General features: G+C 44.2%; 6 protein-coding genes and 1 long non-coding RNA gene across 10 annotated transcripts in view; 4 read left to right on the forward strand and 3 right to left on the reverse strand.

Annotated features, from left to right (window-relative positions):
* The window catches only part of micu1 (mitochondrial calcium uptake 1), a 23829-nt gene extending 13832 nt beyond the window's left edge, over positions 1–9997 (forward strand). For both annotated transcript variants that reach the window (XM_037465896.2, XM_037465899.2), the window contains 7 exons: positions 2401–2515; positions 4222–4304; positions 4716–4916; positions 5984–6121; positions 7121–7229; positions 8788–8877; positions 9032–9997. In XM_037465896.2, the coding sequence (XP_037321793.1) occupies positions 2401–2515; positions 4222–4304; positions 4716–4916; positions 5984–6121; positions 7121–7229; positions 8788–8877; positions 9032–9195 (900 nt within the window). In that variant the 3' untranslated portion in view covers positions 9196–9997. The remainder of the gene's footprint in view (positions 1–2400; positions 2516–4221; positions 4305–4715; positions 4917–5983; positions 6122–7120; positions 7230–8787; positions 8878–9031) is intronic.
* A 1272-nt stretch (positions 9998–11269) lies between these two features.
* Positions 11270–18025, reverse strand: nolc1 (nucleolar and coiled-body phosphoprotein 1). Of its 2 annotated transcripts, XM_062566707.1 has the most exons (15): positions 17867–18025; positions 17499–17554; positions 17062–17222; positions 16915–16958; positions 16710–16812; positions 16466–16587; positions 16192–16294; positions 15853–15963; positions 15692–15766; positions 15535–15601; positions 15386–15450; positions 12967–15087; positions 12723–12844; positions 12552–12635; positions 11270–12469 (listed from the first exon to the last, which is right to left on the reverse strand). In XM_062566707.1, the coding sequence occupies exons 1-15, from the start codon at positions 17975–17977 to the stop codon at positions 12311–12313; spliced, it is 3504 nt and encodes a 1167-aa protein (XP_062422691.1). In that variant the 5' UTR covers positions 17978–18025; the 3' UTR covers positions 11270–12310. The 2 variants fall into 2 exon arrangements, with proteins under 2 accessions (XP_062422691.1, XP_037320865.2); XM_037464968.2 differs by having other exon boundaries at positions 15386–15601.
* Positions 18026–18282: 257 nt separating this feature from the next.
* Positions 18283–20244, forward strand: mrps6 (mitochondrial ribosomal protein S6). The gene is made up of 2 exons (XM_037464974.2): positions 18283–18902; positions 20135–20244. The coding sequence occupies exon 1, from the start codon at positions 18564–18566 to the stop codon at positions 18894–18896; it is 333 nt and encodes a 110-aa protein (XP_037320871.1). The 5' UTR covers positions 18283–18563; the 3' UTR covers positions 18897–18902; positions 20135–20244.
* Positions 20245–20931: 687 nt separating this feature from the next.
* Positions 20932–27937, forward strand: psap (prosaposin). Its single transcript, XM_037464973.2, has 14 exons — positions 20932–21121; positions 23220–23353; positions 23490–23564; positions 23672–23797; positions 24429–24626; positions 24712–24855; positions 24955–25011; positions 25800–25961; positions 26051–26143; positions 26262–26445; positions 26622–26785; positions 26864–26944; positions 27117–27224; positions 27362–27937. The coding sequence occupies exons 1-14, from the start codon at positions 21088–21090 to the stop codon at positions 27395–27397; spliced, it is 1596 nt and encodes a 531-aa protein (XP_037320870.2). The 5' UTR covers positions 20932–21087; the 3' UTR covers positions 27398–27937.
* On the reverse strand, positions 27443–34537 carry slc29a3 (solute carrier family 29 member 3). The gene is made up of 7 exons (XM_037466452.2): positions 34414–34537; positions 33412–33528; positions 32913–33325; positions 32517–32599; positions 32072–32298; positions 31764–31926; positions 27443–30381 (listed from the first exon to the last, which is right to left on the reverse strand). The coding sequence occupies exons 3-7, from the start codon at positions 33231–33233 to the stop codon at positions 29754–29756; spliced, it is 1422 nt and encodes a 473-aa protein (XP_037322349.1). The 5' UTR covers positions 33234–33325; positions 33412–33528; positions 34414–34537; the 3' UTR covers positions 27443–29753.
* A 4517-nt stretch (positions 34538–39054) lies between these two features.
* Positions 39055–80110, reverse strand: unc5b (unc-5 netrin receptor B). 2 transcript variants are annotated; one of them, XM_062566670.1, is made up of 17 exons: positions 79356–80110; positions 51183–51413; positions 50786–50929; positions 50245–50348; positions 49267–49447; positions 48760–48927; positions 48105–48269; positions 46382–46414; positions 43803–43997; positions 43034–43402; positions 42838–42925; positions 42390–42564; positions 42069–42308; positions 41614–41763; positions 40968–41132; positions 40666–40844; positions 39055–40320 (listed from the first exon to the last, which is right to left on the reverse strand). In XM_062566670.1, exons 1-17 carry the CDS (start codon positions 79438–79440, stop codon positions 40155–40157), a joined length of 2838 nt encoding a protein of 945 aa, XP_062422654.1. In that variant the 5' UTR covers positions 79441–80110; the 3' UTR covers positions 39055–40154. The 2 variants fall into 2 exon arrangements, with proteins under 2 accessions (XP_062422654.1, XP_037322208.2); XM_037466311.2 differs by lacking the exon at positions 46382–46414.
* Positions 80111–81478: 1368 nt separating this feature from the next.
* On the forward strand, positions 81479–95712 carry LOC134135189 (uncharacterized). The gene is made up of 4 exons (XR_009957211.1): positions 81479–81539; positions 94508–94531; positions 94644–94762; positions 95082–95712. It is a non-coding gene; the product is annotated as an uncharacterized LOC134135189 (long non-coding RNA).
* The last annotated feature ends 47869 nt before the right edge of the window (positions 95713–143581 follow it).

Consider the following 143581-nt stretch of genomic DNA (forward strand, 5'->3'; position numbering starts at 1 on the left):
ACGCTCACGTACACTGATGGCTACGAAGTTTGACGGCGATCAGCGGATGCGCCTTGACAGACGAGGCGTGAGCTGCTAATTAACTCGAGTGCTGCAGCAATTAGGTTTACACTCATTTGAAGATCGGTGCTTTGGGGAAAATCTAAGATGGGTGTTAAATACAGACCCCAATGAAGTTGAGATCCTTTTTAGTCATTGCAGCGGCGTACTTGAAAGGCGTATCGTCCTCAAGGGTAGATGAATCAAAACTGATGAAAGACCAAACTGATGACACTGATTCCGGGCTATCAAGTAACCCTAATGGGAAATAGGTGGAACGTGTTTTACCAGTTTTATGAATTATAAATGTACTACCCATCAAGCTGTTAGCCTTAAAATCTAAGGTGAAACCCCCAAAACAGCGTAACACTGTCTGCTGGAGAGGGTGCAGTGTTACATCATACAGCTGGGAGAGATTTACAGTACGGTGGCAAGTCGCGCATGTGAGACAGCAAGATGGTGAAAGCTACACTGAGCTCAGCAGGGAAGTCTGTGACTTTGGAGCGGGATCCCAAAAGAGTGTTCTCTTCTGACAGGAACACAGGAGGCATCACACGCGATTTGGCTCCTTGGGCCAATTATATTCCATGGCTATTTAGTTAAAAGCCATTTTGGCTGATCTGCAGGGTTTCTGTCCTTGAGCCTGTACACTGAAAACATAAAAGTGTGCTCTATGCCTTTGTTCTGATAGTTATAAGGATGCCCAGTGGATTCGTGTCTCATTTCCTTACAGTTGTCAGTGGACGTGCACAATTGTGTATTTGCGTGTGTATTTTGTGGTAGCTGCTGGTTGTTGGTCTGGACAGCTGTCTCTGTAGGTCACTGTTCCAGACCCGCGGGTCTAATACCAACCTCTGTTACTCTTAATTTCTCTTTCACTTTGTCATTTATTCATAACTGTCCCTCTCTAGGAATCTTCTTCCACCCACACCATCCACCCGGAATGTTTGTCCCAAAGAATACTGTTGAAAAAAAAAACCCATTTCTGTTGTGTGATCTGTGTGTCTATCTGTAGCACTGCTCCAAAAATAACGTGTTTCTCTCTCCCTTCCCCCTCTCACTCCCTTTATACTGTACATGTACATCAGATAACATCAACAATCATTAAGGAATTAGAAACCACTCTTTTCTTTATTTGAGTCAGTGGCTTCACCGAGAGTCAAGACGCTAATCGGGGACAGGGATATATTTAAATGCTTGAACCAATTGTGTGTAGCAGTTATTTATGTTTATCATGACAAGGGAGTCTGCTCATGGGGGAATATTTTGAGTTTAATTTGATGGCGCTAAGGAGGGATGAAATCAGATTTTTGTCTCTTTTTTTTTTCTCCAAATAATAAATAAATAAAATAAAATAATAAATAATGTAATGTGGGACTAGCCTTCTTTTGCACTTGGCACACAGCTCCATTGATCATACAGATACTGGCTAAAGATGATAGTTATAACAGCCCCCCAATCATCTTGTTTTGTGCAAGTGTGTGTGTCTGTGTGTGAGTGTGTGTTCACTATGAATGCCTATGCCTGTTTTTGTCGTTCAAGGCCCTGCTAAAGACAGCAGAGGCCACGCTGTTCTCTAACAGTTGTTTCTCGTCCTTCCTTCTCTGAATTGGACCTCTTACAGACGGAGGTAACTCCACATGGGCTCAGCGGGCCTCCCCCTCCCCCCGACCAGGCATGCTCTGTCCGTCTGTCCACTCTGTTCCGTGGACGCTGTCTTTTCCAGTCTCTATTACTCAGTGTGTAGTGTGCATGTGATTAAGTCTCTTTCACGCAATGCTGTGAATATACACATGCTGACAGAAAAACGTCAGTGACCTTTGCCTTTTGTGTGTGTGACTGGGAGGGCCAAAGTCACTATCTTTTAATGATTAATACATTTAGGGTGTGTTGTCTATGTGGTTAATCAATAGTGTGTGTTTGTGCTACAGTCTCTTGTGATGTTTTTCCTCCCTTTTATGTCACTTTCACACTGAGTACAGCCCCTGGTGGATAAAGTGTTTGGAACCGACCACAAACTAATTGCTTGTGACTACAACCCTCTCTTGCCTGTACGTCTTCATGTGTATGCAGCATTTGCATGACTGCTATGGTGGAAGATCTGTCGAACCGTCGATCCATAAGCATCCTTCTGTACCCGGAATAATGCTTCCACACACAGGAACACACAGTGTGTGTGTGTGGAAGCATTGTAGGTGCACGATTCCTTGTTTTTGAACAACTCTCGGGGAAACACACACACGTTTGCTTGCACACACACAAAGCCACACCTGGGACAACTGTAAAAGCTGTAAGGCTTGTGTTCGATTCAAAATTGTATGATTTGTTTTTAATATCACTTTTTTTTTCCTGAATGAGCAGAAAATCGCCCAAGAAAGGGAGAAGTTTGCAGATGAGGACAGCATATTTTACACACTGGGAGAATGTGGCCTTATCTCCTTCTCTGACTACATCTTCCTCACCACTGTGCTCTCCAGTAAGTACATTGTTGACTGAGATCTAATGCCTCTGATGTATATCGCTCATCCCATTCGGGCCCACATCCTTCAGATCTTACACACAAATCAAATCCAAAGGAGATATTTTCATTTACTTATCTGCTTCAAAAAAAATGTTTACTGGACCAGTTTAAGATGGAAATTGATACGCGGCAATGTTTTCAAATATGTTATTATTGTCTGTGTTATGGAGCTGTGTGTCTGTTCAGTAGGATCTTCAGTTCTGTCAACCTAGCCGCCTCTGTGATGTTTCACAGAATCTGTTTGCTTGAGCTCGATCTGGCATTGGTAGTGAATGCAAAGGATAAATCTGACGTGAGAAAACTCCTTTCTTAATGTATCAGATTTCATAATAAGTAAGCCCCTGACTCCCCAATGCCTAGTAAAGTGCCATCCCCAGCTTAGCTTGACCATTTCATATAATCCGTTCCAAGGAAGGAAGTCTGAAGGAGTGTTCAAGGACAAGTGGCTTTAAGCAGACACGACGGTTGGTCTCGATCCATTTAGCATGGCCACAAAAATAGTGCGATGCAGGATTTTGCTTAAGGGACGCACCTTGTATCAGTCGTACGTATTTACTGCTTTCAGAGGCTGAGTCGTTTGTAAAATCACACTAAATCAATCTTTAATGCATCCCTTGAAGTCAATGGTCTGCCAAGGTAAGGTTATGAATAGAACAATAAAAAGTGGTGCATTGAAAATAATTGAACAAATAAAGTATTTTAAAGGATGTAGAATGTAATTAGTGTGAATGTCATTGCGTTGGCGCTGTGTTAAATCAGATGAACAGTAAGGGAATTAGATCCCTTGTTCACATACAGCTCTCATGGGCAGCACTGAATTTACCTGCAATGGACCAGATGGTTAATAAAGCGTTATTATTTGGATAATGTAGGCTTAAATATAATGGCCTAAATGGTTGCATCGTTATCTAAGTGAAATGCTTACATACATGAAAAAAGGACATTATGTAACAGCTGGAAATGTTAAAACAACAACTTCATCAACTGTCATGAATAATATATTTGATTACATTTTTCATTTTAATATATAACCCGCATATCTGATATGTAAATGAATATTTAAATCACATCAGGAATTCTACAGAAATAATTAATTCTACAGAAATTAATTATAAATAAATAATAATAATAGTATGTTTGTATTGTGAGGAATAAAATGTTAATATATTACCTACTTCCATTCAATGCTGTTGAAAAGCATCAAATACTCACAGAGCTCATCTCAAGTTAACACTTTTTATTTAGAGCAGGTGAATATAACTTTGAAACCCGATGTTTGTTCTGTCATCGTCAGACTCTAGGTGCCAACGCTGAACTCGGCCTCGTTATCCTGCTGTACTGAAAACTAATTTCACTTTGTGTGGCGACGTGGTCATTAAAGTGACGCGGGTGTTTAGTGCAGCAAATACTATCTGCAGAAAGTGTACCCAGGTTTGAAAAATGGAAACAAAAGACAGAGAAATGAAATATCATGAATGCAAATTTTGTTTTCAATATTAGCTCTGTGAAGCAGTCTGAGGGCTGTGGGCTCGAAAGAGCATCACTGGGGTGGGGGAGGGGTGCTGTGTGGTGGATCCAGTGCAACGGGCCACTTTTATAATGCGCTGTTTTGATTTCAGAATGTGTCTTTTGTTTTTGTTTTTGTGTCCCGTGCTGTCCAGCTCCCCAAAGGAACTTTGAGATTGCTTTCAAGATGTTTGATCTTAACGGCGATGGAGAGGTTGATCTTGAGGAGTTTGAACAGGTAAGTTGCAAAACAAACAAACACACACATGATCATCATATTGAAGGAGACGTAAGGTTGAATCAGCGTCCCACACGTTTGGTCTGTGCTGAATCTACAGTAGCGAGTGCACATCACATTGACAGCCACTAAAGGAAGGTTGATGTGCATGATCATGATCTCTACCACCTTAACCAGCTTGATGTGATGAGGTGTATGATGTCTAGTTTTGCATGTTTAGTATTGTATGCAGGTTTTTTTAACAGTAAAACTCATTATGCAAGATAATTAATGCAAGATGATGATGCAACTGTGTGATTTTGCTACAGACTTCTTCATCATTTTTACAATTTGTATGACATTGTTAATGGAATAATATAATATTCAGACGCCTGATGGTCATGGTTGACATGGGACCCCCTCAATCCTTAGGTCCAGAGCATCATACGTTCCCAGACCAGTATGGGCATGCGACACCGTGACCGCTCCACCACAGGAAACACCCTGAGGACGGCCGGCTGTAGCTCGGCTCTCACCACCTACTTTTTCGGAGAAGACCTGAAGGGAAAACTCACCATCGGCAGTTTTCTGGAGTTCCAGAGGAAACTGCAGCATGATGTGCTGAAACTAGAGGTAGTGAAGGAGGAAAGGCAATGAGTGGAGGAAAGGAGCAATGAATGTAGAATGTTCATCAACTGCTTTACAGTTCCGTTGATGACAATTATACCAAATATATGTGAATGGTATCATAAACGCACACAGCAATCCTGTTACATTTAGTCCGCCCGTCAAAGCACAAAAGAAACCCCCCTAAAGTGAGTACGATTAGAGAAGAAGCAGGAGAACCAGGGCAGAGGATGACAAAGCAGTGGCCAGTGTCACTCTCTCTGAGACGTTTGGTAGCAGCACTCTTCCGTCTCCTCAGGGTGACACCAGACCCCTCTGCTGCCTCTGCAGTTACAGCAAGCCATGAGTGTTGTTGAGCATATGGTTATTCTAATCTATTTAATTGGCGTGGGTGGTGCCTCACTGATCACTGAAGCCTAATGGGTGCCTCCATCTGATGTTCCAAGAATAGGACTGGAACATCTGTAATGGTCTTCATGGTGCCACAAGGCTCCGATGGGGAAATGATATCACCACAGATAAAAACAAAACCAACATGGGCATTACAATCCAATTCACTGCTCACCCTGCGCCATATTTCACCAGCTGGTTTTTGAATTCCTGATGAAGCTGGAATAAAAAAAGAAGAGCTTTTATAGCAATCGTGTTTACATAAATCTAAACTCAGGAATTCAAATGAGCTGTTTCTACCAAGCATAGGCATCACCTAACTATGTGAGTTCACCTCACTACATGTGGATCCCCTGCAGGTGCCCGAATGGTCAGGTCACCCCTGCTGTCTTTGCTCCCGGGCTTATTTTAGCTCCGTCATGAGCCGACTCTCACAAGCACAACAAATTAGCATTTTGAGGGGTTGGCGTGTTCAGCCCGGACATAAATCAAAAATGATTGTCTTGACACAGCCGCGGCCCACTGCTGTTGAGACATGCTCCAGTGGGAGATAATAAAATAAGAATAAAAGCATATTTAGTGTGGCCAGTGCCAGCCCCAAGCAAGATTCTACTGGAAGCCTGATGCCAGTATTTACCGCTTTCCATCTCACAGTCTTCATCCTTCTCTCTCTTCCACTACAGTTCGAGAGGAACGACCCCGTGAGCGGCAGAATCAGTGAGAAGCAGTTTGGCGGCATGCTGCTGGCCTACAGTGGCGTCCAGTCTCGTAAACTCAAGCATATGCAGAAGGGCTTGAAGAAGATGTTTAAGGATGCACAGGTAGATTCATCCGTGTGTTCTTGTTCCCAGGTAACGGGTGGGCACTTTGTGGTTATACACGTTGCCACATCTGGTGGTGTGGAGCGTTCTAACAAAGTGGCACGCGCTCAAGGGCCCGACATTATCCACTCGACTGACACATTACTCTCTCTGCTATCTCTCTTTGTGGGGACCAAACACAGAGAGGCAGTGCTCGGCGGCAGGGCATAAGTACTCCATCTCTCGTTGAGCTTCTTAATAAAGCCTGCGGGTATCCCTTCAATAAACAACTCAAGGAATCATTCTACTTTTTCTACTAATTTGTTTTCATTTTACATATACTTGCTCTAAACTAGTAAAATATTCAAGAGTTAGAGGGCAATCATCAATATACTCATTTCGCTCCCATTAGCAGTGATTCCCACAAACTTTGGTTTCATGCTGGTTCTGCCTCACCGTAACGAGCCAAATCAGTCAATTGACTGAAGATACTACCATGCACATCCATCCCCTCAGGTGTTGCAGCAAAAATACATCCTTTTTTTTTTTACTCAAGAGATGATTACCATCGATGAGACGCATTTAATGCTTAAATGCTGCATTTAGCAGATAAGTGGAAAGCAGGGAAGCTGCCGTGCATCCAGGGCAATGGCACAGTGTCTCTGCCAGCATTGGAGTAACCTGTAGTGTGCATTAGGGTTATTTACTGCCCGAGAACAGCTGCTCACTTTTCTTTGCAAATGAGCTCATCAGCAGTGTGGCAGCTTTGTGACTGTTTATATGCGCACGTGACTCGAGAGCGTCTGTTTCCCCGTCCTGCCGTGGCACACTGCTTATCCATGTGTGTCGACTCCCTCCGCCTACATCCTCTTGTCAAAATGCTGAGCTGCTCCCAAAAGTTTGTTGTGCACTCCCAGTCCGTGCGATGACGATGTTAAGTGTGTGTGGGCGGAGCTGTGTTGGCTCAGGTAAAACAGCCGAATAAAAAGCATCTGTTTATTTTCCCCGTCTTTTTTGCAGGGTATCACATTTGAGGAAGTGGAGAATTTCTTTACCTTCCTAAAGAACGTGAACGACGTGGACACAGCCCTGAGTTTCTACCATATGGCCGGAGCCTCCATAGATAAAGGTACACCCACATAAGTACTCTGCTTTCGACTTAACTGTCAGAGCTGTTCGTTAGCTCCCCACATCTTCTTTCACCTGGCTTTGCTCCAGATCCTAGCTCAGCCGTTTGTCACCGGATTGCCCATCCATCCCATAATCGTTCGGATTCTCCTTACGGGCCCTCAGGAGAACGCACACTTTGGACACACACACATGACCCTAGGCTACCGAGGTGCATCGTCTGTGACTGAAGGGCAAAAAAACGCTCCGCAAGCGCTTCTGAAGTGCCCTCGAGCAAGCGCGCCTACATTGTTCTCTTAAAGATTTAAGTCCTGGCTTGTTTCGGTAACACCTGTTGGTTACCATGTTGTGCAGTCCCAGTCCATGGTAACCAACAGTGAGTGAAATATTATATTCCCTGAGCAACCACTTTATTGGAAATGCAACAGAGGAGCGAGTGGACGGTCTGTTCAAAGTGCAGCAACAAACGTTCTGTTTAAACAAAGGATCCAGTTAATGAATCCAATGAGACCTTCTAAGCGTCAAATTGTTTATCAAATTAGTCCTATTTCCTTCATCTTCCACAACATCAATTTGTACTGAAGTAATTTGTCTGTCAGATCCCAACAATGAAAGTCAATTACATGTGAGAGCAGCACAGGTAACTGTAGCTTCTATAATACAGCAAGTTGTTTGATGCATGGACGTTTTCCTCAGCCATTGATGCCTGTGTTTTATTTATTTTCTATTTATCGTATTTAATGTCTTGTCTTAATGTTTTTAAACATTCTTATTTTGCCTGTTACTGCGGTCTTGATGTATCGACAGTAAACGTCCTTATCCTCTTCGGCTCTTCAAAAGGCCTCCATATGTTTACTGTCAGCACATCCTCATGATTCATTCAGCTTCTGCTGCAAGTGCACAGTTTACCCCGATTGGGGGGGGGGGGTGGTGTCGCTTAGTTAAAGGCCTCTAGGCAGGCGGGTGCAGATTTCCTCCACCCTCCCGTGCAGTTAATCCTTTATACGTCTTTGCTATACTCGTCTAGCCTTAAAGCAATACTTTGCCCACAATATGATCTTTTGTATTTAATAACTTGCCTCTTGTTCTCTTCAATCCTTGAGGAACTCGTTGCTTTTCCACCCTGCCCCCTTGGTGAGCGCTGGATGTGCATTTACAAACTCTCAGAACTCGTGCAGTATAGTTAGTCTCATTTATCCAGTTTATTCCATTTTTTTTCTTTTCTCCTTTCTTGCCATTTTTAGGGATATTTTTTCCCCCACCCTCTCCTCTTTCCTCATACTCTAGTTTCTCTTTAACTTTGCTCCTTCCCTTGGGTTCCGTTTGAAGTCTCAGTCTATGTAGGTTTTAATCTATTTATATTTTTGGAAAATTAACTCAATTTTCAGCTCAATGTCCTGATGCTGTCTGCTCCTCTTCTTCTGACCCGCCAATTCTTGCTCTCTATCAGATATATGAGAGTCCTGCTTGCAATCGATCCCACAGTGTCCTCCCCAGGAGTCATTCATTATCTCCCACAAAATGCTGAAAATCTGTGGTCTGTTCCCTCTGTCTCTCAGTCACCATGAAGCAGGTGGCCCGCACCGTTGCCAAAGTGGAGCTGTCAGACCACGTGTGTGATGTGGTGTTTGCGCTGTTCGACTGCGATGGTGAGTACCTGACTGTTCATCAGGAGCAAATCCAGCTGAAAATGACAGCTAGACATGATCAATAAATGGACGTTGTCTCATGCTCTCGCTTCCTTTTCCCCCTTTATTTCATTATCCCCCCCCCCTGTCCATTACACCCCCTCTCCCCCTTCAGGGAATGGAGAGCTCAGTAATAGGGAGTTCATAGCAATTATGAAGCAGCGGCTGATGCGTGGGCTGGAGAAACCGAAGGACATGGGCTTCACTCGGCTGGTGCGTGCCATGTGTAAGTGTGCCCAGGATACGGCCTGGGACTTTGCCACGACAAGGACGCAATAGAGACGGCGTGGGAATGAAGCAACATCAGCAGTAGCATCAAAGACCCTTTCCTTTAAGATGTCTCAACGATCCGAACGGACGCTTAATGAAATCATTCAGGCCGCAGCTGTGGAGCATTAACGCATGTTGCCGTAGTTCAGACCATCCATATATGGACATAAGGGCGCTGACGCAGCGCACTCTTCCCTGGCATCCCTGTCCAAGGCATCGTGGGTATTTGTATGAAATAAAATGATTATTCCATTGAGAATGCACTGTCAGCAGGTTGCTGTACAAACAGCGCCTTTAATGCGCATTTCGCATGTTTTACTGCAAAAGTCCAGCGGTGTAATAAATCCTACTTGACCTTCAGCTGCGTAAATGCTGCAGTATGTCTGTATGCCGACAACAGACCCTTAGTTATTCCTTTGTTGGTACAGAGAGCAGACGTCTGTAATCTTCATCCAGTGTGCTTGCTCCAACTGCACCATTTGTCCCATATTAAAACAGTGATGCTTGTCAGCTCGACAATGTATGCTGTTCAAAGTGTGTATTCATCTATTGCCCACCGAAACACTTTATGACAGATGGATGTTAAAAGAAATGCTCTATTAAAGATGTTTTTAATAACGTAAAGCTCTGGTTTACTGGTGAGTTTGATTGTTGTCCTGCCATGTTCTAATTTTCACTCTTTGACTCTGAGGGGAGAAAACAGAGGGGAATTAGCGGGACTAATCTATGGCGCCAAAGAAGTCCTTTGCCGTGTATAATGAAATCAAGTGTAACGCTTCGAAGCAAATAAAGACCTGCCTGGCTGCTTGTACGACGTGGCTTTGAGTGTGTGTGCAGGGGGAAGATGCTAATGTGTGCGTGTGCAAGAGCGGTCAGCAGTTTTGTCTAATTGAAATGGACAGGATGGGCAGTCCTCGCCGTGTGCTGCCCATTAAAAGATTGTCCTGCAGCCCCTCGGTACACACTGTGCTGCATTGGCCCGAAACGCGCTGGCGTGCTCTCTTGAACACTGCGACTGACAAGACGGAAGTGGTCCTCCGGAGTGATTGCTGCAGAGCCGATTAGGCCGAGAGGCCTCTCCAGGGAACCCCCGTCAGGGCTTCAATCACACGGATTGTGACAAAATGATTTGTAACAGAACATCCACACTTTTGTATCAACCTTAAAACACTTGCGGTAAGAGACGTTTATTTACAAAACATTAACGTTATCTGCTGAAGATACCTGGCCACCAGCACTTCCTTCACCATGACTGATGGTGCTGATGTAAGTTATGTGGATGGGAGATCAATCTGCATATTATTTTTATAGTAATTTTTCACTCCGTGCTGTGTTTAAAAATGGGAATTGTCTGTCTAAAACGCCAACCCCAAACAATGCATGTATTGTGATACAAAGCAGCTAAAACAAGTGATAACTAAATACTAAAAAAGCTAGTGGCCAAAACCACCCAGTCTCTCCACATCAGCTCCATCTTTGCTGAAAAACTACCCAGCAACAGCACTTCAGTAGCTGTAAGCACCCCCCCCCCCCCCCCCACACACACACACATACCACCTCTCTTGGTGAGCACTGAAGCAACTCCCAGTGGTTAGAGGTTGGACTTTTTTGTGGGAGGGGGGGGGCTATAAGTTGAGGGACTGCAGACAGCCCTCCAAAGTCAACAGCTCTCAACAGTATAAGGACCCGTTTGTTCCATTAGGCCATATGTCATGTAGTATAAGTTAATGCAAACAAATTATTTTAGAAAAGCAGTCTAAACTGTAAAGCCAAAGGCTTGCTTTCCCTGCTTCGTTGAGGCTATAATGTACCTCAAAGTAAAGCCGTTCTGCCTGGAGAGTAAGAATGACAATATCACAGCTGTTTACTGAGTTAAGTGTTATCTCTAGTCAGATTATATTGTAGCTGTATTTACATCCGTATAATATATAACTGTAGAAATTGTTTTTTTCAGTAAACTGTATAAGGTTCATCAGATACGTTTTGCCTTGGTGATGTAACTGCTTGGTAAAAGCTGAGTGCTGCCACCTAGTGGGGAAAGATTAACAAGCACTTGCAGGAGGAACGACTGGTTACTATAGACTCCCATTCAAGACTTTATTGATCAAACAAACATTTGAAATAATTCCATAGCAGAGTTCGTGACAGTAGCCATGCATGCTTAAATCCATAGGAAAAATAACAGCTTGTAATTTGGAGACGATTACTTAAAACATTACAATCGCCATTTCAATTTATGTAAAACACAGGAAGATGAAGTAAAACATTAGCATCGATATTGGAGGAATGAAATGGAAAAGGTTATCCAACCACACCAACATTTAGGGTTTAATTACAGCCACAAGAATAAAATAACAAAGATTTGCAAACATTGGAACAGGAGAGTCAAACAAATTAACACATGGCTCCTTTACATTGGGGAATAGTACATTTGGTACCACTTCATAGGGAGGGTTAAAAAGGTATGCTAACGTCACAACAGATTCAAAGAAAAATGGCTTTAGAATAGTATGGAAAGTACTACCTGAGGGCCTAACCATTGAAAGAGAATAAAATGTAATAAATACACGCTATAAAACTCAGTTTTATCTTCCAAATGCTTGTGTGACGTTAAGAGAAATAAACTCAGCACACAACCCTCTCCATGCAACTTGTAGCCAAATAGAGGTTGACAAACCAACGTTATCCCTTAGAACAAAAAAAAGAATCAATGCCAGACTTTTAACATTGTAAAGAACCTGGAGGGATGGCTTGATAGAAAAGTTAAAGAAACAAGACATTAATTTGATAATGAAGTTAAAGTTTAACTAAAAAAGAAGCATAAGAAAAAAAAAAACATTTGTTTTATCCCCCTTTAAGAAGTGGCCTGCAGCCACCTAGTGGCTATAAGTGATGATGTCACATGGATGTCAACCTTAACCAGTAGTCTCCCCTTGCTGCCTAAGCTCAAGTAACGTGTGGCTTCAGATCAGAGACTAAACCAGTGCCCCCTCCGATCACTACATGTTAGTGCCAGCTGAGCTCTAGGGTCACGTTCCTGTCAGTGTGCCGTTTACAGGGGGGGGAGGAAGTAGACAACAGAAAGTCATGATCACAGGTACAGTGAAGGCCAGATTGAGAGTCCTTAGTCACTGTCAAACTTGATCGAGTTGACCGAGGTGGAGATGGCGCCGCCGCAGTAGCTTCCCCTCTTCTTCTTTGTCTTTTCATGGCGGAACGACTTTCCTTTCGTAAACCGGAGCACGTCGTTCGCCTTCTGGCCCCAGTCCCCGCTGGCTCCGAACTGGAATAGCAGAGACAAATGGACATGGTTAGTCGAGACATAATTGGATCATTGGTCCTATCACAGTGGGTACTGAGCTCACCTTAGCATCAAAAGAGTTGTCTTGTAGACGGGGGTCTAGTTCGACTTCTTCTTCTCTTATCCGACGGAACGGCTCGTTTGAGGTCTGAAAAACAAGTCATCCTTATTAAATGAAGGCTGCCGTCTTCATGGGACTCAGGCTTAAACTAAGCTCTGGTCTGGCAGGCCCTACCTTCTTATTCACTTTAGGAAATGTTTGTGGTGTGGTCGTCGCTTTTTTGTTTTTTGGTGTCGTGACTTCAGTCTCTTCCTCGTCAGAAGATTTTTTACCCTTTTTTCTCTTTCCATTTGTACCTGCAAACAGGAAAACATTATTTGTGCTGCTCAAATTAGTGGAGGACAACATTTACTCATTGGGTGGGGAACATTTGATAAAACATTTGCTCTAATGGCTAATAGAGGGATCCAGTACTCACTATTTGTAGCGGGGGTGCTGGGTGCGGTGACTGCTTTCTTGGGTGCCTCCTCATCTGATGAACTGTCCGAGGAGCTGCTGCTCTCCTGAGGTTTAGAAGCTGGGGTCGTCTTGGGTGTTGCGGCGGGTTTTACAGCACTTTTACTGGCCTCTTCCTCCTCTTCAGAGCTGCTGTCGCTGGACGAGGACTCTGCTGGCTTTTGTGGGGTTTTTGGCGTTGCTGCCTTTGGGGTTGGCGTCTTTCCATTGGTGACTGCAGGCTTAGCAGGGGTGGTCTTTGTGGCTTTGTCAGAGCGGCTGTCTGCTCCTGCCACAGTCTTTGCAGTAGGCTTTGTGACTGGGGTCGCAGATTTAGCTGCTGCTTTAGGTGTAGGCTTGGCCGCTGCTTCATCTTCAGAAGAGGAGTCAGAGTCAGAGCTGCTTTCTGCTGCAGGCTTTGATGCAGGCGTAGCAGGCTTTGCCGCAGGAGTAGCTGGTTTAGCTGATTTAACTGCAGGCTTAGCTTTGACTGCAGCCTCATCTTCAGAGGAGGAGTCAGAGCTGCTTTCTGCCGCAGCAGCAGGCTTTGCTGCAGGAGTAACTGGCTTTGCTGCAGGAGTAGCAGGCTTTGCTGCAAGCTTTGCTGCAGGCTTCGCTGATTTAGCTGCAGGCTTCACTTTGGCTGCTGCTTCATCTTCAGAAGAGGAGTCAGAGTCGGAGCTGCTTTCTGCTGCAGGCTTTGATGCAGGCGTAGCAGGCTTTGCCGCAGGAGTAGCTGGTTTAGCTGATTTAACTGCAGGCTTAGCTTTGACTGCAGCCTCATCTTCAGAGGAGGAGTCAGAGCTGCTTTCTGCCGCAGCAGCAGGCTTTGCTGCAGGAGTAGCAGGCTTTGCTGCAGGAGTAGCAGGCTTTGCTGCAAGCTTTGCTGCAGGCTTCGCTGATTTAGCTGCAGGCTTCGCTTTGGCTGCTGCTTCATCTTCAGAAGAGGAGTCAGAGTCGGAGCTGCTTTCTGCTGCAGGCTTTGTCACAGGAGTAGCAGGCTTTGCCGCAGGCTTAGCTAATGTAGCTGCAGGCTTAGCTTTGGCTGCTGCTTCATCTTCAGAAGACGAGTCAGAGTCAGAGCTGCTTTCTGCTGCAGCAGCCTTTGCTGCAGGCGTCGCTAATTTAGCTGCAGGTTTAGCTGGTTTGGCTGCAGGCTTAGCTTTGGCTGCTGCTTCATCATCAGAAGAGGAGTCCGAGTCAGAACTGCTTTCTGCTGCAGCAGCCGCAGGCTTGGCTGCAGGCTTGGCTAATTTAGCTGCAGGCTTAGCTTTGGCTGCTGCTTCATCTTCAGAAGAAGAGTCAGAGCTGCTTTCTGCTGCAGGCTTTGTCACAGGAGTAGCAGGTTTTGCCGCAGGCTTAGCTAATTTAGCTGCAGGTTTAGCTGCAGGCTTAGCTTTGGCTGCTGCTTCATCTTCAGAAGAAGAGTCAGAGCTGCTTTCTGCTGCAGGCTTTGTCACAGGAGTAGCAGGTTTTGCCGCAGGCTTAGCTAATTTAGCTGCAGGTTTAGCTGCAGGCTTAGCTTTGGCTGCTGCTTCATCTTCAGAAGACGAGTCAGAATCTGAGCTGCTTTCTGCTGCAGCAGGCTTCGCTGCAGGCTTCGCTAATTTAGCTGCAGGTTTAGATGGTTTGGCTGCAGGCTTAGATTTGGCTGCTGCTTCCTCATCAGAAGAGGAGTCAGAGTCAGAACTGCTTTCTGCAGCAGCTGCGGCAGGCTTGGCTAATTTGGCTGCAGGTTTAGCTGCAGGCTTAGCTTTGGCTGCTGCTTCATCTTCAGAAGAGGAGTCAGAGCTGCTTTCTGCTGCAGCAGCCTTTGATGCAGGCGTTGCAGGTTTAGCTGCAGGCTTAGCTGCAGGTTTAGCTGCAGGCTGAGCTGCAGGCTTAGCTTTGACTGCTGCTTCGTCTTCAGAAGAAGAGTCTGAGCTGCTTTCTGCAGCAGGCTTTGCCACTGGAGTAGCAGGCTTCGAAGCTGGCTTGGCTTTCACTGGTTCATCCTCAGAGGAGTCCTCTGTAGCAGAGCTGCTCTCGGGTGCCTTTGCCGGTGGTTTGGTTGCTGCAGATTTAGCGGCAGGTTTTGCAGGAGCCTCATCTTCTGAACTGCTATCTAAGTACACAACATTTTAGACATTTTGTAAATGGACCATAATGTACCAAGTTGCTCGTTTATTGGGTGTACCCACCTAAAACAAATACTGTGTAAAACTACAGCCCTGCCACAAATCTCAGTGTTCAGTCCAACAGGTTTAGATAGGTGAAGCTAATAAACTGGCAAATGAGTGTGGGCAACACACATGCAGTAGGAATAAAACCATTGGATTTCCAACGAATAAATAAATAATAGCAAATATAATCACATTAACAGAAATACAGAGTTCACGTGCCAACAATCTTGTGTTTGTTACCTGAGCTTGAAGTCTCGCCTTTTTTAGCCGGGGGGGTCTTGGCCGCTGCTGGCTTAGCTGCTGGTTTAGCTGCTGGTTTAGCTGCTGGCTTAGCTGCTGGTTTAGCTGCTGGCTTAGCTGCTGGCTTAGCTGCTGGCTTAGCTGCTGGCTTAGCTGCTGGCTTAGCTGCTGGCTTAGCTGCTGGCTTCTTTACCACCTCTTCATCAGAACTTGAATCTGGCAAGACACAGCAAAGAGGAAAACTACTTTCACACATTTTCCATCAGATGACGGCAAGAGAAAAAAGGAAAAGACAGTGATTTTTACCTGAGCTCTCAGAGCTGGACTCTTGCTTCTTTGCAGCAGGTTTGGCAGCAGCTTTCTTTGCCAATGCAGGTTTTGCTAAGTATTACAACACTGTTAGACATACCATTAAATACAAAGAACATTTCCATTGGAAAAGGGGGGGGGGGGGGGGCATCTCTTACCAGCTACTTTTTTCTCTTCTTCCTCATCACTGCTGTCCGAGGAGTCGCTGGCCTTGGCGGCTGCAGGGGCCTTTTGGACCGACGCAGGAGGTGGGACTGCACTGTACGCTCCTATCAAGACAAAGGAAACTGCTTAAGACATTGTCTGGACGTCATGTAGTCTTAGCTGTCAATGAGGCAAAAGAATGAGCAGTATCGAGGAGGAGGGACTATGGTGGGTCAGCATCATAGGTTAAAAAAGTTCAACTTCTTTGAAAAGCTTCTTCCTGACATGGAAAAATATGCCAGGCCCGACCACCCCCTAAAAAAGGAGGGGAAAAAAAGGCACAAAAGTTATACCTGCTTTGGGTCTTTTGCTGGGCGGAGCTTCGTCTTCAGAAGAGTCTTCACTGCTCGATTCAGCAGCAGCTGCAGCTTTTACTGGGGCAGGTTTGGTTGGAGTCTATGAGGACAGGTGAAGCAAATATAGTGTCATTCATGTATATGCATTCATATATTGACCTCATACAATCACCATTTGACTGAGGTTGCTCTGAATTGTTTAACCTCTGGAATCAATACTATTGCAAACATGCTCTGGCATTTAGATATAGCTCAGATGTTTTTTGCGTACCGTGGTTGGTTTGTCATCTTCAGAAGAAGAACTATCTTCACTGCTGCTGGTCTGCTTTTTCTGAGCTGCAACTTTAGCAGGAACAGCTGGTTTGCCTGCAGGGACAGCACCAGCCTTGGGTTCTGATAATCAGAGGTGAATCCAGTTAATTAGGAAAACCACATTTCAGTATCAGCTCAATTTTAGTTCACGGTTCAGGGCGGTTGCATTACACAATATGCATGACCTTTGGCTGAAAACTCACTCGGTGTAGGGGCTTTGGCAGTCTTCTCGTCTTCAGAATCAGATTCTTCACTGCTAGAACTGCTGTCTTTTTTCCTTGCCACAGCAGGTGAATTCACTGGAGCCTTAGTGCAAAAACAATTTTAAATTAAGCATAAATGCAAAAAAAAAAAACTCAGCCTTGCCCCAAAGACTAGGTTAGAAGTATCTCTGTAGTTTCATCCTACTTTTGCCAGTGTCTCTGCAGGTTTGCTGGATGCAGCTTTACCAGCTGGGATAAAAATAGAAATGCAATTTAATAATGCGATCCGAGATCTCAGAATGGCACATTACCGCCATAATTCAACCAGATGTGTCAGTGCTCTGGACTGTACCTGCAGGAGTTGCCTTGATTGGTTTGGCAACAGCTTCATCCTCACTGCTCGAGTCGTCGCTGCTGGAGCTCTCCGCACTCTTTTTTACTTTCTTGGCTGCCGGACCGTTTGTAGAGTCACTCTTGTTAAGGGGTGCCTTTCGTTTCTTGGCTTCAGGCGACCTAGGAGGAACCAATGTTGTATTTAGGTTTAGACTTCATTAAGCCCAGAAAACCGCAGAAAACAAAAATCTGCGATGGTTGGGGCATCAGCAGTTGCTGAATGATATGGTCTACTCAACAATTGTAAGCTTGATGGGCCAACATTGAATAATACATTTATGGATTATGTTAAGCGTTGCCTGAATTCTATTTTATAAAAAAAAAAGATTGATATTTGTATAAACTGTATAATCTTTAGCACTGACTGCGAGATTAAAAAGGAAATAAGTAACTCACTTCACCCAGAAGTCGTAGATGCCTGTGAGGCTCTCTTCATTCTGATCTTGTGGAGTCTGTTGAGAAACACGTGAAGCACGGCTTTATCCCAACAGGTACAACGTGTATAGACGAAACATTTGCATTTTCCACACAATGAAACAACCCCTCCTACACAAACACACACACACACACCGTATGATCACCGAGTGCAATTTACCAGATGCGAACGTAAATTATTTGCAACTAAACAAGTGATGGATGGACCACCCCTCCTGTGTGCCACTGCACGTGCTAACCTAGCGTGCGGCTGCACGGACCCCGAACGTTACACAACTTGATGTGAAAGCTACTGAAAGACGACACAACACACCCGATGAGCGGCTTACCACTTTAGTCTGTTTCACAAACTGCGCAGCCGCCTTTGTGAATTTGTTTTCCAGCAGAAATGAATATACGCATTTGTAAAGATCACTCGGCTTCGCGTTTTGCTCCGCCATCTTCAACACGCTGCAGCAAGGAAAGGAAGTGAACTCCACTTGTGACCATGTGTGCAGGCGCATATTGATGACGTTGTCTCAACATCAAACAGTTTGCAGCACGAGTTTGGTTTTTCAAAACGATTATCAGTTTGATGCATTTTGATATATCCATTGTTTAGACATGATGTATTTTTTCATCTACGGTTTCATGGCCATTTTCCTTTTCGAATAACGATATACATTTATGGAAGTTACAAAAAAAAAAAAGTTTTAAAAAAACACATTTTGTTCCGGGTCGCACAAGGAACTCTCGCGACACATCATTAGCATTAACAATTTCATCCCAGGAATTCACCCTTTTTATAGGGTTTGAATGAAGATCGTTTAGTGTAATTAGTAGCACTACATACATATCCTATTATTTTTCAGATTGGATCAGTAATTTTGTTATCAACATGGACGCAGACATTATACGTCATCACCAAAGACCTTTCCTGTCCCTCGTGTCATAACATGGTCGCCTTCAGCCGGTTAATCTCGCAATGACAACGACCTTTTTTCAGCTGAATTAAAAGCGTGACTGGAGGATTTCTTCGCCGAAGCCATGCCTCGCTACGAACTGGCTCTGATCCTGAAGGCGATGCAGCGGCCGGAGACGTCGGCCGCTCTCCGGCGGACGGTGGAGAGTTTGATGCAGCGGGGCGCGGTGGTGAGGGACCTGGAGAACCTGGGGGAAAGACTGTTGCCCTACACGATAACCAAACACAACCAGAGGCACAGCCGAGGAGCATACTTTCTGATCGATTTCTACTCGGCCACCAACATCCTCTCAGGGTTACTGGATCATCTGCACCGTGATGTGGACGTGGTGAGGCCCACTGTGCTGAAGAAGGACGACCCGGTTTCCAGCAGCAACTGCTGTGGGCCCCAACAGTGATTTAATGTAAGGGGTGATTGATGTGGCTGAAGCCATGTGCATTAAATCAATGTTAACCATGTATCTGTTTAAGAATTAAACCCTGAGCTGGTGCAGGAGTGACGTTTTAATTAGCGGTAGTTTGCACAAATTGCTTAACAGTTTGGGATTATTGTGTCATGTCATGTATTTACCTTCTTATACAATGAAAAAATAATGTCTTAAGTAAAACACAAATCTACGTACCTACCACTGGTTAAATCTACATGCCAAATGCATTTTAAAATGTATTATTAAAAAAACACTAACTGCATTTATGAGGCCATTCCATCAGATGTTTGGTGTTTGCAATAGAGATTAAATAATATGTTGATAGAAATATTTTTTCTGATATGATATTGGTTCCAAAAAACTAACTTTAAAAAAAAATCTTTCACTGGGAGGATTACTGTAAATCCCCATGAAGATGTCCAAACTCAGGTCCATCCCATCCTGAAACGGTCTAAACAAAGCACTTGGAAGTGGATTCGCGAATGCAAAGCCAACGCAGTCTGGTCTTGTGTCTGTGGCTTTATTTAGGGGATTTCACAAAACACTGTGTTGCAAAAGTGAGTGATTTTTCAATGGATCCTAATTTTAAAGAAGGCCGAAGCCCTTTCACCTAAATCAGATGATGGTGGTGGATAACCTTACTATTTTCTTAACTAATGCATTATTGGAACGTGTATAAAATCTGTCATTTTAAAATTCTGTATGCAAAAGGAGTGATGTCATCACTCTAGTATTGCTATTATTGATTTGACAACACTGTGCCCTGCCTCTTATGTTGCTATCTTTTTCTATGTGAAAGTACATTTGGACTTAAAGAACCTGAAAGATACTTGCTGCTTTAGGGTGCTTGTGTGTGTAAGTAGAATTGGGACAAACTAGTAAGATTTCATGTTTTTGACATCCTTATAGATAACAATAATGGATCAATATAGGCTAATTAACAATAAAAAAACATGACAAAAACAATTTGCAGGCCAGGTATGGCCAACATGTGATTTTTAGAAATGCTGTTGCCTTTAAATAGTTTAAATACAAATTATTTTTTCATTCAACTTTTAAAATGTCATGCTCCATAAATATAATACACTGACTTCATTGAATGTTTTCAATCTGTTACTGTCCTTTGCCCTCTACTTATGGAGATCATGCTCTGCTGACTCCTGTGTCCTAACTGTAATGTCACTATGATTGTTCCTCTTGTTTTACAGGTTTCCACAGCTCGTATCCAGACCATGTACAGTGTGATGCTTCCCTCTTTGACCTAATAGCCATGTCCATACATTTGGAAGTTATGTCATAATAAACTACTTTTTTCTAATTTGCAATGTTTTCTTGACTTTTTGTTAAAACACGTGAGGGACTGTGCATCACATGAGTGATGCGATGGCAGTTTCAGTTCTTTTATTAATCTGCGTAGGCGTGGTTGATGCAGTGCTGAATTCTTGTGAGTAGCATTTTTGACATGATCTATGTGAACACACTTTAAGTGATAAATAACTGCTACTTCTCTTTTGTTCTGCTTCTGAGTCTGGGTAGGTTTGATTTGATCCAATTAAACAACCCTCTCATACCTTTAAGAGATCAAGGTTGCCAGTGTTTTTTAGGGACTTTCTGTGGCTTGTTTCTTTGTTAGTTAACTGCGTTCATGGAGTGGGGCCATTTATGTTACTGGTTTGAATTCAATAGATTGAAATCTGCATAATTCTTTGAATTATGTTGTGTTCTATTTAGATACTGCTAAAAATGAGTTTTCAAATATTCAGCCTCTACAGGAACAACGGGTAGTAAACATCCCAATGTTTGGTGTAGAAACACAAGCTGTCTGGTTTCTTCCAGACATTAATAAACACTGCACATTATACTTGTTTTCCCCATCTGCTGTGTGTGTGTGTGCGTGTGTGTGCGTGTGTGTGTGTGTGTGTGTGTGTGTGTGTGTGTGTATACATATATTATAAGAACTATTACTAGTTTGTCCTAATATATAATGTATTCCGATCACATCAAGCATTGGCGGAGTCAGAGTCACGTGTCCCGTGGAGTGGTCAGCTGACTGTGAGACGTCATAAAGCCAGAACAGGCCTCGCCGTCTGCATTGCAGCACCCACCTCCCAGCAGCGCACCACATTCACAACAGCGAAACCAGGCAGGAAACCGCGCAGTCATGCTGCTCCTAACTCTACTCTTCGTGTCCGCAGGTAAAGACGACACACGAGGACAATTAGCCTGAGTTCGTTCGGGCTCGGTGATACGACTCACCGTTTCCCCGTGAAGGGCCAAAGTGTTTGTGTTGCGGTTACCTAACTACGTATCGTTAGCTAACGCAAAGTGCGTTTCATCCCGGTAGGCGGAAGCCTTTCAAGCAGCGTCTGCTTTTTGTAAACACTCACTAACCGGAGAAATCTACGTTTAACAACAACAACACACGGGGGTTTATACTAATTATGTACGGTATTCCAGAGTCGGGGTGTCTCTTTAAATACATCTAAACGTTAAAGGAGTTGTGTGTTGTTGTTGTTGTTGTCTGCTTTTGAGGTTTTAGGCGTAACGCCGTTGAACCGCTTCGTAATGAAATGCGCTCCTCTGACGCTAGTTAGCTAACGCTACTTCAGTAAATGATTTAACGTTAGTCTGTAATTATAAAGCTAGGCTCAACAAACGAGACCCGGCCCATACATCTAGTTGTTCTCTTATCAAACCGTGGTTTGATTTCATGCGGAAGTTCAGATGGGATCCTCTGAACCAGACACTTTCATTTCAGCTTTTAGAGTAACGGCCGCTGTTGTCTTTTAGTTTGTTATGGCTCAATTTTTTGTGGAGTTGTGGGTGAAAGTCCCCCGTATTTGTCCTCATGTGCTCTGTTTGCGGGGCTATCGGAACTTCCTGTTTTGACCAACGTCGGCCGGTGAAAGGGAAGCTTTGCATGACACTGACTCGATACCTCCCTGAGGTACTGTGGGTGTGAAAAGCTCCACGAATATCAGAAACCCTGCTGTTCTTTTCCTGCAGTCTTTTGGCCTCATTGATTCCTTCAAGTCGTGGTATCTGTTCTTTTGTGTGTTTTGTGTCTATCTCATCTGACTTCTGGTTAAAGAATAATTTTCATTTAATGCCGTCTTTGCACTTGCACATTCTTGCTCGGCCAGCAAACACTGCAAAGGTTTACTTATCTAGCTCAATACGCTTTGTTCCTCTTGTGCCCCCCCCCCCCCCCCCACCCCAAATCAATAACACCTTTTCTGTTTCGTATCATCACTTCTCATCACAAACGAGAAGTAAACCAGACCTAAGTCTTGTGCGTTTCCTAGTAAATCTTTTATTGCGGCGTGGTTCTCTCTCGTTTTGACTTTGTTTTGTGTGACTGGTCATGTGACTCCAGCAGAGAGGGAGAGAGGGAGGGAGGGAGGGGGGACGTGTCTCACTGTGGCGTAACTGGCTTGTTTGAAGGTTTGTTTGACCTCGATTACAGCAGGTCTAGTCTCCTGCAACGTTTGCATACTGATGAAGTATATTAAAGCCATATTGATCGTATCGTTATTTATCTATGATGCCATTCATTTGTGAGGTTCTGTATTACTGGTTTTTCAAGTAGCTTTTAAGAGTGGCGGTGTAAAAGGGACATGGTGCTCTTGGGTACTTTCCCACACAACTTTTTCCGCTTCAGTGAAATGGAGAACTGAGAACATTTTTCTATTTTGTGCACTGGCTGCCTTAAATGAAATCTTTTTAATTTGCTAGACCCCTAACGACCATTTTGCCACATGTGATGTATATGTCAATTATTGTGTCCATATGAAAGCTCTCCTTTGGTTTAAGATTTGCTGGTTGGTGGTGGGGAAATTGTGTCGGAGAAGCAAATTATAATGTGACTAGGCAGTTTGAGCTAATAGGATTTAGTGTGTTTTTCTCTGCTTAGTTATAAAACAGGTTCAAGAGCCTTTTCCCACAATCCCCGGTGTTTGCCTCACGCCGCACCGCCGATTTTTCTTGGTCAACCGGACGTTTAGGGAGACGGGCGAGTGCGGTTGGACGTCTCTGCATTTCTTTAGAAATGTCAAACCGTTTTGAGAATTGAAAGACGTGCTCTCGACTGAATTCCTATTTGACCTGTGTTAATGGGTTGGGGTTAAAAGTATATGGCCCATATCTCAACTCAGCCCAACAAGCAGTAACTCCCAAAATGAACCACATTTTATGTATGGAGGATTTGCAAACCATTTTGTTTACCTCGGAGCAGTAATGACTCACTTGTTTTTGTCTGGTGTCTGACCTTTGACCCTCTTGTCTCTTTTGCAGTGGCAGCGACCCCCCTGCTGGGTACTGAGGAGTGTGCCCGAGGCCCCACCTACTGGTGTCAGAATGTGAAGGCCGCGTCTCTGTGCGGCGCTGTGACTCACTGCCAGCAAAATGTGTGGAGCAAGCCCCAGATGGTGAGCCTCTTCTCTTGTTTCATTTAAAAGGACTGCGTATTGTTTTTAATAAACATTTTGCTGGTTTCTTTCTGCACAAGGCTCATCACATTTTTTAAATTTTGCACTTGTTTAACCATGCCATTAATTGTTTCAGAAATCCGTGCCATGTGACTTGTGCAAGGAGGTGTTGACTGTGGTGGATCAGATACTGAAGGACAATGCCACCGAGGTAAGATTAAAAACCAAATGGGGGAAGATGTTGCAAAAACGTTGTGATAAGGAAATGACTTGTCATTCCTGCTTTTTGAAGACTGATGTGGGACTTTGTCATTGCAGGCCGAGGTTCTCGGGTACCTGGAGAAGGCCTGCCAGCTGATCCCAGATAAAGGGGTGACTGCAGAGTGCAAGGAGATGGTGGATAACTACTACCCCATCCTCATGGGAATCATTAAAGGGGAACTGGTGAGCAGTCTACAGTTTGTCTAAAATCCTTTGTTGTAAAAGGGACAGTTGAAACTAACCGTTCACAAAAGTCCAGTCTCAACCACAGTGGATGCATCAGCTAGATAAAGCTCACTGCAGATCAGTTGATCATTCAGCCTCATTTAGGATTCTACGTAAATGGTTCATCTCTGTGTCCAAAGGGAAAAGAGAAGTGGCTGTTAGTGATGTGCAGGAGCTGAATAAGCGCTATTGATGGAGAAGTGATTCAACGTCTAAATGGGAACAGAGTAGTTGTTGTGTAATATGCAACCTCATGACTGGGGGCATTGGGTGTCGCTCATTTGGTTTCAACGCGCTTGCTACAGGTTTGGGAATCAAAGGGATGCTTCTCTGCTGATCCTAATGTGAGCTTTGGTTGGTTGATTGCCATACGTTTTTGTATTAGAATATTTTCTTTGTTAGCTAAGCTATGAAAGAAGTATTGCTCAAAACATCCCATTCAAAGATATTTTCTGTTGAACTAATTTTTTTCTTTTTAAAACTTGTTTGAGAATTGACTAATTCTAACGCTGGAGATTTATGCTCTTTACATTGACAGCTTGGCAATGAAGTAACAATTCCAAAATACCTATATTGTGTGTATTTTCAGGAGGATCCCACTGTAGTGTGTGGAGCCCTGGGGATGTGTAAGTCACTGCAGGTGGCCTTGGCAATGACTCCCACAGAGGAGCAGCTTGTGTCCAATGAAATTCCTCAGATGGACCTCGCCCAGCAGGTGTCCCCCTTCCTCCTCAATGTGCCCGGCCTCCTCTATCCTCAGAGTCCCAAACAAGAGGCTCCAAAGCAGGTACATGGTTTACCTGCCCTCTGCTGTCTCTAGCTGTTGATGGAGCGTTTCTGAATATGGCCCTAAATCTTTTCTTTCCCTGTAGGAGAACAATGCCGTGTGCGAGGACTGCGTCAAGTTCCTGACCGACGCTCAAGCCGAAGCCAAAGCAAACACCTCGTTTGTCAACTCTCTCATTGAGAATATTGAGAACCAGTGTGACCTGCTTGGATCAGGCCTGTCTGTAATGGTAAGAGCCCTTTAGGAGAGAAAGATTGCTTGTATCAGTTTCTTTTTGTCTAACAAAACAAATCGATCCTGTAACCAAACTGTTTTCCCCTCATTGCAGTGCAAGCAGTACGTGGACCAGTACGGCAGCCTCGTCATCCAGCAGCTCATGTCCATGGTGAGTGTCCTAATGCACCAGATTTTACGTTTATTCTAATTACAAGTTTAACCATTTAAACTAACGACTCCAGTAATCTGTCGTTTTGCTATTGCGGCGTCTACATTTAGTCTCCTGGCCCGCTCGCCTCTATTCAGCCACATCTTTAAATCTTTCAGTCTATTCATTTCTGATTTCTTTTGTGCTCTGTCTTCTGTCACCTCTCTCCTCCCTTAATGTTCTCCTGCTCTTTTTTTTTTCTTTTTTTTTTCTACTCTGGGGTTTGTCTGCTGCTCCCCAGGAACAGGTAAGTCTCTCAGTGCTCCGTCTGGGGCCTCTCTGCCTTTAGCTCTTACTGCTTGTGCTGCCTCACCCAGTGCTACTCACCTGGCCCTGTAGACATGTGTGCATGCTAATGATGTCATTTAAAGTGAGACTACTCTATTTAACCTGAACGCTGCTTGTGTGGTTAAGGTCTCGACACCTAAATGGATTCTTATTTTACATTATGTGAATATTAAGTCACATCTTCCAGGCAGTGATTCACTATCATTTACTAACATTGAAGTAGTTATTGCTGTTAAAAAGAACATCAAAGAAAGCACAACTTTTGCTGTATAAGGCTGTTCAACACTGGCTGACTTAAAAAAAAAAAAAGCTACTCTTTCTTTTGCTAGTAGGTGTGTGGCTTTATTGTGAAACTTGTATTGCATGCGTGGTAATGTGGTGGAGTGGTATTCAGAAACCGGTCATGCCGTGTGGCCCTCTCTGTAGACCTTTCCATATATTAAAAATAACTTTGTCCTCAGGATCCCAAGGACATCTGTGTCCACGCTGGCTTCTGTACTGCTACGAAGAAGACCGTTCCCATGATGAAGCTGCAGGCGGCCAAGACTGTTGCCAAGGTTGTTCCTATTGCCAAGCTTTTCCCTGCCACCAAGGTTGAGTCTGCTCCCGTCAAGTCCGCTAAGGTAAGTCGGGCTGGGCGCCTGACCGCTGGATCCCGCCTACTTCCTCGCTGTTGTTCATGCACATGAGACAGACTTCTCTTGTGTTCCAGCCCATGGTGAAAGTACTCGAGTCCCCAAAGTGTGCCATCTGTGAGTTTGCGATGAAAGAGTTGGAGTCTCTCCTGGAGGATCAGGCAACAGAGGTGGGCTTTGTGCTGCTGGATGTATCCGATGTGGTCCTGAAACCGCTTTTCTGTTGGTGCGGCACGCCAAGAATCGGCTCCAGTGTCAAGCGGATCCATTTGTCTTTCTCTTTCTCAGGAGAAGGTGGTTCTAGCTGTGGAGAAGGTGTGCGCATATCTGCCCTCCTCCCTGAGTAACCAGTGCAAGGACCTGATTGACACCTACGGCCAGGCCATCATTGAGCTTCTGATGCAGCAGGCTGACCCAAAGACAATCTGCACCGTGTTGGCACTCTGCAATGATGAGGGACGTGCTGTTGTCCGTAAGTTTCTCGCCATTCAAAAGCACAATGAACACTAATGTTATTGTGGACGGCTGGGATTGTTGTGTCATCTTCGTAGCGCATGTGTGCCCTCTATGAAAAGACTGCACGCTTGGAGTTGTATTTACATGGGTTTACTTCCACCAATGATGGTAATAACGGGGATTTCTGTCCAGCTGCACTCGACCAGGATGCCTTCAAAAACGGCGGCTTCTGCCAGGTTTGCAAAATGGCCGTCAGTTACATCGATGGCATCCTGGAGGCCAACGCCACGGAGGCACAGATTGAGGAGGCCGTGAGGAAAGTGTGCAGCTTCTTGCCCGACTCTCTCCAGACCGAGGTGATTTCTATACAGCAGTAGGTTGATCCATGGCTTCACCCATTGTCCTGTTACCTGAACCCTGGTGTCTGTCCACAGTGTGACCAGATGGTGGAACAGTACGAACCGATGCTTGTCCAACTGCTTCTGCAGATGCTCGACCCAGACTTTGTGTGCATGGTAAAGAGTGAACTCCCTTCTTTCATGACTTGACAACGCTTTATCGTCGTGCTGATGAGAACGGAGTGCTTCCCTTTTGTTACGAGTTGTTGGTGACAAACGGTACCTGGGGGAGACTTGGCTCTCGTGTAGCCAAGACTAGTATCTCAGCTCTGTGTTTTGTACGTAACAGAAACTGGGAGCCTGCCCCGAGGCGGTGCGCAGGCTGCTGGGAACAGAGCAGTGCAGCTGGGGACCCGCATTCTGGTGCAAGAACGCGGAGACGGCGGCTCGATGCAACGTGAGTGTTTCAGTTGCGCTTTGACACGCAGAGAGGCCTTCACGAGCCAGTTGCCTGCTGCTAGCAATTCTTTGAAGGTGTACATTTATGTTTCTAATCTACAAGGCTTGTCAACACTTGTCGTTTTTCTTTTTTAGGCTGTGGCCCACTGCAAACGCCACGTGTGGGTATAGAGGAAGCACAAACTGACCTGTAAGGGACATGAAAGACTGTCCCACTTCTCTTTTTTTTTTTTCCTTTTTCATGACTGCAATTGTTTAAATTGACTGATATTTTGAATAATGTCATGGTGGAAAGGGAAAGATTTTATTTTGTTTTTCTGAGGCGTGCGGTCTGGAGCTTGCTCGGCTTCATTAAGCAAAAGTCTCAAAGCTTCACTGTTAGGCTTTCCAGCATTTAGGTTTTACTTAATCATGTTGCTTGCTGGGTGTAAGACTGTATAATTTTTAATCCAAAGTAGAGTTCTACTGTCCTGATTAGTCTTTCAACCCATTCTCTCCATCTTTAATTCACTCGGCTCAATGTGTCAAGAACGACAAGACTGTGACCCCTAAACAAAAGTGTTGATCTGAGTGTACCTCCCGTTGTTTGCGCTCTTCCTACTGTTTGTAAATCACTGTCTGATGTACAGTAAGCACCTTTAATTTGATTGTCTGCCTCAAACCACAAGCTGTCAATCTGTACATTTTAACAATTAAAGTGATCAAAATCCATTTTTCGTGTGTGTTAGCTGATCAACCTCGTCATAAACCAACGGTTTCCGTTGGTCATTGGAGAGTTCATTTTGGCAAGTCCATGTCAGCAGTCATTTAAAAAGAAACACTTCCTCAACATTATCTGAAAGGAAACGACTTTGAACGTGGCTGGTCTGTTCACACAACCATCTCTGGGGTTTAGAGGCTGGTCTGAATAAGAGAATATCCAGTGAGCGGCAGTTGTGTGGATGAGGATGCCTTGTTGATGTGACCTCCAGTCACATCTCAATCCTACAGCACCTTTTGGGAGGTGGTGGAACGGGAGATTTGCATCATAGATGTGCAGCCAATCTCTAGCAATTGCTTGATGCTATCGTGTCAATATGGACAAAAGTCTCTGAGGAATGTTTCCAACACCTTGTTAAAAATATGCTACAAAGAATTAAGGTGCTTCTGAAGACAAAAGGTGGTCCAACCATTTACTAGCAATAAAGTGGTTGGTGTATATTTATTAGGGCCGGGACTCGATTAAAAATATTAATCTAATTAGAGGCTTTGTAATTAATTAATCAAAATTAATCACAATTTAATTGCATAAATATTTGACCTGAGAACAGTGAAGTAATTTTTTTCACATGGATTTTTATTTTTGTTCAACCAATTCCAGCAGACAAGTGTAGCAATAGCATATTTAGAAATATAGTACTTTCAGAAATTCAGGTAGCCTATAGGTTAGTAGACCTTCTGTAAACTATGTTTTTTTTAAGTAGACCAATACTTTCAAGTACATTCAGAACATTGGTTATTTTTTCAGACGTGGACTTAGTTACCCTGGTCCTTAAACCAGTCATCTGGTGCAGTGTGGGTTGGGTGTGGGTCCTTGTACGTCCACGCTAGCTGCTAATTGTTTAGCGTTGAGGTGATACTTGAGGCTCGATGTGAATTCCTTGTTAAACAGCTTGCACACAACCGCGCTCTTATCTACGCTTCCATCCGTGTGTTTATTATAAGATTTCCCATTCACGGGGCCAACAGACACGGTCTCGTCAGCTTCTTCGTTCATGTTCACTGTGGTTTGTTGTCTGAAGTCATGAACGCTAGTTGGTGCTCCAGTATAATCGGTCCTCCGAAACTCATCCAGTGAGAAACAATCCGCGGTGCAAAAAATAAGTGTAAAAATGCGTAAAAAATGTTTAATTACACAAAAAATAACACATTAATCTTAATTCACATTGTAATTAATTAATCGTAATTAACGCGCTAAAGTCCCAGCCCTAATATTTATATATCCAGTTAAAAGTTTGGGCACTCATTCAATGAGAAAAGTGTCTCCAAACCTCATTTGACTCATTATTAGGTTGGATTGGGTTGGATAAATTACCATCACTTCTAAAGAACTGCAGCATGTTATGAAAAAGTGTAACAAATAAAACTTGTTACTGGAAATGTTTAGTTTATATGGTCCATTCAAGTTACAAACAGCACGTAATCCTCAACGAAGTGATGCTTTACCGTCTGCATATTCTATTGCAGTGGAACCAAAGCAACTTCTGCATATTGGTTGGTGAATGATCTTTCCCTTATGGATTTTTGGTGTTGCCTAAAGATCGTCCTCCTGGTCTTGAAATGTAACCACCAAGTTATAGCTGACTTCCACCATGAGCCGCAGTGTAAACAATACACATGTGAGGCTTTATCAAAGAGTCCTTTCTCACCATGGCAGGCAATTGGCTTCACTGTTGCACTTTGCATCAATGCGCTGACTCTACCTTCTGTCTGTCGTGTAGCTCAACTATACCACTGTAAATGACTGGGTTGTTGCTCAGGAGCCTGGTTAGATGTAGTGCACAATGAGCACAGAGAAAGAAGATCCCACAGCAAGTCCTAGAGTGAGAAAGAAGGACATGACCACTCCCGTGGCCTCTGTCAGCTCTCGAGGTACGACCTTGGGGCCGTAGATCATCGGCAGAGTGCCTAGGTAGCCGTTGGTGAGGCCCAGCAGGCAGTTAAAGACCACGGGGTACGCGTCCTGGGCGAAAAGCACCGTGTGGAGGTGGTCCCTTGGCTGGTAGTTGCAGAACATCAGAAGCGGCACCATGACGGAGCGACACAGCACCAGCGCAGGCAGGACTCGACTGGTGGGACCGGGGACCTGCAGCCAGAACGTGGCCTGCCTGCCGCAGAAGTCCGCCACATTGTACACGAGGAAACTGGTGAGGGGCACAAAATACGTGGTGGTCCAGGGGCTGCCGCTGTCTTTGTTGACCGACTGGATTCCCGAGGACACTGCAGGGAACACCATGATGGAGACGCAGAAGACGTAGAAGACGCTCAGGCCGAGCACCCACGTCTTCCTGAGGATGGGCTGCAGTGGTGGGATGGAGACGCCGCTCCCTGTCCCCGCTGCTTCTCCATCGCTCATCCGCTCGGCACTGGTGCGCCCTGCTGCCTCCATGTAGTATCTAAGGAGAGAAGAAGCTACAGGCTCGTACAGCTGAAAGGAGATCACTGGCTGCACATTTAGATAGAAATAAAAAGGACTTTAAATATCGTCCAACGTGACGAAAGTGCAGCATTCAATAAAGACAAAAAAAGATTTGTTTTTTATGTCTCTATTATGACCTGAATTTGTGCAGGATTTGAATATTTCTAGCATTGGCGCCATCAGGTGGTAGTCGGAGGAATGACAACGGGAGATATTATTCACACTTAACTGTGCTATAGCATTCCCATTCAGATTAATGCACATTTTACATGACACTGGAAGGTGTAATCATACACCTGTTTGTAAAAATGAAATGTGGGCAGATAGGGGGTATATGGTTCTTTATAGAAACCATAACCAGTGTTGGGAAAGTTCACTTTCTACATGAACTAGTTCAAAGTTCAGTTCACAAATTTTAAAATGAACTAGTTCAGTTCATAGTTCAAACAAAATATTTGAACTAAGTTCACAGTTCAGTTCTTTTTTTCCATATGTTGCTGCAAGCTATTATTTTTCTAAATTATTGCCACAGCCCATATAGAACCACAGACAGCAATTATTTTATCAGTTTTAACACTGAAACTATGCATCAGATTTAGTCTTCATATCCAATTTTGATTCCTTATCCTTATTAGCATTGAGGGGACAGCATTTGAGACCAAAAAAATAATAAATACTTCGTACCCAAAGTATTTAGTCACTTCTGGCATATTTTTCATCAACAAGCCGAGGACGGTCAGCAGCAGTTCCTGCACATGAGGACATGTGATGATTCTGTGAGTGACGGCTGCCTGTTGCATGTGAGACCTGGTAGCCCCGCCCACCCAGTCAATGCGTGCAAGCAGCCGGAACACTGAGTGCGCTTTTTTAATAATTTTTTTTAAAATAAGGAATAAAAACGAGACAGTTATCATTAACGTGCAAATGTTTGCAAAGAAAGGTCAGATTCCTCCCATCCTCACCGACCTTGTCAGTAACATCTTAAAACTCATCTAAATTATTATACGCCGTCTCTTTGCTGTCGCCTCCATGCATTTCTTTTTTTTTGATGACGCATGCGCAGTGCGACACTGGTGGCTGGTATTGCCAGATCGGGTGTTTTTTCCGCTACTTATTAAGGCGCGTTTACGGTGTGTTTTCTATAGAAATCTGGCACCCCATTGAACGATGTTAACATGAAAGAACGCGCTGTTCTTAGTCACCAGAATGAATGAGTTCACAGTAACATTCATCGGGCATTAATACAGTACGTTCAGTTCACTTTCGCCCAAAATATGAACGAGTTCATGAACTATCGTTCAATGAACGCGTTCAGGCACAACACTGACCATAACACCAACATATTGGGCTCCTACTGACCTTGAATATGCCAGCTTTGGCAGAAGCAGATATGCAATGATGCAAAGCAGGATGATGAAGTCGGCTGTCAGGAAATAGACTAGAGCGCTATTTGTCACATCTTTCGCCACTGCCAGGTCCACTATTGATGCCACTGCACTCAAAGTGCCTCCCATGCCCTGGCCTGAGACAGGAAAAGACCTCCACTAAAGTATTGTGCAGTCAGTTGGTCAATACACCCTTAATGAAGCTGCTAAATAGTGCATATGCGAGACTTTTGTGCAATGATAATGTATATAAAAAAAACATGACCTGAATGAGAGCATTACCTGATATGAGAGCCTGAGAAATCCGCATGGGGAAATGCCCACTGATCCCGAACACGCTGCCAGAGAAGAGGTTAGATGCTCCGCTGACTACTGCCACGCTGGCCAGCGTGCCGAAAAAGAACTGTGTCCTGCAGTGTGACACGTCCACCTTCACCAGCACCGTGGTCACCACAAACACCAACAGGATCACACCGAGAGAGGTCAGGATGCGCACGTTAGAAGACAACCTAGAATCACAGAGAGGAACGAGGAGAAAGCAGGAGTTCATCGAAGAGCCGACGATCAACTTGCACACAAACAGAGAAGAACATCTGTGGCTGGTCTGTTTAACAAATGATCCACTAATGTATTCTTCTGCAGAGATGCTGTTCAAAATGACCGAAAAGGCTCTTGATAGGAAATGAAAGCCAACTAAAGGAGAAGTGCTGTCTGTGTGTGTATTTACCTGTTAACTAGGACATAGTTGAGTATCAGGCATAGCACAGAAGGCACCGTGGAGGCAATGGCCAGATAGCTTTCAAAGTAATCCTGTGAGCATTTGGGGAAAAGACAAAACATTTTAAATGTGACAAACCCGCATATTTCCTTTTGACAAGGTTCCAATCAAACCAAACATCCATCTCACACCAGCGGAAGAAATCTATCAAATACATCCATTCATGAATCAAAGGAAGCAGATCTTCCTCTTGGCGTTTCCAAATGTAAAATCGCGTTGTAATGGATTTCTTTCACACATGTGATAGGACACTCCGTGCTCACATTGGTCACAGCACCGTGACTGTTTGTGCACACATGCTGACCAATAGCAGTTGTGGTTGCATTGGTGACCCGTCTTACTCACGCCGAGGTCTGAGCGTTGCTCCTCACCGCCACCTTGAGAAGTGCTGTTACTCAGCTTGTAGAGCCAGTAGTGCTTGGCTGTTATGAAGAAGTTCCATGGCAGCAGGGAGCCGATGCCCATCAGAAAGAAGATGATATACACCAGAGAGTAAGAGTCATCTGGACTGTAGCGCATGGCCAGAGGCCCTGAGGAATCTTTGGGCAGGAGTGACACCAAGGGACCCTGGTCCTCGCTGTCCTCCTCTTCAGACACTCGGTGGTTGCCCAGGGCAGTCGGAGCGTAGGAGGAGTTGAGACTGGGCAAAGGCTCTGTGTCGTCCATTTTCACAGACAAAATGAAGTGTATTTCTCAAAGTAAAGATGAGAGAGAATAGGGATGATTGTGGTAGTAGATAAAACGTATAAAAAAAAAAGCTGTAAAAAAAGAAAAAAACAGGTTAAAAAAATGTGAAATAATAATGGCATTGTTACCAGTGCGCTTTGATGATACTTGAGCTTACCTCTCCTTGTCCAGAGAGGAAAAGACACCCTATTTGTCATATTTTGAAGCCATAGTCTGGACAGCCGTCTGTGTTGCAGCCGGATGACACCAGTCCAATTGTCCAGATCTTGAGGTGCTGCGATCCAAAGAATCTCGTTTAAACTATTTTAAAAGATTACCATTCGTCGATGGGCATAGCGAGAGGTGTTTTCCAAATATATTATTCTGCACATACAGCTGTACTCAGTCCATTTTCAACACAGAGCATGATGAACTGCTACCTCAATGGGGACAGCAAAGCGCACGATTTTAAAATGCCATCTTGATATTTGACATCTACACATTGTCCCATTCTCAGTGTGCCGCCACTGCCCCAACAACATTAGAATCAGTACTACTTGGCAGCAGTGTGTGGATGAGAGCCCGCTGCTCTCCTACAGCAGGAATCTGTCCTGGGAATCCACTTATTTGTGGGAATTTGCTTCATCACATGAATTTAAGTAAATCAGCATCCAGCACGACCAATTCGGCTCATGGCATGTGATTGTTTGACTCATCGTACCAACCTCCAGCAATAACTGATAGTGTGATCTCACGAAACAGAAAAGTGAAAATATGAAGTCGTGACTGAAACTGTTAAGAGGAGGTGAAAGGAATGCTGACATGACACAACGCAGCATCCCAGAAGCATCACGTGAGCCACTGAGAAGGAACCAGGATTCACGTGATTAGGAAAACCGATGTCACACATTCAGTAGCTATAATTCAAAAAACACGCTCCAGGTGACTGCAGACAGCAGGCTCCACCAACGTGTTTAGCAGTAATAATTGTGAAGTTATTCAGCATTCTTCCCTAGGTTTCTCGCTGACACTGCTGAAAACAACCAAACTGTATTCGAACAAAATGTTAAGATAGCGTTACTATAAGAAGCTGCCACGTAACGTTAGCAAACAGTTAGCGTCAGCTAACCAACTCAACCCGTGGCTAATGTTGGGCTTATTAAATGAATGATACACATACCTCACAATTGGCTTTCCCTCACTCTTGCTCCTCTGTTTTTCTACAACAGACTGAAAACAAAAATCCATTATCACAGCAAACTTCCTTTCTGGTCACATGACCGCAGCAACCAGAGTACTGTTTCCGGCACGAATCCTTCAGACTAAAAGCTCTATCTTTACAAATCTAGTTAAACCGGATGTTCTTAAAATAAAAAATATTTACAATAACCACACAATTCAAATTAAAGTGATACTTTTTCAAGCCTTGGTCAGAGCAATATTTTGAATTAAATTAAAGCAGGCCCACATACCAGAAGTTCTGTTATTATTATATATAAAGGAATCTAACCTAACCCCTAACCCTTTTCCTGTTTTCAGGTCCTTGTTTAAGTCATAGTATAACAAGCAAGGAAAAATGTATGACATTGTATGCCATCAAAAATAATTATAGGATAGTATGTCATAAAAAGGATCTTGTTGTTGATGTCATAGGATTATATGAAATAATATACTGACTTTTTTTGATGGAAAAAGCAAACTCCTCCACCCCATTAAGGTGGCGATTCACGGAGGAGTTTTTTTTAAATTGGGAAACCCAGAAAGGAGGGGAAAAACCCACAGCGAAACCCCCAGTGAAGCCGAAATGGAGCCAAGTCCAGTAACTTTTTTTTGAGAACCCGCCTTCTCATTCATTGATAAATATCATGCTTTATTCCCTGCGCCAAGGGTTTTATTCCAGCTGGAAAGTAGTACAGCACAGGCTAAGGAATGTATCTCATCTCATCCATTTCCTTCTTTGGCCAAATGCAAGGCGTATGTGTGTTTGAGTCAAAGTCAATTAAAGTTAATAAGTTGAGGGAAAAAGTTAAAACAAGCTGTAAACAAGCAATAACTATAGGATGTGGGATCAAATAATAACATCCTGACACAAGTAGTGTTGGTATCAATATTCTGATTTAACTTTTAAAAGGTTATGGTTCAAAGTGGGCCTAGGGAGGGGGGGGGCGATTTTAGTATCGCCTAGGGCAGCCAATGGCTAGAGCCATCTTGTTTGTTCTTCACTTCCTTTGTCTCTGTCTCTCCCTTCCTGTTGTGGATCTATTTTTTTTTCTCTTTTCCTCTTCTGCACCGCCTAAGAATCTGTTTTTCTTCACATCTTTTCCTTCAATCACCTCCTTTTTCTTCAATTGTTTTTAAAACCAGCTTATTGGATGATCAATAAAAAGGAGGGATGGAGAGGAGATGGAGGATGGGGAGGAATGCTCAGAAGGACAGTGTGAGGTGGAGAAGGAGGATGAGGAGGAGGAAGAGGCAGTGACCCACATAATACAATGAAGCAAATCCAAATGATCACCATGTAGACTTCACCTTCACACCCTGCTGCACCTTCCTCTCCCCCCGAACAGTCACAACATCATGTGCTTTCACAATAAAATGCATGGACGATGACAAGTCAGGTCCGGCAAACATATCGTGTTGTGTTATGGTGGTGCATATCATCTCACATCTTTCACCTCTCCCTTCTCAGGATCCTCTTTTGACCCCCCCATCCCTACACTCCCATCTCTCCCAGGAGAGGTGAGTATCTGACAAACATGGGAGATGGGAGATGTAAGGTCAGGTCTTCCTGCTAGGAACAGAGGGACAGACAGATGGTGTGACTTGGTGATAACCAGCACATTCTGCTGTTCCATCCCAAAATAAAAGCCTCTCAAAATACCATACATGACCCAACTTCTTTCAAAATCATTCAAAAGGTGTTTTTTGTAAATTGCTCCCTACGCACATAGTTTAACATTTCCGCCGGCAAAAAGCAACTTTTAGTGCCTAATGTCTCAAGAGCACACTGCCTGCATTTGAAATGAATCGGGTTTAATCCCTGGGAGGAGTTCAGTCATTTACAACTCTAAGAAATTATGAAAATAACCTTTTAAAAGTTAAATAAGAATATTGATGCCAACACTACTTGCGTCAGGATGTTATTTGATCCCAGATCCTATATCAACTCAGCGTTTAGGAGAAATTGCTAAAAATGTGTTTTTCACAATATTCAAAATGGCAGAAAATTAGTTAGGAGCATTTGCGAACCATGATTGACTTTTTTGTAGAGCATGTCGAAGAGCACCTGTGTGCCAACTTTCATGTTGATCAGACATCGGGGGGCGGAAACTGGCCTAGTGTGGTCTTTTTTAAATTTCTAGAGGGCGCTATAGAGACATTTTATATATACCCAAACGTGAGACCCAAAAATTAAATCAAATTTTTTAACAGTCCAGATATCCATGCCAAATTTAACAACTTTTTGAATATGATAAATGCCCCAAAAAGGCCCGCGGTTTGTGAGAATAATATTAATAATAAATCCTTGTGATACAAAAGGTTCCTCTACAGCTAGTCGTAGCGAGGACCCCAATAACAATATAATGATCTTATAATGAAGATGTGTGTCCTAGCTTTTGTTGAGAAGTGAACGTTGTCTGTCACATTTACCAGATGAGGGCACTGTAGGAGCGGAAATCCAGCATATTTCTGCAGTAATGTGAAAACAATTACAGCCCAAAGAAGAAAAAAGACTTGTATTTATGTTCAGCAAAACATGATACCAGGTGGACTGGCAACAACATTTCTAGTTGTGAAGGAACAATCTAAATAAATAATACACTTATTATATTATATATAAATAATACACATATTATAGCTTCCCGTTTAGATGTTAGGGGCTGGGTGGAACCTGTATCCAGCTCTTTACTGTCCTGTCATTGTTGGCAGTTCAAAAGGTTTAATTAAATGAATGAAGAGGTGCAAATAAGTCCTAAATTCAGCCGTTACACCACAATACTTTAGTGCACTCTCAGTAGAGATGATGCATTTGGATATTTGCTCGCAGTATAAGAGTCCAGTTTGATAAATCCCTACACATAAACTCGTGGAAAAACAAAAAACAGGGTTAAAATACTCTGTCCAACTTCCCAGAATCAACCCTCAAAGGACACTATTAGTGCCTCTAAAACCGTGTTAATTGAAGGCTGAACAGCCTGCAAGTTAAAAGCTTTGAAAGATAAATGGACCCAAAGGGAATTTTCCAATGAGGTGTGAGGGAAAGAGGGACAGGGTGAGGAGCTCTCTATTTACTGTGGAAATGGGATGTAATTGATAAAACCACTTTCTTATGAAAGTTGCTCTAATTAAGGCTAATTTTGCATGTTTTAATAATTCAATAACAACAACACACACTATTGTTAAACTAAGAAATATAATTTATTGCATAAAAATTATATTTAGTTACAGGTAAGAAGGATAGACGTTTATTTACAATTGATACTTTACAGAGATAAAATAAAGTCACTGAATCCATTGTTTTTTTTTCATAAAAATGACTGTTTTTTTGAACAAAGGCTAAATATGTCTCTTATCGAACCAAGGAAGAATCAAGTTCAGCTCCAGCATAAATTATCCAGAGCTACAGCCAAAGATCCAACAGATACACGAGAAATCTGGACAAATGAACACTGTAGTCTACAGCTAAACAGTCTCTGTAATAAGAGTTGAAGAAAGAGCAATTGTCCTCCATTGTTCAAAGATCCAAAGTTCAGAACTGGGTGCCTTGAGATAATTCTTCACGAACAAAGACCGGCGGGGCACGAGGTCGTGGTGTCCGTCACAACTTGTTTTGTAGCCGTTGTACCGCACTTTGTTTTCTTCTACTGAATGGGCTTTTTAAATATATCTTTCTTGGGTAGTGATCCAATCCTTCTGATCCAGTTGAAGAATTCCTGCACATACCACTGTAACCAAAAATGTAAAACCACTCTAGAATACAAAATCAAAACCCTGTCAATGCCCTAATCTGAAAAAATAGAATTACTCTTCCAGGAATAAAAGAAGTCAAAATGCTTCACTTTTCTTTAGTACTTGCATAGCACTTACAAAGAGAAATGACAGCTCTTAAGCGTGTGCACACCTTGTACGTGCACTACCACCTGCACACATATACCCACACACATGTTTCCAGCTCAGTCACACCAAACAGTAACATGACTCACTGCTGTAGAAGCGGGTATACTGCCTGTTTTGGTTTTTGTGGTTTCAGTGATACAAATACTTTTTGTTGCTTTGAGGGACAAATAGATTAAAAAATACAGAGAACGTAAGTATAAACAAATTTGATGAGTGAAAGTATTTAAATTTCCGTCTAACAATAACTGACGGAATAATATTCATAATGAAAAAAGCTTGAGGACCCTGACCACAAAGCAGGCGGCTTAGAAAAAGGTTAACAATATGCTATAAGATTGAGAGAGGGGAGAAATAATGAGTTACAGGGTGATGGAGTGACAGACAGACAGTGGGGGACAGAGAATAGATTGAAACATAATGTATTAGTGTTGAGGCCAATTTTATGGTCTATTCTATTCTATAATATTCATCTGTGAACAACGGAAACTGACTTCAGTTACTGCAAAGCAAAATGTAAGAAATACAGCATACAGTATATTCACCTGGAACATTTGAGCGTCTCTAATCATGTTTTACAGATTACGGTTTACATTTCAAATAGATGCACCATATTCAAAATAACAAATACACATGGTTTTGTAATCCACAGCTGAGAAATCCACTATACACATAACTCTCCCATTTGGCCTGCTCTACTGGAGTAAAAAAAATTAAAAATCAAACGCATCAGCTCAGCAGCCTAAATGAGCACAGATGATAGAGCAGGTTCTGTGTGATTGTGGCAGCGATGACAAGGGAATACAAAATCCACAAATATGGATAGTAACGTTAAATAAGAGCGTTCCCCAAAGGAAACTTTTTAAGGGATGACCAGAACGCTCGTCTGCAGTTCATTCTCAAAAGATCAGATGAGTGTAGCAGAGCGACAGAGAAAAGAGAAACCCCCCCCCCCCTGTGAGTCAGAATTATATGCCAAGGCTTTGAGGCATTTGTGGGTACAATATTAAGAGTCCATTGGTTTAGTTATCTTCAAATTCTTAAATACACTTCAGAATTCACCCTCTTACCACAAAACGCACACAGCGACATGCTCAAGCCCTCAAACCTTGAGGGATGGAGAAGAAATCCGAGCCTGATTCAGAGCCTGTTAGTGACCGTTTTTTCAGTGTGTGGGCGTGTGTGTGTTTTGGACTGTTTCTATAGCCTGAGGAGGTTTTCGACAGGTTGCTGCTGCCTGTCATTCACTGCACACACAGAATGACAATGGAGAAAACAAAAGCCCTGCCACCATGTGAGAAGGTGGGAAACGATGCACCATGCTGCAACTGAAACATGGCTAGCCCCGTGTTTGTCTGTTTGTTATATTCTGCGTACTTTAGTAGTAAACACATGAATTTTGTTTGTTTGCCCCAAAGCTTCTGTTATCTATATACAAAGTCAACATTGTTTTCAATCTTTGAAGAAGACAGTCAACACCACAAAGGACGTGACTTTGCACCCACTTTACGCTTTAGCACACTCAAATTGCCTTGGTATCTTGTAGATGTGATATTGTTTTGCAGGATTCAGTCAGTATCAGATTAGCAGTTCATATAAGAATGGGCTTCGGTCCGTATGTGGCTACAGTGGCAACTCAGGGGTCAATTAAAAGGAAGATGAGGCAGAGGTAATACATTGCATGTGAAGGAACCAAAATGTTGTTCGGGCTTATGGTTTGTGCATATTCATCGGCAGGTATTCTTATTTTCATCCTGGTGGAGGAAAAAAAAAAAGGTCTGGCTTGCTCTCGTGTTCCTTGACCAATCAACAATCCCCATCTGTTGTCATAACAACTAGCACCTCACTTTTGCCCATTTCTTCCAGCGCGGTCGCCAAAGAGACCAAGTCTGCGTCAGCTTGGTGACACGCTTCCCATAAGTCCAGTAGAACACCTGTGGGACTGGGCTTTGTTGCAAAGTAGTTCAAGTACCTGCAGGAGAGAAAGACAAGGCAGGTTGTAAGAGGAATGAAGGAAGATCGCCCTTATTGATTATTGATATTTTATATTATTAAAGCTGTATGTGACCAATACGGTTGGTGCCACATTTTAAAAACAAAATCCAGAATGAATGCCCCAGTAACACCCATATTTTAAGATATAATTAATCATATTTTAACATATATCACACATCATAATCCTATGAATAGAACCTCAGTTATAAAACAACGTCATCCCTTCTTTTATACAAATCTGGGTTAAAAAGTAGGAACTAGGATCCCGAGGATGCGTGCTGGACAAACAACCTTTCACACATACACATGAGGCACATCTGACCTGTCAAAGCCCAGACTGCGCGCCAGGAGCCTCCAGTCACATCCTCGAGCACTCGGTGCATCCAAACTGGCACAGATCTTCTGGCGGATGGAATCAGGCAAGCGAAAGGCAAAGGGTCCCACTTGAGAGGAAGGCAGGCAGGTGCCTCCTGATGGGAGGGGTGAGTGGGGGGGCAGAGTCTGGATCGACAGAGAAGGGGGGAGGGGGGGGGGGCATTGAAACCAACCTCTGTATTTGTCTTCTTTTTAGCAAAACTGTGTGACCGTCATTGCATATTTGAACATCCAAACTGTCACAATTACCTCCTGAATATCCGTGTGAAGCTGGAATATCTGCCCCTCCCCTTCCACCTGTCGGACACAGATCTTACAGGCGATCTGTGACACGGCCAGGCTTCCTCTCTCCAGGCTAAAGGTGCAGTGCAGGGGCCTCTGGCTGCCGCTCCAGATGTGATAGAACGGGATCTCCTGGTAACACAGACGCAGGTTAATAGAGGAAAGCTGATAAAAACATGGCCTCCATGCAGTGATACAAGTTATGTTGTCGGGAGCAGCACAATCAGGAACGATCTAGAAGACAGCTTCCGTTGAAGGAAAGTGCAAAACCAAACCAACCGGGTCCAGTGGCCCAGACGGGGGGGAGAGAATTTATGTCCTCAGAAAACTGTCTATAAATTAGGATCGTTATCAGATTCCCGGATTCCTTTCTTTTTACTCTCTCAGACTGCCGTGAATGCCGCGGAGAACTTGTTTACAACAGAAGTGACTAATCAGCTGGATCTGTGCTTTGGAAGCACATTCTTTAAGAGGTTACAGTTCAACAGTTTTACGGATCTACATCATTCAAGCTGCGGCTGATTTGTGCTTTGGAAGCATGAACATGATCTATAGGCACTACGCAAATCCAAAGGCTGTTATATAGTGTCTGCTGGTTTTATTAGTGTCTCACCTGATACTTTGCAAGAAGTTTGCTTCTCCAGTGAGTGTGAGGAATGTCGTGGATGGACAGGCGCAAGTTGTGATAGCTGTCTTTGAAAATCAGAGGCTTTGGATCCTCCAGCAAAACTCCTCCTAGACTTCTTTCCAAATCCAGCACCTCCTGCATGGAGGCAAAGAGAAGAACACATTCATTGTATTATGCTTAATTAAATGCATTTTCAGCTGTACATTACAAATAAGGTTAACATGATATATGTATCCTAAAATATCTTTTCTATTTTAGCATGAAATGAATTACCAGTAAAGCACGAATTAATTCACACAACATAAGTAGAGTACTGCCGAACAGATTCACTTATCAACAAAATTCAATAGCCGAAATGCAAAGAGACCAAAGACAAGAAGAAGAAAGGTGAACATTAAGTGAGAGAGGTGGACAGACACGTGCAGACACACAAGCAGCACCTTGAGTGCATGTGGGGTCTCATGGATGCAATAGATACGGAGGCTGTAGTCCAGGGAGAGGCAGGGCGCCCGAGGGGCGAACAGCGCCAACTGCAGGCGTTTGCAGGCAGGCTGGGGAGGGCAGGACTGTCCGACCAGACCGTATGTTCCCAGCTGCTCCATCAGAACATGACAACACTCCTCCTCCAGCTGCAAGTAGCACGGAGACGACAACGTCTCCTCTCCCACCGTCAGCACCTCCTGAAAGCGATGTAAATAGGGTTCAATGATGCAACTCGAGCTGCCAGTCGTGTTTATCACAGCAGTCGCGGGATCCCTCACCTCCCACGCCCCCTGGTGAGTCTGCGTCTTGAGTGTGAGCGTCCAGTCAGGTGTGGGTGTGTCGAGCTGGGCGCAGTGGGGCAAAGTAAGAACCACGGGGCGATTCAGCAGCATACCGGAGGGGCCACAGCTCACCACAGGACTTAGTACCGTCTGACTTCCCTCAGAGGGTAACCTGTGAAGGGCACACACACACACCAGGTGTTTGCAACAGTTGACAAAGGAACACAATTCATCTATAAAAGAAAATTAAGGCCGCAACGCGATTGGAATGAGGAATTTGAAAGCTGATACATTTTTCATGCTCACAAAAACAAAAATGACAATTGTTCTCAATTGATTGTTCTCAGTAGGCGAACTTTGCATCGAGATGTGCATGAGGTCTGTTCTGCCTTGTGGGTGCGAAGGAGCTCAATGAAAAGGAGGATTGAGGATGAAGGGGACTCACGTTGTTTTGTCCCACTTGTTGATAATGAGGTACATCTCATAGAACTTCCCCTGCGGTATTGTGCCCGGCGGGACCAGCAGACTCACACCTGAGGGGGGGGGGGGGGGGTCATGACTCATCTTACCCTATAGGTCATTAACCACACATGTCATTGGTTCACACTGTGGGCTTATGAGTTGCTGGTACTGTTTCTTACCAGTGTTGGGGATGGTAAGGCGTCCTCCCAGGTGACCCATGGTGGCGCTGGTGCTCAGCCCGGGCTCCCTGGAGAGGGTGTGGCTGTGGTAATCTCGCTCTCTGCCCATAGTGCTCACCGACTTTAGGCTGAGGATCTCCCCATCGCACAAGCCCATGTCCGCGGGGAGCTCCAGGGAGGAGAGAGTGGAGGCGTTGTACACCTTGATTTTGAGACTTGGCAATGGATCCAGCAAGGGCGAGGTGGTCATGGGGATTTTGTGGGGGCTGTCATTGACCGCCTGCTGCAGGGAGAAGAGCGGCCCGCGGAAGGTCCCCGCTGTGGCTGTCAGATCCGGTGGAGCTGAGGGATGCAGAGGGTGAGGGTTATCTGTGGGCAAGGGGGGAGAGAGGAGCTGTTCTCTTATCACCAGAAAGGACACACGCTGGGCTGAAAGTGCTAAAAATGACGCGAGAGAAATGGATTAATGTTTCTAATTAATATTTAATGGCAAGAACAAGGAAAGGGATACCATGACAAAGGCTTGAAAAAAAAAAGGAATGCAGTGAAAGAATGGAAAATAGACTAACGAGAGGAGATAGTGGTGTAAAGAAAACATTTATTGGATGATAAATAGCGTTTTAGTTTAATGACCTGAAGTGCGTCCATGAAGACGAGTAAAAATAGAATAGTTTGGGTAACAAACACAGCGATACAAAGGAAATTGTGTGCAAATGTGTACTGGAGGGCAGATGTTGGAATGAGTGTGTGCGTGTGTGGAAGAACCTACCCTGTCTGGGAGGCTTGTAGTTGCCAGGGTGAAAGGCCGCAGTGAGAGCAGAAGAAGAATCAGTGATGTCTCCATGGAGATGGCGGCATCTGCGGCGATATGCCAGCACTCCCACGCACAGCACCAGGACCACACACAGCAGCAGGGCCCCCACCAGACCTGCATAGACCGCCACACTCATACCTGGGGCGAGCGCTGGCAGAGGGACAGAGAGGCAGACAGTGAGGACACGACACGGGGACACGTGGAAACTAAAGGACACAAGTAAGAGACACCAGGGGGAGGACAACAGGATTTATTTAACACGTAGCAGCTGTAAAGCAGAAAGAAGTGTAAATAAGTTATTGCAGTCTAAGTAAGTAATGAAACAACAGAAATTGTGGGTTAAGGTTTGAGAAACTTTCACGTACTTGCAGGTATACCAATTCTGACTTTTCTGGTTTACTTCATATAACCAATAGATGATTTGCTGATTCAAAAATCCATGGTTGCAGCACATTTTTTTCCACATGAGGGTCTTGGTACAAATGTAATTCTTACAAGTCCATCTTAAAACAATACAGACATTCCCACATATGTACATTAAAGTAGTTCTCGGTTCATCCTGTCCACACTGGGCTTAAAGAAAGCCTTCTTCAGTATGATGCCAATGTAAGTGAAGAGGGGACAAAATCCACAGTCATTGTTCCGTGTAAAAATAAATTAGAAGAAGCTAATGTGACACTTCAGCAGTCTGAAGTCAAATCAATGTATATCTAAAGTTACAGTATTTATAGTGCTTAATTCCTTTTCTGTGTTACTTTCAAACGTTCCCAGCACAGTAACAAAACACCTCCAGGGAAATAAATATATATATAATTAAGGCCTAAAACGGTAGATTTAGAAAGTAATAGAGATCCTATTTAGGTATGTCCGGTATCATCAGGCGATGAAGGGAACGGTCGACATTAAATAACATTAGAATTCACTCATCATGTTACCTTTTAAAAATGAAGCCAATGAGTCCCAGCCAATCGGTTGTGTCAATTCAAAAGTTTCGAGAAAGAAAACATTGGTATCAGGAGAGAAAGAGCTGGATGGGTACATCCCTGGAAAATGTGAATGTCAGATCATTGAAGCCTAATTTTAGCTTGTGTTGAGCGTTAGAAGTGCCTTTTTACACAGACTCCTCCGTCTGTTTCATTGGAACCGCATTAGACAGGTGATCCCTTCACAGCCAGTATGGACAGGAAAAACAATGACTAACTCTCTTAGTATACTTGTGGGTGTTGTGTTGCTTTAAGATAAACTTGCCTGCTGTGATATACCCGTTGATCAATTCGATTCAAGCTAAGGCAACAATTTTTGTGTTAAAGAGATCATTGAGGAAAGAAGCAATGATAAACGGGCCCTCCCAGCCTGCCAGGAATCGAACCGATGGGTGATTGATCACAACGTCCCCCCGCTCCCTGTTGGGCTCCCTATCTATTTTACTGCCGAGTGATTCTTCAGCAGGCCCAACCCAGCCCGCTCCGCTCCGACTGCCCAAAACTAGCGCGTTCATATCCACTTCGGACACCCAGAAAGGAGTAGGCGAGGAGCAGGGTTTGTGTGAGACAAAAAATTGCTGGCAAAAAGAGGAGTCTGAATAAACAACGCTGGAGGAAAGGCCATTTGGGGAAAGAGACAGGAAGGAGTTAGATAAGGCGGTGATTTGTCGAGAGGACAGACGGATTATAAGTGTGGTGATGAGGAGAGGGGCGATAAGGAGAGCGCTGCTTTTGGAAGAGGTCCACGTTAGAGAGGGAGGGAGAAGTTGAAGGGAACCACAGACACCACAGAGCAGCGGCGAGGGTAGAAGAAAAGGGTGGAGGACTCGGGAGAGCCGGAGGCAGACGGGCTGGATGAGGAGAGCTCCCGTGCTCGCGTGGCGCGATGGAAACGAATCAGACAGCCATCCGCACTTATTACTAGAAACGGAACAATGCTGAATTAGGTGCATTACCGGGGCTGCTCTCCCCTGAGCCCACGTCACAGGGGGCTGGAGGAATTACCATCAGTGCGAATGTGAACTATATCACAGATCAACTGAAAGTCAGACATGAATCAACTATTTTCCAATCAGCTAGCGCCATGCATTCACCCTCTTAGTCTATGGATTAATGGGTCTCAGCCTTCATAACAGAGCATGCAGATTGGTTTTGAGCAGGTTGGGTTCAGGCCAGATGAAGTGTTTTGGGGGATTTTGTTTAACTACACCTCTTTTTTTTCTACTTTCAGTTCCAGTGAATCAGGATCAAAATCAGGATCTGAAACACATGAGACTAAGTGAAAGGTGCTTAACAATAAACTTACGATATCGTTTAAAAATAACAAAAATGTAACCATGATAATAAGATGAGAAACTTGCGTTACACTAAGTCAACATACAAGACAAGACGGGGTTACAACACTCAGGAAGTCAATCACTGAACTCAATCTGAGAGGACAACAGAGTGTGTGTGTGTGGACTCGGACAGACGGACACACACACACAGCATGAACACAAACAGCATGGTGTGAAACCGTAAAAGAGGGAAGTCATGGGAAGGTGAACTTACGATGGCTTGCATGTTCAATAGAAATCTTTTTATCTGAGAAATGAAAAACAAGAGAAGAAAAGAAAAAAAACATAAAAACATAAAAATGGATGGACCAGTAGTTGTTCTGCAAATGAATGATACAAAGCAGAAACAGGAAAATAAACAACAGCAAATGTAAAGATAAAAGTGCTTCTGCAAGAAAGAAAACATACTTTTCATATATCAAATTAAATAAACTCTTTTTGAAATGCATGGGAATATTGAATAGTGGAATGAGGTTTGGCGTAATTGTTCATATAACGTTCAAAAGGAGAATGAAAGCCACTTAGACATGAGTGTGAAAGAGATTAGGATCCTTTGGGAGAGCGGCAATGTTTAGGACTGAATGAACGAACAAGGACGCCAATGTTGAAAAAGGTACATGAGGGAGAAAATGCTGATTAAAATGGTCTCTTTAGGTATGTTATCACCTAAATCATATGAAAAAATATCAACAATCTCTTCAGAAATAACAATCAATTTGAAGCATCCCTGAGTGGTTTGATGAATGTCAAAACCGTCTTACGCAACTTACTAGATCTCAAACCAAATAAGCTTCTCTCCCAAGGATCATCAAATCCAAATTGCTCCCTTCCAAGTTTCATTCTTTCAGTAGCAATTAAAAAAGAAGGAGGCAGCGGAGATGAAGCTCCGTGGCGTCTCAGAGCATTTTATGGGCCCTTAAAGGGATTGACTTGGATTGAGTCGTTAAGAGTCAGCCACTTTTTCACTTATTACAGCGTGGTTGCAAAAAGTCATAATGCTCCTATTAACGTATTGGGAAAATAAAAAAAGTCAGTGACCTGTAGTGACAAATTTACAGATTTTCCCAAAGCCCAGTGCTTCACACGCTCCTCCAGAGCCACTTAAGGGCAAGTTTTCCTGACAGCCTCCTGAGGATGCCCTGCTCCGACCAATCTGAGTGTTTGTCTAATCCGACGGCTCCATAGATGATTATTTATGTCAAGGCTTGCATGCACGCCTGATAGAATCAAAGCGCAGTGTGCAAACCCCCCCCCATTGCACGTGCTTTTAGGGTCGTCTGCGTGCTCGGCCTGTGTTGGCTTGTGCATGTACATTTTTTTAAGTGTGTAACTTGAAAGTATTTCGCTGCCTCTGTGGATGTGCGTCTCAAAGACTCTAATGTGCTGTCAGCTGGATTTCTCCCGGCTCATCACGGGCTGCACATTGGGAGTCAGTCAGAGTTTAACTCACTCTCATATGCTCTTTCCTGTGCTAATTTTCTGACTTGGGTTGTGTCATGCTCGCATCTCACTCCATGTGTTACGTTAGCCGGCACTGTATCTCTCCATCTGTGCTCTTTAGATGTGGATCATCTCCTCATGAAACATCTGTCTCGATTTCATCTGTTTTCTTTTCCATTTTTCTCTCTCTTGCTGTTGGCGTCATTTATGCTTTCGACATGCTGAGCAGCCAAATAACCTTTGGAATTGGGTTTGCCCTAAAAATATCACCGCCGTCAAAACTCACGAATAACAATAAAAAGACCACTTGGAGAAAACGGTTTGCCTTTAAGGAGCAGACCGTCATATGCACCTCAGAAACAGGAATTAAAAAACTGAATTGACTTTCTTAGTTGATTTGTGGCTGATCTGCATTAAATGAAGAATGCATTACAAATAGATATTTGCACGAGCCAAATATCTATTCTCTTTGCGCACACATTGCTCACGTGACTTACTGCGTGCACACAAGCCCTCCGTGCAGTTTTTGCTCTCCATCATGCTGCCACTGCAGTGCTTTCCGCCGTTTCTAGGTGGGGGGGCCTGGCACTCGCGACTGCGCCAATGGGTGCACTCTGTCCCACAGGCGGACCACTTCGCCCAGTCGGTCCAGCCTCCGTCCACTGGAACGAGACGACAAAGACGGGAGTCATTTTACAGCGAACCAACGGGTGAATACTGTGAACAGCGCAGGTGGAGGGAATCGGGCATGACTGAATAATGTGGCGCGATGCAAATGTGATGCCTGGAAGGGCCTCATTTTGTAATTTGCTAAATGCACTTGGTGGTATGTTTTATAATTACGTTGAAGCAATAAATGGAAAAATGGTGCGCGACAGTAAATCAGAAAACACCAATCAGATGTTTCGGATTTACTCTTCATGTTGAAATTAAAGCAGCAACATGACCAAAAGAAGAAAAAAAATGTTTTTTCACGTGGCAAACATTTGGGGGATAAACTGTTTTTTCCTGCATCTTATGTTATAAAAGTCTTAAAATTCATCCGGGCGCGTACTGCAATATACCGCATTTAGGAAATCCTTTAATGGTTAAGTGCTCGACTGCTTTGCCTGAAGATGTTGTAAGCGATACTAATGAGTATGTCATCTTCACCTGGGCAAAGTGTGGTGCAGGTCACTCTCTGGAAGGGTGGGCCTTCACAGAAGGCTCCTCCATTCAGAGGGGCAGGATTGGTGCAGCTGCGTGTCCGTCGCTGCCAGCCCCGCCCACACCGAGCATTACACTCTGACCATTCAGTCCAAGACGACCAACCTCCGCTTACTGACAGAGAGACGGACAGGCAGGTCTGGCAGTTAATACCTCAATCAGAATATTAACACCACAACAAGATTTGGGGTGAGTGTTAAATAAATGTGACGTACTGAGGGGATTATAGGCATTGTTCCTGCAGAAAATTTGGATTTTTCACCCTTGTTTTATGTAAAAGTGCAAGGTTCATTCAATTATTTTATGCTATTTTAGGGTTTACATTTTGAGCTGCTAAAGTATCTAATTTTGCAAGCCATCTATTGTCACATAAAGAACTGGAGAGGATGATTTCGGTTAAAATGTTATGTCATGATTCATATTCCTCCAAACTGGAAGAGCTGTGCGTTTTACCATAAACAATAAGAGTGGCCGTGCTGCTGCGTCTCCTGGCCACCACGTTACGAGCCACGCAGGTGTAGTTGGCCGTGTCAGAGAGCCTGGCCTGTTTGACGATCAGATCGTGATCGATGGTGATCAGGAAGTTGGAGTCCTGCGATGGATCGATGACGTCCTCGTTCTTCAACCAGTCCACCTGTAGAGAGGCAGGCACAAACACACACAAGTACTGAGGCTATCCAGATGAACGAAATGATGAAATGAACGAGAAGAGAAAACGTAACCACACCAGCCGGCGTTTGAGCCAACAGTAACGTCTGTACTCTCGAACCTCCGTGTTAAATGGTTTATTTTAGCAGACAACGCTGCATACGAATGATTGTACAAATCTGTGGGTGTGTGTGAGTCAGAACACACAGAGACTAAGAGTGCTTCCGTAAAAAAAATCTGTAATCACACAGTGTATTTCACCTTCACAGCAAACTTCAATGCTACAAATACTGTCAATATTTGGATGAAATGATTGAAAAATGTAAAATATAATTTGTGGCTACTTTTTGTGACATCCTCTCTTTTCACGTCGCACAATATGAAGTTATTTAGCTGCTGTTAGAACAATGCAGCCTGGCAAAAAATAAATGTAATATTTATGATTTTCTTTCTTCTATTTTAATATTGTTGCACTATTGTTTTATGAGAGAAATACTGTTTGATACAGTGGCTTTACACAGACGTGATAAAACACGACTAAATGTGAATTTTAACACAGCCTTGTTACCATCGCTGTAACATCATATTATTATTATTATCATATATTAATAATCTAAAAAGTTTTAGGGAGTCTTTTTCTGGCCACAGTTTAAAACTCTCAAGTACAAATGCCCTTTAACATAATGCTATTACACTATTACACTTTGGTATTATAAACACAAATGTAACATCTGAAGTAACAAAAAAATGGGTGGAAGTGGGGATGAGAAGGTGGAGTTCTACCTCAGCAGCAGGCATGCCTTCTGGGGGGCGACACTGAAGCAGCACCTCCTGTTCGAGTCGCACCTCCCTCCCCAGTGGCTCCTGCTCAAAGTTCTTCCTCAGGTCTACAGGGGGCGACACAGATGAAGTTAGAGAAGCAGTGAAGCCCTGTCACATTGTGTGTGACACACACACACACAGCAGACCCGCAAAAAGGCTCTGTCACCGTATCTTGTTTTTTCCTCTTCATACCCTCATAAACATGCAGTGTCAATCTCACTATATCACCCTTTTCCACAAGGGACTAAGATGGGAAGCTACAGCAAATGTATTTGCATATGTGCTTAAGCTGACACATCTGACAGGCTAAAAGTCGGAGACACTTGCCCTTCTACTCGCTCCCTTCCTCTCTCTCCCTCTTTCACACACACACACACACACACACACACACACACACACACACACACACACACACACACACACACACACACACACACACACACACACACACACACACACACACACACACACACACACACACACACACAGCTTTAGTACTGACATGCAATGCGAACGTAGGCACGGTTGCTCTTGGTGGTCCCGGCCGAGCTCCAGGCCACACACTGGCACCAGTAGTCCTCCAACCCAAACAGCTCCTCCACCTGAGTCCTCGACACAGAGATGTCCACCTCTCGCACCACCAGCCCTGAGCAGAGACAAAGAGAGAGAGGGGGAGCGAGAGATATTAGTGGGGCATATAAAAGAATGCGTTGGCTGCAGGCCTAATGCAGTTAATGTGCCCATAAAGACCTATGCGAACGAATAGATTATGTAGTTAAAAATGATGTCTGTATTGAGTATGATGTTTATGTCTGTGAAATACAGAGTGACATTACCATTGGTATATGTGTAGTTGTGTTTAAAATGAACTTCTGTGTGTGTGTGTGTGTTTGAATTACCCGTGACTTGGTCCAGGCTCTCTCTGGTGACGTGATCGTTTTGATTGACCCATTCTCCGTTACATTTGAAGTAGATCTGGGTGGCGGGTGACGCGCGGCACCGCAGCTGGACCGGCCGGTTCTTCACGATGAAAGCGTCCTCCGGCTCCAGCAGGAATTCTGGGAGAGGCTCTGCCGGCGCTGACGGGAAGGAGTCAGGGAGAACCTCTGCCTCGCTGTAGTCGCTGCTCTCTGGAAACACGGAACACAAAACTGATTAAAATGCCCTTCGATGGAAAGGCTGACTTATGGTGTCTGTCTGCTGGAGGCAAACTGGAGCAGAGCACCCCATCAGTATTTTGATGGCTGCTCAGTAGCTGACCGACTGTGCCGTGACCTGACTGTCGGGGAGGTAAGAAATAAACTAAATTACAAACGTATCCCTCAGGGATTAATAAACTACCAAACACCCAAAGGGTGAATATGTGTGTTGTGACACCTCGTCTCAATCCAACTTTTGACAGCAAATGGGTCGGCACTGTTTCCTGGTAAAAATGTTGTATTGTTGGACAGGTTGCACCTGACATTTTTGCCAGTTATCTGGTGGATGCAGGCGTCCTGCTCGGGTCTCTCTGGGAGAGGCCATGCCTCTCAGCTGGAGAGGAGAGCAGCTGACCTTCCGCGGGCCGGTCCTGTTATTCGCACATTCCCTGACATTCGCAATGTGACAAAGTCCTCTTGGCAATGGTGCCAAGAGCTTCTCCTTGCAGGAAGGACACAGCATTTCTAACCTTTTCACTCTCACGTGATTCTTGAACAATCCCAGGTAGATCCCAGGCAGTATATTAATGCTACTTTCCATAGCAGTAGATGGATATAATGTACACAAATATACACAACTCATTAAAGCACGGTTCAAAAAGCAGGTGCCAGAATCGTCAGAGCTCCAATCGGTAGATGCCCCGAAGGTACTGGGATGTACAGCCCAGTTTTCTTCACCGACTTACAATTTTTTTTTCAAAGAATCGTATCCTCCATATTCACATGATAGAGAAAGTAGTGTGAGTGCAATGGTGGCTGGTTTTCCACAATGAGACTTGGAGCAGACAGTTCGCACTTTTCAAAATGTATCAACCTGATAAGTTATTCCACAACCAGGGAACAAGAGAAACTACTTAGAAAGATACCATCTCCTATTTTTAGAAGCGCTTCCCGACCCTCACCCCGCTGTTCCCCCCCCCGCGACAGACTGTCTGAAGCATTAGGAGAAAGCAAATAGGAACGTACTTCACGTGAGCGTGAAGCAAGTGGGGGAGAAATGTGTGGCATTATTCAAAGCAAAGCCAACAGGGAGTTGTTGTATTCAGGAGGCTGTACCATCTTCAGAAAAACAAACGAGACCAACTTTGAACCTAGTGGCAGCAAGAGCAACAGCTGCGGAAAGACCCAACAGCCATCCAGGATGGAGCCGTCCTCCTCCACCCGTCTCCATCTCTCTCTACGCCTGTCTCCAACGGCAAACTCACACCTGCTCTCCTCCCACGGACTTCTTCTGGAAGGACATTCCACCTTCGTTCTTTAAGCGGTGAGCCACCACTGAGCTCTCACCACTGCAGCTTTTACTCCACCTGGACCCCAGTGCTGTATAGTGAAATAGGGTTTTGCTGATTCTGGAGATGGGTGGGAAAGTGTGATCACACATTTAAAAAAAACTTGATTACTGGTAAATGTGGTAATATGAAGGAGTCAAGCTGAAATATAACTACTACAGATCGTGTTGGTGAAGAGAGAGCGGAGCCGGAAAGGCAAAGCTCTCAATTTACCCGGGGGTGTAAGTTCAGACCCTCACCCATGCTCACACACTCAGGGTCGTGACCGAAGGAACGAGTTCAGCGGATGAAGCGGCCAAAAGGAGTTTCCTCTTAAGCCTCAGAGGTAAGCTAAGAGGCTCGGACATCAGGAGGGAACTTGGTGGTTCAGTAAACTGAGGCACACCCAACTGGTAGGTCTCTCCGGGGGAAGACCCAAGACACAAGGAGGCTCTGACAGATGTGTTTTACCCCTTTTTAACCTCACCAGAGCTTCTCTACTGTCACACAACATACATTTGAGCCAACACAAATTGGGACTAAGAATGGGACATGCCTAATTAAAATATCACGAAGCACTTATACTATATCATAAATTCACATTTGAATTGTGGAAAAACTAAATCTGTTTCCACACGGTCAACATTCACAAGGAAAACAAACACACACTTGTGTTCCTACAGGTTACACCCATTGGGAGTTGTTCATACTTTAAGTCATTTAAGTAAAGTAAAGACACAGCTAACGATGAAACAAATGCATGATGAAAATGAACACATCTCAGAGTGGTACTTCACATGCAGCACTGCGTGACTCCCACACTCCCTTTTCTCTGTTCTCCCCTTAAATCTCCTTGTCTGCTCTTACTAAGCTGTCGCGCCTCCAGTATTTCAGACGTTGAATTCACAGTCAATAACCAATTGTGTTGCCCCTCCCCACCTCTCACCCCCGCTCTTTCCCTTTGTCCGGCATTGATCGCTCGCTCTTCAAACATCGGCTGAAAAACACAGCCTGTCACTCTTCTTGGGGGGGGGAAATAATGGCAGCAGAGACAGACAAACATAGAGAGACAGTGGTTCAGACGGAGACAGAAGGGGAGGAGAGCAGTGTGTGTGTGTGTGTGTTCTAGGATTTGCAGTGAGGAAAAGCTTAATTAAAACACTCTTGTATGACTGAGGAGGAGCCACAGAGACAAGGTCCTTTCTCTCCCCCTGTCTCTCTTTGGGATAATGGAGCTGGGGGGTTTAAAGTGGAACCTGTGTTTTGGGGCCAGCATACAAACATCCATCAGAGCTCAGCAGCCGGCAATTTGTGCGGAATGGAGGAAGACAAGAACTCCTCGCCGTGCATCACAGCAAGTCTTTTATTACTCTAATGACAGACAGCCGACGGCCCCAGAAAGCAAACACAGGCTTCTGGGTATTATTTCCCAGAGCACCAGATCGCAGGGACACACGCACGCAGACACAGACACCAGATGACAACCTATGCTTATACAGTACCTTCTTATTCATCCCTTGCTAAACTCAAATAGCGTAGCTGAAGGTGTGCCCTCCTTCGGTGACTAAGCGCAGAGCCGAAGAGTCGCTGTAACGGAGAGGCGGACTGACAGCGGTGCCACGAGGCCCCACTGCGAGGCACGGCCGCGTGGGAGAGAGAGAGAGAGAGGGAGGGAATCCGGAGAGAGGGGAAAAGAGGGGCAAACAGGAAGGCTGGCCTAAGACAGTTCAAGAGACGCTAAGAGACAAGTGGAGACGATGAAGACAACAGAGAGCACACACACACACACACACACACACACACACACACACACACACACACACACACACACACACACACACACACACAATGCTGGACTCCCATAATAACTGGCAAGGAAAATGAATCACATTGTCTATCTTTGTCCAACCTGACGTCAATTTTTTTTTTCCACCCTCTGTTTTCTCTTGTCTCTCATTCTCTCACACACACGCACACGCACACGCACACACACACACACACACACACTGTAATTTTCTTAGCCCCAGCGCCTGTAGCCAAAGTGGAATCTAAAGTGTCAGTACTTTATCATTACCTTTACAGAGTTAGTCATTACTGTCCCCCTCCAGTGCCCTTTTCTATCTCAACACAGCACTCAGTGGGGGAAAAGAGATCAAGAGAGAATAAAGCATCGGGAGAAGGACACTTTGAAGCAGCCAAACCACAGAACAGTACTATAAAAGACGCTGGCTCATGGTGTGTTTGGCGAGATCAGGAATCTTTTTTCTTCTTCTTTTGTTTGGGTTTCCTACGAGGTCACAAACACATCCGTTCTGCCTTTCAGTTTTGTGTCTGACATAGGAGTGCTCTTATTCGGGGCCCTCTGCAGACTCCAGTCCCCCTCCCTGCTGGATTCAAAGCACTTTGTGCAGCTCCACTAGACTTAGAACGACTTTAACACAAACACACACGAGAAAGACTATAGCCCGCAGCTATGAGGCTCAACCCGTCCGCTGAGCCCATTAAGGACAAACAGCTGTGAGGACAGACACTCAAATATGATCACACTGCTGGTGACGGAGGAAACAAGGCCAATAAATAGAGTGATCAGCAGACATTATGTTCCATCCATCATTCTCACCCAATCAACCCCATCATCATCATTCTTGCAAGGAAGCCCTAAGGTAAAGTCACACATGGCACGCAGAGGCATGTCGAAAGAGACAGAGATGGATGGGGGCAGACAGTCTCTCCTTGCCTTCCTTAAAGGACAATTAGATTGATTGATTGATATCCAGACTGACCTCATCCTCATAAGCCTGAAAACTAATCGCCAAAGGAGGATGGAGAAAAAAAAAACATTGGGGAGGGAAATGATGGCGAGGAATCGTGGAGTCTGGATTTGGACGTGAAGGTGAAAAAATGAACGTGTGAGTGAGACAGTCTCTTTGTGTGTGTGTGTGTGTGTGTTGGCATCAGGCATGGCATGGCCTCGGGTCCAAACGACACCGCATCTCTTCTCACATCAACAAAGGCAGACGAGGTGTGAGAAGTCATGCAGTTAACCCATCTGACCGAACACGCCCGTTCAAACACTTACTGTATAACCAGCCTTTTGGAGCGAGGTGTGTTTGTGTGTGTGTGTGGGGAGGGGGGGGGGCGTTGTTGACTCACTACTGACTAAAGGGCGGCATTATGTTCATTTCATCATGGTTGCTGGGAGCCAACAGGAGGCAGGAAGCAGAAGTTGACGTCCCGCTGAGAGTCACACATTTCCCACTCTGTGTGTGCGCTCATAAAACCCTCCACGCGTAGGCTTTCAAAGTTCTTCTTTGGCTATTTTGATGCTGCCACCAATATGTGCACCACGCGGCTCGCCAGCCTGTTTCATTGAAGACTCACCATGGTGACTCTAACCAGCAGACTTCATGTCCCAAACACACATTCCTCTTCAGGTCCTCCTTGATTCTTACATTCTTTCTCTGCATGTGGCTTTTTATGTTTTCTTTCCCCTCTAACAAGTGAAATGACGAGGTGTTCTTTTTCTTTGAAGATCAAAAAGAGGCCTGATATTTTAGAAATAGGAATACTTGTCATTTTGAGATGTTTTGTGAGTCACAGAAACAGGTCCAAGATGTATTGGACTAACCTCAACATTGAACTTATTTACAGCTAGTTACAAAGTTTAGCTTCTTCTTCTTCAACCACTGCAGCATTTCAAAGAATCTACCCCAGCAGAATGTATTGTTATACTTTGTGAATACACAACACAATATATATATATAGATCCTTATAAGTCACAAAGTTATAATTTAAATCATTTTTATGTTGTTATGTACAACATGAAAAACAAACCAGTCTTGTTTGGGGGAAATTCACCCAACACTCTCTTCGTATACAGAGGACACAACTTTAAAAAAAAAAAATCTTTCTCTATCATCGCGATTTGTGAGCTGCAATTTGTTAAAAGTTCATCATAGTAGAGGGAATGTAACAACTTTGATTGGTCGCAACATACGTTTGAGGGTCTCAGAGTGTCATCAAAACACGAGAGGAAGCAGGTCACAGATCAGAGAAAGAAAAAGAAATAGAAAAAGTGTATTTGTGTGTGTGTGTGTGTGTGTGTGTGGTGTGTGTGAGTGTGTAGGAGAGAAAGAGAGGGGGAGGAAGGTGACACAGGAGGCTGGGGAGCAGGTTGTCAGAGGGAGAAGAGCGAGCAGGTGACGGAGATGCAGAGTGACAGAAATGCTTCGCTTGTCCATCCGCCATGTCCGGCTGGCAGGAGTAGAGTGAGCAAGCATGACGACATTATAACACACACACATCACACACATGTGCTCCCACAGCAATTGCTGGGGTTTGCAAGACATCATCTACAGATCTGCTTAAAGGTAGCGTAGCATCACACACTCATAGCTGCAAAGTGCGTGGACCTAGAACCCACTAATTTGAAATCAAGTGCGAAATCCCCTTTAGAGGACTCTGCTATAAAATGGTTGGTTTTAATGGTTATCAGCCCTGTATGAGGGTATGCCAGTGGGGAAACAGACAGACTCGCTCAGATTCTCACACACACACACGTTATCTAACCATGTGGTAGATAAGACAGTAAACGAGGCTCAATGAAAGTCAGCAGTGTTCTTTAACAATAACTGGCTATTTGACAAGGACCCACAGCACATTCAAAGTGTGTACGTGAGAGGTAGCGTGGGCGTATTTGTAACAGACTGTGGATTAAATATGTCCCACTGTGTATTCAAGGGTCAGCATCCTCGGAGTGAGATTCTGTGACTGCATTTTGGAATGTGTGGGAGAGTGTGACTGCAAGAGAAGGAGCGCTAAGAGGATTTACACTTACGGAGGAGCTGTGATCCCACTGCTGCTACTGGTGCTTTTGAAAAGATGCAGAAGTGTGGGGGGGGGGGGGGGTTGCTTGCTTGTGTCGTGGATGAGATTGTGCTTTACGACAGCTAGGGGGCGCCACCCCCCCCCCCCCCCCCCAACACTACCATAGAGCTCATAAATCACAGCCCATCAAAAGTAGCCCGGTGCTGTTTGTGTGTGCCCTGATGACCACCTACTGCATGGGAACACAGACGTACACAAGCGGCACTATCAATCACTAACAGGGGGAACTGGAGGGTGGTGTGAGGGGAGGGGGGGGCGCTTTGGAAGGGTGGGAGGGAGAGGAGACAGAGTGGGTGAGACACTGTTGTTTTCCTATTATCAGCTCGAAATTACAGACCGATGTCCCGACCACTGCTTGGAGGTCAAACTCATATGGTGGAATGAGACGCTGTGTGCGTGTGTGCGTGGACATGAGTGCACGTGCGGAGTGCAAGGCGCCACTGCTCGTCTGCTCCGCCGTTGCTCAGCTGCTTGATGAGAGTTGCGCAGATGTACTCGCAGAGCGGCTGGTTGCCATGGCTGGGGGGGGTTCACATGGAGCCAGCTCCTCTAGAGGCCCGTAGTCCACACGCCGTCACCTACGCTGCACCGGGCCACAGCCTCTCTCTCTTTCTCTCTTTCTCTCTGTTCGGTCGCCTCACTTCCTCCATTTATTTGAAAGTCTTGTTGAAAACTTGTCCTTCTCGGTCACCGATTGTCTCGCGGCGTGTGCGCGCAAGTACTAAAGGTGACTAGGTGAAGCAGTACAGTGGGACGAGTGTTTGGAATCTGCGGCTGTTTTTTAATGGCGGTAATTACATGAGAAGATGAGCTGCATTCCTTCCTGAGGGCAGGCTGATTACAGGCCTCTCCTCTCTGGGCCCCTGTAATTACCCACTCTGCCCTGCCCTCCCTCCTCCTCCCCCCCCTCCTGCTCCTCACCCCACTGTACTTGCATCGTCTCTGGCTCTGCAGGAGCTACAGGAGAGTCCCCCCCCCCCACACCCTGTCCTCTGTTCCACCTCTCTCCCAATTTCTGCAACACTCTACCTCGCGTCCCCTCAGCCGGTCACTCTTCTGTCCTCTCTTATTGCTCCTCGAGCTGATTGCTGGACACACACTTGCATAAACAGACTGACACTTAGAGACCACTCAGTGGACAAATAGCGGAGGGGACATCATGCCCAAAGTGCACTTAGTATTTGCCTAAATGGATTTTCTTGAGATTGAGAAATCTTTTTGCAATCTCAATCTTTGCTTTGATCTTCCCAAAAAGACAACAAAAAAAGATCTGCATTATGCATATGGAGCATATATTGTACATAGAGGGGTGGGGGGGGGGGGTATTGTCAAATGCCATTCAATGAGGCCTACTCCTTGAGACAAAACACCTTCCAGGTAAATTCCTGCTGGTTTCAAACATGATTTTTGGTCTCCAACAGAAACACAAAGTAAGGGTGCGGTTGCGCACATGACCTCACACAAACTTCAACAAAAGCAGTAGGCCCACCCCAGTCGGTCAGCAATTTGGAGACACAAATCTGTCTGGAGACACTGAGCAATTGTTGCACCAACCAGCATTCGGAAGGCCTCGTACCCTTTCATTTGCGCTAAACCACATACTCTTATTTATTTACAGTTTGACATTCAACCTTTCTGAATTTCAAGACTCCTGGTTGCTTAAATAAATGTAGTTATTGTTTGACATTTTGAGATATTGTGGTAATGTCACCTTGTAATGTGTTAAGTTTGGTATGAGCTTTGATGTGACCAGATTTGGCGAAATGCATTGCACACGCATGTTTCATTATTTGACATGACAACTCAGCTCCTTGGCGACAAGGAGATGCTGAACATAACGTCTCAACAAATCACATCAGACACCCAGAGCAAGTGATAATGAAGAGAGAGGAGAGTGTTTTGGCTGGGTTCAAAGAGCAGGAGAGAGAACAAAAACATCACGGAAGGGATAGATGGATCAAGAATGAGAAGCCTTGATCTCTGCGAGCATTATCAAGTCATAGAGCAGGAGCAAGGGAGAAAGAAAGAGAACTTCAGGGAAAGAACAGTAGAATGGGAGCGATGGAGAGGTAAGTACAGGTAACCTGGCTGATGTAAGGGGCTGGTGGAGGCAGAGGCGGATGAGGATGGAGGAAAACAGGGCAACGATTAATGGCGAGGCTGGGGATGGGTTGCCAAGCTAGATGGCGAGGTGGAAGGGAGGAAGGGAGGATACGCAGATAAAAAGGAGCAGGGGAGAAAGAGAGAGAGAGAGAGAGAGAGTTGCAGAAACCACCCCTGGGTGCAGATCAAGTGCAACTTTGGATTGGTCCAAGTGTGTGAGAGTGCGTGTGTACGTGCGCGTGTGTGCGTGTGCGCACTGTGGACATTGGCTATGGTTGCCACGACTGCCAGTGCTATTAGAGATGCCTGCTGCTGTAATGTGTTGTGACGGGGGCGGATTCTTGTGACTAACTGCTTTGGCAGGAGAGCTCCTCTGTCATGCTAATGACAAGATGAGGCGATGAGCTGGATTGACAGCGGATCGACGGGCCGCGCACGCCGCTCCTCATCCAGCTCACACGCAGGAACAGAGGGTTGGATGGTGTGCGCCCGAGACCCGAGGTGTCCTCCCTGTCATAAAAGTGTACGGCGCACGACAGACCGATGCACACATCCACGCTCACAGGAATCCAGTTACCGAGTCGCTGTGACAGAGGCGACAGCACGCGGACTAACAAAGTGAGAGGAAAAAAAGACAACAACACGTGACGGCGCCGAGGCACCATCGCACCGCGCGCACAAACACAGCTGGGTTGGCGTCACTCTGTTCCTATATTGCGTCCCCTTGCATCAGAGAAATCCCTGGATGTGCAGTGCACAACAAGCGACACGCTGAAGGCTAGCCTCTGTGTGCGGGGATGTGTGTAATTGGGTGTGTGTGTGTGTGAGAGAGAGAGAGATGATTTGGGAGCTTTGTCAATTTTACGAATACAATTTAAAAAATGTGGCGTTCAATTTGCGCTTAAAATAATTCAAGCACTGCACCATTTAAAAAAAAAAGAAAGATTAGCAAAACTTAATTTCTAATACGAATGATATATATTGACAATAATATAAAATTATTTAATTGGCCAAAAAATAAACACGGTTTGGATAACCTGTTAAACAGGGACTCAAAACACATGCCTGTGACAAGATATAATTAAAAGAAATTAGAATGATAGACATATAAAAAGATCAATAGTGAGGGGAGAGAGAGCAGTAGACAAGGAACAGTAAAGATTAGGCCACTAATAGGCTGAAAATCCATGTTGGAGCAGATGGATGAAGAGAGGTGATGTGGCGAGAGCAGGGAGGACAAATGGAGAGGTAGAAGATAGAGATGAGATTCTCTCTTGTAAGCAAAAGTAGTCCTGTGCACAAGATAATGGTTGTTTTATCCTTTCTGATCTTTTCCCCTCACTTCCTTTATATCTCGCTTCGTCATTCTTGAAATATCAATTTCCCTCCCTGCCTCTCCTCGGACATACTTGCTCAAATCCCACCAACAGAAGTAAAGGAAAGAGAAGCGATATCCACCCCGACCTCCTGCTTCACTGAACCAAATTGTTGAAATGCCCATTATGTTTGTTATCCCATTGTAAGTCCCAATTCCCTACATTTTTAAAAACCAGGGTTCAATTTTCTCTAAAAGTTATTGTGCTACTCTTTGTATTTCCAATCCAACAGCAAGCAAGCGAAGAAAAAGTCCAAATCCCGAGGAAGCAAAACATCAGAAGGAAATGTGCAGTTCGAGATAGGAAGGTGGAAAAAAACCACACACTCTTTGACTAACAGGTAATCTCAGCTTGGTGCACCACCAAAATACAAAATGTACAAGTAAAGCACATGCATCTTCCAGACATTTGAGGCCGGGGCAACTTTCCCATATCTGCGCATCTCAGCTGCTAACAGATGGAGAGTCAGAAGGGATAGCTCTGCATTGCAAAAATGGTCTGACGGCATCACTGCAACCTTATCGGCAACCTGGAAGCGGCGCGTGCTTCTCTCGACCATCTATCGGATGTAAATCTCGTTGCGCTTTAGGTCAAAATGTTGGTTCATTTCTCCTGCGTGCTGAGTCAGCACTCGCGTATCAATCATTCATGAGGCTTTGGTTTCTGTTTTTTTTCCTGCTCTTTCTGCCGCTTTGGGAATCGTGTCCTTGACCCGAGGACAGGACGGGGACTGAGCTGGAACTGAAAAGAGGACATCCCGTAAGCCTCGGGGCCAGGACCGGTAGGTCTGGCCGGGCAGCGATGGTGTGCAGTGATGAAAGAATGACGAAAATCCCTCCGGCACCAACAAACAAAATAGCCAGCTGTGAGTGAGGGGATACGTGCTCGTGTATTTGTGTGTAAGCTGCAACAGGGAGAGAGACGGATGGACGAGTGTCACCCGGGAGACGCCTCGAGCCAACACAGGCCGATGACGACACTGAGTGGTCAGAGTGTGTGCCACTGTGACAATAACGACTTCAGAGGCTCGTTCCCAATATCTCGCCCCCCCCCCCCCTCCCCCTCCTGCTGCTGCTGCTGATGGTGCTTTGATCCACAACCTGACAATGTGTCCTTCGCTGGCCCGGGTCAAATCGCGTTGCCAGGCAAAGTATTGTGGTCCTTTAAACCCTCTTCATGTGCGACTTCTCAGATGTCAGAAAAAAAATCGAACCCGAAAGATTTTTCACGTTTAATGCCGACAAATTGAAGAATTCTTTCAAATAAAATGTGAGATATTGTAGGGCTAGTGCTGTTATTAAGATACAGTAAGGGACGCTTGTTGGGGTTGTGGTGTCGGGAAATAACCGAGATGCATCCACGTTGTGCGCAGATATCCAGAATGAAGTAGTGGATGCAGGCTCCAGCCCATTATCATTTATTTAACACGACTAAGAGTCTACATCCACGCGAGAGCGACTCGGTGAAGCTATACTTAGGCATAGCAACGCTGTGAGCCAAATGCTGACTTTAGCTTGTAAACATAATCAAGATGACAAATTTGTACAGGTAACAGATGGGTCACCTCCGACTTTGTGTAGCAGAAACAAATAGACTGACAATGATGACCTAGAGATTTCATCAATTGACTTGGTACCTGAATTACTCAAAAGTGGGTGGAAAAAAGAAAAAGAGCAGCACCAGCCGAGTTTCACTGCTCACCGGGTTCAATGGAGCTACTCAGGGGACAGCAGATTGTGGGTTTATTGGTCCAGGTATGAGTGTGTATAGATGTGATACAGAAATTGAATGGAGATAAAAGGTTCAACAACGGGACGGCCTTTTCTTTTTGTGCTGCCATTGACGGGCACATTTCATATTGTTTTCTGGCCCTTACTCTGGTTCCATGCCAGTGCAGGGAGAGCGGGGGGGCACATGGCTGTGGACAGCAGGGCATTAACTCTCTGTCCCAGATCCCGATGGCCCTGGTCCACTGAACCTCTCACACCCGAGCCAGCCACAGCCCAGAGTCACGGCGACGCTTAAAGCGTTGTTTTGCGTACATAATACTTTTTGTTCTGACCTGTGTTTTCAGTTGAAGCCCCCTGTGTGTGTGTGTGTGTGTGTGTGGCCCAGATAGTCACTCGGCCCCTTCTGTCTCTCTGTCTCTCTCTCTCTCTCTCTCCCCAGCTGAAGACATGGCAGCAGTGCTAGTTAAGAGGTTTGTGTATCCCATTAGGATGATGAAGAGGCCTTTCATCAGTACACTCCCCCCGGCCAGGGGCTGACAGGAGCTTTACCTCGACAAGCCTCTCAAACACACACCGCTCGACATGAGACAGCACCCACCAAAGAGGTCCGCAGGCGGCACACGCACTCACTGACAACAATCACTGCTTCTCCTCCACGTACTCTGAGCGCGGACAAAAAGGGAACGCTGGGCCATTTTGATGCTGACTTTTTTTCGCTGTCAATCCTACATCCTTCCCTAACGTTAGCCACCAGTGTACGAGAAGGAGAGACAAGAGGAAGCTGGAGAGGAAGACACGTCTCGACTAATTCTGACTCGGTGCTCGGGCTCTATTTTTAATCAGTGCCACACGAAGACTAATAGCGTAACAGCCGTGCAGGGCTCTGTCCAGATGGGCAAAGTCATTTTTCAGGATGAGGAGAGTGGGAAGGAAGAGGACGGAACGTGAGGACAGAAGCGGAAAAAAGAGACAGGAATAGAGGAGGAGAAGACAAAGACAGAGAGAGGGCACAAGTGAGTAGGGGGGGAAAAAAAGGGAGTGAATGAGACAGAGATTGATAAAGACAGAGAAAAGGAGAGAGAAAAGGAGACAGAGAAGCCACAGGAGCCAGGATGACCTGGATAACTAGGACCAGTATTGATTATTGACAATAAAAAAACCAAAAGAATGCACTTTGCTCAGAGACGAGACAAATGAACTCACATGCAAAGACAGAACTGGGTGAAAATGATCAACAATACACACCCAGAATCTAGCTGCTTTGGTGGAAGCAAGTGGCTGCATCTGTTTCTACGATAGATAATACTCGCTGACAGACAAAACAGTGTGACGGGAAGGGACTTGTGTGTAGGCCTAATCCACACACACACACACACACACAAACACAAACAACATATGGGATGCAACACAATCTGATTAGATTTAATTATTTGTGGGATTTACAAAGCAATCCATGGACTTGTGTATAGGTGACGTATTGCGTTTCAAAACCAGAAGCATGCGTACAGACAACGCAGTGGCCCACCTCCCCATTTTGCAGTCTGGATTATTCTTATCATGCAAATTAACTTTCTATAATCGCTTTGAGAATTCCAGGCCTAAAGCACTGACGCCGTCAAAAGACTCGTAGTACACTCAAGTGAATCCCGGATAGCACATAAACTCCTACCAGACAGTACGCTCTCCTCTCCTCCTCTTTCATGCGGTATCTATGGTGTGAGGTGGACACGCTTATCCAGGCTATCCACGTTGAAGAAAAGCCACCTGCGCTGTTCAACGACGAGCAGCGAGTCATTCAGAAGAGCCGGACTGAATAAAATACAGTTCATTGTTTGGGTTGAGAAGAGGAGCTAGTGGAGAGCAATGCTATTTCCTGAATGAAAAACATGGAATAAGAGCGAGGTGGTTTGCAATCAACATTAACGGTAATCCTGTGTTGAACATAATCATCTCTTTTCTATAGCAATTGAGCATACCTAAGCATTCCTTTTTTTAGCTGCCTAAATGTTTAGGTAACTGTAGATGTGTTTGTTTTTGTTTCCGTTTTGTTGCAGCTTATGATTTATTCTCAGCGGCTGCTGATGACGGGTATTAGCAAAACCTTTAACACGGGAAATGGGATTATGGTAGGTTTAAATAGTATCAGTTTCAAAATCCAAAGTATGTAGGTGTCGTAACAGTAAGAACATCTGTCCGGAGATACTTCTTGGTTCAACCTTGCTAATACTGATGGCCCACAGAGCAGCAGCAGTGCAGGCCTTGAGTGGCCGTACTGTGCTGGAAATCGTAATAATAGAACCGCTTGACCCTCATATCGCCGCGGTCACTTGGGTCATTTGTGACGCGCAATGGCAGCCTGCGAACATAAAAGTCTTTATAATCTTCCCGACAATTTGCAATCTATTCAGCATGACTGACTTCACAACTTCCATTTTCCACAACAACAAAGAACCGGCGTTGTGTGTGTGTGTGTGTGTGTGAGAGTGGTGCTGGAGAGCATAGGGGTGAGTGGTTTTTGGGTGGCTGACCAGATTGCAGGAAAGATGTGAGGTATACAACACACTCACAACAATAATGCTGGGGCTTTGTAAATAGTTAACATGCCAGCACCGGACCGGAAAAGCAAACAACAAATGATTGATGCGAATAAATGAGACTGTGTTCGGCTTCTCTGCAAATGCTCCTAATTTATTCCAGACGGCACGTTTTATCAACCCTACAGCATACCGAACCTAGTTAATAACATTAAGTATTCATGCTGAGGTTTCTACTATGATGGCTTCCACTGGTGCCCCCCGACAACAACATGCATCACTTCAATTTACACGTTGCTAGAAGGTGGCTCAGAGGTCACGGCTCTCTGTTAACTCCACGTTCAGGCTTCACTGACAACGTTAGAACACCTTTGTGCCACGCTGTACTAATGCCTCACGCTGCACCAATGCCTCACGCTGCACCAAGGCCTCACGCTGCACTAATGCCTCACGCTGCACTAATGCCTCATGCTGCACTAAGGCCTCACGCTGCACTAATGCCTCACGCTGCACTAATGCCTCACGCTGCACTAAGGCCTCACGCTGCACTAAGGCCTCAAGCTGCACTAATGCCTCACGCTGCACTAATGCCTCACGCTGCACTAAGGCCTCACGCTGCACTAATGCCTCACGCTGCACTAATGCCTCACGCTGCACTAATGCCTCACGCTGCACTAAGGCCTCACGCTGCACCAATGCCTCACGCTGCACCAAGGCCTCACGCTGCACCAATGCCTCACGCTGCACTAAGGCCTCACGCTGCACTAATGCCTCATGCTGCACTAATGCCTCATGCTGCACTAATGCCTCACGCTGCACTAATGCCTCACGCTGCACTAAGGCCTCACGCTGCACTAAGGCCTCACGCTGCACCAAGGCCTCACGCTGCACTAATGCCTCACGCTGCACTAAGGCCTCATGCTGCACTAATGCCTCATGCTGCACTAATGCCTCACGCTGCACTAATGCCTCATGCTGCACTAATGCCTCATGCTGCACTAAGGCCTCATGCTGCACTGTTGAAACGCACGCTCATGAAATGTCTCTCAGCCTTTGCCCTGGCCTCACTACACCGTGTGATCCCTCAACTCCACCTGTGACAGGCCGCTCACAGAGCGAGCACTGTTCTGCACACGCGTCTAGAGAGAAACCACAGATTACAATCTGAATTGAATTTTCATTTTTTTTCCCCTTATGAAATATCGCAGCGTGCAGCGCGAAACTACTCCAAAAAGTACAAGCACATTAATATACATTACGCGGCCTCCGATCATTTCAACGCCTGCGGATACGCTGAAAGCGGTCAGAGGAGAAAAGAAAAAAGGAAAAGAGAAAGAACTTAAGTGGACGGGAAGAGGTGAAGGTAGGACTGAAGGAGTGTGACAACAAAAAAGATGGAAAAGTCAGCTGTGCAGAAGAGGCAATTTCAGATGGTGTGAGATTCATCACGCCGTCTCGTCTTAGACACATCACGTTCTAAGTTGCTTCATATAACAAGGTGTGGAGATCAATACCATCCGTTTACTGAGGTGCAGCTCGTCTAATCACCTGGCGCTCTGCTGCCCGATGAAGGCGCTGCGACACACATCTGGGCCTCTGGAGGAGAACAGAGTAATGAAAAGTACACCGCTGCCTGGTCTGCTCTCAAGTCCCCAACAGCTAACACAAACACAGCCCCCGCACCTCCCCTGTCTCCCTGCCTTTATCTCCTTCCACCTCCACATATGAGCAATAAACCAGGGCTTTACTTCCTCGCCCCTCCTTCTCTCCATGGCTCTCATAGGTTCTGCTAAAGTTGCATATCGTGCGGTCCATTAGGGAATCTGAGGGGTGTGAGTCACGGGTCCCAAAATATCCACAGCACTCGGTTTCTCTCTCCAACTCATTGGCCCGGCGCCTCGGGGGTAACATCACAACGTGCGCTCCTCGGCCCTGGTCCCCAATGCAATTTTATAATTTATCTTAATTGAGAAAAACAAGCAAGCGAAGGGGGGAGCCCCGGAAGGACGTGGTTGTGTACAGTATTTTGTATGTTTTGTGTAAGTGGAAGGGCAATGCAGTTGCTCGCTGTGGCAATTTTCAATCTTCAGTTTTTGGTGCAAATTTTGTTTAAAAAGACATTTGTCTGTACGTGGTTGAAAATAGATTATGTTAGTAAGAACAGCATGCAGAAGGAGAATAAATGATGTGGTGAGTCCCGGGCATTTAGCTCAATTGCTCCAAAAGGCGAAATACATTGAGACGCTTGTGATATGTAATTGAAAGATGCCGCACCATTTTCCTCTTGGATCATTTTCATGACGGTAGATTGAGAGGAAAACACTGAAAATGAGACGCTCTGTGCTACAAACAAAATAAATGACAGGGAATGCATTTTTCCTTTTCGGCGCTCACTGTAATTTTAAAGGATAAACTGCAATTTATTCAAGGGTCCTTTGGTTTAAATTCTCAGGCTTATAGACTGGGCTAAAAGGCAGATGGTGTTCAAACACGGTCTTGAAAATGCAGACTAAACATGATGCCTGAATATCAAACTTTCAGGACAATATGGCAACTCAAACACAGATGGAGCCCCCGGCTTTAACTGCACACATACAGACTGTTGCTGGTTTTTTGGGTCTCTTTATGGCTGTTGGAAGCTAAAGGAAAATTTAAACTGGTTGGCCGAGGCAAATATTCCGCCTCAGTATACCGCTGAACATGTACGATCTAGAATACCTTTGCTGGTCAACGTCAGGATCGATGCAGGATTAAATGCAGAAGAGGGGATTTTCACAATGGTGGCCACCGTGCTGAGCCAGTATTCCCACAGTTCCATTAGAGAATACATGTTTTTAAAATATGCAGCACTGTATCGTTTGTGTTTGCGTTTATTTTTTCATCCACTCTCCAGATTTTGCCGTATGTAGGGCAGTGGTCAGCAGTTTTAATCAATTTTCCAAACACAGGGGCAATACGACTGTCGGTCAATCGCAGCAGGATCGTAGGGAATGGACATAGCAATAATAACAACCCAAAATATAATCTGAATTATACTCTAAAGAGATTAGGTCAGAATAATCCCCAGAATAAACACAAACGGGGAGGACGGGAGGCTGCTTGTGATCAAATGGCTGAGGGGAGGAAGGGTGGGGGGGGGGGCAGCTTCTCTGTTGATGTTTTTTATTTCTGATGGGTGGATTTGTGCAAAGTTGTGTTCGATTTTGGGTGTACGAGTGATGTTGTTAATTTTGGGAAAATACACTATATCTGAGGCTCACAGAGTTATTATAAAAGTAAAATAAAATGCTTTCTATTGCCAGAAAAAAAAGAAAATTTCTTGACATTTTTTCAATTTTGTGATTTAATTTCCAAATAAAATCCAGATTCATTCATTCATATCACCACCCAGTTTGACTAAGACCCATTATCATCCATTGTCCTTTTTATGTTAGAAATATAGTTTAAACGTACGTACCAGTCTCGCTGAAAAAGAGCTGGGTCAACTTTGTGAGTCCACAGCAAAAAAGGTAAAAAGAACGTCAAGACCACGGATTTTGATGTGGCTCAAAGTAGATTTTAGTTAATATAACAGCGTCGTACTCATTTGATGTCATTTGATCTCATTTGAAAGCGTGTCTACAGCATTGTGAAGCAAAAATGAAAGGAACAGATAGACGATTTGTCATCAGCTCACAATAATAATAAAGAGCCAAAGGAAGAAAAAAATGCACAGTTCCAACACTCAAACGTACGGAAATTTGTGAGGAAATATTTAACAAGTTGGTTACTCAAATCTCCAGTTGTTGGTAGGTGGGCCCTTGGAAACTGCAGGGTCTTACTTAATACTATAGTGATCTACTTATCGTATTCTCAACAAGAATTGTGTTGGGCTCCTCCTGCTGTGGCTTTCCCGGTGCCGACTCCGTATGGCGCAGGTTGGAGGGATCCCAGTTGACGGGGCCCGAGGTGACCTCTAAGGTCACCGGCTGCCTTTCTGCTGAGCCGGCTTTTGTCCAGCGGCTGCATGGCCGCACCACTCCGGGTCTATTCAGAGTCTATTCAGCGTCTTTGGCTAAGTGCAATAGAAGACCTCGGCCTATTGTCTGACGCCAAGTCTGTTTGAGCTGCAGCAGAACGCTCACTTCGTCTCCCAGTGAGATCAGAGAAACGGTCGAGTCCCGTCAAAAAGGGGGCGGATTCGCACACGTAAAAAGACACGTTAAACACATTCAGACCCACTCCATCGCGCAAACAGAGAGCTGCTTGACCTCAGTGACCTTTGCAGAATGTCGAACCACACAGTATGACCTTTGCTTTCTTAATTCAGCACAACACCCCAACATTCATTTAGAGAATGCGAAGAGGCGCTCATCGTGTAGTGAAAAAAAGATTTTCCACTAGATTCATGACAATTGACTTAGTGGCAACAATAATTTTGTATTTCTGCAGGCATGTCATATTAGCAAACGTTTTTTGCATTTATCGCCTATCACAAGTAATTGATGAAGTAGTGAAAACATTGTAATGTATAAACGGATATAAGGACACAAGTAGCATTGCTAGCAAGATATTTATTCTCAAAGTGTCGGCTAAGTGTATGATCATGCTCACAAAATGCCCATATCACACTCGCACAGTAAAAAGGCCATCTGGAGGCATCAGCAATTCTATGAGGAGAATTAAGTCAGAGTGCAATGACTTCCTTGTTTAAAGTGCCTCCAAAGAGCCCCGTTATTACCTTCCTAGCATGCAAATGTATTTTTAGCCAATTAGGGGTTGAGCCAATACCAACGTAAGCCTATAAAAATCCACCCTTCCATAATCATTCAGCAATATGACTCATGGGTAGGACTGGAACACGGGCCTGTGAATGTAGCGTGATGACTGTGCTTAAAATGAATGGAGAAGCAGTGTATTTAATTCACACTGGGCTGGAGCCGAGCCACGCATTTGTTAGTGTCAGTGCTTCTAATGAAATAAATAGACTTGTGATACTTATTAGGTCTCCATAAGTGGCAGGTAAAGACAGGGCCCCTGTGGTGGACCAGAGGTAGTTAAATGGGTCTCTCTTTAGATCTCCTCCTATCAAGAGGTATTTAGGGGGAGATGGGACTGCTTTTTGGGGGGAGAGGGGGCGGGGGGGGTTGTTTGTGGAGACAGACGCCCTCATCCAGGATCCCTCTGTGTAATTACACGCCACAGAGGACCTTCATTCCTCTCCTCTTCACAGGGGGAGATGAAAGACAAGGGAGACAGAGGCATAATCGCTCCTCTGGCTGAAAGAGGTGGGGAGGGAGGTGAGGGACAAGGAGAAGGACAAAAGGATGGGGTTTTAATAAACCTCCTGTCGCTTGTTTACAGAGTCTTCCCTACCTCTACTGCCCCCACCAACCCCCCCCCCCCCCCCCACCCACACACACACACACACACACACAATCTTTAACTGAGACTTTCATTATTCTCAGTTGCCCGCTCTTCGCCTCTAGACAGAAGTGCAAATTGTTGCGCTAATGTAGAGCCAACTGCTGTGCTGAACGCTTTAGGGAAAGGGCTTTAAACGCTCCCCACCACTGTAGAACTGTCACTCACAAACTCACGCTCACAAGAGCATAAAGAAGGACGCCGGCATAAGCGACAGCATCTCGGCGCACACACTCATCAGACCATGCGTGCAATTGTGCATGCACACACACACACACACACACACACACACACACACACACACACACACACACACACACACACACACACACACACACACTGGGGGAATGGCAGTAGCGTGGGTGGACGTCAACACACGCACGTAAATGTTCTATTTCGTTCTGCCATTCTCATTTTCCCAGCCTTAACAAAAAAGGACTCCCTCACCCAATCACAAAGAGCTTAGAGAGCACCATAGTCACAATCTGTCTGTTTCACAATAAAACATTTGTTGCCATTAAAGGGCACAGGGATGAAAAAAAAAACAAAAAAACGGAAAGACACCTGTAAATGATCTCATTAAAGGTGCTAATCTGATTTTTGTATAATAATATGTTAGCAACAGCTGGTGTTTGGAAACACCAAACTACGTATTATACAATTAAGAGAAATGTGAGAAAAAAAAGGAGATGATATGTAACCAAAGTTATAAGACAGATTTGAACAAAAACAATAGAATGCACCTTTGCCATTGAGCCGTACAATGCCATACGAGGGGTATTAGTGACTTAAATAAAGAGCAGCTATTATGCCTATTTCCTCAAAGGTTGAATTTTCTCAATATTGACAAATGTCTTTGTTTGTCAGTTGGTTTGAAAACAGCACACCGTCATAAGCATGTTCCTCTATTTTTACAGATATTCTAAAGACAAATTAAGTGAAAGTAAATAAAACTAAACTAAAATTTAAAACAATAACCAGTCACTGCATTTTTACACATTTCTTACATCTCTGGCGGCGCTGCGTGACACGAGGTGACTCAGTGTCTGTGCCCAGGTCTCTGAGGGTTTCAAACAACCCATCTGCCCAGGAATCTGCCAGTCCGTCTGTGTGTCTGTCCGTCTCCACAGGTACGTCTATCGGCCCCTGTGTGATGCATGTTTCTTTTATTAAACTGTGGGGGGGGAAGGAGCTGGCTGCGGCGTGAAGGTTGAAGCTATAGACAGGGAGAGTCACAGCTCAGTGTTTAATGAACCTCGAAAACTGCACCTATTCATCTTCCCCGTGTAGAGCCACGCATCACCATGGAAATGCTGAAGATATTGCATCACGCTAAATCATAACTTCTCTCCTGGCGCTAGTAAATCTACGTGTTTCTGATGCTGCCTTGTGCGTACACATACACACTTTGCTTTGGCGCAAATGACGTCGACGCAGGAGTAACCCGACATGACGGCGTCGGAGAGATAAAGAACAAAAAGTGCCACCCGCTGCTTCTCCCAAACCAATCACGCAGAAACTTAAAAATATGTCCCCCTGATTGACATGCATGGTTTTCCTTGGCTAGTGTGAGCGGGCTTTCCCTGCAATCTGTACCTACACACGCGGCGGGAGTGAAGCTGAAGCAAGAGCAGCGTTAATGAACCCTCACCAGTCAGCATGGCTGTCCATCTGCTTTCATAATCCCCATTGACAGCAGGCCCGACCAGCCACACACACACACACACACACACACAAATGGCATATCGTCATTCTAAATATCTTATCTGAAGAGTGAGGCGTGTGTGATGTATCGGTGTGTGTTTGCAGGATTGGGTGCTGCAGGGGGAGGAAGGCTGGGGGGTGACGTGTCCGTTATAATGCTTCTGTGCCTTAGCTCAGCACACTGGCTAATCTAAGCAGAGTGGTGGGAAGAGGTGAGGTTGGCTGCTGAGCCCATCTGGTCAGCGGCAGGTAAGAGGCTTGATGCCCGTGTGAGCTCATGCACTTAAATCTAACCTTAATTACACGCAGGTACATCCGCCACGTTAGACCAGACCTCGAAACCGCTGCTTCACACAAGCCGGGCCATTTGAAACGATCCAGCCACACTACAGCGATGGACGCCTGGTGGCACTTTGTAGCGTACTTTGCTCACACCTGGCTCAGCGAAGGAACCAGGAGGATACACCAGGTTTCCTCCTGTGCAATCACTGCGCCTGCCAGAGCCTGAGAGCTGTGTGCTGATTGAGATTGGGAGTGTGACCCCACTGTGACCCATGCAGAAAAGGGAGTAATACCTAAGTAATACGGCTGGCTTCCCATCAGAGTGCACGCATCGCGCGCACACACGCACGCGCGCGCACACACACACACACACACACACACACACACACACACACACACACACACACACACACACACACACACACACACACACACACACACACACACACACACACACACACACACACACACACACACACACACACACACACACACACACACACACAAACCCGAGCCAAGAGGCGGCTGTCAGCCCTTGATTAAGACCTGCATCCAAGGCGAGAACAGAATCTTTACTGTGTGTTTGGAGGCTCCACGTCAAAGCCTCTGGAGGAGAAGTAAGAATTAAATCCCGGAGCTGAAGACGGATGGAGGAATTAAAGATTGGATGAGGGCAGATCTCATTCTTACGCTCTTCTCTTTGCTATGGTTGTGATCCAAGAGTGTCTGAGCAGAAACAGGGATTATTGCCCCTGCTGATGTGTGCCTGTATGTGTCATAGGGTTTGGGAATAAAGCTGGATATTGCGTAGCAGACCTTTTCCATAAGCACAACATTTTAAGCTGAAGCCGCAAAGAGAAGCGGAGCGGAAAAAACAAGGAAAGGAGACAAGAAAATGAAAGGAAAACAGGTTACAGAGCAGTGAAGGAGACGAGGAAAAGGGAAGGTCTAGACGTGATTGCTGAAGGAGGGCAATGCAAACATGGTGCTTCACGACAGTCACCACATTAAATAACACAGCCGCAAACTGCTGACATGCGGCCAATCACAACAACCCACGCTCCACTCCGCCGCACCCCACCCCTCACACACCCACAAATAACAAATACACTCATTACCCATCATTCGCCTTGATTTAAAGCCCGAGAAAAAGAAGAAAAAAAAAGTAGGTTGTTTGAAAGTCCTGCTGTTGCCTAGCTGCCTGCCATGCCGACAGAAGGAGGCAGGATCATTTCCGTTCTCGCTCTTAGCCTGAGATATGCACACGTACGCTCAATGCACCATCTCTCTCTGGGGAGGTCTGTGTGTCATTCCCCTTCTTTAGACACACCAGCTGCTTGATATGTGCTCTGCAGTGTTAAGAGCCCCTTTCCCGTCCCGGCACAAGCCCCCAGTGGCACCCACATCCACTTACAACACAACAGGCATGACCACGCTCCTTTTGCCCTTCTACCTCCCTACAACAATCCCAAACCCCCCCCCCCCCCATATTCATAAGTACCCCGCGGGCAGATGGGACCCTAATAAGTGTTACACTCATATAAATGGGATTCTTCACTGTGCCTTCTTGCCTTCTAAAGAGCAATTCCCAAACTCTGCCAGAGCTGGCAGGGGAGAAAGAAATGATGGAGTGAGCGAGATATGGATGACAGAGGTTGGTATATGTGAGACTATCAAGCTATAAATACACCTGATGAGACTATCAACTTGACTGAAGGTAGGGGAGGGAAAAATGGGGACAAGTGAAGGTAATATATTAATGTGGATGTGGGGCAATGTAGCTTTGTAAGCCACATTGGGAAAAGGAAGTCAGCATAATACTATCTGCCATTGCCTTCCCTCGCGCAATACATTTCAACAGCGTCACATTTGAACACTTTAACGCACTTTAAGATGACTTTTCCTCCAGTTGGCTGAGCCCACGTGACACGCACTGATACAGGCACAAACACAAGCATTAACAGATTGTCTGGGGTCTAAGCTCTGAGTGGACTTGGCTCAACTGCTTTTGAAAGACAAAAAAAGCCTCTGCTAAGGGGATGAGTGGAATCTACATGGTCTGAAAATACTCCTTTTTTTAAGACCAGGACACACTGGACCATCAAGTGCTGACACTGCTCCTGGTAAATGGACCTCCTTCTGAGGGTAAGGAGGTTGCTCAGGATCTGGCGAGACCCCCCATGGTGCATCCTGATCCTATTGGTCATGATGCCCAGAGTGCCGCTGAGATCCTAAATGAAAATTCCTTCACTCACTCTCTCACTCCTCCCAAAGTCACCCAGCAGGTTTTCCACCAATATACAAATAAATGCTACCTCTTCATCAGAGGATGTGGCTCCGTTTTGCATATGTGTGGGTGTGGGTTGCTGGGTGGGTGGTGGTCTGCTGATGTCAGATGTCACTGAGCTTGTGTTAGCATATCAATGGTAGATGGAGGTTGTGAGATCTTTAGGTTTCAACAGGCAGGTGTCATCTTAACCTATGAATGACTGATCATGCAACACCCATCTGAAGAATCACAAACGCGCACGCAAGTGTACACCCTGTTGAAGTTGAAGTGAACAAGTGTGAATGAATGTTTGTGTGTGTGTGTGTGTGTGTAGGTGTGCGAGTGTGTGCTCTGCTGCTACCCCCCCCCCCCCCCCCTTTAGCACAAACAAAAGGGGCAGAAAAAGCTCTGTGGTCTCCTATTCATCTAAAGCACAATGGAACCCCACAGAGGTTTTCTTCCTCTTCCCCTGTCTGCCCCACCCATCTCCCCCACAGGGCAGGATGGAGGGGCAGGGGGTACCCTGTTCAACTGGCCCTGCAGCAACTTAGCCCCCATCTGCCACCGAAACTCTCCTCCCTCCACCCCCCCCCCCCGCCGGCACATCCATCCACCCCCCTCTCTCATGTCAGCCTCAACTGCTGCTGCACTCTGTGGCTATTTGAAGGTCTGAGCAGAGATTGGGGTGTTTTATTCAGAAAATCAAAAGTAATTGAAAGAGTAAAATAAATGCTGAGATTGCATATTTTTTAATTTCACCTTGGATTGAACAGCTCGCTCGAAAAGGGTGTTACATTTTGGATTAAATTAAAGCATTCCTGCATTTTTTTTTTTTTTTTTTATTGGATGACACGCAAGTAGGACAGACAACCTGATGTGAGGAGGCAAGGAGGCATAACACAGCTGTACTTGATGATAATGCCGTACACCTTTTAAATAATACACCGTTTGAAATACCCGGTAGGCTCAGCAATATTGATTCGATCATTATTAGCCCAGATTCTATACTTTGAGATCATATTGTCATTAAAAATGACTTAATAATGGCCTGTGACCAAAATGATATTCATCTGAAGTCTGCCAATCTCCGCATGAAACCTTCTTCTTCTGCCAATTCCTGTTTCCATTCTTTATAGTCAGCTGCTTCTTCCATTTACCCCAGTATTTTGCCTCCTACAGAGCCCTCGCTGTTTGCTGCAGATTTATGGCCCGGTCTAACATGCAGAGTATTGGCAAAGCATTAAACATGTCTTCTCTTAATACTGTGAGCTCTCTCCATCGATAAGAGCCTTAATAAAAACATCCCCCAAGTGGATTTGTGTGTCTCTTTTTCACTTTCCTCCCTCCGCCTCCCTCCTCCACCAGATCCGTCTCTTGTCTTCAGCTTTGCCTTAAACTGGTTCTCCTGCGCATCACCTTGCCTTCCTCTCCTTCTGTTCCACTCATATCCTCCCACCCACACCGCACCTGACTCTCTGGCCCATGCCAGAGGTTTAATGACGCTTGAATGCCACTGCAATGGAGGTTTTCTTCTCTGCTCTTCATGAGAAAATGAAGGATATTTAAAAGCCATGCCCTCAAATCAATCCATCTCCAAAGTGTCTCTCGTGGATTCATTTCTCTTGGATGTCCTCTGTCGGTTTTTCCTCCAAACTTTCAGATGGATAACATCACCCTGCGTAACCCTTCTCCTTGTTCAGTTCTCACACGCGTCCTCTGCAACAGCCTTTGGCTTTGGCACACTTGCTCAAACTGTCTTCTACATCATCTATAAAGGCCTTCCCTGCCCCCTGCAGCCCTCCGGGTCAGCTACGCCAGTGAGAGACGAGCAGCTGTTCTCCCACCTTCTTTCTTTCTTCTTTGCTGTCTCTGATGTCATGCATTTGAGCATCATAAGTACATTTTAAATATTAACAAAGACCACTTTGCACGTATGAATAATACAGCAACGGAGGGCAGCGGCTGGCCAGCGATCCCATCCCCTGCCGCCCTGGCGACCATAAAACTAATGCACACGATGACAGAAAGTGGCCTGTCCTGGTCTGCCGGTAGGACTTGCCTGAGGAACCCGTCTGGCCCGTGGCCCGGCCTGAAGAGGGCTGTCGGCCTGTTTATTCAGAACAGTGGCCCACCACCTGTCCAGATGCAACAGCCTGCAGCACTTTTGTTATGACTACATGTTTCAGAGACACTTTAATCTAATCTGACATTTCAATCTGTTGAGCGTCTTTGAAGGCAAATCTCTTTGGTGTCTGTTCGAGCTTTGTTGTCACATTCCTTTGTTTTGGGCGCATCGAAAATTCATCTGAAAACTACAGAATTTGTTTGACCAAACAGGAGAGGAGGGCAGCAAATATTTTAGCAGCCTTTTAATCGCTCCCGTGCAATACTTAGACGTACTCTTACAGCAAATGCGGCGTTATCGAAGGGCAAGCGGATTCCCAGACAAACGCGCCACCATTCGTCCAACACTGAACATTCGATTGCTTCTTCACTAGAGCCTCGATCTCGCTCTCCTTCTGTCTGGACCTCCCCCTCGTCTCCTGTTCCAGACCCCGCCCCTCTGGGACTTACTGGGAACCTTGTCGTCTTCATTTAATCCTGATGTCAAAAAGCAGTGTGTAAACACACTTCCCGTATGTCGTTTTTTTTTTTCCTGATTTTGATGAAGTCATTAATAATGATACACACAAAGAAAGAAGCGCGGACAGAAGGGAGAAGTTACTCCAGACAAGCGTTCCTGGCAGTCTGGGTAATTAATGTGTATGTCAACACAGAAAGAGGAGCGCCACGGCAGAAACGTGAGCTCAGCAGATCCACAATGCAGGCGCAGACCGAGACAGGAGGGATCTGAGGGGAGGCGGCAGAGCAAAGGTATGTACACACAGTGGGAGGGAAGATAAACGCTTATCTGTCCGTCCAATCACGCATTCCCTATATTTATCTCTGCCTTCCTCTCTTCCAGACAGAAACTTTCCTGGGGGACACTGAGCTATTGTCCCCTGTTGCCCCCCCCCCGCACCCCCTCCCCGCTCCCAGGCTGTGCTCCCCTAACAGGACCTCACAACAGGACCTCAATCCCCAAACGGTTTATATCAACGTTTCTCATTTCTCATGTGAGGATTTTCAAACGTTCCAGAATTTTAATAAACATAAGCTGCTTTTCTGCTCCGCCTGTTCAGGGAATATTACACAATAACAAGGACCTTGGGAGGTATGGCAGGGGGCTGTGGGGGGGGGTTCTTTTTGCCATTCAAAGAAATGACCACGGACCCGCATAGACAGTCAGTGCGTCTTCCAAAAGTAAACGATTACTGCGGTCATGTAGGAAAAATCAGACTCCCTCGAGTCCAGTTTATCCGTCATAGAGGTCTTGTGCGAGTTCTGTACTCATTGTTTACCGGATTGTTCTTTTACTTTCCGACTGTAAACCGAGATTAATCCACAATCCAATGAACCCTCCGATTTCGGCCTGGGATTTCCAGTCTGTCTGACAAAGGGAGGGGATGAAAACTCCACGCTTCGCCTACCACGAGGCCACAATGAGTGAAATCACTCCTCCAGCACGGGGGATGAGCACAGTCACCTTGGCGTCCAGGTCCTGTCACTTCAGCTCACAGTGACCTGCCCTTCGTACCCGATGATTTCATCTCCACGAGAGCAGCCTTTGAGGGCATTAACTCGGAGCAATCCACTGATTGAGGTCTGTGTGGCCTGATCAAAGCCTGCTCAGACAAGACATACTGTCTCACAATAAATGATTTAAGAAATGTCAATAGGTCAATCAATGGTTTATGGTCAGTGGGTGAATTCAGTATTTCAGACACAACATGTAGTCTCAGGCTTAAAAAACAGCGAGTGTACTTTTCTAGACGTTGCAATGGGAAAAAAAATCGTTCCCCGAAGAACTTCTCGTCTTACTTTTCAAAATGATTTTCTATTTCTTTTTGTAGGGGCCGAGAAGGCACGTAGCAGAACAATAATGACTGGGGGGGGGGGGGGTGTTATATTTTTCAGTTCCAAGTAGAAAAGAGAGCGCAGCTTTGCTGCGGGGTGCAGACAGCAACCACAGACCCCTGCGCTCTATGTCAGCATCTTTTAAATTTTTTTTACCCCCCCTTTTTTTAAGTCAGTTTCGGGATTGGACACAACATCATACATCTGAAGTTGCGCGTGTGCGCGCGCACATGTTTCACGAGTTTGGTCAATGAATGTCATGTATAGTCCATAGTATTTCACGACGACCAGACACTGCTCATCGAATAAACACTCGGTAATACAAAATGATTACACACTCATCTTTCAATAGAAACTCACCAGTGCCGGACACCAATCCCCCGACCAGGAGGAGAAGAACCAGAGGACCGATCCCTTCCCCACGCTGCATCCGAACAGAGAGCATCTTTTCCGGATACGCCGTTGCGAAACGTCCCGGGGCTTTTCACCCCCCCCCCCCGCAGCGATACTTGCTGTGTTTTTGACACAAGTCGCTCTTGTGCAAAAAAATGTCTCTTCTCCTAATAAATTTATAATGGAAAAGCAAAATACAACAGAGTCCAGTGACTGGTGTTGGATGCGGATATTCTGGTGAATAGTTCAGCGGCGTAATCAAAGTTGAAAGAGGTCCGCAGATACCAGCCACTGGGAATCACCCACCGGGATTCCTGCAACAAATTCCTGGCAGATTTAATTTCCAGCTGGAGTGACTCTGCTCGCCTGGGAGACACAAACGCAGTGGTGCCTCGGAAGTCCCCAAAAAGTTTGACGCATTGCTGCTCTGGATCATAAACAGAGACAGATTCCCAGCACGAGACAAACTTATTCGGCGGCCGTAGAATAGGGACCACGCGAGGGGGGGGGGGACGCGGCCACTTTTGCCCGCGTCCACAGGTGACTGGACTCCCGGCTCTGCTCTCGGGCCCCTGGGTGTCTCGTCTCGTCCCCGCGAGCAAGGTGTAAACAAGCACACGGGGATCAACGCGCAGCACAACGCCAGCCTCCGGACTACCAGTCCCCGCCCGGCCAATCACACAGCATCCTCCTCCTCCTTCTCCTCCTCCTCCGCCTCCTCTCGACAGTGAGGGCTGAGCAAGTGAGGGTGAACTAGTGGCAAGCGAGGAGGAGATACATGGGAGGGGGAGAAAAAGAAAACCCGGACCCCAGAGCTCCGGATTTAGCGGCTATGGTCTCACTGCAGACAAGTTGAGAGTTTTGCTTTTTTTTCCTTTCATGAGAATCGATTAATAAAACCATCCATCCATCTATCACCAAGTCTAATACGTTGAATAATGCAATTGAATGCAATGCTACCATCTCCGTTCATTGCCGCCCTTCTTAACAGTGAGCAGGCGGCTTTCTTGAGTCTATAAAAGTGCAGCAGGATTTTATGAGAGCCTATTACCTCCCGTCAGTCCATCGCTCCCGCATCCCTTGGTCACGTCATTTGCTCCCGGTGGCCACAAGAGAGCACCCTTCCATGGCGGGGCTCCTGATGATCCAAGTCGTCTGACTGAATGGTGCCGACAGTGTTTAATTGGTGAGGGGAGGGGGGGGGGGGGGGGGGGGGCTTTGCTTTGGGTGTGTCAGCTTCAATAGTTGATGTTGTAAAGCAGCAACAATTAAAGTCAGCTTCCCATCAGCTTGCGGAGCGGCTGTCTTATACTTCAGGTGGAAAGAGTCTTTTAGCTGTTGTATATTTTATTTTTCGGAAATCACCTGTCATTTTTAACAGTGGCATCCTCTTTGAGTTTTTGAAGTTTCAGATTCTTTCTTATCTTTGTCTGTGGAGCTGCAGTAGCATTGAATGCTTATCCTAACGGCTTATTTACTCCTTAATATATTCTAACAAAATCACGTTCTTGATGCTTCTGGTAGCTGTAAACATGTCACTTTCAGTCAACTTGAGAAACCTTCAACACTGATTTTTGATACAGCAGATTGCTTCCATTTCTGCTGTATTTGATGTTAAAATAAAAGAATAAACCGATAATAAGTTTAAATGCATCTCTCTGCAGTTGAAAGGTTTTAATGAGGATGAAAACGATGTGAGTCGGTGTCAAACCGTTTTTTTCCCCCACCACAATCATCAAATGAGGGGATCTCTCTAGAAAGAATGGTGTAAATGACTTGTACAGATTGGATTAACACTTCATTGTAAAACGCTTCAAATATGCATAATAGTAAAATCGTGAGCAAGTATGTAAGCAAGCTATTGCGAGTAAAGCAAGGCTTTGCTCTAAGATGCCACAGTATCTGGAAACAGAACACATTTGCTGTATTTAAATCCAACTTTAAAGGTTATTAATTGGCCTGCAGCGATGACTCCCAATGCCTCCCTCCTCCTTTGACAATTGTGCTGTTTTCTGGACCACAGAATACACTCTGGATAATTTATTTATTCTCCAAATATTTTATTGTGGCTGGTGAGAGACGGAGAGCAAGCGAGGTAGGAGGAGCGGTGAAGGAAACAGGCACAGAGAAAGAGAGACACTGACGGAGACGGTAAGAGTGAGAGAGGTTATGCGTGAAATGGAGTTTGCAGGATGTTTTTCAGACAGATTTGCCTCATGAAGCTGCAAATGCATTTTCTGTTTGCATGTCTCTGCATGCCATCATTTCCAATTGTGTTTCTGTGCCACTTTTACTTCTCTGTTCCTCCATTTACTAGCTCTATGCTCTGCATTAAGGAATACATTGAGTATACACTTATGGGACGTGATCCAACATCTTTTTTGTAATCGCCTCACTTAAGAGGGGTCCTTATTGAAAACGGAAAACTTCGGGGTGACATGCTCATTCAACAGTTTTTTATGTAACTGGCTGTAGTGACAGGTCTACTACCTGGATGATATCATGCTGGATGTTAAAAGTTTACAAGCTCTGGAGTATTTGCTCGCTCTTCCTTCCCTCCCACACATATCCACAATTCTTATTGACATGATGACTCTAGTCCTGGTCGAGATGAACTGCAGAAAGTGGAGGAGATCAGGCGGCAGCAGGGATTGATGTCAAGAAGCTGTGATCAAGTTCGACTTTTTCTTTCATCAGCCGTCAAAGACCATACAGGGAGTCACTTCCACATGTGCAACATGTGACTGTGAGCCTGCGGAGAGCAGCTGTGGCGCCTGGCTCTCGAGGATATTCTTGCCTTTGTGCATGACGCCAGGGAAGTCGCGATCAAGTTGGACACAAACCTAATTGGCATGCTTTGGGAGGCGATCAATGGTGAATAAATTGTGGCCCGGCCTGGTTCATCCCGAGCGTTGAACTCGCCTTAACTAAGATATTTGCATTGTTGTGACCGTCGCTGAGACTAATTGAGGATATAAATCAAGGGCACGCCATAGAAAGCTGGAGAGGAAAGCTGTTTGAAAGGAGAGCCATAATTGAGTAGGATGGAACGCGTATGCGGTGGACCACACAGAGGAAGAGACAATAAGAAAGCCAGTGCTATTATAATGGATAATAGTTTGTCCACCGAGGTCTGTTTAGCTCCGCTGACTCCAGGGTGCTTTCTGTTTCAGGCTTGACACAAAAATGATCAAACTTCCTATCTCTGTGAAACAGAGTGGGTCTAAAAATAGGAGACATGCTCTAGAAGTTGCTGTCGAGATAATTGAATATTATTTTCAGGAATGATTAAGTTGACCTTTCCAGTAGACTAATTATTTCTTGCAGACCAGGGGAGAACACGCTGAACAGATTTGGGAGCAGCGAATAATGCAAAATAAAGCATCCAATCAGCAAGCTTTCCGCTGGCCAAAGAGACAACATATGTTGAAAAATGAATAACATCCATCATTAGAGTTTGGCCTTGGGGGGTGTCCAGTATTTCAGAGTGGTGTCCTCTGACATTGTCTTTGGATGTATTTAAAGTTTAGGGTCATCCAAATTAATTAAAAAGTATTTTCACAAGCCAAAAAAGTCCCAGAAAATTCTGGCAAATGACAATCACAATCACGCATTCGCCCACTGAAAATGTGCATGGATATATTTTGGTATTTTTGTACGTACTCCACAGCATGTAAGGCAGTCCACACGCTCATTGCTAACGTTTCTTTTTGGGAGGGAATGGCGTTTTGCACATCAAAGTACTTCCTCCTAAGATTGAGCTGCTGTGTCAGGGGCAGAGAGAAGATGGGCTTTGTCAGACGCCAGTAGCGGTAGGATCCTTTCCGGCGTGTTGCCGTGATGAGAGTGAGCAACAATCCCCGCCGCCGCCTCTGGTCATCCCTGCCCGCTCCTTTCGTGGGTGATGCTGAGTACAACAGCTCATCGGTGCCAAGGTTTATTAGCGTCCTCTGGAAGTCCCCCCCCCCCCCCCCCTCGACATCACTATGCTGGCACTTCCTACTGATGTACCCCCCCGCCCCCTCTTCCGTTGCCACTAAGAAGGAGCCAATGAGACAGCTCGGGACACACGGTCACACGGAAACATTCTTTCCTGGCGTGCGCCCTTTTTGCGATTTTCCTGCAGCCCACTGGAATGATGTCATAGTGGTCTCCATTGCCACAGAAGTGATGGTTGATGAAGCAGATTTGTATTACGTTCAAATTGAAAAGGTGAGGAATGGTCTGATTAAAACAAATTCGATTTCTCAGAGACCTTTCCTTCCTACGTCCTTTCCTTATCTTACCTCCTCTCCTCCCTAGTCCTTTGCCTTCCATGACCTCCACAAAAGGAAGCAGGGCTGGAGGCTCTCACGCTGTTGTAGCGGTGTCATAAAGGCTCTGTCCAGTCAAAAACACCTTGAATGGCGTGATGGTCAGATCGAAGTTTCACTCCAACCACTGTACATCTCAAGAACAAAAGAGGGGCCGGCCTACGTAAGGATACAAATGCTAACCCAAGTTTCACCTTACTCGGGACCATAATCATACCCAAATATTCTTTGTAGTTGGCATTGGCGTTGAGAAAATTCTCAAGCATATAAAAAACAACCAAGACCCACACCAGCATTCATGCAAAGCCAACAGAGTGGAAGCTGAATCTGTTGTCCTCCATCAAGCCCTCAACATTTTGAACACAACACCGACATCCGAATGTTGTTTGTTTATTTCAGCTCCCCCATGATTTTAACTGATTGGTGGACTAAGCACTCCAAGCTCGAGTACCTAACTCTGCAACTGGTTATTAAACTTCCACACAAGCCGACCCCAGGTAGTTCACATTGGCAGACACACCTCCTCCACTCTGGTGTTAAACACCCGGAGCACTTCAGGGTCATGTGCTCAGCCCACTCTCTTTCACGCTATACACCCATGACTTCCACCCCAGACATAAAGGGAACTGATTAATAACACCCTGAACATAATTTTGTTGAGTGTTGGTTTTGTAACATCATGGGTGTTCTAACGATTTGTACAATTGTTTGTATGTATATGTTTTCCAAATGGAACTAAATGGAACTGTCAAAGGTATTATTGCATGCTGCTACACCAAACTGCATAGTATTTTGGGTGCTCATTTATGCCTGCATGCTCAATGTTGCAATGCCCCCTTCTCAAATGAGCTATTGTTGCCTGTTTGATGAAATGATGATGATTGATTGTGTGATCACTTATGGCCCCCGCCAGTAGGGGCCGTAAGTGATCACACAGCTTGTGAGTAAATCGCTGCCCTGTGGGGGGAAAACTGTTTCCTGACTCCTAGTGTTTTGGACGGTGTGTTCAGCAGAAAACAAACATCTAAAGGAACAACCAGTAAATAAACAGTGAAGAGTGAACTTCTACATCTTCTTAATAGCTAAAAAAAACACTTTAAATGTTGCTCATGAGCTAAGCGCAGACCTTTAGATAACAATGCATATCTACAGTGTGAGACGTGGACGTCTGATTCTCATGAAGTGTGAGGCTAGCCAACGGAGGGTTGAATTCATTCAGTCAATCAATACGGCAGAGGCTGTGGTAGACGTGCCCCACGCAGAACTGCACCCACAGTGCACCTTTCTTGTTAAATCGATACACTGTTTATTAGAAACTGATCTATCCAATATTTAGCAGTGCATGGTGACACATGTCGAGCCAGAATGTGTGTCTGTATGTGTGATGGTCTCTGGAAGAATGCGTTGACTTCACCTGTCCTCCCCCATTGTAATCCCTTTGTATACCTGGGCCTTTGGGCTCCGGAGCTTTCAGCAGATTGCATGTGTCAGACTTAGAACAATTACATTGATTAATGCCCTAGAAACCCGGTTTTCCCTCTGACAATTAAGGTGACAGAACAATGTAGACATTTAAAGAATCTATTTGCAAACTGGTTTTAAATGCCACTAACTCATAAAAACAGAAGCTTATTTGTTCATTTTCTCAAACCTCAACAATGAGATTGAGCTCTCCTTTCACAGACGTCACAAATAAACAGCAGACCGAGGAGCAACATGATGGTGGTTTGCACTGAGTACATGTGTATAGACCAGTTCCATATCTCCATATAGCTACAGATCTTCAATCTGTTTAGATAAGGGCTGCAACTGCGACATGCAAAGCTGAAAATCCTTCAGGAGAGTTTAAGGGATGCAAGTTTAGGAACGTGGATCATCAGAAATCAGCTTTATGTCGCTCAGTAGTGTAAGAAGTACTCAGAGCCTTTGCTTTAATAAGAGTATCAGTACCAATACTCATTACAGGTAAAAGTTTTTCATATAGCATACTACTTGCGTAAAAGTAAAGAAGTATTATCAGCTAAATGTTTATAAAGCAAGTGTTACATTTATTGATGTAATCAGTTTCAATAATAATCATGTTATCAAATGATCTGACAAAAAAGAAAATTAGATAATGTTGCTGTTGCAGGACTTTAATTATCAAATAAATGATTGGACAGTTTGTCTGTCTGTCTGACGTGTCCATGTGCCCTTACAACCCAACTCAACTGACTGTTGTATCAGGTTGAGTTAAATTGAACTACTACCTACTGGGGGTCAGAGAGATGATTCATGGTGTTTCAAAGGAAAGAGCAAGTGTAAAGTAGCATGGAATGGAAATAGTGAATGAGCGTACACCTGAATAGGTACTAAGTACTCCTGTGCTTAGTTACCTACCACCACAGAACTCACCAGGCACACATGTGATCCACTGCTTGGGCCTTATTGCGCACATCATGATCGTCAACTGAGACACACTAAATAACTAGAAAAAGGCTGTTGTTTCTAGGGAGGAAGTCGCTGGGAGCAGAGAGAAGGAAAAGTGTGTGTAAACGGAAGTGTTTGTTGGTGAGACTTCGCTAAAGTGAAGAGTGGGTGCGAACAATAATTAAACATTAACATCTGTTGGAAGTGGAAGCACTGGCAGCTATGAAGCTGGCAATCAAATCATCAGCTATTAGAAACAACAACGCTAACGTCGTTATGTATCAAACAGAATACATTCAGTTGATAGAAAAGGGAGGGAACACATCCTGTGCTCTGAATCTCGCCTCCAGTAAGCTTCACATGTGTGAGTTTCATACTCACTGTGGGCCTTTGTCAGGTAACGCCTCAGTTTATTAGCCCCGATGTGAAATATAAACCAAAATTTTGTTTATGACGAGGGGCGTTAGGGCATTGTTGACTTATGATATTCCACAAGGGAAGCATTACGTACACTTCATAATATTAACTACTCAGTGCAGGCCCTGCTCTAGTCTAGTCCGGACTTGTTTTTTATGTTAGGATAGGGATTTGGGACACTATACAGTAAGTCAGTGTTTATCTGTGAAAGCAACATTTCCGCATGAACTTGCATTCATGAGCATCCACACACAAGTGCGTTTAGATTAATGACCACTGGCATATGAAATGCCCCTGACTAGAGTTTTACACAAACAACTAGTTTTGCGACAGTGTAGGGAAACGCCTCGGGTTGGAAACATGACTTTTGCTGTCCTCTGTTACTCCCTCCATCCCTCCCTCTCTTCATCATCCATCGCTCCCTTTCACCTGTGCCACCTCACTAATGATTGCTCAGCGGCTCTGAGCCTACCATGCATCATTTACCAGGAGCTCCAGAGAGGTAGCAGGAGAGGGAGAGAGAGAGAGAGAGAGGTAAAGAGAAAAAAGGGAGCAAAAGAACAAATTGTTCTATTCATGTAGATGGGAAGGTGGAAAGGGAGCAACAGCAATAGCCACAAAGGAGGAGGAGGAGGATACGGAAGCTGTCTAAGGTGACGGACACTGGGAGACAAGCATGTGCTGCAAGGCAGTGTAAAGGGAGGAGGTGAGAATGGGCTGGAGGGAACCAGGAGGCCCATTTTATTAATCCCAGCATTGATCTGGTGAGAAATGCTGGAAGCTAAATAATACTCAAGAGTTGCTACTACACTTCGGCGCTGCCTGTGAGAAAGGAGACTGAGGCGAAAACAAACAACCATGTCGCCTTGGTGTGTTATTTGTGATTAACGTAATTGCAAACAGATTGTTGTTATTGCGAAGCAGAATATAGTTGCCATGTTAAATAAGACATGGTGTGATTTGATATGCTACACAATTGTTAAAATTAATACATTTTCCATAACACTGGACTAAGGGCTGCACAACAGTATTTATCCTTGTGAATTTGACATCAAACGACTGATTTTCATACAGAATACTACTCATTAGTTTGTCAGCAGCTATACAAAACAAAATAGTGCGTTGCACAGTGCAAGAAGGCCAGACATGGGGAGAAAAATAGGAAATACCGCCAAGACTCAAATATCCTCGCAATGAAATGTTCATTGTTTTTAACCAAACCATGATGAATTGCTTGATTTCTCTGCATGCATGTCTAGCCTGGATGAGGCTCAGTCACATCCCATGATGCAACACTGCACAGCAGGGTGTCATCATGGTTTATAGCACAATATCAGCCAGTCAAAATTATTTAATATTCCAATTTACCTTTCCAGGCATAGAGAAAGAAACAGCCTAGTTTTTTTTTTTTCTCAAGCAAACAATCTGGATTCTGTGATCAAGTGCCTGACAAGATGGCCAATAAAGGTGATAATAATAGGTTGGATTCCTGCAGACAAGGGAACGCAGCAGCTCACCCCTCGGTGCAGCCAGCCAGCGGTCATCCTATTAGACTGTGGAAAGATCAGGTGTGGGCGCGCTTTGTTTACCTGGATTTGGGCTCCAATCATACCAATCATCACCTTGTTGCTGGTGGTGTCAGGCAGCCAACACCGTCTGTAAGGGAAATGGTTAGAAGGGAAATACTGTATGTGCACTTTTCCCTCACCGAGTTTATGTAACATATTGGATGAGTATATGATTATATCTGAGCATGATAATAGACATCAGTGGCCTTTCCACAAACTGCGCTGGTTGCATTATTAGTAAATGGGGACAATCAATATATTGACAGGTTATCAGAGTAACCAGAGGCCAGAAGAACGATCACAGGTTTATCTTGTTTCTACGTATATGTACTTTATCGCCGACCTTTGCACTCCGGCAGTTGAGGTGCTTTTTCTTTTCAGGATATGCAAATCCTTTGTGGATACCAGTCAAATCCATGCAAAGCGGTCAGTTGAGGTTGAATCCCCAGCAGCCTCCAAACCAGACAGGAGCTTACGCTGCATGCAATGCGATATTTGTAACTTAAACCCATTTAACCAGTGATTTGACTGAAATATTACTCGTGCAGCTTTTCTGGAACCGTAGCTGATGACACAGTAGGTTTTTGAACAGAAGGGTTAAACTGAAAAGTGCAGATTTACATTGTATATTAACAAATTAACATCACAAATAAAGGCATGAAATATGAGGGACTTCTCATACTGCAGGGAGAGAGAATGAGAATTTGAATGATGCTGTTGCAAAAGGGAGTGTAATCTAATATTTTATTCCTCCAAAATGAGTCATTGAATCATATTTTCCGAGAAATGATAGAGGAAACAGACAAAAGAATAAAATAAGGCACCACTATGGGGATGTCATAACCTGAGATGAAATTAACGAGCAAGTATATCACACCTGCTGATAGGGAGCAGACAGGGGTTGAAAAGGTGGACACATCCTGCCAGAGACACCTGATCCTCTACATGAGGCGGGATAGTTTGTTCTACAAAAACCTCCATCTCTATGAATTCCGGCCTCTTTTGTAGTGCGATCTCACTGAGTTCAAAGATGCTTTAAGAAAGTGATCCCACACTGTGTAGAGCAGCGGGGATGTAAACTTGAAATAGACCCGCGGTCCTTCTCCTGTCCCATTTTCTGTGTTCGGGCTATAAAGCAGCTCCTCCTGCGACTAAGAGACAAAGAAACAATCAAACACTGTGAGTAAGCGTGCTCCCCGGCTCCCACATTCCCTTTGGAGGACACACCGCAGCCTTTCATCTCTGCTCCCCTCTCTGCAGCTATCCTCTCATCTTTCTGCTTTATGTTCTGCTTTCTGAGCAGAGTTCAAACACTGGGGACCAGTTTGGATGCTGGAGGTTCCCACTGCAGTGCTCCACTGAACTAGAGCGTATGGTGAAACATTAAAAGTTCACAGTTCTGCTCATTTATCTGCCTTACCTTTGAAAAAAAAAATGTGTTCGTTTGGTTGTACATTTATATGAATAGCCTTGCCTTCTTTAAATAACATTGTACTAAAGAAGTTCTTTTTTTAACCTCAATGTTAAAGTGGGAGAGTACTGCATGGATGTAAAATGACACAAAGGGTGAAACCTAGAACATCGTATTCCAGCACAACGTGATGCAGCTTTCCAAATGTGTGAATCGATACGTGAAAAAAAGCTAAATAAATGTAAGGAAGGAGGATGCAAGTGGGTCGATAAACATGCAGGTGATTGAGAGCAAATGGAGCCTTGTGCGTGTGCATTTTTTTTAGCCTAAAACCTTCCGTATATTGCAGGGCTGTACTGTGCTGAGAATGACACAATCTACTGATCTCTTCAGTAACTCCGTTTGAGTCTTCCACAGGAAGTATTTTTTAGAACAGGGAGAGCTCTTTGCCGAAAACAGGCCTTTAAGTCCATCAGGAAAGAGAGCGCAGTGGAGAACCGGCAGAGACGCGTCCCCGGGGAATCCACTAACGCTAAAACAACAAAGAGCAGCACTAGAGACAAAGGAAAAGTCTACTTTTCACAACCCAAAATAATTCCAAAGTGAATCATGTATTTAATCAATCAGTTCCATAATGGATGCTAGAATATTAAGCTTGTGCCTCTACAAATACAATTATATAGATTAGGCAAAAAGACATAATCTGCTGTTCAATCCTCATTACTATGGTGATTAATCCACACTGATAACCTCTGTTTAATTAACATAATGAGGCACTCAAAATAGCCATTCCTACAGTGAGAGTGATCTGGTTACGTTTTTGTGTGGCCTGAAAGCTTAATTGTTGTGTGTCTGCATGTGTGTGTGTGACCCTGTGGCGTGTGTGTTCTTACCTGGCGGACATGGACAGTACGCCGATGGAAATGAGATTACACAATCTCAAACGTCCCAATCAGACCTCATGCATATTTCATCCCTCTGCCTTGCTTTCATAATTACTTAATTAATTCCCAGCTCTAGAGATAGGCCGGCACTAATCCTCCGGCCCCCCTGGAGCTTCCCGGGACCGCTTTAGATGTCCTGTCCCAGGATGCACTGCACCAAGAAGAGGGAAACATCCTGAACATGTGTGCGGACTGTAACCATGGAGCTAAATCCGCTCTCAAAGGACACCTCTCTTCATAGTGGGTGATGTCGGGTTTGGGATTGAGGAATCGTATTTCCCATCAAAGCTCTCAGCTAAGGATTTGTTTGCATCACGCTGTGAGAAACATCCAGGGCTCCCAGCGCAGCACAGAGAATGGACTAAAATCTGACACATAGAAAAATGGGGAGACGTGTTTACTTGCTTACATTTACAAGCAACATGTGCTTAGCCTGTTTTCTCTGCTTCTTTGTCTCTTGTTCTTTCAGTGGAGTAACGCGGCGCCTCATGCACTCAGTTTGAACTGGATAAGATAAGGAAACAAAAGGGATGCTTTTGTTACCCACTCCCACATAGTGACACATTTGAACACGGCTTGAATATCTAACCAAACCGAAATGAAACCCCTATTTTCTAGACTGCTTTGATATGAACTCTGTCAGCTTATGTTGTAGGAATTATTTCATTTAAATTCTAATGGAGGAGAAAATCATGTAAGCTTAATCAACTAAAGAATGAGTAAGCTGAACGCAACAGGTTCCCTTGAATCAGTGTAAAGACAAAGCTGTTCCACACAGAAACAGCAGTCACATTAACAGTCATGACTAATGTTGACAGTCATAAGCTGCACAGCATTAATTCCCTTTGGCTTTAAGTGTAAAGTCTAATGAACCAGGCACGAGATTCCTACTGGACCAGCCGCTACTTAATCGCTGATGAATGGATATAAGTAAACAGAGCAACACTTATTAATCACACCTCCGTAGCCATGCGGGGGCAAATAACATCTATTTCTGGAATTATGTTGACCCAATATGAGTGAGGCTACGACCTTTCTTCCCCTGCTCCAATTTGAAAAATGTTCAGTCTCCCTTGTCGGCTGTAATTAGTAATTATCTGTAGATTCAATGATTTTTCTTTTGAGCAGTTAGCAAATTACTTATGTGTCCACTGAGAGACAAAATCCCCACATTTGAGACTGCGTGTCTACATTGTCCAGTAGGACTGGTCAGCTGCTGCTGCTGCCGTGCTGCGTGAGTTCCTGCTGCGGGGACTGCAGCGACCAAGAGTTTCCACAGCGAGAGAGAGGTGGAAAGTAGAGCCAGCGAGAGACCAAAGACAAATTTAAAACACTTCAATCAATCAGTGATTTGTCCCTGGGCTAAATCCAAGTTGATAATTAGCCAATCAGAGCAGGTTGGGAGGTGGAGGTTTGCCAAGCAGGTGCCTAGAGGCCCTCGAGGGACCCAAACTGTCTCTTTTCTTCATTAACTCCTCTTGTCCTCTCCCCTTGTCCGCTTGATCCTGCGAGCAGCCGGGGCTGCTGGGTAATACGGCCTCCATTCTCTGAGGTGACCCGGCGCTGCAGGGCCGAGGGAGCCGACGATACAACACTTCTCTTTTAACCTCTTTCGGACTCCCCTTTTCTCTGCTTCCAGGACTACTGCTACCTGCTGGTATCTCTTTGTTACCGGGGTTCAGCTCAAATGTTCTAAATGTTATGAACTTTTTTCCCCTGACCTTCAACCTAGTCTTTAGATATAGACGTCAAAGGAAGAAAAAAAAAGAAAAAGAGTAGCTCGTCTCTTTTGGATTTCCGTCTGTCTGTGTAAAAATGCAATTTCCCCCCCATCTCACAGTTTACAGCTCTTTACGGGCTGTTTATTGCCGTTCTTTGCTGATTGCTCATATTTATTTACAACCGAGGCACGGATGTGAATGCAGTGGGCATATAAATGCAACACTCATCTCCTGTTAGCTCATTATTATTGAATAGCTTTTGTCGCAACACTTTTTTTCCCCTTTTGTCTTCATGCCTGAAAATGCTGAACCTCCCCAAATTCTCTCTTGAGATTGTCAGGTGACAGTTGCTTTGCTCAGTAGTTACAAACTCAGAGGGCTTTTTAACATGAGAAAAATTCAGAGTTGTCATAATATCCGACTTTAATAAGGGATGTGCAGAGATCCTTGTCTCACAGAAATACACCCACGCATGCACGCACACATGCACACGCAGTAATCAGTATGATTTCACATTATGGTTTTGCGCATTGCCATTAAAGCTGAGTTACAATGTGATTATTGCCTGTGACAAATGAAGAGGTTATATTCAAGCTATTAAACAGCTCATAGCTTTTGATAGGAGACATATATGATCAGTTAAGACGCTTCGGGCAAAGAAATGGTGTCTGTCTGTTGGTCCCTGTCTATTTTACCATCCTTTTCTCCTACCCAACAAAGAAGATAGATGTATTTATGTGTTTTGAAATATGTTAATCTACAGTTGTTTAGGTTTGGAGAAAAGAACACATCAAACAATATCATCAATTGTTCTCTCTTTCAAAGAAATATGAATACAAATCATTCATAACCCACTCATAACCACTCTCGGCATGTTTTTCTGCAGCATGTTTATCCGCAAGTTCTAAAGCGCCACGAAACCATCAATGGAAATCATAATGCTGGAAATGACACGTATGTAAATGATTGATTTTGTAATGCCTAAAATGAGCCCACGGTGGAAGATTGTCCATCCAAAAGCTGAATGGGAACAATACAAGTACCTCTTTTGAGAGCGTTTCCATCAATACAAATGTCGGTGGAGTGACGGAAAGAGAGGACGTGCACGCGCAGTATGCGCGTGACCTGACACACACTCACTGACAGGTGCAGGATGCTTCACTGAGCAGCTTTGGTTACTGACAGATTGTGGCAGGTGAGCAGGTCTAAGCGAATCAACGACTGTCACCTTTAATCTCCCAAATCCACACACACACACAAATACTCCCACCACACCACCACAGCTCCTTCTACAACATCTATTTATTTTGCTCCACACCCTGCATGTCTGATTGCTATCTCGTCTACTGGGGACCGGGACCACCTAAAGGAGAACCAGAGTAGAGCTGGTTGAACCCTTTTGCCCCACCCCCCCCGCCCCCCCGTAGGTACACACCCAATACTCTGATGCCGTCCCATCTCATCCAGCCCAGACCCAGGCAGCCTCCTGCAGGGCATGCTTTAATGACTTCCTCTCGCCTTCCCCTCTCTGCATTTAGGTGTGGCTTCTATCGAAAAGAAAGTGTGCCTATGTGTGTGTGTGTGTGTGTGGGGAGGGGGGGCGAGTTTGATGGGGGGGGGGGGTTGGATTAGCATATCAGGGGCACAGATTAGTGCTGCCGTGGTGTGTGCATGTACTAACAGAGGGTGGTAATAAGAAAAAAGGACCTCCCTCCCCCAGTCCAAATTTCATCCCCTGGTTTAACAGAGGGCGTTCAAATGGAACCAAAGATAGAGAAGCAAATCCTCTTTATCTGCTCTTTACAGGTAGAGGGAGTGACCATGTCTACTCAATTTTAGGCACAATGGTCCGATGCGCACTCAGGGATTAAAGCGATCAAACTGCCAGGCAGCCAACATAGGCATATAAAATAACAGGCTCAAACTTCCTTTGTGGCTTTAGTTCTATTTTACCGGTATTATATTATTTTTCTAATCCAGCAAATAGGACATTTTTGAACCCAAAAATATGTTTTTGGTTTGCTTGGTTTTGGCCGTTTTCCAGTTGTTTCAGCACTGCTGCCACCCAATGACCGGCCCCAACTCGGTGTCGGTTGTGATACAAGAGCCTGACCGCTGGAGCCCTGTCTCTGCCACAAGGCCGAAGAGCTCCTTACCCCCATGGATTTTTCATTTGAGGATCTCTCAGAATCAATGTTCTGTTTTTGCCTTCCCAGACAGGGACCATGAATCAGCGTTTTCACCACCTTATCTCTTTGTGCTTTTGTGTGTGTGCATGTACCTGTGTGTGTGTGTGTTTATGTCTTTCCTTACTCCCTACTCTCGTCTGTCCTTAGGAAACAACGACCACTTTTAAAATGGTCAGTATGTCCTCCGCCTCTTTCCTCTCTCTCTCATTCGATTTTTGCCATGCCTGTACAACCGGTACTAGTGAGAATGACATTTTTTTTTACCTAATCACCCACCCAACAGGGTATTCAAACACAGAGGTCTTTATTTGTATGGACCAATCAGCCTCTGGAGGCGTCCTGCCCTCGGCAGACGTCTAGTTGCAACCATAACAGCTGCTGCTTTGCAGAAAGCTGGAAAAGGTAAGGTCCCCGTTTTGGGAAACGGAATAGTTTGAACCGTTCTTCAAAGCTCAGCGTGGAGCATTTACAGAGCATTGCTTCTGCACCTGCTCTCAGTTGGATAGAAGAGGTTAAGAGCAGAAATGTTTTTCTACGATTGGCTCTTTGTTTCCTAAGAGACTCTTAGGGGGAGAGAAGTCATTGTTGCCAACGTTAGGATAAGGTGAACTTGTACCTAACAATGACAATGGCTGTGTAACGGGGAGTCTGGCTGAGTCTCGCTACCTTGAGAGCCTCAGTGCTTGAAATGTTAATGATTCCTCTCTTGTGCTCCCCTCAGTTCTGCTGTCAGGTGGACCATTGGAAAAAATATAATGAGCCACATTTCATACCTCCTCCGAAGGCAGAGCGCCAAGCAAGTGAGAGGCAACCGGCTTCAACGCTTGGACCGGCAACAAGATGCCGCTGCTGCTGGTCACTACACGGAGGACGTTCAAATGGAGATGGAAAACATATTGTATTTGAACTACAGTCTCAAACAAACACTCCCTACAGACATTTGGGTCAGTTAATTGGGATTTCAGTGAGTGCCAGCGAACCATCAAGTAAGGCACCGGGTTGATGCTGGCTACTGTTCATATTGTGGTGCATTAGCAATTGAAAACCTCCCACACTGCTCTCATTACCAGTCTCTAGACAGTTTGTGAGGCCAACAAAGAATAAATGTGTTGTCATGAGTGAAATTTAAGTAAGATTTCTATATATATTCTAACAGAGGAAAAAAAGCTGTTTTGTTTTTTTGTATGTATTCTCTTTTGGAACTTTGAGCCTTAGAGTCCCATTGTGTTTGAGAGCAGGCAAAAATCTCTATAGCTGATAACTCCAAAACCAGGCCACTCCCACCAAAACAATCAATAGCACTACAGGCAAAAGGAATGGATTGTGTTGATTTTGAGTAAAGTAAGTATCAAAGATGCACTCTGGTGTTTTTGTTGGTTTCCTTATGTTTCATTCCGGTGGAGTTACAGCAACAGACAGATCTTTCAAATGCTGCAATAGAAAATGTTTGAACTGCAAATAAAGGAGCTTTTGCACTGTCCTATCTCTGTGCAGAAGGGATTCAGTGCTGGTTGCATCGCTAAGATAAAGGTAAACATGTCATTTTGAGTTTGTACCACGGAAAGTCTCCATTCAGGCTTAAGCAATGTCCGAACTGCACTTGGCAAGGTGTAAAAATACATTAACATTTGCTCAGGGGCGATATTCTCAGCGTACCACTACCTCCTTGTTCATGTTGGATCTGCACCTGCTTGGGATGTGCATATTTTTGTCTTCCCCCAAAGTGTGGCCTCTCCCACGAATCAGAGCCTTCATCACACTCTCTGCCATTCGCGAAAAACCCCTCCTGATTATTTCCTCCCCTCTGTTGAGCATTTTGTCACGCGGTGCTGTCATGTCCCAGCCGTTATAGGCCACAGCCCAGATAGTGTGAGTGTCCGGCGTTATTTCCAAGACTCCCTTCTCCGTAGCCGGGGGAAGCGTTAAGAGCACGCAGAAAGCCATGCAGGGCTAGTTTCCCCTCCTCATTCTGCCTCCTCCAACATATATTAAATCCCACCCACTCTCTTGGAAAGCCAAGGGGCCATAAAAAGCACCGCAAGAGAGAGGAAAGGAGGAATCATTAGGTGCAATTTATAAACCATTAAGAGCCATATTAAAAAGCCTGCAATCTAATTCACCCAACGGTGAGCTCTGGCAGCGACGGAGGCTGAGGGGGAGCGGGGACTTCATTTAGGGAGTGGGCTTTGGCCACTTTGAGCATGTGTGATGTTAATAGAGTGTACGAGGTCACCTCTAGCCCAAGGAGGCTTTCCCTCTGCTCTGATGCCCAAGTCAGCAGTATGAGGACAGTTGGGAGAACAAGGAAGCTGAGAGACATCAAGGGAGATGGGAGGAGAGGGAATAAGAGAGTTGAAGAGATTTGATAAGGTTCAGGGATCCCACATAATCCAGCTGTTTATCCCTAAAAGGTCCCTTTACTTGTGGTTTCATAGCTGTATAGTTTAAACAGGGAATGCAGGTGAAATAATAGCAGAACTTTGCCCCTTCAACCCAAATGACCTCCTGTGGTCCATTATTTCAGCCCTATGTTGAGCGAACATGAACTATTCAAACTCAGAGAACATTATTCTAACTTTGTACCAGATAAATTCATAGCAAATGATTTGTCAGAGAGAACCATCGCTAGCCTGACACGAACCGTGAAACTATCCAAAGTGGAAAGTGACAGAGAAAAGGTTCCGGTTCAAAAAGTGAGCCAAGTCAAGTAGAGCAAAGCCGTTTTGAGTTTGGGGCCGTTTGCCCCTTCTTTGAGGTCACATGACCGACAGACCAAGCCAAACACACCAGTTTTTTGTAGCTATTTTATATGATGATGAGATAATGATGAGTTAATGGGGAAAGACAGTGGAGAAACTGTCCAGTCTTTGTGAATCATTTGCTGTTTACTTGACAAGTATCTTTGTATTTGAACAACTACTGTTTTCCTTCTGAGTTGCTCCTGATTAACTCTGAATCAGCTACTGAGCAGAACAGACTATAAACCGCTAATTTATTACTAATTACTTAATCACTAGTTTGTGTTGTGATACATTAGACTACTAAGTGCACCCCTATTAGCTTCTTGTCCTAACATCATGTAACCCTTTGTGCTAAAGTGATTATACTAAGTAAGTGACATGTAGAATGAGTAGTAGCTCATTACATCATGATTATGATAAGTAGCTAATGAGATTTTACCGGGACTTCCCAATTATTCCTAAATAACAAACCAGAGGCTGAAGGGTTCTCAACACTGTTGTAATCCTCATTTTCAGATCATTTATGCATTTATATTCACATCCATAATGTCCTATAGCACTAGTAATGGTAAATCCTTATAAGTAAATACAATGCCCTGTCATGTTTTACATTTTTAAGGTCATAGAAGGGACTTTTGGATTACATTTGGATTATGTACTGATGTACAAAAAGCAAGCAGTCAAAACATGATAAAACAGGCTGAAGAGTGTATAAATAATAACAAATAATAAACTGACCAAGAATTCATCAAAATGCTTCTTACTTTATAGTTTTTGATACTTGGGGGGCTAAATGGAAAATAATTCATATTCAAAAAGTATTAAGATTCAGTACACAGCTCATAACATTCTTGTTTGTAATAAGTGCAGAGCGACTGCTTCTGTTCATATCACTGCAGTGTCGATGCAATGGGGGCCACTATAGGCATGCCCATATTGTCTTCGTGGGGAGAAGGTCAAGAGGGTCAATAAGTGTGGCGTTGAGAGCGTCTGCCCGGAGCCCGAGGCCCTCCCTCGCCATATCACAACAACGCCACAGTCAATACGCTCCAAATTGAGCACTCATGCAGAGCGCTGCACAGATCAATATTCTTAAAAAGGTTACACGTCTAACTATTAAAATACATTATTGATCTATGTGCAATATGTATTGCTTCTCTATATATTATTCCATAGCAAAGAACAGTTCTCACTATTACAGTCTCGTTATTTAGATTTCTTACAGCATCATAAAGACGGTGTGGGAGAGAGGCGAATAATTATCAATAAGTTGCCTGCAGGCCTGATAGCTGCTGTTCTCTCTCCTGAGGACACCCTGTCAAACTCAATGCTGGAATCAGGGGGTTAAATAGTTCGAGCACGCAGTTTGACATGATGTTCTCTGCCATACAAAAGACAAGAGTGTGAAGGGGACATTTACAGGGATACCTTTAACTCAGCCCTTACCTGAGCTGTGTAACAAATATCTCAGAATATAGGCTGAACAACCCATTTTCCACCGATTCATCTTTTTCCTTACGGCCTTCTCAAGATTAAATTCCTCCAGCTTAGAGACAAATGTGCAATAAACCCGTCACAATCTATGCTCGAAGCAAAATTAAAAGACAAAGTCAGGTGTTGTTGAAGATGGACAAGTCTGATAGGTCTAAATCTGGCAAATAGGAGAGAAAAGAGTGACCATTGAGTGATATTGAGCATCAAAGTAAATGCAACAGCATGCAGGAGCGCAGATGATAAAAAAGGGGAGGCAATAAGTTAAGAATCAGAGAGAGTCAGCTGGTGTTCACAGATGTACCAGAAGAAAGTCTTTTTACATGTGTGTGAAATACAGCTTTATAATAACGGGTGGAACTAAAAATATACATAAATGGCACCTTCTGTTTGATTGCAATAGTGAAATGAGGAAATACAAGAGGAGAATTTTATCTATAGAACAAAGACTGGCAAACAAGAGGACCATGAGTGGCTCTCTCAGGTTTGATGGGGTTTTTCAAAAGCCTCTTGGTCCATTATAGCTGACGCAAAAAGGGAAAATCACAGGAAAGAGCGGGAATAGGAAATAGTTTGTCTGAGGAGGAAAGTACAGGGCCACAGAGTTTGAATAAGTGACCAGAAGCAGTTGTGAATGTGCAGTCAATAGAGGGACGGAGAATAGGCACGAAAGGAAAAATCAAAAAGGGCACACGAGAGCAAGAGAAAGTGAGTGAAAAAGAGAGAAAGGGGCTGACAGTGAAGAATGGAGGCCGTTAAAGATATCTGCCAAGCGATCTGTTATTACAGAAGGAGGCAGACAAGCAGCTTCTTTCCTTTTTTTCACAGCAAAATAAAGCCACTAATCAATTTAAATCGACGGGGTATCTGTTCCTCACCTTTTTCTGTCAGACGCTGGGCGGTGGAGGCGTGTTCCTCCCTCTACTCATCACAGAGAAGAAGAGGACACCCCTCCAGGGGCATCCTGGGTAATCTAGCGTGACCGGAAACGTTGCGATGGTGAGCGGATGGCGGCAGGACCTTTTGTTATTTACTGCTCACTTAGCCCCTCTGCACCCCGACACACACACAATTTATGAGGACAATCGTCGGGCCCGCCGTGCTCCATTGGAGCACTCCCTGATGGATGGACGCCGAGCCCGGAGGGGGGAGCGGGAGGGAGCGCGAGAGAGGGAGGGAGGGAGGGAGGGAGGGAGACTCGGAAAGACAACGATTCGAGGTCGAGGTGTCTTACAGTTTGCATTGCTGTAAACGAATCACTACATTACCACTCATTGAGCTTCACAAGAGAAAACAACAGAGATAACTCGGCCCGCACAGTAAGCAAAGTAAGAAGGTTATTTTGAATGTGGTTGTGCTTCTGTGGGGCTTCTTGAGCGTATCGGAAGGAGCGCGTTCCACTCTCGCGATGGGAGCGATATGAACTCAACTACCTGCTCGTATGTCTTCCCAAATGCCACCGACGCACCAAATGTCACCAGAATGTCAGCAATTCCACCGCCTGAGTTTGAGCTTCTGTTGTGGTGCGTTGGTTCTAGCAGACACCCCCCCCCCCGGTCCCTTGCTTCATCCCATGTTGCCCTGTCCACACGAAGCTCACCTCGGCTGTCCCCGCGCTCGAGGCCTCCGGGGTTGTGAGCAGCAAGTGTTCGATCATAACAACCCATTAGAATAATCACTGATAACAAGTCCATTTTCATAAAAGAGAAGGGCGAGGGATTAATGAGCTTAGCGCTACTTATGTTCCATCCATTTTGTGCTGTAAATCAATAATCCAGTAATAATGTTCTTGAGCGGGGGCAACAGAGCAGCCTCCTCTCTCTCTCCTTTCAGGAGTTATTTGATCTGCCCTGCTATCTCCTTTGTTCTCTATAAAGTTGCCTTTTGGGACGGCCAGGACCAAACACATATATTTTTAGTCTGTTCGACACAGCCTGGTGTGAAACAACACAAGGGAGTGCACAGGGAAGGGGGGGGAGGGGGAAGGGGGGAGAAGTGGAGAGCAAACGAGCGGAGAGGATGGAGCTGAGAAAGCAGGGGAGAACATGAAATGCATGATGGGAGGCAAGAAGATGGAGGAGATGCACGGAGGTGGTGGGGTGGAACATTTTGAGATTGTCACCAGCCTTTCCCTCCCTCGCCGTCCGTGCTCTAAGATTCAATACTTCTGCCGTTGCATCGCTCATAAGATAACTGTTTGTTATCATATTCAACAATGCTGTTAGACTTTGATGGCATTACTTTTAGCTGCATTTCTATGTATTCTGGCATGACTGGGCCAGCAGCTAAAATGTATAGTTTTTCACTGGTATTAAGAAACTAATCAGCCAAGAGTGCAGGCCCAGGACGTATTAATTAAACTCTTGAGTGTCGATACAGAGTACGCCCACTGGACTGTGTGTGCGCTCTGCCCTGTGTTCCCTGAATTGTTCTCACCGCTGGATACTAAGAAATTACATTAGACTCTTGAGAAAAACTGGTCTTTAACCATTTAACTTTTTATTATTACTCCATTTCCATTCATCTTGTCCCTAGCCAAGGCTGCCTCCTGAAGCTGCTCTGTCCAGTTTCTTTAGAAATAAACAAATGTTATGGTTCCAACCAGTGTTTAAAAGTCTTTGAGGACTAACAAACTCTTTGCAATGTTTTTTTTTCATTTTTCATGAAAGATTTTTAAGCTCCATCTGTGACATAATTCTTAACTAACTAGCAATGTTCTTATTCCCTGCAGAGATGTTTTAGTCATTACTGTCACCTGCGCATAAGTGAAACAATGTGAAGTGATTTGCAGGACTTTGTAATGTGTCACTTCTGATGCATCTCTGTCCTTGTGCAACTATTCAGAATCTCTGCATGACAACTTTGCTGTAGTGTAAACTGGGAAAGAATCTGGATGTGGCAATTGCTGCAGAAGGTATGGTAAAATCTATGATGGATATTTTGGCCATATGGAGCAACTTCTAAATATAACACACTTCTATATACATCACTGTGTTTCTAACTCTGTCTTCTGTTTGTTGCCGGGTGACTATTGAACGTAGTTATTTTAGAACCTTTTCTCTGGAAACAGCTGCCTCCGGAGAAAACAATCAAGATCATTCTCTGTGCCTTCATTATTACGAGTAACTCCTTTTTTTATTCATGTAAGTCCTCAGTTCGTAAAATGAAAATGTTGACTACTAACATTTAGGGTTAAGGTTGGGGAAATACTGTAGTTTTTCTTAGAATAAAGCTCAGAGTGGCTGATCGGTGATGGGACTCAAACGTTGGTCAGACACTCTCATCTTTTACACACATGTGTCCAAAACCTTACTTGCACTTTTCAAATAAGAGACACTGAACTTTGGCAGAGTATGTCAATTTTGAGGTGCAGAACCATCCTATATAAATCACATGTACAGACATGGTGGGCTGGTTATGAGAACTTTTGAGAAGCTAAATGCTGCCTTTGCACTTTATTACATCTTAGTGCGAAGTCACCACACACACACCGTAAGAAACTGGTCCATCTACTCTATCTTCATCTCATAATCTAAAAAAAAATATTGACTCTTTTGTGGTATCATTATAACCCCAAAATGTCTTTTCACTATTTTGGTAAATTTATTTTCGGCCCAGAGTAAAGATGAATGGTCGTGTATGTGGCTGTGCCCTATTCTGGTCGGGGGGGATGAGGGCAGAGCTTGGTGCAGCGCGGTGTTAATTTGAAACATGTCGGAGGCATCAGGGTCCAGACAGCCTCTTGTGGCCCCAGATGGCGGCTTCCCCTCTCCTCCACCCCCACGATGCACTGGGAGAGCAGCGAGAGTGAAAGAATTGGCAAACTCTGCTGCCTTTGTGCTACCGCCAAGCCCCAACTCTGCACCGCATGCCTCAGCAACAACCTCTGCAAGAGCATTTAGAACAGGAGGTAATAGCCCTCAACGCACTCTAACGTGGCAACGATGCACATAATAATGCAGACAAATCTGAATGAAATAGCAACAGATTGACATTTCCTTCTGTTTTTTTTTCCCAGATTGCAAAATAGACGCCTTCAGGTCCATATGTGTTTTAGCTGACGCAGACTCTGCAGTCCTCAGGTGCCATGTTTACAATCAACCAGCGAAGGGAGAGAGATATTATACAAGGATGAAGCCTTCTCAGGTGGAATGGAATGGGACAAAAAATAATTGTATTTTCTCCTTCTCAAAACGATTATCTTCACACGTTGTGCACATCATGCAGATTAGCCGTCATGTTTTACTCCTATTATATAACAACATAATGGGCAAGAGCGGTGGAGGAGTCTCAGCAGTGCTGCATAATTTGAAGCTTTATCATCTTTGTAGGGATTTACAGTATATTACATGAAGCAAGTGCAGCAATTTAAGAGTACATCATAAGTTCACTACCCCAAGATGAGATGAGGATAAGAGACTATTAGTAAGACTGAAGAAAGACCAGAGGCCATCTGCATGTGTTATTAAACTGCCCATCGACTTACACTAAACCCCAACAGTGGGAAAGGATCCAGCAATCAGAGTGCACACTGGTGCCTGAATTATCCTTCGAATGTAGGTTAATGAATTCATGAGCAGGCCGTGCTCACCAGCATCATATCGCTCACAACCCGACGGACACACCTGCCAATCTGCGGCTGGGCTCCCCGCGGGAGGAGGAGGAGGGTGGTTAAGGAGGGGAGGGATCGATCGCACAGCTCAAGCTGACCCGCTGGGGTGACGGAACCACCGGAGACGCCTCGACACCCGGGCCGAGTCCATTCATCAGAGACCATCAGCAGCTAATGAAACACACTGAGAGAGTGATTAAGACACAGACACCTTCTACAGCAGGGCCTTGTGCCTGATGCATTAATCACAGCTCTGTCTGCGGGCATATTTACCGTCCCTGTTCCTGTGTGTGTGTGTGTGTGTGTGTGTGTGTAAGCATGGCTGTTGTGCGCGCCGGGGAAGTGTGTCTGTTCACACAGGCACGCACCGCTCTTTATGCCGCGCTTGTTGGGGAAAGCGCTGCATGTGGACGCTGCGACCGTCCTTTCTGCGTTCACCCTTGGATTTGGTCCATCGCCTTTGCGTCTCGGTCAGTGAAAGACACCGTGGATGGACTGGGCTTAAATACAAAAGTTGCCCTTGGACAGATCATTAACTCTTAGTGTTAATTGATTAATCAAACCTGGCAGGTAATGAGCAAACACTTACAAGCAAGAACTCAATGTACACGGTGTGTTTTTGTGAAAACCTCCTGCGAAGCGGACTACTCAATGTGTGTGGTTATACAAATTAAAACGTATCACATGATTTTGGCTGCAGCATCTTTTGTGGAAGTCTAAGACAGCGCCGTTGAATTAAAACTAACCTACAAATTCGTTGAATGACTTCAAAACACCATCTGTGGTGTTGCTGCGAGACTGAGGACGCATATTGTCCACGACGGAACCAAGATGAAGTTTTAATACCCGGTTTTATTGCTTAACAAATGAAGACAGGCTGAAGGTGATTATTTATATCTAATAATTAAGTCAATTACGACGGGAGGATTTGCTTCCCTCGCCCCTGTTGTTAATTACATCTGTAACTGGGTTGATGTCGTAAAGACAGACATGCACAGCCTATATTGCAGATAAGGTTTGCCTGTGCATGTTCATGTGTACGTACAGGTTTGAACAGTGGTGGTAGGTATAATGTGCAAAACTCTATATACTTAGCATGGTATATAACTCCTGCTGAAATGGACAGTTGCTGAGTTTTACAGCACAAGTGAAATATTTCCAATCCCTAGAAATGAAAAAGACATCGTTCTCATTGTGTTTCATGCGTCTTTGTCCAAAGCAGCCCAGCACTTCGACCTGCTGAGTGAGCAAACCCACCCTCTGCCCTCTCCATCTCTGTCCCATCTTCAGACTCGCTTCCGCTGCTGCAAATGGGACAGCGAGCAAGGGGTCTGCACTACAAGAAGCAGATTAAAGGATTACCATTAATTAGATGTCAGGGACAGAGAGGGGCTTTGCCTGTCTTGGCCATGATACAATATCTGTTAATCTGCTGCGCTCCTGGATGAAAAGAAATCAGTCTATTGACAGGAAAAATAGGAAAAGAGGGATGGGGACTGGGAAGAATTGAAAACAAGAACAAAGAGGCAAAGGAGTGAGGGTTGGGTATAGAGATTGGAGAATGGATGAAAGAGGTGGAATGAAGAAAATATGCTTGTGTTCCACTTGAATGTACATTGAGCTTATTCTCATAGAAAGAAAAGCAGCTGGAGATAACACACGGCAGGATGGTGTAAGTGAGTTAATAACACAGTGATGTGTGGAGTAACATCGGGCTGAAGTGAAGTGGCTTATTCCCAACTCCTATGAAATATTAGAAAAGCTTCATTTTTCACTGTTATTGCTATTGTTTTGATAATTAATTAACTTTTGTTTCTTAGATACTGTTTTTCAGGCATGAAGTCATGTGTTCATCCATCAGCTTTGTTCTGCAACCACTGCATCTGTATGGTTGTCAAGAAAAAGTAGAAAAAGGGTCAGCTGCACATCACAGATAGGGCTCCTTTGTACACACGAGTTATTTTTAATTGAAGACTGCATCGCATGGATAGGCGTAAAGTCACGTGATTGGCAGGTGACTTGCTTGAGTTTGATAAGGCAGGAGTCCATAATAGAAGTCCCGGCCCTTGCTTTTAGTGCTATTAACCTCAGTCAGTCGGCCTGTGTTGACTTCACCCTCCTTTGACAGGAAGTGTGATACTGCGCCTCAAGCCGGGTGAGGCAAGGCTATCGGGGTCCTGTTAAACACCCGCCTACTGCCCAGCAGATAACGTTCGCCTTCTGGGTGTCCTGGTTGTCGCTACTGTCTTCCCTGTGTGGATGAATCACCTTTGCTGAGCGTGTGAGGCCTATCACCTGCGTATAAGAATGGTAATACTGCTTATAGGAGGTATAAACTCGCTGCAAAGTGAGGCTGATTCCAAAGTACAAATCAACTCATTTTGTTGAGTTAGTTGAAAGCCTGAAGGCAAGTGCATGACCGCAACTTTTTGCTGCCGCAAGCACAGTGTAGCACATAATGTAAATTTGTGAGGTGGTAATTGATGGAGAAGGGCTGGGACATTGTTTTCCTGTGGCCAGGCAAAGGGCATTCCCTCTATTTGAGTAGAGGGACTCTGGGCATCCCTGTGAGCCCCAATCGCCTGAGACTCTAATTACTTTGGGGACCTGGAGAATTCAAAGGATTTAGATACAGGGGAAAAAGAATTTCCAATTTGCTGCACCACTTGATGTTTGTCTTCATTTGCGGTGTGACTTCTGCTTTGGGAAAGCAAACAGATATAAAGTGCACATTTGTGCGTCCTGATAAAGGTGAAACATTATTAGAACGCTGTGATGGCTGTGTTTATCCCCACAAAGTGTGTGTGTGGGAGGATTATAATCTCCTGGACAAACAGACCTCACAGGATCTACCTTCATCTCCCAAACCTCAACCCTTGCCTGTCTGGACACTGACATTTGTGCTCATGCTGTGGAGCCGAAGGCCTAGACTCTTTTAAACTGGAATGAACTACCATGACAAGAAAAAAAAGACAGAGCAGTTTCATTTTTTAAATTGAGTTGCATTGTTTGGACTTTTACAAAATAAAAAAAAACACCTGGAGAAAGGAGAATCTGGATATGCCATCTATCAGCAAATCATCTTTTCATTCCTTTAGGATTAAATAATTAGAATTCTGTAGTCGGATTGAAATATCCTTAAAAAAACGTTTTCATTAGTTTGTAGCTTAGATTACATTTTTGCCTGATTGAGAACAGCCCCCCGTGGACTGTGGAAGGTGCTGTCTACACAATTTAAAACATGATTTCCCTGACAACAGACGCTCTGAAGCATGATAATCAGAAACACATTTTGGTTATGAGGTCAACCGACAATAATTGCCTGGCAGGTTGGTCAATTAACACTTTTCCCCGCACGTGTTTGGATCTGCATGCACATGTTTACGTTGTAATTTTATATTTGGCTGAGAAAGGTGTTAATTCTTTTCCTTTGGATGATTAACTTAACGCACATTAGATAAATGCAAATCCCGGAGCAGGATATTAGTACATCAGAAACGAGGAGCGGTGTGTGTTTCATACTTATTCAGCAGTCCGTGCTTTGGAATTATGAGGCCACAAAGGCAGTAAAATCTTAATTTGAGAGGTTATGCTGTTGCCGAGGGAAAGCTATAACGGAGCTCGATGGTCATATGAGGATTTAATAAAAAAATATATATTTTCCCAGTGAATCACTTGTCGTCAGATGAGCGCAGCCCTACGCATATGCACAGACCCATGACCAATAAAACGAGAGTGAAAGAAGATGGGTGGTAAACTTTCCATCATCTCCATTCTTTCCTATTTAACGGGGGCGAAATTTCGCGCTCGCTCTGAGTGGCAGAGACCAGTAAAGCCTCAGTGTTTTATTGCCCCCCCCCCCCAGCTCGGTGTTGACAAAGATTGGGCACCCGCGAGGCCTGCTAGAAAGTCACAAAGTCATGCAGGACAGAGAGTGGGAGTCGGAGTGATTCTTTACTGACAGACTCCAGTGTTCGAGGCATTAACGCCACACTTTAATTGAGCAACTGGTGAGCAGGATGTCAAACAGCAGAGCCCTCAACGGTGGCATATGTTGTCTAAGTTGTGTGTGTGTGCATGCATGCCCGACTGTGTGCGCCTATGTATTTGCAGGTTCACTTTAGGTGTGTGTGTGTGTGTGTGTATGTGTGTGTGTGTGTGTTTGCGCCTCACATGTGTGGGAGGGTGACAGACAGAATGAGACCTCTCAGCAGAAGGTGCCGCGGAGACAATCAGCAGCGCTCACCAAGGTGTACGTGTAAAGCCTTCTCTCGTTATGCGCGGCGAGGGAGGCTGCTGCCGCGGCTGTTTGAGGACTAGCCAGGGGAGTGTGGACTCGCAGACGCCCCCTGATGCCGACCTGTGCTGTCCTTTTTTGTGATAAGTGACAAGATAATGAGTCAATTGCACCCCTGAAAACATCCCCCATGTGTGCATTATCCCTTTGTAGCTCTTCCTTGGAGGAATAAAACAGTAGTCTTCTCTGAGGTTTGCCATGAGCTATGTGACCATATGTCCATTCAAAGGCACCTCTGTTCAAGATGTGATGATGTCCGAAACCCAGAGAATTAGTTTTTTGTCATTATACTGCAGCGACTAACGCGCACAAAGGGAAAACCTCAAATATACAGTGACATTGGAAAAAAACTCTCTGCAAACAATGTAGCTATAGCCCCCATTATCTACATATAACCAGAATCCCAAAGGTGGTTTTGCATTAGAAATAACTGCAAAAATAATGGGCATATTATGCAATTTCATAATGCAACAGAATCCTTCTGGGCACTATTTACTTGGACTAAGACTGTGGTACAGTTGTGTATGCTGTGCCAAAGTGCTGATACCCCTCATTACAGAAGCATCCAGGAAAGAGTCCAACTAATGCCTTCACACACTGACACATGACACGTGCAGGGTCTCCACAGGAGGTTTGAAGGTCAACAAGAAAAACCGGTTGTAATAGCAAATTGCGGGCTGTGAAAATCAATTTAAATAGAATATACGGTGCTGTTGTAAAAGGACCTTGAGGGGAGTTGAGATTTTTCCCTCATGCTTGTTAACGCCAACTGAATTTGAGAAGGAAATAGACATGCTGATTGAGGTAACCGTGTATGCATGTGTATCCAAGGAAAGCCTGCCGGGAATTCAGCTGTACAGTGTGGGCCCCCGCAGAATGCTTCACATTATCTGGTTATATCACAAATAATTCCATTCACAAAGCCCCCAAAAAAGAAATTCATCCAGCCTCGAGGGCAGAGCCTGGGGAGGCTCGGATCCAATCTAGCCGGACTATGGAGTTAACAGAGGTCACATCCCATCTCCTATGTCCTTCGGCCAAATATGTCTCCTCATTTCCAGTGATTTCCCATACCCTCAGTGCCTCCTTTTTCTGTTGTTACCGCATTGATCGCCATATTTAATTCTCTGCCTTGTTGTCTGCTCACTCAAAAACATGTGCGCACGAAAAAAGGATTCAGACACCCGTCTTACTTGAAAGCCTCCTCCCTCCTGCGGTTCTTTGCAAAAGCTCTGAGGTGCTGCCGGTGTGGTATGGGCCTTTCTGTAGCAGATAGGCCACGAGGATTAAACCGGCACTAGATTAAACCACCATCAGTGTCTGCAGGGAATTCTAACGATCATCAGCCATGTACTCAAGGGATGTGGGACTGATGGGGGAGAAGGTGTCCTGAGGCAGAAGAGGGGGGCAGCAAGGCCCTGGTTGCAGGGTGGTAATGTCTCCATCTTGAATACCGGTCTGTCACATTGAGATAAACGGTGCCTGCCAGGCAAAACATCAAGTGTCTAAAATGCACTGGGAAGCACAGTTTGAGACCTGGCGTGGACAATTTCAGACTTCCCTGCTGCTTATCTCCTTTTGTTTCATTCTGTCTCCTTTCCCGTAACACTGGTCTCTGATGCTGCTGTTTAAAGTTTTAAATGTTCCCTCCAGCCCCCCCCCCCCCCACACACACACAAAAGCAGGCCTCTTTGTCATTGTGGAGCTTGTTGTAAAGGGACGGACCCTTCTGATGGCATTGGGGAATGAAAAGAGGGTCTGTAATGAGAACATTAAAACGACATATGCTGCTCCTCTACACCTCCGCACTTCAGACGGGTTTTTATTTCACCCCTTTTTCCTCTATTGCACACTCCTCGGTTGAATTCCCACGTGCCTCCTTTTGGAAAGTCATTGAGAGTCTTTGACAAAGACAGGCTGACGGGAATGTGAAAGCCCGCCCCTGGCCTTTCCGCCGCGTAGGGGAGCAGGCCATCTGACCAGCAGCACTGGGCTGTGCCAAGTGGGGCCATTACCCGGAACCTGGGAGACCTGTGCGGCGACCACTGCCGAGCTGCCTCGCTCTCCTTCAAGCTTCAGACTACTCTGCCCAACTCCGCCACCGCACCAAACCCCTCCTCCTCTTCTCCTCCCCCCCGCAGGCGCCGACTCCTCTGCTCGGCCCGGATCCCACTGGAGCACACGGGGGGGGAAAAAAAAAAAAACATCCGTCCAGTCCACCCGGTTCTCCGGTGTGGGAGCGGAGCAGAGATGTGAGAGAGCCCTCGTGGCGAAATGGTGGAGTCGTGGGTGGAGGTGTGAGAGGAGGTGCAGTCCCAGGAGGGCTAATTTCATACTGTTGTCCCGATGACCTTGAGCCGGGAACCATGGAAACATTTCTACCTTGACTTTGCGAGGTGTCTTTGTGGCTGTGTGTTCTTGTGGCGACGAAGCCCTCTCACCTCAGAATAGAGAGAAATCGCCAAAGGCAAAAGGTTGGAAATAATAGCGAAGTGCCTTGTGTACCCGGGGAAGGAGAGTATTAGCAAGAAATCTTTTGAGGTGCCGCTGTTCATGGTCCGTAGCTCCTCTTCAGACAGGTAGCTATATTTGAAAGCTATTGATGGCCTTGTTCAATCAATGAAACAACAAAGTCCTGAACCAAAGTGACTCAGAGAAAAGTGAGGGTAAGTGTGGGTGCATGTGTGTCAGGCAGAACGTTTGATTGCAAGTGGGAATGCATGTTTAAAGGGGCGTTCTTTTTCAGAGGCATTGTGCGTGGACAGGAAGAGGGTTAAGGCAGGCGAGGAAAGAAACACAATACCCATGAGGTCTGATCATGTAACATTAACATTCAGGTTTGCATCTAAGCAGCGTGTGCACTCCATGTAAATGTGTGTCACAGTATATTCAGCTGCAAAATGTTGCTTGTGCTTTCATATCCAAATGAAGTCAGCTGCAATACACTATAGACCAGACGCATTTATTTCAGGAATTAAGTAATATTAGACTTAAAATTACCAGAACCAGAGCCCAGGCAGGACAAGACATCCACAGCACTAGTGGAAAATGCTGAACAGGAACAAGGTAATCAATCTTTTCAATTCAACTAAACCAATGCAAAAAACTTGATCCAAGCAAGCAAATATTTGAATTTGCAAGATCTGTGATGCGTATATATTTTGAATAATACATTAATTGAACTCCCAAATAAACCTGTATGACTCCATCGTGTCCTGCAGGCTGTATCAAGCGAGATAGGAAGTACATGCATCCTTCTTTGTGCCACAGCCCACCACTGACCCATCTGCCTCCTAAATATACACAGCCAGTGTAGAACCATCAGGCATATTACCACTGATGGGTGCACCTTTCATGCTCATTCACCAAACACATTAATGATTTTCTCAGTCAAATCAAGAGCAGGATTTGAAAGAGTCGTAAAGCACAATTGGCAACAATCGCTTGGATTACAAACGTAAATGAGCTTATGCAAACAACCTCGGCTGGATAATGTTTGCTTCAATCTCCTCTCGGAAGATTAAGAAGGTTGGCCTTTGTTGTTCCCACCGATTACAAATGAATGATGAACTGCGTTGTAAACAGTTTTTTTAAAAACAGAGCAAAGGTCCGTCCGTTGTAGTTTTTTCTGTTTACACTGAGCAAGCATTTGCACAGTTGTTGGCATCTCTTTTCTTGCGATGTGCCCTTGGAACCCAGTTTTTTTATATGTCAATTAAAGTGCTTTCCCTGTGCTCCCCTGCTCTGAGCTCGGCCATTATCACCATGGCTCCCAGAAGTCTAATTATGCCCACTCCCCACATCACCCCCCCCTCCAGAGCCTACACTGCGCCCACGCTGCTCTATGTTGGACCTTGGCAAGCTCACCTAAGCCTCCTGGCAGCCAATCAGAGAGCAGTGAGTGCCATCATTACATTATGGTACTGGCTGTGTGGCGCTGGGTGTCTCTATGGGAGCCATTGATGAAATACCCCAGGGGAGACATGGCACAGCAAGGCTGCTGCTAAACCCTGAACTTCCTGTCAGCAGCACTTTGTCTGAACATGATGAGTTCCTGTTAAGAGGCAGCGCTGCCGTGGTGGGACCCCCGCCCCCTGCAGCATGGCAGCAGAGACCTCCAAAAACCTTGCTCCATGTTTCATGGCGACCTCTGATGCTTGGACGGCAGCGTTGGGATTCTCTGTTTAGTCAACGCAATGCTGTCAGAGAAAGAAAACTCTACGGAATTATGACTTGGCCTTCGAAATTCACCTTGCTGGGAGTAATCCATTTGAAAAATAACACTTGCATTGACCGTATTAACAAGTATTGTCTGTGCAGCCACATCTTTATACAGCTTATATGTTTTGGTTTGACTCATTCCCATCCACACACTGCTGTAAATACTCACTAGTCTCAAATGAGTTTCAATCTTTGGCTGGAGATAATCCTTAAAATACTGTAAAATGTTTTATTAGAACAAAGGTTGTTTAAAGTAATGAATAAACATTGTTTGGGAATGAAACAATTCATGAGCAATGCAATATTTAAACATTTTGGCCTTCAGTAGGAACAAATGGACCTGGGGCTGATTGCCAATGACCGGCTGGGGATGTCAGAAAATATTGTCATGGGTTTTTTGCACCATGGCAAAAAATATGGAATAATGCCATCCTCTAAAAAATGAAAATTAAGAGAATAACCTCCATCAAAATTTGGATGGTAACTATGAAGCTCTTAAAATCTACCTAAAATGAATTAAATGTCACCAGTTTACTTTCAAATGGAAAGAGTAAAAAAATCAAGCCAATGCTATTACGGAGACATTCATTTAGTTTTTGGCTTGCTCGCTCATTTTCGTCACTAACAATCAGTTGTCCATAATAATGACTTTTTACAGGGTTGAATGAGTAATACTAATACAATGAAAGTATTTCAAAGTACTTCGCGCGCATATGAAATACTTTCATTGTATTAGTATTACACCAAGAGGATTATTGAACATGATAACCCTAATCTCTCTTCCAGAGGGCGACAGATATAAGAAACTCATAGACTCTGCAGACTGTACAGGAAGACTGCTGTTTGTGGACTAAGCTGCCATCACTCCATAACATACTAAAACATGGAACTGCCTCTGACTCATCGAAGGTCAAAAAGGAATAAATGAAACTACAAACAGCAGCAAGCCTACGCAGGGTAGAACTTCTTATTAACCGGAAGTTGTATCATTTGGCATCACACCCTGTACATTATGCAATATTAAATCATTTGTCAACATCAACAGCGTTTTGTATTTGAGGGATGAAAATCACAAGGGTCTGATTCAAATAAAATGTGTGACATTTTCCTGGTGTTCACAAAAGCCCTTTGTAATTTATTTAGCAGTATGCATAGTGGCATTATCATCCATGTGAACATCACCGGGGTGCACTCGGCTCTGTAAAATAGCTTCATATTCTTTGTCTGTTATGCAATTACAGAGAGCGATCATCAGACGTAATGGTCCCCAGTAGAGGACCGGCCCCTCTATTACAGCTCTGCTGCCACGTTTAACAGTCGCCAGCAGACGCTGTGGGTTGAAAGCATTTAGCGTTCAGCTTCCCTCACAGTCTGAAGAGGGTGAACGATGACTCATTTGATAATATTGCTCAGGGTCCTGAATTACAGCAGGTTATCATTGGATACAGTGTGCTTTCAAACAGGAGCCTTGAAGAAAATACCGGCCATGTGAAAACACAATCTAGGGTTTTTGTGGAGCGCGTCACAGCTGTGTTTACTGCGGTCATGTTTAGTGCTGCAGTGCGTAGCGTCTGACTCCCTTTGTGAGTGTGTCAAGCAGTGTGTGCATTTCTCTCTTTCTCGGCGGTGTGATCATATCCAGCATCATGTTGGCACGTTTTCCCTTGACACATAACATTATTGGGGAGATTTTAATCTTCTTTTTTTCATTAACCACTTTGTCAACCTATCAGTTAATTCTTGTTTGCTATAAAGTAGAATCTACTGATAATTTACATTCAACTACTGTAGTCTATCTCATCTTAGTCTTTGAACTTCTAATTTTGTTATTTGTGTAGCATTTAGATCATTCTATTCAATTGAATTTTCTGTGTGTCATGACCTCCTGACACTTGTGCTGCTCTATTCAAGGAAAGACATGGTGTGATAATTAGACATTAAAAGCATTATGTGTGACGGTGAAGTGACAAGAGCTATTAGTGTTGATAATACATTCACGTATTCTGTGATTTAGTGGGCATTTGCAATTAAATGTGTAGCCCGTCCTTTAGGACCTTGCGGTCACAACTCTCTATCTTACGTGCAAGATGTATTAGAATTATTGCTAAATACAGTCGGTCCAAATCATCTGACATAACCACATGAGCTGTTTCATCAAATCGATTTTGCTTTTCCATCAATAACTATCATCTGTCTTTGGGGGCAGATCTGCAACCATCGAGGTAAACATTTCCTAGTGGAGCTGCAGTTATGACGTTATCTGCTGGCACTGCTGTTTAAGAGCTGTGGGACCAATGATGCGACAGGGAGCGAGTGTTCAGATGTGTAAGATAGTAAAGATATATAGAAAAGATGCTACTCAAAAAGGAATAATAGCTATTTACAGACTCTGGGTTTAAACAAGGCACAAGAAGGCTAATTCTTCTTTTGAATAATTAATTAAATGTTAATATAAAGGTAAAGTTTAAAAATGTGTAATAATTAAGAGCATTATAATGTGCATTATTTTGATTGTGTTTGAGTGCTCTTAGTAATGTCCCTGGACTAACAGCAAAGAGGGTAAGTATGACATGCAATAAATATATCAGGGTGCGTCATAATTCATTCCTTTCATTCAAAATGTCTTTCTGAAATTTGATTTTGTCTAAATTGTGCGGAAAAATGTTCTGGGAGCATGTAGTCTATATAAAATCTTGATTCACTGTTTCTAGAAAGCTATTGAGAGGTCACAGAAGAAAAAGGACATCTTTTTCATAACCAACTCTTACTCTAAGCTCCGCTCTGTTTGCCTGGACGTTGGGCCACAGTAACTGCCATCCCAAATCAATCCCATTGAAGTGGGATGAAATCCCACAGTGGGTCTGCCCCGGTGCTGACATACTGGCACACGCAGCAGCGTTTTATGTTCATCATAAAGCTACGGTCAGTACAAGCTACTACCAAAACAAACAGACACGTATTCGTGCTCTTTAAAATATTGTGATATAAGGTTTCTTTGTATTAAGGATTCAATTTATATTTATTCATTTAAGTGCTAAATTTAATTGTTCTATGATCCATCTTATGCCCTCTTCCATGTAAACAAATAAAGTTTATTTTCTTTATCTAAAAATATGAGTGAATGAAAGCTGAGGAGGATGACACAAATCTCTTTCAGGACAAAAAACAATCATCTACAAACTAGTTAGTTAACGCAGTACCTGTGTTTAATCCCTGGTAGGCTGACGGCTGTCAATAAGCACTGACATGTGCTGCGGCCCGGTCCAGTTAGCCTCAGTGGGGTCGCCTGCAGAGAGACTGTCAGGCTGCACATGACTCAGACTGCAGAGACACAGCGTTGTTAAAAGTCCATCCATCTGCAGGGACTGTCTCTACGGCCTCACCCACCGATACAGGCACAAGCACACTAAACTACACCAAATGCAATATTGTGTTCCTTGTGAGAGCTCTAACTCAAGCATGGGTTTGACCTTTATTTAGAATGTACACAGTCTTTTTTATACTGTACTTTTGTTGATTAAATCATTTAGTTTTGAAGTTTCTTTATGATCACGTATTTTCATTGACATTGTTCAATCCATCAAGGACAATGGCTAATTTACTCTGCTTTAAGTTGTATTTTTATATTTAATTTAAAACAATTGTGTTAAATGACTGTAGAATTTGGCTTACCTTTTCCACAAACATATCCAATATTTTCTGTGCTTTCAAACAAAAGTCCAGAATTAAGGCGTACAGCAGCTTGTTAAATTTAGGGACTCTTAGGAACTTTTCCATTTTCCTCTTACAGCAAAATGGCTGCTAACATATTAAGGGGGATGATGAAAATGTATCTATATTAGTTGGCAGAACTGATTGTAGATGAATTGTTTTGATTAATATTTTATATAATCAGGGGGCAAAGAGAAAAGAGCGCGCAAATACAAAAGCGTGGGATTGAAAGAGAGACAGTAAGAGATAGAGAAGAAAGGAGAGATAAGACACTCAATTATTTAATCTCCATTGTTGTTTGTGCCTCATGATGATTAGCAACAGCGTACAATAATTAGGAATTCATAGCAATGGAAGCAAACAAACTGTATTAACACAGCAGTATATATCTTGTAATCAACAATTAACAGCACTACAAACCAATGTTTTTGCTTATCACATGAGTCACATTGCTAACCAATGCACTAACAAACTGTGCTGGCTGATGAAAAAAAACTTCATAGAGCTTGAAAGCCTTGTGCATTATGACTAAATTAAAAAGTTGTAAATGTGTTGAAGTAATTGTTAAAGCTTGTTAATTCTTTACTCTAATAATATTCCCTCAGTGTCGGCCTAGATGCATTTCCCCTGCAGAGTGCTCCATCTTATGAGGCCTTTGTTTTTGGGTAATATAGCATACAGCGGCGGGAGGCACGGATGGATGATATGTGCAGGAACATTAATCATATGCGTGCGTTTGCAAAATGTTCTTCTTTTTGTTTGTGCCACCGGGCTGCTATGGCTGCTTTACTTTTGCCTTTTAGAGGTGCACCAAAATGAGGTCCACACTCAGAATTTCTGATCATTGTCCAGTGTGGAACGGACCCAAATATCACCACACCGAAGTCAAAGTGAAGTAGTGTCTCAATGAGAGACGGAGGAGGGATGGACAAAGCTGCCCCCCCCCCGGCTTGTCTCAGGCATCGGGCTCCCTGCAACATCGGAGCAGCTGACCTCAGTTAACTCTGACGTCCAGATACTATCGAAACCTCAGGAGACCATGATGGTGGCTTCTGATCCGTGTTACATGCTGCAGCACTGTTTCCTCTCGGCAAGAAGGACCCATGATCGATAGCTTGATGCTATCTTGTTGCTTCCTGTGCTCAGATTTCCTCTTACGGTCCAAAATGCTGCAGGTGCTTCGGAGACTCTGCGTTGTCAGTATGGATAAAATCTGTCTGGTTTTAGGTTCACAGAATTGGAATTCTACTGACTTGTGTGTGACATATGACTCAGGAGTCAGTCCCAGAGGAGCGATGAGTAAATTTCCCTCCGCATGAACGCTACACAGGTAGAACATCGCCTTCATCCAACATGTTTCAAAGAGACGGGTCAACAACTCCCATTAAACACCCGGACTGAAAGCACAGTGTGATGATTATCAGGAACAATAAAAATAAACATCATGGCCTCACAGGACTTTTTAAATATCCATCCTCACCTCTCCGTCTCACAACCACCTTTCACATATTGTCTTCCATTTAGCTTTCACTTTGTTTAATTCTCACTTGTCTCCCTGTAGGTCTCAAGCTACAGAAACATGTTTGTGTATAACTGATTACCACCTTTTTCTAATTACTATTTTGATGCCGCTGACTACATTGTACACCCTGACCTGGTCGCCTGTCAATCATGGGGCCTGACTACACTGTGTATTACTGAACCTATATGATAATATAACTAAACTAAATAACTAAATAATTCTAAAGGTTCTCCTACGCGGAAGCAGTTATGAGGAGTCAGCACAACAAATATATTACAAACAAATCTTTATGATTGGTTCTCCAGTCTATTGGCTTCTTTGGTGCAATCGTAAAATTGGTAGAGATTATAAAACGCTATTTGCTATTGTTTGACAAAGGTGAAGAGTGCAATGGCTGTTGCAGAAGTAGAACAGGCCCGTGGCTCTCAGGCTCCTTCTACCCCCCCGACCCTCCCGCCACGCCTGCCCGCTCCCAAGGGCCCTCCGAGGAATAATCAGTCATTAACTGGTGCACGCCCGTCTTCAGCTCCAGAGTGCCGTGTCCCTGGGTGGATCAATAGGCCAGGGTAATTAAAGAGCTGGCCGGGAGGAGGGGGGCTCATGTTGCCAGTAAATCCACCGCAGCGACAGGATGCCTGTAGCCAGAGTGACTACAACGCTGACACTGAGAATGTCACTAAGGGACGTATACACAACAAACCAAGAAACACACACACACCTTAACACACCACGCACACGAGGAGGCCCGGCGGAGCGGCTCACGCACCAACAACAAGCTACCCTAAAAAATATGACCGACTCAGAGACATGACGGCAGTGTTGTAATTACTTGACTTCATTTATTTATTTATTTATCTTTTTAGACTTCTATTGTCATCTGAAAATTGGCATGGATGATAGTAATTACTGTGATGTAGAGTTCTGCGCGGTGCCCAAACAGCAGAGGATTAATCGTGTCTTCTTGTGTATCCAAGTGGAGACACAAATCTATTGAGCTGTCAGGACACATGGTGATTTAATTTCTCTAAGCTGCTTTTTTTAGCGTGAGTAATGTTTTAATGTGGGAAAGGTAGCGGCAAGGTAAGCCGCATGAGCAATATTGCTTTTTCACATCAAAAACACCGTAGATGGATTTCCTTTTAACTCGGAATGAAACTGTTCAGATGTGCAAGCCCAATAAAGAGATGAAAGAATTACTACGGAAAATCCAGTGGGAGAGGATGATGTCAAGGATGTTGTGTTGTTTGTTTGCAAAGGCATAATGTGTTTTTGCAGAGTAAAGTTCAGTGTGTGCCCTAAATCCCTGAGCATTTGCAGGCTCCACTGCTTTCTTTGATCTGATGCATTAGTGGTCCTTACCTTTTTCTAATAAGGACATGGGGGTCTTGTTTTGTTGTTGTTGTTGCACTGAGGATTATAAGACTTTTAAAATCCGGTCCTTATTACTGTCGCACTTTTATTCATTTAACGTAACCTGCAATACACAGTACAAAACATGCAAGGGGTGCCGATAAATAACTAATTGTACATCTGACACGTCATTTCCAGCGTTGAGCCCACTACAGTGATGATTCAAATGTCAAAAGTGAGAAAAGTAAAGGTGTCAATTCTCATTAACCAATAATTTCCTTCTTTGGTTCATTTCAGTTTGTTTATTCCAGCTTGTTGGTTTGCTGCATTGCGTTCAAAGAGACTTATAAACTGCCATTTTAACACAGGCTATACTGCTTAGGATAGCTATCATAAGAAATTAACTATTTCAACAAGGAACTGCAAAGATCTGCAGCTGCAACCACTGGTTGTGTGTCTCTAAAGTTTAAAAACCACTTGGGCAAACTTCTTGCCAAACAGTGTGGCGGCTAAAGTGTGACCTGTGGCTCAGGACAAAGACATCCTATAGCTGCAGACCGATGGCACACATACACAGGTACGACGGCAGTGTAGCAAAATTAAAATGATAAAAGACCTTTGTCGTTTTTTTTCATTTTTTCAAGCTAGATAATTCCCTCGCATTGTCATTTAGTTTTTGAGGCGCTTGTACTACACAATACACAGATATTCATTCCCATTTACATATGTGTGTACAAATGTACAGGTTTGTTAACACATTTACAGATCTCAGTGCCCATTTGCAAAATTGTGTACACATTTAAAGAGTTATGAAAAATTGGAGTGACTATTTAGAACTTCTGATCACAAACAACGAGTAAACAATTTTATCACACTTTAATGCCAATGCTTTATAATAGAATACAAGCTGTGAAACTACTGTTTTAAAGACATGCATGGAAATGGCCTAGATGTTTTCATGAGGCTCATTCATCCGACATTCTGCGTAATTGGATTACAATTGTTCCTATTGCTAGTTCATTAAGTCAAGCAATCATAAGGCACATATACGTCTGTGGATATTCAGAAACCCAAGAAAATATGCTTATTTTCACCATCATCATAATTATCAGGTAAATTTTCACTTGGAATAAAAATGCTTTAAATGCAATGGACATGAAGATTATTCAAAATATTTATTTTATATTTTATATTTCTCATTTGTCCAAATCTGATGATGACAAGAACTGTTTTGTAGATATTCTAAAAAGCTGCTTCCAACCTTGTTTGCATCCTGATTCTCCCCAGTTCCCAGAGACACTTTGATGCACTAAGCCGCAGTTCTCAAGTACACTTTAAGTTTGTTGGCAGTTTTCTGAGTAAAAAGAGCTCACTTTTTCTTTATAGAGCTGCCACTAGCCCCCCGTGTTGACTTTCCAGTGTTTCACCAAGACCTCAACGCGTGGACCTGTTGATTTGGAGGCTTTTAGTTCCTAATGCCTTTTAAGGATAAATGTCCTTGAAAGATCATCTTTTTGTCATAAACCAACACAGAAAAAGTGGTCACGTCTGTTGTTGTTTGGAAGAGGTGACTGATTTTGAATTCTGAAATTTCGATCCTGGATGTCTTGAAAGTTTAAAAAGTAAATGTGTATTTTCAACTATATGGATGGAGATTTTCCCAAGAAAGATGTAGTTTTAATTTGCAGTGTATTTACTTAACACAACAAAACCTAAACTGTTCAAAACAGGGCTTATACAAGAAATTCGATCCTGCTGGTGCGCCAGTTAATGCTTGATGATTCAAAACTACCCCAAAAACACTTATGTAACATGTTACATATCAAACAGCCACTTAACATAATCAGCTCGGGGACCCTCTGCATTGGACAAATATTCGACTGAGAGACAAATGGCTTTCAGTGTTCAACCTTTTCCGCCTCTGTTGGAGAGCTATTGTGCGGCTGCAGATCTCTTGCTGGCGGACCACAAGGAAGAGGAGAGAGCTCTCTGCACATTTAAGTTTGACATCACTTTCTCACAGGCCATCGTTTTTCTCCCTGCCTCAGGCTCTCTGGTCCCATCCTGAACAGATAACTGCACGTGTGTGTGTGTGTGTGTGTGTGTGTGTGTGCGTGTGTGTGTGCTTGGTTTCTAACAACACAAGATAATGGATTATCCTTCAAAAAAACCATTAGAATCCTGAAAAGATGATTCGTCAGATATAATGAAACTTGGCAGATCAAGTGAGTGTTGTTGTTTCAACAAAAAAATGATAGTCGGTCTTTAGTATGAATATACCTTTCTTTATACATGTGTCTTTTCATTTTAAGCACACATTCAGATGTTTTTTTGCTGTGCTGGAGAAAAAGACACTGCCATGCACCCGGCTTTAAGTTATATGCTGTTTCAGAAATGGCCATCACATTAGTTACCTTTTGTAACTTGTGAGTATCTCCACATACATAAATTCATAATCCATTATTTTTTTTAAAAATCCAAATCCTGTGTCACAAACTACGAGGGCCCTGCCCCCTGTTTTCCAAAAATAACCTTGTTATCTCTAATGGCCTGCCATCCTAAGGACTTTCCAGACACACAACGTGACCCTCGGGACCCATGTTTCTCCCTGGGACTCTATCCTGCCTGCTCCCCTGAGCCCATTGATTATTTGATCAATTGATCCAAACTATGTTCCATTAAGACAAACAAGAGAACTTCGTACAGTGCCACGAGTAGGTAGTAAACAGGGAAGGAGGCGCAGCAGGAGAAACCTATTGATTTTGTAGACAGTGACTCAGATCACTTTGAACAGCCTGCGACCGACGGGTCGTCTCCAGGGGGGGGGGGGGGGGCGAAGCCTTGATCCGGTGAGGAGAAGAACAGCGGATGGGTGTGTCCATCAGCGGTGAGCATTCCACAGCTCGACAAAACAGAGAGGAGGTATTAACTGCTGCATCCATCGATCCGTCAGCGCGGCACACAGTCAGAGAGACAAGCTGGCCCCTCCGGTTTGTCTGGAGACGCGGACCCGCCGTAATTGTGAGGAACCACAAACAGCAAAGAAAGAGGACGGCGCGGGTCAACAGTGCATCTTTTATGGGAACACGTGTTTGTAGCTTATGCCACGGAGACAAGAACTCAGTTTAATGGGGGAAGGAAAAAAAGAAGAAGAAGGCAACATGGAATAAGGGAGTGAGAGAAAAATGGGCCCCTCCATAGGCGCTCTGTCTAAGCAGTGTCATTAACAGTCAAGGCAGACGTCTCCTCCCGGCTATACTGCCCACTGTGCACACAGGGTCATTCTTTCCTGACGGATCCGTGAGCAGTAGGGACATATCTTAAGAGCTTAGAGGCAGCTTTATTCTAGCGTGTTTGGCAGAATCCTACAGGTGTGGGGGAGGGAGGGGGAGGGGGGGGGGGGGTCAGAACAAACAACACCAGCTCGAAGCTGATCGACTGTCATTTTATTCCTGATGCTTGACACCCGCCTGAGTTGTTGAACAATGCCCCAAGAAGGTAAAGCTAAGCAGCAGCAGAGTCCACGGTCGCTATGGTTTCTTTGCTTAATGCATATGCAGCATGCTGTAAAAACACCGCACACAGAGTTAAGACACAATGACATGAATATGTAAATGATAGCATTCCTGCACTCTACTAGGTGTCAAACGTCTTAAATCGAGCAGAAACTTCTTTCTTTCAGGAAAGACAAAACTAGGAGAATGTTTTTCAAAAGAATCTAATTTGCAGCGTTTAACTATTTAACTTTGCACTGCAGGTTTATGTAGAAATAATAATGACCATGGTGATAAAGCTAGCAAGGGGCAGATAAACGAGTAAGAAAAGCCATTTTAACGTAATAAAAACACAGCATGTCCTGAGGCCGCGTGGTGTTTTTATCATTTAATACTATCAAGTAAAAGATAGAAGATCATCCATTTTTATTTATTCAACAGAGCAATCCTTTTATGATTCTTATCCAGTGATACATATGAATGGGTCTATCATAAATGTTTTCTTTATTGCTTTAAATTATCTTCTGTTTATTTTCTGTTTATGTAACTGTGTTGTAGCTATGGGAAATATGTATATGATGACACATTAGACCAACAACTGATGTAAGAGGGGGAAAGTATTAATGAAAAGATGAAGTAACGTGCCAACACTTTTTATACAGCTACTGTATACAATTTATTTCAGCAGTTTTTAGGCTTGTTATAGTAGCACCTTCAGCCACCAATGGATTACACATTTGGTTTTTTAGTGAAATATTCTGAAAACCATCAGTTGGATTGTCATAAAACTTGGTGCAGACTTTGCAGATGTTGAATCCTAATAAGGTAGGACCCTCTGACTTCCTTCAATATACTGTAGTGTGGTTACTACATAGCACATGTTAGCATTCTAATAGGCTAGTCATAATCAAGTCCACTTTCATTGTGAGTTTACAGTATTAGAACATCGATGTTAGCAAGTAGCTCAAAGCACGGCTGCTCCAAAGTACAACCTCAGGGGCGCTAGAATAAAACTCAACATCGACCCCCCCCCCCCCTTTCCCTGATTTTCCATTCATTCACTCGATTCATTTTTGGGATAAACCTCATTCATGAGATCAAACCACAAGAGGAATCATTACTGTAAAACATTTGATAAGTATAAATATTGCAAAACTGAAAAAAGATTTGATGATCATGATAAAACATTCAACAACTGGCAAGCTTTATTTTCTTGGCTTAGTTTATTTTCTTTTTACAAAACACATTTCTATGAACTATTTTTAGGAAAAAAGGTTTGCAAACGAGTCTGGTGCTTCGGTTTGAAATCCAGGAATCCAATCGTCACTATGACACTGTTGGATTGTGGGTAGTATATTATTTCTGCATGACATCAACCTTATAGCTATAAGGGCTATAGCGCAACTATGGCTGATAATTAAAACCCTGACTGGGTTATTTACTTTGGGATATACTGTACTCACTATCGAGCTCTATAACCTTAGACTCTGGACGTCTATGTTAGGACTAAGTAAGACCATTGGACAAGACATTTTCAGGTGTCCAAAATGTGTCCATTGCACTTCACAAAGTGAAGGGCATAGTTGGAAGAGGAAAACATAGACAACTCACAATCAGACATCATGGCGATGACCCGACAAGGTAGCACCACCCTAAAGCATACCGTACCTTAACAAGTCCTTTCTTCATAGACTTCTATTGAATAACCCTAATTCACACTGTAAGCCCTCGTGAGCACATGTGACCTGGTCGCAGTCAGGTTAACTAACCTGCACGTTTGAAAGACACAAACAAAGATCTTACTGCCTGCGCAAAGGCGGTTTCATTCATAAGTTGATGTGCAGCGGATTCCGGCAAATTTAGGCGCAGATGCCAGGGGCGGCAAGCCAAAAGAGATTAACATTTTACTGCGACTCATACGAAGGAGTGAGAGGATGCAGAGTCGGAGCCTGGAGTGGTAGGATTGTGATGGGAAGGGCTACACAGCGCAGAATCGACATTTTCTGCCCAGATCAGAACCCAATGGGCACTTGCCATATGCACTCAGCATTTTCTGAACCCTCAATTAAACAGGAAGTACATAAATAATTGGATGAGGACAAGAGACAGACAGGGACTTTCTAATTGCAGGGACTGAGCTTTAGAAGAAGCCATTTCAATTTAAATTGGACATAAGTGACAAACGCATGAAAATACTTGAGATCAAACTTGACATGTTTTTAAAATATGTCTTTACTCATTAAATATGTGAAACAGACAAATATCATTCAGTCTCTCTGCCCATGACAAGCAAGTAGACTGGTTTAAACAAGTCGTTAATGGTCATAACTGTACTTCTGCCTTAGACTTTAGATGGTTTTATGTGAAGCACTTTAAATTGCCTTGTTCTTGAATGTGCTGAACAAATAAACCTGCCTCGCCTTGCCTTCAAGTAGTGATATTTTCGTAAATTTGACTTATTAGCCCAAGCGTTTTTGTTAATTTTAAACTCATCTTTACAAAATCAGCATTAGCTACTTCTCATAAATATATGTCTATGCCGGCACACACACACACACACACACACACACACACACACACACACACACACACACACACACACACACACACGCACACACGCACACACGCACGCACGCACGCACGCTCACACCAACACACGCAGCTGCCTCTAACTCCCATTGCACAAAACCATTATTCCTGGTGCAATTTAAGACAGCCCCTTGTAACATGGTAATTATTGGAGATGGGAAGATTTTCACATTAAGGCAATCTAGAATGGCTGACGGGTCACTGGATTTCTTCAGTGTAAGGGGAGAGGTCTGTGAACACATTAACAGCCCCATCTTTCATGTTTTATCTCTGGGACGCATGCAGAGAATTCAGGTGGTCAGGTTGCCTCTAAATCACAGAGTCAATTGCCTCGTCCGTATGGGACAGCAGTGATTTAGATATTAATGGCATAGTGAAGGGGCTGCATCAAAAGGGGCTCTCCTCGAGCTTTCCCACGTCCCTTAAGGCTACAGTTATGAACACCTGACTGACTAGCGATAGCTTTGTCAGTGGTCTGGCAGGTTGAGCAGATGGTAGGTGTACCACCTGGTCAAAGAACAACTGTCAACATCTCCAGGGATTCCCTTAATTAGCTTTGGATTCATATCATAGCCCTCCTTTGTCTAGCCTTTTAAAATAATATGTCCACATGGTGTCAAAAAGACATGTCACAGGGTGTCTAATGAGTACGATTCAACAGAATAATAAAAACTGCTGATAGAGTCTTTAGGTTAAAATATGTAGCTAAGTGGTCATAATATGACAAAGTGTGTTGTAGTAAAATCCATGCTGAGCATAGGGGTTCTTGTGGTGATGCAACTGGATGGGTCGTTGTAAAATGTCCTAATATATATATATATATATATATTATATATATATATATCTATCTAGGTGTGTAAATATATCTGTAATTTTTGGAAATAATCTCGACCACACACCTGGTGGCAACATCAATTAATGCCCATATTCTAAAAGCAATTAAAAGTGTGTATGTCATTTATATGACGTGTGCAATGTCCTATCTCTTTGCACCTTGTCAGAAGCTGCCTGTACAAAAGACCTAGTCAGGTCCCAGACTGCAGTGGATAATCCAAGTGATCAAAGGGTCTTAATGCAATATGAGGGATTTTTAAAGGTCACCTGCAGATCTACCATTTCTTATAAGTCGTGTGCTCCCCTCTGGCCCTCCAGCCATTAAAGGTCACATCATACTACTCTCCTGCAGACAGAAAAACTAAAGCAAAGGGCTCTGGGTGGAGGGGACCATTCTTCATCTAACAAGGACCACAAGAGCAGACACTTCTAGTATACTACATGCTTCATAGCAGGCTCTCTCAACACAGAGTTCTGCAGATATAAAAGTCTGTCCTACGGGCTCCGAAATGATTAAAGTCTCAGCAGAGGTAAAGTAGCTCTGTTTCACTAAAGGGTCACAATGCGCAGCCTCTAAATCTTATCAGCACCTTAAGAGAAAGTAAATCTCAAATGGATATTCATGATGCTGCTCCTGCATTTTAATTAAAATAAGTTAATGTTTCTAGCCGCTAAAGCCCCGATGTGTATGATGCACTTGTGTTGGATGCCTCAGTACCATTCAGTGGTAGTTATTTAAGTTATGTATAGATAAACTATCATTTCTTTTGCTTATTTTTCAGGTAGTTTGTACATCAAAAAATACACCTATCAATATTATATGTCCTTACAGAAGTATGCTGTATTGCATAGTTCATGATTTTTAGTAAATGGTTGAATGTGTTAGTTATGAAATGTGTTTTATTAGTTATTTATGTTAATGTTTTTACAACATATTTTCCTGAACCCCACAGAGATTCCTAAACTGTAGATTTCTTAATATTCAAACTTTACTGTGTTGGAGAGAAACGTTTAGCCAAAATCTTCTTTTGTGACTTGTGGGAATCCAGCAGCACTGTGAAGGCTCAGTCAACCAATTATCGAATGCTCACTGTGATGTGATTTAACACTGAAAAGCCCTGCGTGCTCAAGTTGACCTGCAGCTCATTTGACTTTTGGTTGTACCCACTTGTTAGTGATGTAAGATGTGTCTCCGACAGTCCTCACTTGATTGAGTTCAGCAGAAGCTCATGTGCAACGTTTGAGATTACAGGTAGGCTTCCTACTATGAATGACTCTGGAAAGATGTCTTAAAGGTTGCTGACACAGAACCCATTCCCAAAAGAGAAGACAGCAGAAAGCTACAGATGGACATGCCGCAACGTCCCGCTAAGGTTAGCGCCCTGAAAAGATCAAGGAAATTGTTCGAGGCAGAATCAAAGATTACATCCAGATGGAGCTACATAAAAAAAACCTCCCCAAAACAAATTGTGAAAAAAGGTTATTTACATAAATTGCTCAAAAGCCACATTTGACCGAACACGGTTATGCTTTCATTTCCCTTGAATTAAAAGCAACATTGAAGATCTTAGAGGCGCACCAAAGAAAAAGGAACGTGAAATATGGCATACAGACGCCCTCTAGCAAAGTGAATCTCATCAAGATCATTGAACCATTTTAAGAGGGAGAACACCTCTTCAGAATGTGTAACATTGCCTTTGCCATTTCTGTAAATACTGCTGTCGATGAACAGATTTAGCAATCTGGGTGTGATGTCTGTGGAGTACAGACCAGCGAGGTCCCTTGACTTTGATCATGTTTGGAATAACTCTTCTACAGATTACAATGATCACAGAATACATCTGTTATAAGATGAATGTTTGACAGTTATGTCTGCAGACAGGGATTCATAATTAACTTATTAATGATTGCCTTTGAGCATTAGTATGAGACAGGTGGATGCGTTGTAATTGTGTATAATGATGTCATTACTGAGTTTTTAAAATGAATAATAAGTGAAGTTTACTTATCAGCGTTAGCCCAGCGGGCCACGACAGGGGGAGTGTCCTCCTTCTCCTGGAGAAGGTGTGGGTGATGCACAGTTCTAAACAATGCAGCAGTGTTTTGTCGGGACCTAAAAAAGCAACATGTTTTGTAGTTAGATGCGTTTAGATCATTTTCTGTGCCATCCCAACATCATCGATGGTCCTGGCCACACCGTTGAAAGTTTTATGCCACTACTTGTTACTGATGTTGTTTTCTATTTCCAAACATGTATAAATAATGAAGAAACAATCATTTTAACTTGCCAAACAACGTTTATAAAATCATCTACAGACCCTGTGCTATGGATCACAACATCTCAATTCATTACAACTTAGTGTTAGTATTTAAAATCAATGATGAAATCCAATATTGTCTGCTGCAGTTTGTGAATGTTTATTAAATAAATAGAGCTGTCACTTTTTCACTGCTGCAAATGTCTGTTTGTGCTTACAGTATATGTGTGTGTGTGTGTGTGTGTCTGTTTGTGCTTATATGTGTGTGTGTGCGCACACGATACCTGTCATGACAGAACCATGGAGAGCTCCCTTTCATAACGAGTGATTCAAGCACAGCGTTGTCAGTGAGTCGTGGACAGCTGTCGTTAAATAGAACTATTGATCTAACCATGAAGATGGATTCAAAGAATTTTTATATTGTCCGTTTTTTTTTTTTCCAACATCTGAATCTGTCGAGCAAAAATCTCCCAAGCAAACAGCAACATCCCTCATGTTACCTTTCTGCAGTTGCTTCAGTATCCTCCGTTTGTGCAATGTAACTAATCCTGATTCACATGTATGACAGTTTGACCGTTTCACACAGCTAATGGTGTTTTCCTATTGAAAACAGATCACTCAGGATTAAATCCGTCCATGGTCTATATACACACGGTCTGGTAAACACAAGCAACAATAGCAAGATGTACAATGTATTCACTTCTGGGCTTATAACCACCTTCTCTCTAAATATCCGTCTGTGATTGAGGTCTGGGAAGTCACATTTCTGTGTCTCAGAGAAGAAGAAAAAAACAGAGTGAATGTTTGCAGAATGATTTTTTTTCTGGGTCAGAAACTTGTTTCTGCTACTGAAGAAAAGCTGTGGCCGTTATTGTTAGGGAGTAAATTACAGTGCTCTTCTGATTGGAAGTAGAGGAAGAAGAATTTCCAGTGGATATATAAACAAAGTGGTAAAGTGACAAAACAAAGGAGAGGATATTTTGTCCACTGGTCAGTACAGAGAAAGGTGACAGACAGATTAAATAAAAAGGGAGAGTTGTCAAATGAAAAGAAAGGAGAGAAGGTTAAAGACAGAAACCTCCTCCAAAGTCATCCCCTGGCCATTTATCACGGGGGTGTGTCACTATAGCATGCTTTGGTCTTATTTCCCCTTTTACCTCTAGGAAGGCATCCTTTGCTAGCATGCCACGCCACTGTAAATGTCGGTTGATTGCCTGCTACATGCACTCCCAAATGATATAGACAAAATGATTCAAGTACAAACCCCGAGCCGAAAAGGAATAATGTTTCCTGAAAAACCAGGCGTGTGTTGATAACTGACACCTTAAGTCATGCATATTGATTAAGCCCTGGTGGCATTAGCTAAATCCGCTGAATCTGCAGAACGGCGAGGTGGAATAAACACTGCGCCTTTGAGTAAAAGACATTTGAATACAAAGGACTGTGCAGTAGTGATATGAGATGTAAATAAAGCAGCTCCCAGGATGCATCAGCTCCAGCCTAGCAACGATACAGCGCTGTGATTGACTGTGTTCATTAAATGAGAAACAGAGCAACCAGGTGGATGAATCATTTTGAAGTCCAAGCCTCACCAGACGTCCTCGTTGTCCTCTGCGAAAAACATTTTCTAGACTTATTTATGGGAATCTTTCTATCCACCTCGTTGGCTTCCTGCATTTTTGCAAATTACCCTGCAAAAAGGCTCGCCCTCCACTTAGATGTCAGTGTCTCTCCAATGACTGTTATTATGATGAGGCTACCACGGCTATTGGTGCACATCCACATATACTATGTTGCCCTTTTTATTTCAGTCTGAAGTGGATATGAATCCCATATCTGTAATCACCGGGATAATAGCCAAGTCATACTTTTACTAAAGAGTTGCAGTACTCAAGGGGTTGCAGTACTCAAGACCAATGCTTGTGCAGAAGTCACAGGGACAGACATTTTTCCAGGAAAATTGTCTATAGCTTCCTGGCATCTACCTCGGCAAGAGGAGAGAGGCACCTCTTCGGATTTCCTGCTGAAATCCAATGTGGCATCTTCAGTTTCCAGGGAGGTGCGTTTGGGCTTTTCAGTCGCGCTTATGAAGTAACCAGGAGGTGGACACCACATGAAACAAGACACTGCGGTGAATGCACATGAAAAAGGGACAACGCGTGGAAACTCTCCTTGGAAAAAAGACGAGAAAAGAGGCTGCTCACGCTAATCTGTGCATGTACCATAATGCCTCATGGACACACACCAATCACAGCTCCGGAGCTCAGCAGCATTTATTATTAATGGAGGAAATCATAGGAAGCTTTTAATTGGAGATGCTCTAGCCGGTGTCTCAGAGGTAAGCGGGGTGCTGTCACTGTCGATCTGCAGGCTTCCTCAGCTCGGAGAGAAACGGCAGGATGTCGCACTTTCATGTGCACCTCCTGTTGACTGTGAAGGATTTAATTTGAAGCCGTTCTTCTCCTCTCACCACAGCTCGTGATTAGCAGTCCTGACTCCCAGGCTGGAGGATACTAATTCAAGAATGGTAGCCTGGGAATCACCGTCATTATTGGAGAGAATAGAGCGCAACCGGCATCATGTGCAAATAAAGGCAAGGTAAAACCTTGGCTGTCAATCAAAATTATATATATATATTTCTTCCAGCCACTAATAATACTTCACCAGGGGCGGGAATGCAAGTGAGGGGAGAAAGAGGATAAATGAAAGCAGTCTGGAATCAAAGCCGACTGTTCTGAGCACATGTGAGGCTGTGATCATGGCAGGCGATCAGACAGTCTGTGTGAAATGAGTTCAGACACAGTCGTCAGTTATGGTGCTTTCATATCTGGGGGCAGAGACCCAGGTCTGAGTACACTTGGTTCAAAAGTCCTGTTCGTTTGATTCGTGTGAAAGCTGCGTACCGAACTGGTCGATCCGAGGACTCAGGCACCGATCATGTGTTTTAAAGTAGGGTTAAATCAGGTATGAAAACCAACTGTAACAAAACATGACAATGTGGTTTATATTGAGTCCTGTTCAGACTTCCCCTCTTTGTAAATTCTGTGTTGAGATCTGAGCAGACAAATACATCAAAGCACAACAATGCATAGAAAAACTATAAGAATTATTGGGACGATTCTCAGGGATTTAAATGAAAGACAGAACAATGCCGTTAAAAAGTGTAAGGAATGTGGTGTGTACTCGTATTTCATGGGCAGTAAGTCCACCAATGAGTCACTAAGCGATAAGAAGCAGGTTGATATTAGCATCCAAAACATTCCGTACTTATGAAACATTAAAATGTGTTTAAAATGCACTCTATAGTTTAATAGTAGTAGTAGATGAGCTTACAAGAGGTCACTGAGGTGAAGATATTTTCTGCAATCGGAATCAAATCGCTTAAAATCTGTGGTTGAAAACGATATGAACTAAAATTGCACAGTATTAGAAGATACTACTGACGCTCTGTTGCTACAATTATTTAATGCTGGATTTCTATAAGCTTACCCTTTGGTTGACCCCTACCCTGAGTGGAGTATTACTCAGGCCGGCTATGAATTCCAAATACCCAAAGTAAAGGATGTCCAATCAAGATTTTCAAGATACTTCAAATATAAGCATTGATTCAAGTGCAGCTGCTGAAAATGTTAAATAATGTTTTTATGTAATTAAGTTAATGCACTTGGTGCTAATGAATGCTGAGCTTATTTGAACTACTTTAGATACTGCATGGTAGTTTAATCTGCAATAATACATGATAATCTATTAGTTGGCTATGTTAAAAAGAAGAAGTACAATATGTGCCTCTCAAATGTAGCAGGGTTGAAGTATACTCAAATTGTTCTGTCCAGTACAATAATCACAATACTTGAGCAACTGTACCGAGTTATCTTCCACCCCTGGTGTCCTCTGGATGATGTTGTGGGGGAGGAATGCTCACCTCACATCTATATAAAGAGGGAACAATATTTGTCTACAACCTTAAAGTACCAGATGATCTGTGGAAATGAGGGTGTCTGAAACCGGTCCCAATGTGCCACAGACCTGTTGCACTGTGCACGAGGATCTGAAAGTCGTTGTTTGTCACATATTGACCCACTTTGCCTGACAGCTTACAAATCAGAACCATCAGTCTGTGTGTGTGTGTGTGTGTGTGTGTGTGTGTGTGTGTGTGTGTGTGTGTGTGTGTGTGTGTGTGTGTGTGTGTGTGTGTCTTTACACCCCCTCCAGCACCACCTCCCCTCAGAGAGCTCCCCAAGAGGCTTCCTGGGCCATACCTCATTTGCACTCATCACAGCAACTTGGGACCGGGTTGACAGGCTCATTTCCCCCATTCTGCATGGAGCAGCACAGCAGCAATGCATAGGAACCAGCAGGCACCCGGAGTGGATTTATAATTAGCTACTTGCTCTCTGCCACAAATGTCCATGGAGCGGGAGCCTCTCTCTGAGAGGGTACGGTTCGTTGGCGGGCATTCATGTGCGAGCCAGCGCTGATGATAATATGTAGATGTATAGCGGCGTATTGTGACTAAGGTCACGGGGGCGGGCTGGAGGCGAGGTGTTGATACGGTTCGCGGTCTCCCAGCTCAGCGGGTGAGAATTGTGCCCGGGGTTCGGCGTCTGATTGCTTTGACGGTGAAATGATTGCGTTTCGCGAGGTGCTCGGACCACCGGTATGGCCGCGGTGTTGTTCTCACCTGCGGCTTGGGTTCGCCGGTGCTGCGCCACGCTGTCGCCCCAAGGGTCAAGACGAACCCGTTGGTGGGTACGGGGGAGTACGGCTGCACCTCCAGGAAAGGCCTCGAAATAAAAGAGCGTGGACCTGGCAAGGAGGTGAAAATACAAAGGGAGAAAAGGTTGTTAGTAAGGACACTTCCTCAGTCCTTGAAAGAAATGTCCCTTCAATGTCAGTGAACAGCAAGTGAAAACTATTATCTGCTACTTTCACTGTTTTATCCTTATTGTTTTTATCATTGAATCATTTCATTACTAGCTATTCAACATCAGCTTTACTATTGCATTGAATTGGATGTTATGAGGCAACGCAGAATTACAATGTACACACAGTCTCATCTCATCTCATCCTGCTTCACGACCCCCTCCGTGTTTTTCCTCTCCGATGCCTCCGTAGGACAGACAGCATCTGTTGTTCAGCCTGTGCTCATGCAGCAGACACGGGTTCCTCGTGTAGATGTTGAAATGGAGCGATCAATTAGATTTTAACAAATGACGTCCTGCGTATTACCCAGCGGCTGTTAAATCGGTCAACCTTAGCACGCACTCCCAAATCATGGCAAACTGCAGAGAAAGTCAGCTGTGGCCCTGGGCGGGAGTGTGGAGCGTGGCTGCGGACGGCGGCAGAGGCACAAGAAGTGGAGGACGGGGGGTGGGGGGGGTCAGTGGGATCCCAGGGGCCGCTTGTGGAGACGATGCGGGGAGCGAGGGCCAGGAGATGGGCAAGCTACATATGGAGGTCCACGGTTACCTCCGGGCAAAGGTTTGCCAAGCCATTTGTTCACCTCCTTTGCTCTTAATTATAAAAATAAAAGCTATCCCGGTGTGTCTACTACACACAGCACATGCAGAGATCAGTGTGCATGCACACGCTCAAACGTACGCCGCAACCGGACGGACCTACTTTTAGTCCTACGAGCAACACCGGCCTTTCAGTACACAGGCACAACTCAGCGATTCAGCTCCCTAAATGGTGTAGTTTTATGGTGATGTGCTACTAATGGCTCAGCAGAACGTCTTAAAAGGCCACTTAAAAGCGAGCAGGCTCATAAACTGCGTGACACACACAGCAGTGAGATCTGACCACACAATACTCATTTTAGTGACTGAATGCATGTTGGTGTGTGTGTGTGTTAGAGATAAGGAGAGAGAGAGAGAGAGAGAGAGAATAGACACTCGGGCGCCGAAGTGTGAGTGGCAACACCATTTCCTTTGCTTTCTTGAATTGTCACCTCTGGGTTAGCTCAGGGCTTTTTTCCAATAGCTAGCAGATTGGAAATAGGCGAGAATGTTTGAATGTGTGATGATGATAGAGGGAGTTATTCTCACCTTGGACACAGACAGATCCATAACAGATCAGATGCCTGACATGCATGTCCTTCTGTATTTTTTTGATTAGGAAACGCAACACAATTCCGAGTGGTCAACGGTTTAATCTTTTCTGCTGTAATCACCGAGCATGTTCTTTACACACATCTAGCAAGTACTTTAAAAATGGCACCATCTGTGTTTAAGTGTTGATGAGATGGATGGTTGCCATGTGAAGTACACAAACTCTCACAGAGATGAAAAAACAAATAACAATTAAAAATTCGAGCTTTTGCACTATGACTTTCAGTTTGATTTATTAATACACTGCATAGTTACGATTCTAAATTAAAAGACAGTGTGATGTTCATTCTCATATAATCATAATTAAATGGAGCCCCCTGTCAAGGTAGACAGAAAATGCAGTTTTTTGTTGTTCAATTCCTCCTGGGGGTCCCTGACGAAGTGTTTTTACCCCCAGTGCGTGCACGCAAGAGAAAAGAAACGGGCGTGTGGGTGTGTGGATGGAGGCCAGGGAAGAGAAGTGAGGTGTCTGATATACATGTCAATAGACCAGAAGAAACCTACTCAGACACCTACAGTGGGGGGGTGCAGTGGGTAGAAAGATGGGGAGAGGTCAGGTAGAGGGTTTTTGAGGGGGGAGGGAGGTGTCTGTTTTTTTTTTTACATGTCTATGGACTCTGGACAAGTCAATAGATTGTGGGTGAACCTATCAGCTAGGAGAAAACCCCAAAGACACCTTCACTCGGGGAGTTACTCACTTAGCTGAACCACAAGCAGCCTTCTTTCTCTGCACCTCCAGCATCTTGTCTTTCATCCTCTGGAATTCATTCTGCCTATTTTCCATCCTTCTGGAAAAACAGAAGTATCTCCTCTTTTGATGCTCATGGGGACAGAGGTCCTCCAGTTCCTCCTTCTCAGCTGTCGGCTGTTTGATGGTCTCTTCATGGATGCTCTCCTGTTCATTCAGCTCGACTTCCAAGTCGTTAATGCTGTCTGCGAATGTTTGCCTCTCTTTCTTCATCTTGTCGTTTTTGATGTTTGTTCTCATGCGCCAGTCCTGATTTTTCTTATCAATGAAGTCTCTGAACATTCTTTCCTGTTTCTCCAATTTGTCTTTCAAGTCTTAACTTTTGTTCTTGTTCCTTCATCTTGTCATTCTTAATGTTTGATCTCATGGGCCAGTCCTGATTTTTCTCTTAAATGAAGAACCTGAACATTTGCTCTTGTTTATTCATCTTGTCCTCCATCTGTTTTTCTTTCATTTCCATTTGCCGGACTTTGTTAACCAGGTCTGCAGTGGACCAGGACGGCTGGTGCGGGTCGAAGGCAGGGAGGGAGGGAGGACTCAGACGCAGAGTTTCCAGAAGGTGATCTTTATTCACCACAAAACAAATCCAAAGTAACGCACACCAACGCCGGGTAGACATAGACAATGACGCGAGAAGGGACAACAGGCACACGGGGCTTAAATACACAAGGGAGGTGCAGGTGATTGGACACAGGTGGAAACACTCAGGCAATCACAGGACAGGACAGGAAGTGAAGCTCACCCAGAGACACGAGAGACAAGAAAACTACAAAATAAGACAGGAAGAGGACCCAAACCGTGACACCTGATAATGAGGACATTCTGATGTACCCGTCCAAAATTAAAGCCTCTCAAAGTACTCAAATCTCAACCACAAGACTACATTTGGTCAATTTCAGATTAGATTTAAAAGGACACTATCAATAGTTAAATGATGATTGTACACATCCCCAAGGTGTCACCCAAGCATAACCAGGACATTCTGATGTACTATTCCAAAGTTAAAGCCTCTCAGAATACCACACATGAGCCATAGTCTCAATCACCAGCCAATTTCTGGTCAATTTCAGTTTAGATTCAAAAGGAAACAATCAATAGTTGAAAATGAAAATTCCACGTCAGGTTGATCGAACACATCCCCAAGGTGTCACTCAGGGATAACCAGGACATTCTGATGTACCATCCCAAAATACACCCAATACCCTCAAAATCTTTCAAATGGTGTTTTTTTAAATTGCTCCCTAAACACATAGTTTAATATTTCTTCCGGCAAAATGCAGTTTTTAGAGCCTCAAGCTCAAGCTGAGTTTCAAGATCACACAGCGAATTTGAAAAGAATCAAGTTTAATCCCTGGGGGGAGTTCGGTCTTTTACTCTTCTTTAACTCTAAGAAATCATGAAAATATGCCAAAAGGGTAAATGATGGTTTCAAAGATTAATTGCATTGCCCCCTATACTTCAAATATTATGACAGAATTAGGGTGTGTTCAGGGGTAAAATGTTTACATACCTTACTTTATTGTTACTATATTGCGGGGGGGGCAGGCCAAATCATTTAGAAGCTATGAGCCAGATTAAGCCACACCCCTTGCTAAATGAATTAGCCCATATCTGAGATATCAGCACCATTCTTATAGATCAGGGGGACACTGAACCAATAACGATCCAAAGAAGTGTTCGTGACAATCGGACCCAGCGTCTTGGAGAAATTAACAAAAATGTGATTTTCACAAAATTCAAAATTGGGTTCGGGGACGCCTGTTTTCTCGGCGTGCCTAAAACTTATATAAAATATTCTCAACTTTTCAGCACCAGGAGCGAAATTGCACTGCTCGTCAATGTCCCCCTTGACCCTCTCCGCCAATCAAATAGTGCAAGAGGCGGGCTCTAGTACTTAACCACTTCCTTCTTGTTTGGATGTCAGTAGGATGTCGAAGGCACGGAAATGATCAGATGCGGATGCAAGGTTTTTCCTTTACAATGATATATTTTTTACTCCTACACATCCAACAGCAACAGCAAAAACATGATGTGTCCTTCCCTATATTTTTGGTAAAGTGGTATGTTTTGTACCGCCAACTGTGATAACCAGTTGAACAAATAAGAGAATGTTTTTACTCTGTTTGCTTGATTGCATTCCAATGTTTTTCACTAAATGTTTATAACTGACTGAGATTAAATTTTCATCAGGGCATTTCATGACATCTAAATTAACAGCAAGCTTAAAACAGATTGGATTCTGCCTTTGTGTCCACAAAGCAATAGCAATGGCAAAGAGAGGACAAGCTGCACAACAAAACCCTGCAGCTCTGACTCATCCCGATAGAACAAAAATGTAATTTTGACGAGTTACTCTCGAAATTCATTTCCACAGCAATTAATCTTGATGCCTCACCTTTAAGATGCATTGTTCTCTCTGGGAGAGGTGATAAAATGCAAAATAATTGAATATTTAATATATTTTTTGTAATGACTAAGCTGTAATGGTGCTTTCTTTTTAATGGAGTTTTTTCCATGGTGAATGGCCTATGTTGTCTGTGGCGTTCAATAGCCTGCAGGCTCTCAGATAATGAATATCCCTTCATTGTGCTTTACTCCAAAGGTGAAGTATTGCCTCTTGTGCCTTTCATATCCCCTCCCATTCAATCACCTACCGCAAGCCCCAAAACCCCATTGAGGGGCATTTCTTAATTAAACCGTTATTTATCTACTTGATTGGTATATATGAGGGAACAGGTTTAAGTCCACAATTCTCTATCTTATATTGGGACTTGACTGGTGCCAGTCCCGTGGGAATGGCTCTTTATAATTTCACCATCAAGCCCACTAAGTGCAGTCCTTTGCATAGGATTGTGAGATTGGGGGCTTAATAAGAAGGAGGTGAGATGGCCAGTCGTCATGTGAAGGGATGGAAACTAATGAGATGGAATTTGTGAAAAAGAAGGAGGAGTAAAAGATGGATGCAAGCAACAGAAGATGCAATGAAAATTATGAAGCAAACAGAGTAATTCAACACCTGATAAACCATTTTTAATTGATAAGATGTATCGGTCTGGTTTTGTGTCATGGAGTCTTCGCCCCAGCATACGAGTAGAGGCGCAGGCTTGAAAGCAAGCTTCAAACATTGTATTTTAGTGGGATTGTGGGGCAAAAAACAGTTACATCAAAAGGAAGGAACCGATCTTCTGAAAAACAATACATTATTGAAATATTTTATTTCACTTCATTTATAACTTAGCACATATATTAGACATGCATAAAAAGTCATTACTTATTGTTTCACTCTTTAGTATTTTGTTGTTATGGTTGGTTCTAAAATTATACTAAATACACAGCCAGATTTAAGATTGAGATTACAGAAGCTGGCCAGATCAAAGTTGCAGTAAGACTGGAGTATTCAGAAAATTAGCTCATCAGTGGCGGAAGATGATTTTTAGTTTTGTGCTATTAATTCTATTATTGGGCATGAAAAGTCCTTTTTTTATGATTTGCCATTTTATTGAAGTAGAGTGTTCGGAGGAACGTATAGTTTGTTTGCACGCAGTAGATGAGCACCACCCATTTATACAAAACACAAAGGAGTAGCATCTGTATTTTCTACGGTACAGTATAATTAGAGTCCGATACAATCGGAACTGAAAATGTAAAAGATGTCCGTTCTCTTTTTGGTAGTGCGGCTTTTAAGATGGCGTAGATTAAACTTTCAGCTAAGTTCCCAATCAGGAAGGGATGTCTGACAGCAAAATAAAGCCATGACCCCACAGCCTGCCACTCGTCCTGGTAGCACCAGGAGTGGAGACAGACTTCTGCAACAGACAGATTTCACGCCGCCAGCCGTCCCTGCAGCGGGCAGCAGCTCGGTTTTCTTGCTGCCTGAGCAGTTTCCTCTGCAACCACTCGCTGTCACACACAATGACTGCTGACGGCATTTTTTTGCCACGTCATTTGTCTGTAGGGTTGCCAACTTTTGGTATGGAAGACAGAACGGACTGATATGGATAGTGGCGGATTGTTTTGCTTCATAGCCTGATAGTGACTTGTGTTTGATCATGTGAGTGATGAAACATGACAGAACTGAAATATTCCCCGGTGATTACGAGTGCCCTCTGATTGCCAGAATCTATCAGCACCTCTGAAACTGTTGATTCTGCAGCCATTTCAAACCAGTGAATCATACAAGCACTGGTTTTAAAAAGGTATGGAAATAATCTGCTCCCAGCTAAAGTTCCCTGTTAGGAGCTTAGTGCACAACATATTTGACACATTGATTAAGTTTTTGTTATAAAATGTAAATTAACAATTAACAAACTATAATATGTCATGGCCCCAATTGAGGCTAAGAGACTTTGTTCAATTAAAAAAAATAATTGTCTGACCGGGTCTATATTGAAATAAAACAATATGATTTGATTGAGTTCTGATGCCACCTTTATTTCTATTCAGTGCACAAAGGGAGCATCCTGGTGGCAAGCATTCATTTCTTAATGTTCCTCACCTTCTGAATTTTATATATTAATGTGAGCCACTGATGGGATAGAAATATTGACTTCATACTTATTCTATTTTTCTACAACCTCCAGTTTGCAGTTGCCAGTACATTGGACACACATGGAGAAAGAAAAATACCTGCAACTAGTGGGAGAGATACATTTTCTTATAAAGTAATTCAAAAGTTAAATTATTAAATCCCACGGAGCACAAAGCTGTGGGTGCAATGCCCTCTGTAGATTTTAAAGGTGCTCTTCTTCTAGCCACATCTCAGCAAGTGTGTGGCAATTACAGCCGACCTGCTGTCACATCGCTGATTGAAGTGTGAGAGGTGAAACTTTTTTCTAAAGCATGGAGAGCGTCACAGCAGCAACCTTTTTATACGTGATTCTGTTCAAACCCAGTATTTAAGTAAAGCTGCAGATAAAGATCACACTAACATTGTTACCGTTATACCATTTGTAGAAAATTGGATCGCAGTTCTGGTTGCTAGGTAATGAACTTCAAATACTGAAAATAGTAATTTATTAAAGGCTGAGAAAGCCATTTGGGGATGAAAAAATGTGTGTAGGTTGTTTTATTTCTGCTAATAATTTGAAGCATAAAAAATAAGCATGTTGTGCATGTTCCACGAGATTTTGTCAAAAAAACAGCAAGGCTCAGTGAACTGTGTAAATTTCAGCAGAACTTATTCTTAATGTTCAACTCAACAATATACACATGAGATGCAATTTGTTCTCCTGAATTAATTAAAACATGACAGACACATTATTTTAATGCACCAGCGCTGCAGTCCGCTGCGACCTGTCAAGCCACAATCACGCACAGCATTTTGTGCAGCCAGATAACGACGTGCACACCATTAAACACGAATGATGAACTTCCTGTTGGAGTGTTTCATTTATCGAGAGCATTGCCACAACAAACTGTTTCCAAACAGCTTTCCAACCTACTGTCTGCGACTGCCCAGCTGCCCGGGGGCCAAGCGGAGAAACCGCACTGCACCTTAAAATAAACGCCCAGTAACCTCTCATTAAACATTCCTTTATCCCTCCTCAAGCACCCACCCCAAACAACCCTCCTCGCCCCCCGCAGAGAACAGCTTAGGTCATTACAGTCTGCTGTCAAAACCTGTGACCGCTCCGCGTTGGAGCCGCCAGGATTAAGGGCTGTGAAAACAAGAGCAAGGAGGGAAAGAAGGTGAAAGCTGACGGAGGGAGCAAGGCCTTAAATATTTTCTCTTTCTTCCCTTCTTTTTTTTTCTCCCCTCGCCACAGTTGACCACGTGCTGATTCTTGCAGCTACTTTGCGGCGGGCTGCACTAATGTGAAGGGATATGAAGTCACATGGAAAACACGGAGAAGGAGGCGGTCGCACTGAAAGTGAGGAGCAAACATCTCCTGAGTGCCGAGTAGAGCCACGGCTGCTCCTTCTAATATTCTATGCAAACTATGTGCAGCGCCTTTGGAAATGCAACCAATCGATGAAAGCATTACGCTGGTAGTAGCAGCTGGAGACAAAATGTCATTTCTGAGATGAAGCTCCCTGCTTTTGTGTTGACCTGTTTTGTACATTCAATTGTTGGATCACTTTTGCAAATGAATGAAATACGTTTTTCAATATTTGTTTATGCGTTTCTGATTCAAACTGATCTTTGTGAACTGTCTGAATCCCGTGGAGCTCGTGAATCTGGTGGTCCAGATATAATACAAAAGACAACAAACGGCGATAGGCGTTAATTGCATGTGTGTTTTCCTCTTCCCACGTCTTTGAATGGTGACTCATTGAAATTGTTTCTTTCTCTCTGCCTACAATCTCTGTCAGGGGGTGGAGAAAGTTCCAATAATTGAGCACTAAATTGAATTTTAGCACAGACACAGATTTCAAGATGTCTACCATTCAACAACGTCCGCCAGGGAGCCATAAACCCCCTTTTGTTAACTCAGCCAGCAGTAGTGACTTCATAGATACTTATTTAAATTTAAAAATGAAAATCTCTGACATCATCGCTCTGAGGGCGTGTGGGGGCGATTAAGGTTATGCACGTTTGTGTTTTACAGGCAAACAGCGGCAAATTGCATTCATACACGAAGGATTGGAAGGGTGGAGGCAGCCTTCTTGCATCAGACGCGTGTTCTCTTGCTGTGTGAATGCGATGTTATCTGAAAAAGAGAGATCAAGCCATGCAGGTGTCAGCAGCCGTGGGGAGAATATTTGACTTTATCTCAACCCTTTACTTCCATGTTGACACCATGAGGAATTTCAGCCCAACAAATCCTCCTTTGCCTTTCCCTTCTCGCCCCCTTTCTTTCTTAACTGGATGCATGTTTTTCACTTCTCTCTCTTTATGAATCAACCGACAGCATGAAGCTGAACCACGGCTTTGATTACCCACCAACATTGATTAGGAATGTGCGTACAGTCGTGTTTCTGTCTGGACCTGCGGGCCTGTTTGGTGTTTTATTTACCGTCACCTTTGTGGCCGGAACTCTGTTAATCCTCTGTTTGTGTTCAAACACCTTCGCTGCATCCTGGGCGGCGCTCCGTCTGCACGCTGGCTGCTGTGAGCAGTCTGTGTCGTCTCCTGCTGCTGGGGACCTATGCCTGTTTCTGGAGATGATTGGCAGGGAATAGTTGATCAGAATTGTCTATCTGTGAGTGTGTGTATGTGTGTTTGTTGTCTACTTTACTCCATCTGTCTGCCTGCCTGTCGCTCTGTGAGTTGAGGGTGTCTTGAACATCTTCATAAAAAGCATAATTTGTTTGTCAAGCTGGTCTTTATTTGAGTTATCCATGATGTGAAGGTGTATATAATAAATGCAAATATCTAGATCTTATGAAGACTGTTTCTTAGAAGATTTTTTTTAAGGTTATAGAAATGTATCATATTATCGAAATTACACAAACTATTAAAAGCTTTAACACAACTTTCACTGACTGGTAACTTGCACATGAGAGCTAACCCTGCTTCTCGGGCCCTTCGGGGTCACCCGCAGGCCCCGTGCCCCGGCCCCTCGCCTCACCCCGCTCCTGAATGGTACCCCTGATTATCTCATAGCTTTGCTGGATATTCCCTCATCTCCCCTTTAAAAAGGGCCAAATTACTTCCAGCTCCCCAAACTTGTCAAAACCAATTTGCCTTCCTATTATTCCCTCAACTGATTCCACCACGACCCCTCCTCTCAGCCCTCCCTCAACAAATCCTCCTCCCTCGATCGAAAAACCCAACACGACCTGTGCCACCCCTGAACCCCCTCCACCCCCTTCCTGTGGACTCCTGATTTCTTTTTTTTTTTCAGACTTTGTCTGTTTCACTCCTCGACGTAAAAGCGCTCGGGCAAGTTTTCCTTCATGTCATAGCAAAACCTTAAGACAACACAACACAGCATATGAGCCCTTCTCTCACACACACTACAAAGTAAGGCTACAAAGTCACTACAAAGTAAAAAACAAGAACTCAACGAACCTTTTAAAAAAAAAAAGTTTCTTTCCCAGCGCAGGCAGCACTTGCACCATCAGATCCTGCACAAGGCGCCATGCCCGCTCCCTGCGCCCACCCCATCCCTCTCCCATCAATTAGCGCCTCGCCAGTGACAACACAGAAGATCTTCATTAGCGGAGAATGCTCAATTATATCAGTTGATATTCCTTTCGAAAACTAATTATCCCAGTTGCATGATACGGTTGACTGAGCCGGCCCTCACCCCGGGGCGCAGCGGTTACTGATGTGATTTGGTTTTGGCTCCAAGGTCTGCTTTCCTCTCTCTTTTGTTATCCTCCTTTCCCTCTGCACTCATTCAACGCAGTAAACCCTCCCGACTCAGTGAAGCCCCTTCCCTCTCCTCAGTTCTACGTGATATTTGTTGACCCTCTGTGTTCTTGTCATAACAACTTGTTATGCTTGCATTTCTCCCAATTAAAAACCAAGTGCCTGAGCAGTTGAATGCATGTCTCCTCTAAGATGCACCGAATTTTCAGAACTGTGATAATTCTACAAAAAAGCTCATCATTGGAGCCTTTTCTCTGATCCTTTGTTCCTCCTGTGGGGGATAGCAAAAATAGACAGCCTGTATCACAGCTATAGTTGACACAGAAATGGTGCAAACGCTGTCTTCTCAGGAGAGGAGACTCGGGAGGAGGTGAAACTGCAGAGAACATATGGTGGAGAGAGTAGATGCTGGATTTGTAAACTTGTGATTCATCCACTAATGAACAGCAATGACATCTGAGAAATATTGAGGAAAATGACTCGTGAAATCTGTTTTCAGGATGATGTTTAGTCACAAACGGTATAATTAGGTTTAAAAATCATACTTTTATGTTAAACATTCTAAAAGTGTCTGGAGGAGAGGCGATGACTTGAAAAGTCGAAGGCAAAAACAAAGAAACCGTTTCCCTGAAAGAATGAATCAACAGGCTTAATTTTTCTTTCATCTCAAGCACATTATTTCCATGCTAATCACGTTTTTTTTTCATTTCTCATCAGGGTTTATAAGAGGGATAATACTAATAAAATGAACATGCTGAACACGTTTCACAGTGTATACAGTGCGTTTCCCATGTCAGCTTCAGGCTCTTTGCTGCCCTCGAACCAGGGACTGGCCGCTCAGAAGGCCATTCAGTCACTTTTCTACATATTAGGGAACACACTCATTACCCACACTTCTTCCATTCACCCCCCCCCCCCCCCCTCAACTCCTGCTCTATGTATGTCTCCTCCTCCCTGTTTCAAAAAGCCAAAGCCTTTGTGGTCCC

The sequence above is a fragment of the Pungitius pungitius genome, chromosome 13 (assembly GCF_949316345.1).
Source record: "Pungitius pungitius chromosome 13, fPunPun2.1, whole genome shotgun sequence".
Taxonomy (NCBI): Eukaryota; Metazoa; Chordata; class Actinopteri; order Perciformes; family Gasterosteidae; genus Pungitius; species Pungitius pungitius.

Excerpts from the sequence above, each read along its gene's own strand:
- slc29a3 (XM_037466452.2), bottom strand. The coding sequence starts at position 33,233 with ATGGACGACACAGAGCCTTTGCCCAGTCTCAACTCCTCCTACGCTCCG. Across the intron at positions 32,299-32,516 it reads AACTATGTCCTAGTTAACAG|GTTGTCTTCTAACGTGCGCA; the intron begins GTAAATACACAC and ends CTGTGATTCTAG. Across the intron at positions 30,382-31,763 it reads CCAAAGCTGGCATATTCAAG|ATACTACATGGAGGCAGCAG; the intron begins GTCAGTAGGAGC and ends TTCTCTCCTTAG.
- unc5b (XM_062566670.1), bottom strand. The coding sequence starts at position 79,440 with ATGCTCTCTGTTCGGATGCAGCGTGGGGAAGGGATCGGTCCTCTGGTT. Across the intron at positions 48,270-48,759 it reads CTGCACCACACTTTGCCCAG|TGGACGGAGGCTGGACCGAC; the intron begins GTGAAGATGACA and ends GTCTCGTTCCAG. Across the intron at positions 41,764-42,068 it reads AGACCCCACATGCACTCAAG|GAGGTGCTGGATTTGGAAAG; the intron begins GTGCTGCTTGTG and ends GCCTCCATGCAG.
- psap (XM_037464973.2), top strand. The coding sequence starts at position 21,088 with ATGCTGCTCCTAACTCTACTCTTCGTGTCCGCAG. Across the intron at positions 23,565-23,671 it reads TGAAGGACAATGCCACCGAG|GCCGAGGTTCTCGGGTACCT; the intron begins GTAAGATTAAAA and ends TTGTCATTGCAG. Across the intron at positions 26,786-26,863 it reads CCGACTCTCTCCAGACCGAG|TGTGACCAGATGGTGGAACA; the intron begins GTGATTTCTATA and ends GTCTGTCCACAG.
- nolc1 (XM_037464968.2), bottom strand. The coding sequence starts at position 17,977 with ATGGCGGAGCAAAACGCGAAGCCGAGTGATCTTTACAAATGCGTATAT. Across the intron at positions 15,602-15,691 it reads GTCCAGCTCTGAGAGCTCAG|ATTCAAGTTCTGATGAAGAG; the intron begins GTAAAAATCACT and ends GTGTCTTGCCAG. Across the intron at positions 12,470-12,551 it reads ACAACTCTTTTGATGCTAAG|TTCGGAGCCAGCGGGGACTG; the intron begins GTGAGCTCAGTA and ends CTGCTATTCCAG.
- mrps6 (XM_037464974.2), top strand. The coding sequence starts at position 18,564 with ATGCCTCGCTACGAACTGGCTCTGATCCTGAAGGCGATGCAGCGGCCG.